Source organism: Vanessa tameamea, chromosome 19 (genome assembly GCF_037043105.1).
Source record: "Vanessa tameamea isolate UH-Manoa-2023 chromosome 19, ilVanTame1 primary haplotype, whole genome shotgun sequence".
Lineage (NCBI taxonomy): Eukaryota > Metazoa > Arthropoda > Insecta > Lepidoptera > Nymphalidae > Vanessa > Vanessa tameamea.
Window position 1 is genome coordinate 10,573,015 of NC_087327.1, and position 109,410 is coordinate 10,682,424.

At 34.1% G+C, this 109,410-nt stretch overlaps 10 protein-coding genes across 11 annotated transcripts; 5 read left to right on the forward strand and 5 right to left on the reverse strand.

The window, feature by feature from the left end:
• Positions 1 to 3,296: 3,296 nt before the first annotated feature.
• LOC113402793 (exosome complex component RRP46) lies at positions 3,297 to 5,991 on the reverse strand. Its single transcript, XM_026643111.2, has 5 exons — positions 5,875 to 5,991; positions 5,662 to 5,788; positions 4,919 to 5,027; positions 3,978 to 4,176; positions 3,297 to 3,605 (listed from the first exon to the last, which is right to left on the reverse strand). The coding sequence occupies exons 1-5, from the start codon at positions 5,969 to 5,971 to the stop codon at positions 3,481 to 3,483; spliced, it is 657 nt and encodes a 218-aa protein (XP_026498896.1). The 5' UTR covers positions 5,972 to 5,991; the 3' UTR covers positions 3,297 to 3,480.
• Positions 5,992 to 6,406: 415 nt separating this feature from the next.
• Clbn (Caliban) lies at positions 6,407 to 15,290 on the forward strand. The gene is made up of 18 exons (XM_026643112.2): positions 6,407 to 6,667; positions 6,944 to 7,115; positions 7,204 to 7,406; positions 8,167 to 8,303; positions 8,462 to 8,637; positions 9,075 to 9,269; positions 9,500 to 9,682; positions 10,219 to 10,442; positions 10,525 to 10,720; positions 10,895 to 11,073; positions 11,549 to 11,720; positions 11,860 to 11,986; positions 12,217 to 12,482; positions 13,097 to 13,166; positions 13,335 to 13,537; positions 13,751 to 13,900; positions 14,299 to 14,426; positions 15,059 to 15,290. Exons 1-18 carry the CDS (start codon positions 6,612 to 6,614, stop codon positions 15,255 to 15,257), a joined length of 3,036 nt encoding a protein of 1,011 aa, XP_026498897.2. The 5' UTR covers positions 6,407 to 6,611; the 3' UTR covers positions 15,258 to 15,290.
• A 2,134-nt stretch (positions 15,291 to 17,424) lies between these two features.
• Positions 17,425 to 24,405, reverse strand: LOC113402816 (radial spoke head protein 6 homolog A). Its single transcript, XM_026643144.2, has 13 exons — positions 24,234 to 24,405; positions 23,959 to 24,148; positions 23,613 to 23,738; positions 23,023 to 23,111; positions 22,662 to 22,749; positions 22,211 to 22,295; positions 21,686 to 21,819; positions 21,375 to 21,494; positions 20,605 to 20,758; positions 19,217 to 19,362; positions 18,840 to 19,054; positions 18,433 to 18,577; positions 17,425 to 17,689 (listed from the first exon to the last, which is right to left on the reverse strand). The coding sequence occupies exons 1-13, from the start codon at positions 24,362 to 24,364 to the stop codon at positions 17,594 to 17,596; spliced, it is 1,719 nt and encodes a 572-aa protein (XP_026498929.2). The 5' UTR covers positions 24,365 to 24,405; the 3' UTR covers positions 17,425 to 17,593.
• Positions 24,406 to 24,624: 219 nt separating this feature from the next.
• LOC113402823 (mitochondrial GTPase 1) lies at positions 24,625 to 27,432 on the forward strand. The gene is made up of 4 exons (XM_026643150.2): positions 24,625 to 25,192; positions 25,485 to 25,693; positions 26,097 to 26,284; positions 27,155 to 27,432. Exons 1-4 carry the CDS (start codon positions 24,792 to 24,794, stop codon positions 27,350 to 27,352), a joined length of 996 nt encoding a protein of 331 aa, XP_026498935.2. The 5' UTR covers positions 24,625 to 24,791; the 3' UTR covers positions 27,353 to 27,432.
• An 8,143-nt stretch (positions 27,433 to 35,575) lies between these two features.
• On the reverse strand, positions 35,576 to 50,482 carry LOC113402800 (flavin reductase (NADPH)). Its single transcript, XM_026643124.2, has 4 exons — positions 50,329 to 50,482; positions 50,119 to 50,193; positions 47,841 to 48,227; positions 35,576 to 36,287 (listed from the first exon to the last, which is right to left on the reverse strand). Exons 2-4 carry the CDS (start codon positions 50,189 to 50,191, stop codon positions 36,130 to 36,132), a joined length of 618 nt encoding a protein of 205 aa, XP_026498909.2. The 5' UTR covers positions 50,192 to 50,193; positions 50,329 to 50,482; the 3' UTR covers positions 35,576 to 36,129.
• A 538-nt stretch (positions 50,483 to 51,020) lies between these two features.
• LOC113402818 (protein RRP5 homolog) lies at positions 51,021 to 61,803 on the forward strand. The gene is made up of 20 exons (XM_064217838.1): positions 51,021 to 51,192; positions 51,258 to 51,401; positions 51,682 to 51,837; positions 51,967 to 52,114; positions 52,875 to 52,994; positions 53,763 to 53,926; positions 54,395 to 54,502; positions 55,137 to 55,274; positions 55,387 to 55,519; positions 55,761 to 55,949; positions 56,312 to 56,403; positions 56,956 to 57,111; positions 57,364 to 57,483; positions 57,845 to 57,925; positions 58,012 to 58,989; positions 59,298 to 59,510; positions 60,228 to 60,356; positions 60,560 to 60,815; positions 61,248 to 61,413; positions 61,626 to 61,803. The coding sequence occupies exons 1-20, from the start codon at positions 51,118 to 51,120 to the stop codon at positions 61,783 to 61,785; spliced, it is 3,726 nt and encodes a 1,241-aa protein (XP_064073908.1). The 5' UTR covers positions 51,021 to 51,117; the 3' UTR covers positions 61,786 to 61,803.
• Positions 61,804 to 62,067: 264 nt separating this feature from the next.
• On the reverse strand, positions 62,068 to 63,140 carry LOC113402799 (N-alpha-acetyltransferase 80). 2 transcript variants are annotated; one of them, XM_026643121.2, is made up of 2 exons: positions 62,977 to 63,140; positions 62,068 to 62,782 (listed from the first exon to the last, which is right to left on the reverse strand). In XM_026643121.2, the coding sequence occupies exons 1-2, from the start codon at positions 63,009 to 63,011 to the stop codon at positions 62,179 to 62,181; spliced, it is 639 nt and encodes a 212-aa protein (XP_026498906.2). In that variant the 5' UTR covers positions 63,012 to 63,140; the 3' UTR covers positions 62,068 to 62,178. The 2 variants fall into 2 exon arrangements, with proteins under 2 accessions (XP_026498906.2, XP_026498907.2); XM_026643122.2 differs by having other exon boundaries at positions 62,991 to 63,137.
• Positions 62,872 to 64,496, forward strand: LOC113402798 (EEF1A lysine methyltransferase 1). Its single transcript, XM_064217895.1, has 4 exons — positions 62,872 to 63,013; positions 63,345 to 63,501; positions 63,591 to 63,741; positions 64,073 to 64,496. The coding sequence occupies exons 2-4, from the start codon at positions 63,352 to 63,354 to the stop codon at positions 64,414 to 64,416; spliced, it is 645 nt and encodes a 214-aa protein (XP_064073965.1). The 5' UTR covers positions 62,872 to 63,013; positions 63,345 to 63,351; the 3' UTR covers positions 64,417 to 64,496.
• Positions 64,497 to 70,938: 6,442 nt separating this feature from the next.
• On the reverse strand, positions 70,939 to 105,955 carry LOC113402797 (kinesin-like protein Klp98A). The gene is made up of 27 exons (XM_064217930.1): positions 105,900 to 105,955; positions 104,002 to 104,071; positions 99,142 to 99,252; positions 85,019 to 85,141; positions 82,460 to 82,699; positions 82,105 to 82,280; positions 81,858 to 81,985; positions 81,443 to 81,552; positions 81,187 to 81,357; positions 80,698 to 80,937; positions 80,361 to 80,550; positions 80,051 to 80,222; positions 79,815 to 79,971; positions 79,527 to 79,700; positions 77,061 to 77,186; positions 76,571 to 76,690; positions 75,931 to 76,212; positions 75,544 to 75,695; positions 75,111 to 75,348; positions 74,341 to 74,428; positions 73,723 to 73,886; positions 73,318 to 73,529; positions 72,907 to 73,066; positions 72,754 to 72,793; positions 72,506 to 72,672; positions 71,940 to 72,128; positions 70,939 to 71,490 (listed from the first exon to the last, which is right to left on the reverse strand). The coding sequence occupies exons 1-27, from the start codon at positions 105,944 to 105,946 to the stop codon at positions 71,455 to 71,457; spliced, it is 4,083 nt and encodes a 1,360-aa protein (XP_064074000.1). The 5' UTR covers positions 105,947 to 105,955; the 3' UTR covers positions 70,939 to 71,454.
• Positions 105,956 to 106,452: 497 nt separating this feature from the next.
• Roh (reduction of Rh1) lies at positions 106,453 to 107,534 on the forward strand. Its single transcript, XM_026643126.2, has 3 exons — positions 106,453 to 106,581; positions 106,761 to 106,933; positions 107,397 to 107,534. The coding sequence occupies exons 2-3, from the start codon at positions 106,771 to 106,773 to the stop codon at positions 107,462 to 107,464; spliced, it is 231 nt and encodes a 76-aa protein (XP_026498911.1). The 5' UTR covers positions 106,453 to 106,581; positions 106,761 to 106,770; the 3' UTR covers positions 107,465 to 107,534.
• Positions 107,535 to 109,410: the final 1,876 nt, after the last annotated feature.

Below are 109,410 nucleotides of genomic sequence, written 5' to 3' on the forward strand. Positions count from 1 at the left end.
ACTTAGTTTTTTAGGACATAAAGCTAAAATCATAAATAGTACTGATGACGTCATATCATACGAAAAACAATTCGAAGTCAAGTTTAAGTGCGATCAACAGAAGCCTAGATGTACCGAGTGTGCCATTATCCTTACACGAAAACAATTTATAATACTTTCTGCCGCATCTTTTATATTCGGGAGCGGCTTCACAAAGGACGTCGTTCAATTATTCAGCGTACTATTCCTGTTTTGAACTAACTCCTTTCACAATAAGACATCTAATTAAACCTTTTATTTAAGTGTGTGTATCGAACATATTCCAATGATCGATTCTAAAAGTGCATTCGAACTATTTTTTTTTTGTTTTGGAATTGATAAAAAAGAATTGGAGTAGGTAGATTTACATACGACACGCGCAGGTTTCCTCGCGACGTTTTCCTTCACCGGCGATCATGAACTGAATAACAAACAAAAATTAAATACATGAAAATTTTGTGGTAATTTGCTGAGTTGGAACCCGCAATCGTCGGTTAAGATTCACGTGTTCTAACAACTACGTATTTCGTCTCAAATAAAGATATATTAATCAAGAACTGTTTGTGATGCACAACATAGCCGAGCTGTTATCAAATCGCATTGAATATGTATATCTAAGGTTGGTTTATCTTTCTCTTTCCGACATTTTATTAATCTATATAGACCTCTGGCGTTATAACAAATATATTATTGATATTATCATTAACAATATATAAACATTACTTATACGTACATAAAGTACCGTGAAGTTAAATCGTTGTAGAAACTAGAAGAAGAAATTATTTGAGACAAATTTTAAATGTTACTTTCTAAGATCGTATTCAAACCTACAGACATTCTTGGTTTATAATATAAATGTAAATAAATTAAATATTCACATCAAAATCAGTGTAGTCATAATAATGTCGCACACTGAACGTCTTAAATATAGAATATCCAATAACGGCACCCGGAAAGGCATGCGAGACAAACTTTACAGCCTGTATAATTTTATGAGCGAAGATCGAATTTACGCTCGTAACTATTCTAGAATCACTGCACTAAGGTACCTAATTATCTTCTTTAATTTACACCGTACGTCAAGTATATAATGTATATTACATTGAAATACAATTTTACATGACGATTCAATAAGAACTTTAAAAAGAAAGATTGAAATTATTAAAATATAAAATAGTAAGTTAAAAAGATGGGTATTACATTATTATTTGGTATAAAAGCTACGTAACTCCTTAATTTATTCCGGCTTTCGGTATCATCCACATTTCGAAACGACTATTGAGAACAATCCAGAACTATGCATGTTATTAGGCGCAATTTATACCAACGTAGCCAGCATATCTTCCTCGGACAACCCCTTTAAAGATATCATTACCAAATATCCTTTCTTCAATAATTTCAGCTTCCTAATCTTATTGAAACAACTTGTTAACAAAATTTGAAATGTATTTGGAATATTACAATTCAATGAATACACCATGATAAAAAACGATGAAGTGTTTATTGATTGTATATTTTAAACACACGCAAAACTTCCAGCGCAATATTAACCTGTGACGTGAATCCCACAGATTTGTTCATTGTAAACATAAATGAATTATTCGAAATTAGATAAAAATGTCTCTATATTTAGAATAGCTACACATCTAACTTCGCAGGGGTTACTTTAAGACATCTCAAGGTACAGTAAAGGTTGTTATTATGTGACTCCTCTTCTCGGGCCAATACCAGCCTAAGCGGTCCATCTCAAAGACTATTCAAGTATAAAGGACATATAATATACGTGCTTACAATGCGATGAGAAGGCAAAACAACACGACAGGTAACATTTCAGGCGTAGACCAACTTTTGGCTTTACGTACTTTCCGTTAAAAAAAAAGAACACCTACATTTTTATTTACAAGTAATAACGAAACTGCATAACAATGATATAAATAAACAATAAAAAAAAACGTAAATTTAATATTTAGTACCATATTGTAGTAGTACATACAGGGTAATGATATATGTTTTTTTTCTGGTGTTTACCTTCGCACAAAATATTCTGCCAATGTCAAGTATAACTTAACCATAGACAATCGAAGGGATAACCCTTATATTTACATATGTATTCCATGCGATTTGCTATATTGAGCACATGGATTCTTGAATAATATATATTTTATTTTTTTATAATACAATACTATTCCGACTATTACTTAATATTGTCCTTAATTAAAATTCCAAAGTTTCGATATCAATTTCGCACACTCTAAGCGCAACTTTTTTAGAAATTACAAAGAATATTTTTATTAAAGCTTATTCGAAATTGCAACCAATGACATCGTGTAATTTCAAAGTTTTTTATGATTCACTATTTCAACTGTGATTGCGATATAATTATGATTGCATAAATAAAAAAAATTAAAAAAATCAAACAAAAAACAAAAGCTTAAAAATTGGAAGAATCCGCTACTTGGATGAAGGGCTTCGTACAAGGCCATAGATAGGTACCACCAACGTCGGGGCCACATAGGCGTGCAGGCGCTAAACGGCAGAGTACTAGGCAGCGAGAAGTGCTGGATAGAGGTGGACTATTTTTGTAAGTGTCGTGTGGCAGAAGGAATCCGCGGAGCGGAAGAGTGAGGAGTATCTCCAATGACCCGATCCGTATAAGACCTCGAGGTTATGCGCACCTTATACAACCTGTAAGCATCGCTAGGAGCTCTGTACCCCATGAACCAGCTAGGAGGCTCGCATAGATCACGGTAGCATGCACAAGCGACCCCGTGAGGAAAAATGTATTGTTACTTTATACACATCACTCGTCATGACCAACTGACAGACGTTAGAAACGCATTCTCTCATATCGAACTTTAGCATATAGATCTGTTCAGTCATGGGAGGCGCCTCTCATATTAAAATAATTAATTTTGAATTGCAACAAAACAAATTTTTGCCGTCTTTACTTTTTGTCGTCTCACGCACACCAACACATCTAGGCAATAATTGAACGAGGAGCCCGCGGTCATGACTGAATAGATCCATAGCAAGTTATGTAATTTCTACAAAATGTCAAATAAAAGATTGTTTTTAGTAAAATAATTATATTAACTTATTATAATTATTACAGTGCGGAACACAACAGTGCAACCTGTTTATTAAACTTTTCATTAATTATTTACATATCAACACTTTAATTTTCTTTATTTAACTTACAATAATTTTTCATTTTAATTTTATGTAAAAAAAATTTCAAAAATGTTTTGAATTTTTAGAATTATAAAGTTACAACAGATAATATATCTGTCATAAGCTAACTCAGCGACTTGCCGCTGACAACCAAATAAATCGTCATTCAAAATGTCTATATACCAAAAGGATTCACATATTTAGAAATATTGACACTGAACATTTTATTCTATTGAACGCACGCTTTTAGTTCATCCGTGTCCACTCACGTGACTTGTCAAAAATTGTCTGTCAAATAACATCAGAATATTGTTTAACGATGTCTCTGTAGAAGTCGAAAACGACATCGCTCGCGAGGCGACATCTAGCGAGCGCTTCTTCATACGTATTCTCGCTGAAACTGCCCTCCGTGAAACCTGTCAACAATATTGTTTAACGTTACATAAAAAAACAAAACTACATATTATGATGACGACTTGAAAGTGCTTGGAAGAGCTTATTCGAAATTATATTTCGAATTTGGAATAATTAAATTTTATAATGATATGTTAATTTAAAATGTATTGGAACAATTATAACTTCGTACCTTAGATTATTTATATATATATACACTGTTAAAGCTGAAAACACGACGAAAAAAAATAGTGGCCAACGCTTGGGCAATAAGTTCAAGCACACTTACAGAAAAAAGTTGACCCATTTGTTTTAGTTCTTTTGTGTTGTCACGATTTAAACATACATTAGTAGATTATTTAATCCAAGCATCGAACAAATCTATACTAACTTACCGGTAACGAGATTTCTCTCTCGGCTATCGAACACGAAGTACAACAGCGCTGACGCACTCTGCACTTGTGTGTAACTGGGCTCCAGCACTAAATTCCCTTCCTCGCTGACGGCGCAGCACACAGCCGCCACCATGTGCCGCATAGCGATACCAGAGTTGAGCAAGGCCAGGCAAGCACAATTTACTGTGCATGTGAGCAGCTGCGACAAAAGATAAATTCTAATCTATTAAAGATTAATACAAAAATTATGGTGACTGTTAATGGGATACTTTAATGCTAACCCTGCAGTGTTAAATTATTTTTGCAAAAGTTTTAACTGGCGATAATAATAATACACCAAAAAAAAAGTAAAATGAGCAGCTAAAATATAAATTTGTATTTTCAAATTGTAACATATTACATAGTCACTCAGTCATTTGCCCACCCACAGTATGCATTATTGAATATTTTAGACATCTTACTTTGAATTTATATTTATCGGTAGGTCTAGTTTCTAGTTTATAAGGGTGCGGACCTAGAGGTATTTTGTTTCAAACCTTGGGACAGGCCAGTTAACAATTATTACCTTCTGTTCAAAACTTCTTACCATCTACCATCTTAGCATCTATTTTCGAAACTGCTAGTGTTTCCAGCATTTCAAACTTTACTTTTATTACAATTCTATATGAAAATTCAAACATACCTGTAAAAGCCTTCTTAAATAAAGTACACTTTAAATTGATAAAACATGTTTATGAGAATTAGAGAATGCACCTTTGATTGTACAACTTATGCACTAATATATCAGACAGTTCAACAGTTGTATCTCTTTAAAATGGGCACTGACCCAAATGACCAAAAGGTAAGCAGTATGTTTTATAGTTTTATAAATTTAAACTCAAACCGAACTTGACAGTCTTCGATAATGACTTTCATAAGTTGCTGTTAATTACTCTACTTACTCCTCCGAAATCTTCAAGTTCTTGTATTGTAAGAGATATCCCAGTGCGAGGATACAGGCATCCCAATATGGCTGTTTCACATGTCTGTCTTATGATGTTTTCTTTAAATCTGTAATATTAAAACATTTCCAATTAATTTTAATTTACACAATACAATCATTTCTTTTTTTGGGTTTATATGATAAAGTCAAATCAATTCATAATATGTTATATTATTGACTTCATGACTGGGTTAGGGCACAGATTATTTATTCCCATAATGTCATGTAGTATGGAGACAAGGTAAGAGATTGATCGGTGCCTATGAAATACTAATATAATTTTCAATATTATTAATATTAACTCTTCTGCTTTGTTATAGACCAAAGCAGATTAATTATAACTTATATTATGACACACTCACATGAAATGAGGCTGTATAACTAATTACACAATTAATTCATGTTTTGTTTAATACTCGAAAATTATATATAAAAATAGTATTTGAGTATGAGTAAATGATTATAATATATTGAAGCAACTAAGTTATTATATACAGAAATTTAATTAATGCAGATACAAGGGTGAAATCATGCATTTTTCCTTCAAAAAGTTTAAGAAATCAGTATTATTAAAAAATATTGTTTCGTTTCTGTATGAAATTATTTAATTTAAAAAACCTAAACATGTTGATAGTTATATCAATAATATAATATAATATATAATAGTAGTTACTAATTAGTTTGAATACCACATCAACATACCTGTCAGCTACCGATGGCTTCCCGCCTTTAGTACAGAACAACACTTCGAGTGTAGCTTTTTCTATGCTTTGACTTGTCGACTTGATATCTAGAGGACCATTAACACTTACCAAAACGACCGTCTCGCCTGTAATTTGTATAATATTATAATTGGTTAATAAAACGGTAAAGTTTAACGATTGTAAAATTGATAAAAATATAAAGGATGTGTACCTTGTGCTAAGATAGCTGACCCATCTGATCTACTGAGATAATTAAGTTCACATTTCATGGGTCTCAGTTTAAAATTATTTTCGTCTTCAATTTCCATTTTTAAATGAATGATATGTGTTTATTTATAGCAAATATACTTTACACGGTTAACCACTATTTGTAACCTAAAAATTTTGTAAACAAACATCGAGAGAGTCAAGACTCGAGTTTGATTCAATGTTGCTATTATCATTTATCATAATATTAAAATCAATTATTATGAAAACGGCAATCAAGTTTTTAGCATTTTGAAGCTGAACTGCCTGACTTATTAAACTATTACTTATTAATTTTCCAATATTTTTTTCTATACGGAATGAGTCATAATAACAACTGATTCGTCAGAATTACAATTAATTAGGTAAATTTAATTTTAAGCAAGTTTCCTTTTTATCGGATTCTGATTATCTTATTTGATAATGCTAACTAGTGGGCAACAAAAAAACTGTATTGTCATGTTTTTGACATATGTCAAAACTCTGAATACGTCTCTCAAAATTTGCTATCAAAGATTCAAAGAAAATACAAACTTGCTACGGAAGACAACTATTAACGCAAGACAATTAGTTCCAGATTCAGCAACTATTAGCTGACGAAAGAACTGTATTTATCTTTAATAAATATTTAATAGTTACAAGTTACCAAATTAGTTTTACATTTAATTAAACTTGTAGGTGCTATAAACGAAATCTATCAAAATGAAAACACGATTTAATACATACGACATCGTGTGCATGGTGGCCGAATTACAAAGGTATATTAGTATAATATATTTTCTATTTTTATTCAAACCAATTTTATTTATAAAAATCATATTACAACATTAAAAAATAAAAAAAATATACATAATTGTTCTTATTATTACGAAATAGTTGTAACCCTTTTATCTAAATTCATGATTAATGATATCCAAAAATTGTAAAAAAAAATAATTCTTTAATTAATAACCCTTGAGTGTGTTATATTTAAATGAATATTATTAACCTAATAAGAAGTATCTTAAGAGTACAGTGAACATTAAAATTTTCAGGCTGATCGGAATGAGAGTAAATCAAGTGTATGATATAGACAACAAAACATATGTAATTCGGCTGCAGAGATCAGAAGAGAAATCGGTTTTGCTATTTGAGTCGGCCAACAGATTCCATACTACACAATTTGAGTGGCCTAAAAATGTAGCTCCATCAGGATTTACTATGAAGGTTTGTTATAAATTACATCTTCAATAATATTAAAGAGATCACACATACTTTTAACAGTATATAAATAACAACGAATTTCTAATTTTAGCTCCGTAAACATTTAAAGAACAAGCGTCTCGAAAAACTATCACAGCTTGGTATAGACAGAATAGTAGACCTGCAGTTTGGTAGTGGTGAGGCAGCGTACCACGTTATATTGGAGCTGTATGACCGAGGAAACATTGTACTGACAGACTTTGAGTGGACCATCTTAAATGTTCTAAGACCACATGTTGAGGGAGATAAAGTAAGGTGAGCCAAACATTTTCAGTAAGCTTATTTCTTAATATAGAGAATTTGATAAAAGTTTCTTAGATAGGCCTTTGGCAAGCTGGTTAGGCATATTTATAATTATAACATGGCTGTGTATATCTTTTCTAAGAATTTTTGTGGATTCAGTACATTATTAGATTATAATTAATTATAATGTCTTTGTTTTCAATATATTTTAAAACAATAATATGGATATTATTATTTGTGAATAATAGTCTGAGTAGGCATCACACACTGATCACAAAAGAACTATAAATGTAGTATGCATCATATTTTAAATAATTAGAATATCCAAATAATATAAATTAACAATAAATTACTAGAAGTATTTAAAACGGGATATTTACCATGTTTTTTATTTACTCGAGACTGGTGAACAAGACATTCGTAAATAATGTCGAAATATCGAGCTCCACCAAATAAAAATTAAAAACATGGTAAATGTTCCGTTTTAAATACTTGAAGTAATAAAAATAACCATGTTAATTAAAAATCTAAAAATAAATTACTTCACTAAAATCAGCATAAGTATGAAAATTTCGAGATTATAAATAACATTCTTAATATAATTATTCCATACGGGGGCAGAGAAGGGTTAAAACTTTCGGGATACAAGTGACCTATGTGCTGTTCCAGACTATAATCTATGTCTGCGCCAAATTTCATTTAGATCTGTTCAGCTGTTCTGTACATCCATGCACCCAATCTTTGGTATTTATAATAGTGAGATTATTTGTAGGTTTGCAGTAAAAGAAAAATACCCACTAGACAGAGCAAAAACAAGCTATGAAGCTCCAAATGCTGATGCTCTAAAAGAAATATTTGGGAAGAGTAAACCGGGAGATAACATTAAAAAGATTTTAAATCCAAATCTGGGTAAGTAAATTAAAAAAAAAAAACAAATTTGTAGTAAGTTTTTTTTTTTTTTTTAAATATTCAATAAAAATTTGGACAAAAGTAAAGATTTTGACAATAGTGAAGAGTGAACACAATTTTTCATACTAATTGACTAACATTATTATATAAATCAACAGAATATGGTGCAGCTGTAATAGACCATGTTTTGCTGGAGAATGGCTTGGCAGGTAACATGAAGGTGTCTCAGGACCCTACCAAAGGATTCTACATGGAGCGAGATTTGGACAAGCTTGTAACAGCTCTGAAACAAGCTGAAATGATGATTGAAAATGGCAAAAACCAAATAGCGAAGGTAAACAGTATTGGTATAATATTGGTGCTCGTATTTAGTAGCAGCATTTTCTAAAGATGTCACACCATTAAGAGGAGACAAACTGGTTAAAACCAGAATCGATAATCCCATATCAAAGTTTCCTATTAAGTGTTTTATATTATATATTATTAAAAACATATCTTACTATGTACAAAGCTTTCAGTCTCATGTAATTTAAATCACTCTGTTAAGACCTAATTTCTAAGTCTTAAAGTGTCACTAAAAATGTTTACCAAATTAGCAATCATAAGAGATCTTAATTTGCAGTGTCATTAATAAACATGAAAAATAATATTTGTCCTAAAAATGATCCCTTAGGAACACCAACAGTATAAATAACAATGGATAATAATTAATAGGTATAATTTGTTAACTTACTCCATATTAATATTTTTATCTCTCATTCTATACACCAGGGCTACATAATCCAGAAGAGAGAGGAGCGTCCAAACCCTGAAGGAGGAGGTCCGAACTATCTACTCACTAACCAAGATTTCCATCCTATGTTGTTTGCACAAACTAAGAATCAGCCTCACACGGAATACGAAACATTTGACAGAGCTGTTGATGAGTTTTATTCAGCACTGGAAGGGCAGAAGATAGATCTTAAGGTAAGATATCCTGGCTACATCTAAGGAATGGCAAAGATACAGTATGTACAGATGTTCAATCAAATTGTTATTCATATCAATCCTAGCAATACTTTTACACAAATTGTAGCCTTTACTGCTCTCACATTATTGAATTGATTACAAAAAGTTACATTGCTTATTTCAAAGCCGATATGTATTTGACAAAACTAATGATTTTGATGTTAAATAATAATGCATATTGCATGCAGACTGTTCATGTAGAACGAGAGGCGATAAAGAAACTCCAGAACGTCCGTAAAGATCACGACAAACGTATAACTGAACTAGAACGCCTCCAGCTAGAAGATAGGAAAGCCGCTGAAATGATATCCAGAAATGAGCCTCTCATAGAACAAGCGAGATTAGCCATCCAAGCGGCTATTGCTAATCAGGTAAGCTATATATGCACCCTGTATGCATTAAAATTAAAGAAGAACTCAATACTGTTTAGACAAATTCACATAAAGTTCTTGTTTAGATTTATGTTTGGCCACTGAATCGTAGATTACATATATGTTCCGTAAATTAACCACAATGATAATAATGTCCCCCTTTGATCCGATTTCGGTAACGCACAGAATATATCATATTGCACAAGTGTTTGCCTAAACACAGGTGCATTTTTTTATTCCTTCACTCTCATAATTCGATGAGATGGCAATCTTACTCGAGTGAAGAGACTTCAGACGCAGGAGCAAAAACTGTACCTGCTTTTTGAGGTATGACTGTTAACATTACCGACTTTCATACTTCGCGATGCTACTGTGAATTTATCGACAAAAGTCTCAAAAACTTTTTACTGGTCCATAATAGATCTTGAGGAGGCTAATAACTGAGCTACTGTGTCAAAGATATTAATGCAAGTCTCCTTACCATAGAAGAAATTTATAATTTTGGGGGATTTACTTAAATCGATTTCAATTTCCAGATGTCCTGGGATGACATAAAGCTTCTAGTTAAAACGGCTCAAGACAACAACGATCCAGTAGCCTCGTCCATCAAGCAACTCAAATTAAACACCAACCACATCACACTCCTGCTCCAGGATCCCTATGACGATGGGAACAGCGAGGACGATGAATGTGATGAACGACTGAAGCCTATGCTTGTAGACATCGATCTGTCCTTGACGGCATTTGCTAATGCTAGAAGGTGATTTTTAGAATATTACCAATATTTGATCGAATTCCCGTAGTATTCTTTCACCGTTCACATGATTATTTTCATTTATCAGGTATTACGACCAAAAACGAACAGCCGCGAAGAAACAACAGAAGACGCTCGAATCAGCAGATAAAGCGCTTAAAAGTGCCGAAAGGAAAACGAAACAAACTTTGAAAGAGGCGCACACAATCAGCAACATCAGCAAAGCTAGGAAAACTTATTGGTTCGAAAAGTTCTACTGGTTCATCTCGTCTGATAATTATCTCGTAAGATCTGATTCTGTAACATTTAGACTTCTCGTTCTAGTGTACTTGGTGGTGGGACTTTGTGTAAGCCCATCTGGGTAGGTACTACCCATTCTACTGCCAAGCAGCAATACTTTGTATGGCTATTTTCCGAAATACTACACAAAGTATTTACAACTCCGAATGCGTGTGCAGGTGATCGCGGGCCGCGACCAGCAGCAGAACGAGCTGCTGGTGAAGCGCTACATGCGCGCGTCGGACGCGTACGTGCACGCAGACGTGTCGGGCGCCGCCTCCGTGCTTGTCAAGTGCCGCGGGGCGCCGCCCTCGCCCAAGGCGCTGTGCGAGGCGGGGCAGGCCGCCGTCGCCTACAGGTGCCACCCACTTGCTCAATATGCAAAAATTAATTTGTTCAAGTCATTTCATCACATTTGAAGTAGCGAGCCAGATACCATTTTTTTTTTTTTATTTGAAATATAAAGTATAATAACAATTTGAAACAAATTATTTATTATTAATCAATAAAGAGAACTGTAGACAAGCAATATCACAAAATCCTTAATGTAGAAAGTAAAGTCATATATAAGTACCAAAAATAGAAAATGACCTAAAATGTATCCCTATGAAACACCCAATTTCAGTAAAGACATTTTTCCATTATTAGAAACTTTGATTTTGTGTCCAAAGTATGAAACAATGAGTTTTATTTAAGCTCATATAAATTGTAATATTAAACTTATATTTATATTAGGCTTGTATTAAGAGGTTTCGTGTTGTACACTATCAAAAGCCTTAGATAAATGTCAGAATTTTGTTCAGCGGATACAATGATTACTTTCTGCTCTGTAGCGTGGCTTGGGAGGCGAAGGTGCTGACTCGCGCGTGGTGGGTTTTCGGACACCAAGTATCCAAGTCCGCGCCAACGGGCGAGTACCTCACCACTGGCTCCTTCATGATCCGCGGCAAGAAGAACTACCTGCTACCTGAATTGTTACAGTTCGGTTTCAGCTTCATGTTTCGAGTGAGTGCAATATTTAGAATAACAGCGATATTTATGGAACGAAATAAAGCCAGTTCATATTAGTGTCGAAGTTTCTTTAGGGTGAAATCCATTTTACATAAATTAATTAAAATATTTATATAACTTATTTAACTAACAGTTGGAAGACAGTTGCATAGAACGTCATCGAGATGACAGGAAGTCGTTGGCTCCAGATGACTCCGCTTCTGATGTCACTTCCACGCAGGACACCGAGGATGAACAAGAGATCGTAGTGTCTGATGATGGTATGTGTTTGATTAAATTGTTATTCTTAAATAATTTTGTGAGACGCAATAAAATGCGCGTGCGTTTCTTAAATTATACATATTTTTCTAAATATTATATCTTATATCTCACGTGAACAAAATATTACCCCTTAATTCTCATCTTATGTAACTTAAACAGCCGCCAATAAAGATTCACTTTGAAAACATGTAACAATAAAAATTTTGCAATTGAAATAATTCCCTTATAGATGAAACATCAGACAAAGAAGAATCGAAGAAAGAATCTTTAGATACAATAAAAGAAGAAGTAACGAACGTTAAAACCGAGAAACCTTCCGACGAAAACGATAGAAAAGAAAAGAAAACCCCGGAAACTTCACCGGCGAAAGTTAACAAAGAGACTGTTTCAGAAGAATCTGAGATACAGGACAACAATGAAGAGGATAAAAATGATCAAGAGAGTGATTCGGATAGCGAGAGTTCAGAAGCTGGAGTATTTAATACTCATATTAAGGTTTGGAAACATATTAAATATTTTAGTGTTATAGTATTATTTACTACCATTATACATGAGCTTTATAATCATTTATGTTTATGTGACTGTTTCATCGATTTTGTGACTATAGTCCATTCCAACCTCAAGAAAAAATAAACGTATTGGTCGAGATCGCAAGTAATCTATGATAATCATTATGCATTCGCAAAAAGATGGCGTTTTAAATGTCGCCGTAGTCGTTATCAAAACTTTGTATTGAAATGGAATAGTGTATTATATCTGAATTTATATTAAACAAGAACTGTCTGTTGTATATAGGAATATGTAAATCTGAAGTTCTTTAATTGGAATAGGGTAAAGCTTAAAAACCTGCAGATCCTAGTTTCAAATCCCGGGTCGGATCCATAAAAAGTATATCTTTTTATTATTCGTTCGATAAGTTTTCAGTAGCAACCCAGAGTTTGGAAGTACTCTGGCACGGCAGTGTTTATACTCGAGTTTTGTGCCTGAAGTCTTTCCAGTCGTACAAGATTAGTGAAAATATCTTATTACAGTATAGTTAAGTAGTTATAGGGTAGTTTTAGACGTATTGCTAAAATTATTCAGTGCTTTAAATGCGAAACAAATTTCAGGTCGACCACGGCACTGGTGAAGTTTTCATCGCGTCTAAATCTCGGACAATGTCTGAAATGTCAGATAAAAGTAAGTGACACGTTTTTGATTAACACATCTAAATACAAATAGAAAAGTATTCAAGAAATAACGTACATAAACATTGACATTGTATCACAAAGAAAACGTATTATAGGCTACACGAGGAGAACAGCTACACAGCAGCCGTAATATTAATTAAATGGCAACACTTTATAGGTGACGATTCCAAACTTCTATCGTTCCCATCTTTACCGAAGAAAGGTGGGAAAAAAACGCAGAAGGAGCAAAAACAGCAGGAAATTAAGAAAGAAGAGAAACAAGGTCCCAAACGCGGACAGAAGAGCAAATTGAAGAAGATAAAAGAGAAGTACAAGAATCAGGACGAAGAAGATCGAGCGCTTATGATGGAACTTTTGAAGGTGCGATTGATTTTATACTAAAATAAAATGTTACTGACATTGGCGGTTGAAGTAAATAATCGTGTAAACGAAGTATGAATACAGAATTCTATTTTTTCTTTATTTTCCTGAAGAGTGACAATTGTACGTTCTGAATAGTATAGAAAATATGTCATTTAGATTTTGGCTTTAAAACAACTTCGTATGATAATAATTTATTTGTCAAATTTTCAGCCGGATAAAAGCGCGAAAGATTCGAAGAAAGCTCAGAAACAAATAACCAAGGGTGGAAAGAGCAAGGCTGCATCGAGGTTGCCGAAGATCCCGCAACCCGTGCCCGTCCTGCTGGAGGCGGAGTCCGACGGGGAGGAACCAGAGCCCGAGGTTCATAATTATCAACATCTTGCTATTATTTTCCATTATGACTATGATTTCAAAATTTCTCTGTACTAACGTTTTAAGCAATCTAAATATATAATAATTAATTAAATAAAAAATCAATCAAAGCAATAGAAAGAAGACACAGATAATATGTCTATGGAGCTCAGATAACTTAAGATATTCGTTAAACAAATATTTTCTATGAATACTGAAACTGTTTTGAATTTAGATTTTAAATACTTATTAATTAGAGCGCAATGCTTTTTTAATTCCTTATAATAGATTATTCACTAGGGTAACTCCTAAAAACCCTCGAGTAAATAAATATAATCTTCACGATCCTCGTCATATGTTCTGACCGGAATTGTCAAGAGTTGTCCTTAAAGTGCATGTCCCCACAGCTGGAGCAGTCCGCTCCCGATGCGGACATCGAGATGTTATGCCAGCTGACCGGCTGTCCGCTGCCGGAGGACGAGTTGCTGTTCGCCGTGCCGGTCGTGGCGCCCTACTCCTCCTTGCATAACTACAAGTGAGTCTTGAATCTACAAATTTTCGAAAATAATAATTTGTCTCGTTCCGGTTGCTGATCAAAATCAACTCATGAAATATCATATTTTGGAGATTTATTAAATGATCCATGATATGACTTTCATATGTATTGTATTATAATGGAATTATTTTAATTTATAATATACTAATTCTCTTCAAGTCTCACATAATCTGAAGGAATATGGTGGTTTGAGTATTCCACCGCCCTGCTGTTTGCGCTGTGGGTTGAGCGATATAGAAAGTCTAAATCTTCATTCAATATAGAAGCATAACACTTACTTATTCGACTGTCACCAATAAATCAACCACCGGTTCGGAAAGAAACACCTGACCCTAAAAGAACCGACCAAAGAAACTCAGCGGAAATTTTCTTTTAATCTTATTTTCCAACAATAGTTTTTATATATATTGTATTTGAAATGGCCTGTAATATCCTCTAACACAAATTGTTTCAGAATGTTTTTTTTATTTATTTTTATAAATATATAATATCTATCTGACATAATATTCCACTTTCTTATAGACCGTTGTCTAAAAAAAAGTGCTCCTTTGGATTATCCAACATTTTCGGGTAAGATATACATCAGGTATATAAAAGAGATTTTTTTTTAGGTTCAAAGTGAAACTGACGCCGGGTAGCAATAAGCGCGGCAAAGCGGCTAAAACGGCTGTACAAGTTTTCCTCCGCGAGAAGAACAGTTCACCGCGCGAGCGAGACCTCCTGAAAGCGGTCAAGGAGGAGAACGTCGCCAGGAACTTCCCGGGGAAAGTTAAACTCTCGGCGCCACAGTTGCACAAACATAAGAAATAATATTTTTTAGATACGGCAACAAAATAAAAATAATGTTCCTTTTAATTTCAAATTATCATTTTTTTTTTATTTGTATCCTTTATACTTTTCTATTTACTTAGATTTCATATATAATCATAAAACATACCGGTTTTAATTTTACGAAATAAATCATATGTTTAACGGATAAATGCATTAGTTTATGATGAGCAAAGTTTTTATTATTTATGTATCAAAACTCAATAACGGGCATGTTCACAATTCTTATATTCGAGTAGATTTTCTTTTTTTTTTTTTAAATAATTAAACTTGTGATTTTAGTATTCGCCTTTCAAATTCTAATATCAAAGCTTTGTCATACATATAATTGTCTGTATGTTATCCGCTGTTCACTCACGCAGGCGCACATCCACGTTAAATTATTTTAGCGTTATTTGTGTATTAGTGTCAATGCCTTGTAGCAAGAGAAGCACGACTTCTCTTGCTACAAGATCTCTTAGTGTGTGTGAGACGACTAAAAGTAGAGACAGCAAAAAATACAAATTAGGTATTATTTGTAAAGTTTATTAAAAAATAATTGTTATAACAGAGAGTAGCGCGCCTTGTTGAGTCAATACATCTGTATTCTTATGTCGATGTAAGAGACTGCATTTTTGACATCTGACAGTTGGTTGTCACGAGTGATGGGCGTAAATAAAAATAACAAATAACAGTACACTGTATTGTTGTGTTCCGGTTAGAAGGGTGAGTGAGCCAGTGTAATCACAGGCACAAGGGACATAACATCTTAGTTCCCAAGGTTGGTGGCGCATAGGTGATGTAAGGAATGGTTAATATTTCTTACAGCGCCTTTGTCTATGGGCGGGGGTGACCACTTACCATCAGGTGGCCCATATGCTCGTCCGCCAACCAATGTCATAAAATTTATCTTTTCTTACATCTCTATTATTTTCATTGTTTGTTATATAAATATGTAATTCATACCAAAATTTATTATTTTATATAAATAGTGGATACTGTTTTGAAGATATAATCATAGACAGACAAGACCAGCGATGGTTTTTACTCATAATAAGTCAATTTTTCTAATGACCATTTGCTTCCAAGCATCATCATACAAATTAATATTATAAATATGAACTTGTTACATTGTTTGCTTGTTTGTTTGTTACGCTTTCTTGTCTTAACTACTCGTACCATAATCCACCAGCCTATCACACTAAGAGTTGAATATACGTTTATACTTTTTAAACATTTTTATTTATTAAAATGACATCTGGCACAGACCCTACTGATATTCAGCCTTGTAGTGGCAAATATATATAGATACTATCTACTCATATAAATATTTCCATAGACAATTACTATGTTTATTTATCAATTCGGTATACTAACTACTATGACTTAAATTTTGTATTCAGTGTTAGTACGGTACATGTTGAGTTGGGACAAATGTTTTCTGCCTTTTAGTGATATTGCAATTATCGACATCATGATATTAATATTTTACATACATATATATATTTTTATAATGTTTATAAAGCTATATCTAAGTGCTAAATCTAAGATAAGTAATAGCCAATACTATTGATTAAATTTAAGATCTCATATCATACCGACATGACAAATCACGCATTGCATTAAATAATAGAGATTATAATCAGTTAGATTATTTTATCTGATAAACAAAACAGATTGCAACATATTTAGCAAGGTAACATTAAACAAGATCAAAATAATATTTAAAAAAAAAACCTACAAAAGAGGATATTAATTTTGTCGTACGTAATGAATTAATTTTAAAGATATTAAATAATTTTAAAGATATACAATATTAATATATTTTGTAAAATAATTTTTAAAGATTTTTTAAAAGATTTTTTTAAAGTTTCGTTCCCACAGTGTTGCACATACAATATAAATAAATTGAGTAAATGTATTTATTAAATTTTTTAGTTTATATATTTTGTTCATTTTCAAAGCATATGCTCATATTACCCAAAAATTTGTAACACCAACTCCACGCAAATCGCGATATTATTATGACTAGGTATACAATTTACATTAAAACTTGTTATTTAACATTTATCCTAAAACAATTTTAGTAATCATTTGTTACAATAAAATAAATAAAAATTTATTTATCAATCTTTTATTTAAATAAACAATACAGTTGATAAAACAAAATTACAACACGCCGTCGTTATTTCTGCGAAGTTTCCCTGACTCGGAATATTGTCCTCAAAAGGTATTGGTACTCATGGAAAATATTGTTTCGACACACTACCAAATATTTACAAAACTAAAACTACGTAAATAATGTGTGTTTAAAGCAAATGAAGAAAGCATTACGTGTTTTAATCTTCTTCCTCCTCTTCTTCGGGTAGACCCTCTCCCTCCCCTTCCCCTTGCAGCACTGGTGGCGGTGGAGGTAGGTGAGCGATTCGGTAAGCCTGGCAGAAATGTGTTATTAATATATAATATACTCTGGGTTTGCCACCAGATAATATTTTTCGTGGTAAATTCTTATTGATATTATTAAGGGAAGTAAGCAAATCTAAGGTGCGCGGTATTTCTTTAAACAAGCGACATTCGGAGACGGTTATCTCATAAAATATTTGAAATAATGAAAAAAATATAAAAGGCAATTTAAAGAAAATTTTATAAGTTTTAATTTTGCTATTATCAGGAGTCCCCCTAACAAGCCTAAGCAAAGTACTGAATTCAAAAATGATTTTCCTTACAAAAGCATTCTATAACCCTTTTTCAGAGTTCGTTGACTTAGTATTGTTTAATTATTCATTCGCATTATTCCAGATGAATTGTGTACGTCACTTGTCATTGACGTCACAAACTCTGGTAACTAATATAGCTCAAAATAATTATTATTTACATTCATTAGATAAGTAGAACAAATCATGACCCCGCAGTACGGTAGCAAAAATACTACCAGCATTTCGCGTAAATCGTTGATTATATAGGGGACAAATCGGTCCGTCTTCTATCCCTCTTTTTCACTATGGGAGGAAATAAGACGTAGGGTAGGTAAGGGTTTTGTTTTAATTTTTTGTCTGTCAGGCTTTCACGATCATCATGAAATTAACACCTGCGCACTCTCTCACGCAAATGAGAGATCAAACTAGACGAATACCTACAATTTTGATTAAGACGAATATATTTTATCAAACTAGCTAACCTCTTCATCCGCGAACGTTGGATCAGCCATCTCCATAACCTCGGGTCCAATAGCGTATTCTTCCTGCGGCCGCGGTAGTTGTAGAGGACTGAAGTTCGGAGGCTGGTATTTCAGGCCCAATCCAACGTACATGCATTCAGATTTCCTGATCATTTTATACAATATCATTTTTAATATTTTTTTCAACTTGTTTTAGTTTACCTTAAATACATTTTTTGTACACTTTTTGTAGAAAGCCAGTTCTGAAAAGATTTTCATATTTCGGAGATATCTGTGACGTAAGTAAAGAGGAAATAATCGCAAATCATTCTGATGAATCTGATAGTATACATTTACGTACGAGTTAAAAAAAAATTGAAGGTTTTATTTATTTTTCTTCCAATTTACTTGACGTTGATATAACTCACTTCCCAGTTGTAGAATAAGCGACAGCACCAGGCCATATGTTACTTCTCAGATATGCTACAGCCTTGTCTGGCACCAGGGTAGAGCTGACGCGGGCGCTCCAAGCGTTCTGACCCTCGAGTCGGCCATCTTCAGAGAGAGGTGTGAATAGTGAAGGACCGGATTCAGGCTCCATGGGTTGAAGGCCTTCGTCTTCTTCTTCTTCAACCGCTTCATCCTAAAGAAATATGTCAGTCAAAACTTAAGGACATTGGGAATAATTGCCAATACGCAAAGACCAGTTAATTTCAAGTACCAACATTTTTAAAATGGTATGGATGGGATGGTAATATACAGTATTTAATAAGTTATGAAATTATTTAAAACCAAAATTCCTAACCAATCCTGCATTAGGATTCCACCATATAGTTCTACCCTGCTTGAGGATATGTCTGCCGTGGTGAACCCAGTAAGTCAGATTTGAATCAACCAAGTCTTTAAGGGTGTGACCTTGGTAGAAGGGATTTGGATTGAAGGCCATGTCTCCTAATAAGAAAACAGAATAGTATATATATTATGATTTGTGATTCACGCCTACTTTTGTTAGGGGCGTTTTGTTAAAAGCCCACAATGTATTTCTAAATGTCTAAGCATCTTAACCCCGTGTATTTCAATACATTAATGAAATATACAATGAATCTTAAGAAAAGAGAAAGATAGAAGCTATAAACTTGGAGCAGCACATCTGTTTGTCGTTACGACGCTAGCCACTATCTAGTGGCATCTAGCCAATCAGTCAATCAGTGGCTATCTAGCCACTCCAAGCGTATACAACATCTGCACGCCATCATTACGTCGTAAATAACTCCACAGGCTACTCCAAGCGCATACCACATTTATGCACAAAAAAAACTGAGTATTTGAAACATTAGACTCTGGAAGGCGTCGTTTTTGCTACCGAAACTTTTATAGATATACTCGAAACATTTATCTAAATAAATACTCATTTTCATTCATTCATCCATTGCATTCCACAATACTGCTCTCTACAAATCAGTCGTTTTATTATAATGCCATACTTCCTTGAAACTGGTGACCCCGTGCAAACACGCCGAAGTAAACCCGAGCAAGCACGCCGAAGGAAACCCCGTGCAAACACGCCGAGCAACAACGAAGACTTTCAAGCAAGAAAACCAGAAGTCGTGAAAGCTCTGCTAAATCTCTGCTAGTCTACATAGTGTAATCACTGAACATTTAAACAATGGAATACCAACTACGTAGGACATACTATATATTTGTGCTAATGTTACCGATACGACGAATCAAACACGACCGCTAAGTATTCAAGATCAACGGACGTACCTACAGCCTTCACGTGTTTTTTAAAATTTTAAACTCCGGAATGCTAATAAAAAAATCTCAACAGAAAAACTTTCTATCATCCCAAATTTGGAAAAAAAGTAATCCGGATAATAAATCAGACATCAATCAAAGGATGATAAGTTAATTAAAATAATAAATATCGTAGTGTAACTAATAGTAGGTAGTGTAGTTTTTCTATGCTATAACTTTTGTGTAGTATTGTTTTGTTATTTTGTCGTATTAATCGTAGCTTACATTAAAATTAAATTGATTATCATGTAAATAATTTCATCGAACAAAAACGACAGGCAATTTTTATATATTAATAAAAAGTATCGTACAAGCGCGAGGATACGAGTATATGTGGGTCAGTGCGTAAAGAAATTCCGCCATGTTAATATTTGAAACGACAAATTTTAATGATACCCGCTCCCTCTTCCAAGTCGATATCTTCTTCCTCTTCACCCGAGCCAAATGTGTAAAATCCCTGCGGTGAGACGGAGGTCGCTGCTTGAATACGAGCCAATTGAGCCCGAAGGTAATTACGTTCCGTGCCCTCGAATGGTGGGTAAGTGATTACCTAATAATGATGAAATTAATTACTTCACATGAAAATGCTTTTGGATTTTCTCAAGACTTAGAAAACTAAGTAACGAAATAAATCAGCTTTCTGATATTAAATAATATTTTTTTATAGGTAGGTACGGTTAGAAATATATCCGTACGTTTTCAGCCCAGTGGTGAGAACCTAGATGGCCCAATAATTAGAATTCGTGCAGTTTAACCGATGTTTGATAAGTGTTCAAGCCCAGTCAAGCAACACTGAATTATCTCCTGTGCTAATTAAAGTTTACAATTCATCTCATGTTCGGTGGTGAAGGAAAATCCCAAGGAAACCAACGTGTTTAATGTCAATCCTCGTATTGTTGATGTTTAACTTCAATCAATAAATTCTGCCTCATGTGTAACCAACTCAAGGACTATATCAATTAGAAAAAAATATGTATCTAAATCTCAATGTCTTTGATTAGTTGCAAGAGATTGATTAAAAGTATTTCTTTTGATAAAATATAATTGCTCCATTTTACACTATGTTTATCACTGTAAGATTAGAGAACATGCTGTTTTAAAATCCTGAATACTAGATAAATTAAGTTTCACATTCATAAATAGTTACCTCCATCCTCTTCTCTTACCTCTGCATCAAGATCACCCGTCATACAACGGACCGAAAGTCTCGCCACTCGGATCTGATGCGGAATTACATCTGGAAGACATACCCAGGGCTCGCCCGGCTGATTGCAGACGTAGTACGTCTATGAAACATATTACAACACTAAACTTGCGAAGCTAATAAAACTAGAGAAAGACAATACTAAACAGAATCCGTTTAAAACATATCTTTGAATAAATATAACACAACAATAGAAACGCTCCTATGAAAAATAATAAATGGGAAAAAAGTACAAAAACGCCAAATTAAGATAAAATGTATATACTATTTAACCTTTTTATTAACACCTTGGCCTGGCCTCTCGACAGGTATAATGGGGGGCGGCTGCCACGTGGACTCGGGAATTGGAGGCAGTTTGGGAGGCACTGGTTCTTTAGGTTTCTCTTCCTTAGCCTCACCTTCGCCCACTACGATTTAATTCAATTCTTTTTACTCACATCAATCATCATATTAATCTTCATTGGCATATTTTTCGAGATTACACTTTATAATTATCATTTATCTGTATTACCGTTAATTTTGGATAAGGCAATTGGTCACCCATTGCCCATACACTGCCACCGTAAGAATTTTCTCATTTCTTAGATCGCAAACACGCCGTCAACCACAGATTACTTGCGTCGCTTTAAACCGGAACAAAATAACATACAACAAACATATTACCGTTTGGCGGTACAATTAAAAGTGGATATCGATACAGACGAGCTAGCACTAAGAGCCACTACTGCATACCATGTGTTTGTCCTTTATAGTAAAACCTTTTTTTAATATAATATTACAACAATTCAATAATCTCACTCATTTCCTTTTGTTCTTCTATTTCTTGAGCACGATCTTCTTCTCCGCCTTCTCCCTCGCCGGGCATGTCTTTCATTTCGAATTCCTAAGCAACGCCAGAACCTTTTTTTACGTATACTATTCATCGCATCTCGGTAATGCATATTTATTTTAATTTTAGAATTAATAAAAAAATAGCATGGACTTTGTGGGCCTTTAAAAACTTTTCAAAAATATCTTTTAAATTTTATGTAGCATTTATGGTTGTCTTTTAAGATCTGCCATATGTATATTCTCGAACCCACACAGAGAGTGTGTTACTGATTAAGACCTTTAAGAGGGAGACTTTTCGCAGCATTGGGTAATTTATTAAAATTAAAGTATAATCTGCTATAGTTTTAACAGCTCGCAAGAGTTCGTATACTTTATTATCAATTCAATTATTGGAAAAATTAAAATAACAAATACAAACTCTGATACGCCTATCCAACTCTTCTATAGTGAGATCAGTCTCTGCGACGTAGTAATTTGCTTTGGTACCAAAAATCTTGCCAAAGAATCTGTCATCCAGATTTGGGTTTGTCATCATCATTATCAAAATAATCAATTTTTTAAATATTTTTTATAGGCATTTATAGTAATCATTCCATTAAAATTTATCTTATAACTGTCTACTCTTAATTAAAATTAGAGATATTTAATTAAATCTTGCTTTAGGAAAGAGTTACAAAAAATAAAAAACTTAATATAGTCGAGAATAACAAATTATATTTTTTGTCCAGTCTAAAATAATATCTACACAAAAACACAAGTATATTCTTTATTCTACTCACCTAATAGTGGCTACCGGTTCCTTGATGGCCAGCATATTGAGAGCTATGTAAACCGCATAACATTCTTGTTCAGACAAACCGTAACCACACTGTGCATAATATAAAATAATGTCATCAATGAAAATGAAGAAAAGCGATTTTGTCGCTTACGTTTAAGGTTGATTATGAGGTTTAAACTTTAAAGTTATAATATACCTAAGTATATTATAGTATACCTCATTTCACAAAAGTTACCACATTGACCTAGTGGCTAGAATGTGTTAAACCTACGATTATGGGTTTTAACGTAAAGATTTTTAGGCGTTGGAAGAAAAATCGTACGGAAACCTGCATGGGTCTCAAATAACTGCCACGAGTGTATCCACTATTAAACTCCGAACATTTTCATCAAAGTCATAACTGTGTATTTACTTTTATAAGACTTACCTACTACTTTTTATTTTATTTTAGACTTACATAGAATTAAGTGCGTAGTTTCCATAAATTAGGTTAACGTATTTGCAGGGAAGAGGAAGGAATCTCCACTGTAGTCAACCTCTCGTGCCTTTACTTCGGTGGGTACCAGACTATGTTGTATGGTAACTACTTACCTCACGAAAGTAGTAATTGTGCTCAATGATGTCCGCGATCCTCGGCCTTAAGGAATCTTCTTCTAAATCTAACTCCTGCTCCTCTTCACCGACATCTTCCATTCTCTGACTCTTACTCGCAACTAACTAAAGTTAAAAATAATATTTATCGTTTGTTAACTGTTACTTACAATGAAAACATTAAGGGTTAAACCATATGTGGTATTTATAAAATGTTTAGACATTGTTTTATTTTAGTCAGAGGTTTGAAATTTTACGAAATGCATAATTTTCAATATATTAATAAATTTTTAATATATTAATAAATTTTTAATATATTAATAAAAATATAACAGTGGCACAACACCCGAAACATTTCATCCATTCGTCTAATTAGAGCAAGCTGCGATGGCGCGAGGTAGATATCGTTCAATAAATCGAAATTTGGTCGAAATTTCTCTTGTTTCACTTGCCATGAATATTGTTCAAAATTGTCAACAACATCTGGAGGCTTTTGCGATAAAATTTTGTGTACAACGTCCACCATGTGATCATATCTGGTTACAAAAAAAATATTGTTACACTTCGAAATCGATAGGATTTATGAAACCAAAGAAACAAAACAAAAAATATAAAATTTACAGTGTATCACCAGTAGCGCCAGACTGTTGTTTTAAGAAATTTTTAGCAAGCACCAAATCGTTGTTGAGATCAGGCAGAACATTTGCTGCAGCCGCTATTATTTCTGGTTCTAGCATAAATGTTTGTGACATCCTTCTGAACTTTTTAACAAACTTTAGAATAATTATTTAAGTATTAAATAAATATAACTCGTCCTAAGCTAAACTTGACATTATATATTTTTCATTATTTCAAGCAGATACTTTTGACGACCAGTACTGTGATGGGAAATAAGATTAAGTTTTATTTATTATATTAATATATCATCTAGTGTTCCTAAACTGATGTAATATCTGATGACAATGACAATTGACATTTATATAATAATATTTTGCAACTGTCATTGTAGAATATCAAATTAATTATTTCAGTATCTTGATTTTGATATAATTTTATAGATATTCATTTTTAGTTGGTAGTGCCTTGCTTATTATATGTAATGAATCTCGTAACTTAACTTACGAAGATACAAGTACATAAAATTATAACCTCGAAATCAAACCAAAACAAACAACAGAAATGGCAACAAAATTCGACGTTGCTGCTTATAGTTTCCGTAAGAAATGCCCTTATGTGAGCAAAGATCTCCTACACTGGTTCCCAGGCCATATGAATAAAGGGTTAAAACAAATGCAGCGAAAACTTAAGTCAGTAGATTGTGTGATCGAAGTTCACGACGCTAGAATTCCATTTACAGGCCGTAATCCCATCTTTACAAATACTTTGACTGGTGCAAAACCTCATATTCTAGTTTTAAATAAAAAAGACTTAACGATACGATCGTTATTGCCAAAGATAAAAGATCAACTCACATCTGAAGGTGTACAGAATGTAATATTTACTAACTCGAAAGATCAGCATTGTCGTGGACTTAAGTCATTGCGACCTCGTTTAGTGGATATTATTAAGAACTCCAACAGGTATTTATTTGCATAACAATATTCTATGTAATTCAACAGAAAAGTGTGTCTTAACTTTTCTAAACGAAGTATAACATTAAAAAAAACACTTTGAAATATTATCCCTTAATGTCTATCATTTAATTATATTTTACTTTAGACTATGATACAAGAACAGGCTTACAAATAAGAATTTTCTTATTACAGTTATTGGATTGGACACTATTTTTTTAGTAAATTATATTATATTGTTATGATAATGATAAAAGTTCCATAATATTCTTCCAATTTTAATTAAAAATATTTTTAACAGGTACAATCGAAGTGAAGAATTAGACTACAGTGTAATGATCATCGGTGTTCCAAATGTTGGCAAGTCATCGCTTATCAATATGCTAAGAAGTCGTAATATGAATATCAAGCATGCTCTCCCGGTCGGTGCAGTGGCTGGTATCACTCGAAGTGTGATGACTAAGATTAGAATAAATAATGACCCTAAAATATTCATGCTAGACACTCCAGGTGAATTACATTTTCTTCGTATTGTTTAATTGACGTCCAATGACGAATATGATAACTTTATTGGTTTTATATATTACGGTTAATAAAGAATTTATTTGGTGGTTCCACTCATTACATATTTTACTAGTTTATAGGATGTATGACTCAGTGTAACTACAGGTACGAAGGATGTAACAGCTTAATTGCTAAGGTGGTATATTGGGGAACCAAGGTATGGGAAATATTTCTTACAGCACCAGAGTATATGGGCAGCGGTTGCTACTTACTATTCAGTGTCCCATTTGACTGTCTACCTGTAACATCACCACCTCAAAAGTAAAGGAGGTATTAGCCCAGCTGTGGGTAAATTAAAATGTTTACTTTACAGTAATTCCGCAACTTAAAAGCAATATCTTTATCCTAGGAATCCTAGAGCCATCAGTATCAGACATAGAGATGGGATTGAAGCTCGCTCTTTGCGCGTCTTTACAAGATCACCTCGTCGGCGAAGAAATCATAGCAGACTATCTCCTGTACTGGCTGAACAAGCACGGCAGCTTCAAGTACGTGGACTTCATGGGTCTGGAGGAACCGTGTGATGATATTAACAAGGTTAGTACAAGATAAAGTGGTTGGATGGCAATTTGAAAAACTAGTGAAGAGATCAGACGCTTGTTCTTCTCTGCTCCTGAAGCTCGCTGACTCTCCGTTTGTATGGTATTGTCACCCCAATCAATTAGAGAGTTGAAAAATGAAGTCAAGCCAAACAAACATCATTTTAAAGCAAATTGACGCGATATCATTGGTCGAGAGCTTGACTAATCTATGATATTCACTATGGATTTGCGAAAAAATTGCGTTTTGAACATTGACGAAACTGTTATCGGTATTTTGGAAGTAAAATTAAAGTGGAAATAAGTCGTTAAGTGTAACAGTGTTGTATTATAAATAAAGATATATTAATCATAAACTCTTAGTAGTGCACAATATACCTAATTGAGTTATTAGCAAGTCACATGAAATAGGTAGATCTATGGTTTGTTTATCTTTTTTCCTACTTCCATTAGAATGGGCTATACATCTATATTTCGAAATGCGACTATCGAGATTGACCACAGCGGTTGAAATGGATCACGTGGTCATTGTCCTATAAAGAGAACAATCTTTGTCATTTCTTATGCCGGGTTTTGTTTAGTATTGTCGAGTAAGATATTGCTTCACTATTTATTCCCAGTAAACGTAATTATTATAACAGATTTATTTGGCATCAGAATACTATTATATCGCTTTATGGCTTACTCTCGAAATTGAAATATAAAAATATTGAAAGATAATTAGATTTAGACATAGACAATTTTACTTCTTTTTGATATCCTAACACTTGAGCATCATCTTACAAACTCAAATGTACTAGAAAATAGTGCCTCTATTTTCGGATTTTTTTAAAGTAAATATAATATTTTGTTTTGTTCTTTCTAACAGGTCCTCGTTACAGGCTCAATAAAGTTAAACCGCGTGAGAAGGACCCGTGACTTTGATGGACGGATTCGCGAAGTCCCCGACGTCGTGGAAGTTGCTAGGACGATGATCCGAGCGTTCAGGACCGGGGAATTGGGGAAAATATTACTAGACATTGATCTATTGAAGAGAGATGACAGACAAGAAAATGTTCTTGCGTAGTTGTAGTGATAAATTTTTGTATTCATATTAAATGACAAAAGAAAATGTACATAAAATTAACAACAAAACTTAATAATAACCTAATGTAGAATAAGAATAAAAACAAATAATTGTCGGTACAGAAAACATGATTCCAAATTCAAATATCAAATTCTTGTCTTATTTTTTTTTTAAATATTGTTTATAGTAAAAAAGTTTACTATACCAACTAATACAAAACTTCTAGTGACCAAAAAATGTATGTATAGTAAATAAGTCAAATTAAAAAAATTAAATAAAGCAAACGTATCGGGTGAATACAAAACAATACAAAACTTACAAAAGTCAATGACCTCAAGGATGGCGGATCTTATAAAATGAAACATGAGCCAGAGCCAAACATAAATACTTATGCTCTTATGGTTGCGAGCTCCCTGCGTCTTAAATAGGTGTATATCATAAGAGGCAGGGCGCTTATAATGCATTATTAATGAGTATCTAATGAGTCCATGTGCATATGTGTCTCCCTGCGATATAAAAAATATATGTAATGTGATATTTTATTTTAAAACCACTTAAGTAATTGAGCAAAACATGAACGTTTTCTTCGGTTCGCAACTTTTGTGCAAACATTTTAAAATGTAGGTAAATAAATAAATCCAAAGTAGGTGTTTTTATGGAAACGATAATAATTAAATTAAATATAAATTAATTATTTTTTTTACTTAAAGGCAGTTAGCGGACTAACACATGGACCAACTGATGGTACTTAGTTACCGCTCATAGACGTTGTCGCTCGCTCGTTGTAACCATTTAATTCATCGCCAATGCATTAAAAATTGCAATAAAATGTTATGACCTATGCTTAGTTACACTGGCTTACTCACCATTCAGACCGGAACACAACGTTATATATATAAATACGAAGTATTTATTGGCGGTAGAATATATGGTGAGTGGGCGTTACCTACCCAGGTGGGCTTACACAAAACTACTATCAAGATAACCATTTTTTTAAAGACGGCAAATCTTCAGAATTGTGTCAAGATCATAATGAAACCCGGTTATGTGATTATTCCCTCCAAAATCACGATGGCCGTCATCGGCTCGGGATGGTATCGGGTCAGGTGTGGTGTTTTGGTGTTTAGTAACCCTCGCCGGCAGGCACACATCGAACTCATCCTCTTCCAATGACACTTTCCTCAGTTGCTAGGATCGCTCACACTATCCTCTCAGCTGATCAGAATAGTACCAGGAGAAACCCGTATCTCACGGCCATCGCTTCACAACGACTGACCTCCAACCAGCATCACACAGAGTACCAACCGACGATGCCCAGGATACAGCATGAGGAAGGCAAAAGGGGCAAAAACACTAATAAAATAAAAAAAGTACTGAAGGATTTTAATTACGTTCAGCGAATATTCAAATAACATCAAAAGAAACGTACAGGATTCACATTGCGCACAATTATACGCGCAGATAATTTCGTTAAAACAATGTTTAAAAGAAAAATTAAATATTTTATCAGATCAACAGTCGGACGTTATGAAATTAATTAAGCAACATTTGCAATTTGCAATTGAATAAAGTATTAATATATTTTTAATTACAATTATAAATACGTTTCTGTAATTTTAAAGCGGATCCGAGATTAAATTGAAATAAAAGGTTGGTACTAAAAATGTATGTATGTACGGTTATGTCATTTAAGGTAAAGTAATTGTTATTCTTTCAATAAATAAATATTGAACAAGATCAGTTGTGCTTTAAATTGCTATTAATACATATTTAATGTAAATAATTGTGTGTGTAGGGACTGATTCCAAATTCAAATTCATGTCTTCAATTTTTTTTAAACTTTTTCTATAATGATAGTCAAAGTAAAAACTATAGATATAAATCAAGCGGAAAGTTACTAAACACAAGTACGGATATAAAAGATCTAAAAACAATTCGTTAAAAAATAAATCAAAATGTCGAGAATTTTAGCAGAATTTAAGGAAAATATTAGTATAAGCTTCAATAAATCCTTATGAACTGCAAAAGAATTGAATACACCACAATATACAGCTTTACCTCATCGTCAACGGAATGAATTGTAATAAAAAAAAAAACTGTTTTGTAAAATAAATTATTGTATTTTTTTTGTTTTCAAACCTAGTCTCGCGAATTAAAATAGAACTTTTAATATTAATTGTATTAGATGGATAGTAATACCTAAATACTAATTAATACGCACGTATTAGTTATTTAGATACGTTTATTACGCTTGTCAGCTAAAGATAAGCTAAAGATATAAATTATCCTGTTTTATTAATTACTGTAAATTTATAACATATGTATTATATATACGCGTGCGTAATAAATAAAATCACAAATATTTTATGTCTTTTTTTATTTACAAGATGCACGATATAATTATTATATTAATATGAGAAGAACACTTTAATATAATGTTATTGTAGATCATGGCCGTAGCCAGGAATTCACTTCCGGGGGGAGGGGGGTAATATAATACATAATTTTACATAAATACAATTTACATTCAAAGACAATCGATGTCGGAGATGATGAGTTCGTCACGGTGAATTATCTTTAAGGCACATCTAGTTAATCGTGTTCAGTGCTGTTTCTCAAAAATGTTTTCAGTCTCCTCAACGAGGTAAAGTATGCTCTACTGTTGCTGTTGGCGCTACATGTTCACGAGAAGCTTGTGAATCATGGGAACATTACAACGTTACAGTTGTCCAGAGCTTTAGTGGTAGTGTCTTAGTGGGCTCTTGCGCAGTAACTATTTATGACCACTTCGATTGCCACACTATAAGCCCCACTTCAAAATTTAGGGGTATAAAAGTAGACTGCGCTATGCAGATCACAAGTTCTGGCTCTAAACTTCTGTAGCATTTAAAAAAATTGATTATAATTGAAAATAAAACATCAATCAAATTGTTGAATCATGACCAGCAATTAGTTAAAGCTTTTCAAAGCATGCGTTATAAGCGAAAGAATTTCATTAAAACGCATCACACCGTTGTGTCTTTTGACCTATCGAGTTTCGCACATTGCTATTATTATCTTAAATATTATAATTTAGAACAAAGTGAAAGTAATTGTTAATTATAAAAAGACGCAATACAACCGCCACAGAGAAAATCACTGTAAGCATGAACTAAGTATCTACCTTATTACCTACCAAAAAACAAAATGTTTTGTAATCGCTTGCCAAGAATAGCGCGAATCGAGGAATAATTTGGTGCGAGCACAAATCGAATCGCGCCAAAAAAAACAGCGACGCCGTGAGCGACACGTCATACACAAACGTCGTGTCTATTCACGGGTTTAAAATGTAATAATTTGTTTACGACTGCTCCTATAACTAGTAGATTTTTTAAAGACAATTATATTTAGACATAGACAATTTTACTAATTTTTATTATTTGTTATATGCCTTGCTGGCATCATCCACTCATTGTTTATATTCTAACGCAAAGCAGCAATGTTTAGTATTATTGTATTTTGGTCTGAAGGGCGGACATAATATCTTATTTTGTTAATAACGTTTACATTAAGCGTTCAAGAGATATAAATATTGTCACATCCTATTATAGAATATTGATTGTATCTCATTGTAATGTAAACTTTATGTTTTTATGAGAAATGAATTCTTTAAACCTATTTCTCTAGTTATGGTATGGTATGGCGCATTGTCGATGTAAGGAATGCTTAATATTTCTTACAGCGCTAATATGTATGGGCGGTGGTGATCATTTAACAAAAGATGGCCAATCAGACCATCCATCAAACCGTTTTAAAAAAAATTAAAATGACAAGTAACCTTTTTTTCACAACGAAGTATCTTTCAGTAACAGTTTCAAATAAAAATATTAAATTGATATTCTAATAATTAAATATCAGATAGCGACCGATGCTCCACTAGTGTGCCAGTAACTCGAACTTTACGTTGACGCGACATATTATCTAATTCATAAAATACGGATAGTGAAAACATTTTAATATTGTCAATATGTTATGTCAAACGAGTAAATACAAACGTCAGTTTCACGTAAATTATCAAAAAAAAAATCAATCAACCAAATTTTAAATGGAGTAAATATCTCATTAAACGTTAAATCATTTGATAATCGTAATAATATGATGAAACTAATTAACTAAAGTTGAAATAGAAGTGTTCATCCAACATGAATCCTTTGGAATACCTGCAGCTACTTGCGAATTGCATCCAAGAATACAGATGGCTCATCGATGCAGCGACTGCATGCTATCCGATCGTTATGATGTCAAGGATACACACAGCTTAAAACCATGATCACTAGATCTATAAACCAATCATATAAATATCAAGATGTTAATAAAAAAACGATTTCAGAATTTTCTTCTGATAGTTCTCACGTTATTTCATCCAAAACAACAACAAATATTCAATCTTCGAAAAATGATTCATCAGTAAGTGACACTACGATCGATGATTCCATTTTCAGTTCTGATGACACGCTAGATATGATCGTTACGCCTTGGAGTACAGAGTCGTGGTCTTCTCAAACTTCAGTTAAAACTAACCCACGATACGATATTCCACCAGAAAAAAATGTAAAAACTTTGACATCCACTACAATAAATCCAAGGTCGTCTACATCTTACGGCGGAATTAGCCCAAGCTTGAGTAACAGCAGATTCACTAAAAGTTTACTAATGATTAGTTCCATTTCGTACCTATCGCCAAATATACACCCGTTGGCAAGCCAATCTGAGGTAGACACTCTATCGTCTTGGACGTTGGAACCATACACCAGTTCACTAAAGCAATCGGATATTATAATAAAAAAAGTTATTTCCTCGAGTCTTCGTAGTTTTTCAGACACCGACGATTATCCGAGTACGATGGAGACATTTAACAGCAGTGAATATAATTTGATAACATCGACTCTCGACCGTGTTAATGACACAGTTGATATTATCTCAGATCAAATGCAAAATAGCTCTGAAGCCGATACAAAAAACGATTTAATTAAATGTTTAAGTTCTATGACATTTAAAATGAAATAAATAACAAAATCAATGGAAAACTTACGCTGTAAATATGAAAAAAAAATAACATTTACGTCTTATCAATTGTTTGTGTAGCTGTATATAAAAATAAACTAACTACATTTGAGACAAAACGGTACTGTATTAAAAAATAAGTTCATTTTAAAATATAAATATGACTGGCATGAAACACATTAATTTTAGTTATGTGTCGATAAAACATGCAATCCCTTTCGTATTAAGGGATGAAGCTGATTCGACTTCGCTTCTCCCTTGCTGCATTTAGATACATATTGTGGTAGACCGAGGTTCTATCAAAGTTCCAGAGGGACTATCCGACACTTACAGGTTCCTCACAATGTTTTACAAAGACACGATTATAATTATTGTAAACATAAATAATAAAATGAGTTTCATTTTCGTATTTATATCTAATATTATAGTTAAAAAAATCCTTAACTATGTATAGCTTAATTTTCCTTGCGAATATATTTATTAAGTTAAATGGACTATCATGGTACTGTACTAACCATAGACATTGTGCCGTAATAAATTTTAACCTATCCTCAGACCAACCTTCGGAATTGAGATGTTATGTCCCGTGTGTCTGTCGTTACACTCAGGAGTCAGGGCCGGATTCAGCGGAGGGCAACCGGGGCAACTGCCCTTGTGCCTCCACATGACAGGGGCCCCACTACAGATTCCGACGAGTTAACAAATGTCTAGATAGTCAAATTATAATAATGTTACTAATAACTGTTTTAAAAGTTACCGATACAAGTAAACAAATTATATCTTACTAATTGAAATAAAAACAATTCTAATTTATTCATAACATAACAGAGTATTGTCTGTAGTGTAAAATAAATTATGAAATTTGATAAAAATTAAAATGTATGTATACTTAAATACTTTGATTTCGAGTCATAAAAGCGCATTATTAATTTATTATATTGAAATTAAAAATCGTAATTTTTAGTCTTTATATCACGTGCCCTAAAACACGAGTCGCCATGGTTTGGCGTCAGAGAGGCGAAAACTGTCATTTCAATAATTTTATGGCAATAAAATGTGTTTATTTTGCCGAAATATATTTATATGTGGCTTTTTATTAAGAAAATCAAAGTTTTGAAGTACTTTTTCAAACACAGTAGAATACCCTATTATTGGGGTATTCACGCTTCTGTTCGTCTAGGGTCTCCACTCCTTTGTGGCCCCAAGACTTCTAGACCTTTAAATCCAACTCTGGTTACACTACCTACATATGTACCTTCAGTCTACTATATTCTATCGACTTTATGCTGTCTTCTTTTTTCGAATGTGTTATCAGTTATGTCAGAAAGAGAGAAATAGTTTAACTCAACACCCGCGAAATAACGTTTTTACGTAAGGTAAACAGCGCTGTAATCTGAGCTCGTTTGGGATGTTTTGAAATCTTCACCTACAATTTCTTATAAAGTTAAACGATACAATAAGTATTTAATAGTAATTAACTCGAGTATAAAAATGTTATATCTATTATGTACGAACGGAAAAAAATATGTCACGAGCCTGTCCCAAGCCACGGCGCCATTCCTAATTACGTGCAGTGTAATTTTTTTTCTTTTTGTATGAGCATAGTGTTTAATTTTTTTTTTCATTATTGCTTATTACGAGGAAGACTCCTCTTTTTTTTCTTCGAGGAGAAGGTTTAGAGCATATTCTACCACGCTGCTCCAATGCGGGTCGGTGGATACACATGTGTCAGAATTTCGTTGAAATCAGACACATGCACGTTTCCTAACGATGTTTTCCTTCACCGCCGAGAACGAGATGAATTATAAACACAAATTATACACATGAAAATTCAGTAGCGCTTGTCTAGGTTTGAACCCGCAATCATCGGTTAAGATGCACGCGTTCTAACCACTGGGCCTCTCGTCTCATAGACATAGTTATCATAAAATTAATTATTAAAAAAAAAACAATCAAGTCTCCACCTCAGAAAGACACAAACAGAAGCACGTGTAGATTACCAGCAGTAAAGTGTACCTCCCTGAAAGTTGCGCCGCTGACATCTGTCTGGCTGCCTTGCTACAACACTGGCCGTTAAAATATATAAAAATAAACTATCATAGAACAAGGTTTAAAAGTTACCGATATTTACTACTACACTATCATTTTGATATCGCACGTGACATTGGCGAAATAATCTGTGCCCTCTTGGCACAAATAAAAGTCAGAATAAAAAAAAAAACATTTTGATAAGTAAATTCATCGTAGACAATTCGAATTGTCTTTAATTATTTCAATGCCGCGTGAAATATTCGATCACCTTTCTAACCTTTGTACTAAAAGTCGATTAAAAGGAAAATTAAATTGAATTCATTTAAATACTATTTTAATCAAATGGTCAAAAATTTACACAACAATGTCAAGGGTTCACATTTTTATAGATTGAATTCATAGTAAAAAGTAAGTAATTATCGTCAAATAAAGTAAATCAATTTAACTAAAAGAAGACAATTAAGTGTAAAAATTTTTTTTACACTTAATTGTCTAATCAAATACAATTGTGCAAACGCTGGTGCATACTCTGCCAGAAAATTTAAAAATGTATATGAGATTGTAGGTGTACGAAATTAATGAAAAATTACTAAGATAAATAAAAATAAACATTATTACATAAATAAAGATTATTAGTTCAACTGAAACTACACTTTCGAATACATTATAAGAATACGATACTTTAATTCAACGGACGGCAAATGGGCAACGACGTACGTACCTTTCAAGGCAAAGAAGTTTATCGCTAAAATTGGACTGATTCCGAGCTCCTGAGATTTAGTTCTTGAAGAATCAAAATAACTGACTCCTACTGGATAACACAAGACTTGAGGATAAGCAGCCGTATTAGCTAGGTACATATATGACCTATGATATATTTCAATGAATAAGAAAATATTTAAATTAAATCAACTCAAAAGCAATAACTACTGTTAACGTTTACATAAGTATTACTATAAAAACGTTAAAGAACAAACTCGGCGATCGAAAACAAAAACTTATTTTTCAACACATACTAAAAAGATATGCATTTGAATATTCTAATGAAGTCGTAAAATATTTACAAAAAACTATTTCGAATGGTTCAAAATTTTAAAGTTAATTTATTTACACTTAAATATGAGGCAAAGGAATAAACACAAAAACCAGTTTTATATACAACCTTCGTTTAATTACACCTCTGTCGATTAAATACATCAAAGTAAAACTCGTTTATGACCATATTACCCCAGGGTTGCCTGCAGTGATAGACAAATAACTAGTGTAGGAGCGAGGAATTCTTTTTTTGTATAATATACATTGTAATCATATAATAAGAAATATAAATTTATGTTAATTATTACATAATTTAAATTCTACTGACAGCCCTGAACAATATTAACCCGTCTGACGAGATTTTTTCTGTAAAAAAATAACCTTTCCATTATAAATTTGAGTTCATATTTTAATAAAATTTTGAATTTAAAAAACATACAATGTGTTGAATTAAAATGCAGATAATCACAAGATTGCTCAAAAATATATATAACGTTTGCATTTAACAGAACTATAACACCAAGAATTAAATTTAAATAAACTTTTTTAAATATTTGCAACAGATAAAAAACAGCCTATTTATAATGCATGCACGCACGGACACAGATTTCAACTTCAACATAAGTATGTCCAAAAACACTAGTATAAAGTCGCGTATACACGTGAAATCATTGCGCTGGTACATTACACAGCCCGATGACGGTCTTGAAGTATTTCTCTTCTGTCAGCCCATCGACCAGAAACTTACCGAGGTCGTGCTTTGAAATACAACGTCCGGGTGATTTTTCTGGGTTGATTTCGATGATGATATCGCGGCTTGGGTCCTCTGATAACAAAAAAATAAAATTAACACTTAAACCCATCATACACAGTCACAAACACACACGTAATTAGTAAAACTAAACAATTGTACAAGTCAAATATTAATCTCCGGGTAAGAACCTATGAATTTTCATATGCTTAATCTGCGTTTATAATTCAAGTGGAAATTAAAGACCCGCATTGAAGCAGCTCAGTAGAATAAGCCCAATCCTTCTCCTTAAAAACGTGATCAAAGCCACGTACGACAAATAGTTAGTTATAGATAAACTTAAAAATTAAAACCGTGTCTTAATAAAAATCAATAGTTAATATTATAAAATGTATATTTTTATTATCTGTTAAAATATATTCAATCATTATTTTTTTATGTATAGTCGCGTACTTATTCACTTTTTAATTTAGATTTTAAATTTTAATACCTAAAATGAATCAAGGGCTTCTTGTCCACATTTGCGGCAGGCGCGCGGGGCCTTTATTCGTCTTGCCACTGAGTATGTACGTGTAACTATAAAAATGAACATTGACCTCCTACAAATGTAATCCGACTAAATAAAATACGCTAAAACTCGAATGAATTTAGATCGACGTAAGTGATATACATACGCATATTCTGTATAAATTAGAAATTAAATATTAAAAGGTTCGAGTGACACTCACGTGGAGAGGGTTCTTTACTTTAAGTGGTAATTTGTAGACTTAGGAGTTTCATTCTATTAAATAATAATTAAGATATTCGATTTTTTTTTTTTCAATTTTTCCAATTCTCAACCATAACTAAGCCCCTTAATTAGAATTCGTGATTCCCATGTCATGACTGCAACGATACGTATTTGATGCCATTTCGAATTCGCTCACTCAACTGAATCACAGAACCGGATCTCTCTCAATTACTAAATTGTTGCTGATCCTGCGGGTTAAATCAATTTAAACAGTATCTATCTGAGAATGCAATCCGGCCAGAACATTTTAATGTCTGATTTGAATGATTATTGTTAGTCACTACGCAAGATTCCTGAACGTTATGTAGTATTATCTTAAAGTAGCAAATGAAACGTTATTCCCAAATTAATAATATACTAAACCAATATACATAGATAAAAAATATAACAAAAGAATATAAATAATAAGAATATAAATTGGACTTTTTGTAAGGATGTATGTATAAGTTTGTACCTCTTTCACGTGAAAATTTAGATTAATGCCAGGACATACAATAGTTTTTATTACGGAAACCATCCCTAGGAGATTAAAAAGTTGTATATTCCACCCCTCCAGAATTTAATATATATATATATATATATATATATTATATTTAATATTCCTATAACAACTATTAAACAATTTTTTTATGAATCCCATGCACATATACCATGGTACATTAAAATTTTCAATCAATGATATCGCGTCAACTTAATATAAGAAGTATTCTGTTCAAGTGAACAACCATTATCGAATCGTCGTTTCGGAAAGTCAGCCTCCAGCAAGAAGAAACGGCAAGAAACTGACATAGTTACTCTAAGCTCAACTCAAACTCAAATTCCTTCATTCAATATAGAAGCATTACACTTACTTATTGATTGTCAAATTAAACACTACCACCGGTTCCGAAAATAAACTACCCTGAACTGACAAGATAAGAACCGACTAAAGAAACACAGCGGGTGTTTTTTTTCTCATTTTTATTATTTACATATATTCAATATGAAAAGAAATATGGCTATTTCTTTATCTTATTCATCAGAATAATATATGTAATAAAAAAATATTTGGCTTTAATCATCTTGTGGTGAGTTCCTATAGTTAAGTGTCGTGGTTTGAACAGAGGCAAATTAAACGCTCTACAAACCATTTACAAGTTTAAAAAACAAGTTTTCGATTACATTAAATCAGGTTTGTATTATATGTTAAATTTTTTATATGCGGTTTTTTTAATTATTTCCTGTATATTATTTGAATATTTCACGGTAACGTTTATATCAATATCGCTGAGTAATATGTATCACACATGTAATATAAATATATATTAACAACGATCCACTTTCGCCCGGAAGACCTTAATATATGTCAACGTAAAATTGGAAATACCATTAGATTATAATCTATCTCGCGAGATAAGCGAGATAAGCGACTGATAGATAGATATATTTTTTTAAATAAAGTAAATAAGATAAATTTATGTATCAATTTATAAAATATGTACCGACACGAATAAATATTTAGCCTGTAATTAATTTACCAATGTAGCAATTAATGCCTTATTATTTGTTTAATTTTGTTTAATTTTGATGATTGTGTAAGATTTCTGTTAGTCATTATCTCGTATCGTATCATAATCCTATCTCATTAATTTTATAATGTTACCTATTTGATTTTATGTATGTTAATCTTTTTTTAATATTAATAATCGTGTAATTAGTAATTAGCTGATGTATGTAATATTATATATTATTATGCCATAAGTGTCATGTCATAGTTTGTGTCCCTAAAATAAAATAAAATAAATAAGATTATGATCTACCGAAAACTATAACTTTGTAAAGTATTTAGTTGAATAAATAAACAAAATTGTTATGACATTGAATTATAAATTCACTTTTTTGCTCATGTAGTACCTATTCGGTTAGTAATTATATTTTTTTGTAATCGACGCAAAACATTTTAAAAAACTAGATGTTTTTATAAAAAAAATTATTATACATTTGACCGTCTCGAAGTTTCTTCATTTTGAACCAAAACTGGGTGTAGAATCAGTCATGCTTGTGATAAAAATATATGAGAACGGAACCAGTATGTACAATTTTGTTAATTGAGGATAACATTATGTGAGTAGTTTAGTTATATAATATACATAACATACATAATCAGCCTGTAAATTTCCCACTGCTGGGCTAAGGCCTCCTCTCCCGTTGAGGAGAAGGTATTATATAATATAGACGACCCTAAAGGTACGAGCGATAGCGTTTTCACAAGAAGATTTCGCATTTAGCGTAAACAAATTTAAGCTAAACCTGACTTTGGCTGGAGTATAAGGATGAAAAGTTTTATTTCGTCTGGTCTTTTTAGGTCTGAGATGTTTCTTTCCGAACCGGTGGTAGATTTCTTTTTGACTATAATAAGTAAACGTGATAGTTCTATATTGAATAAGAATTTATGACTTTGACTTTTGATATATATAACAAAAATAACATAAAGATCATAATTTGAGTGGTGTATAAGTTGATGTGGCAGCAGCACGACTTGCGACGATTTTAAAAATTGGCATTAAGAACCTTCTCCGTGAAATAATATAGGTACATCGGTTAACATCGAATCAAATGGAATCAATTCAAAAACGCGATAAAATCCGCACAGGAAAATGAGTATGTTGGTGAATTATTATTGTGTATATAATTAGTTTATTAATTTATGATATTTATTTATTACACTATACCATTACACAAATACGATATAATATTCTACTTAATATTTATTTATATAATAATATAATATACATACACAATACACACCGACATTACACTTCGTATATTTATTTTCATAGCAATATTAACACAAAATATTAATACACAAGCATACTCGGACGAAACCCGTAGTACGCGGCGGATCGGCCGAGCGACGCTTTTGTTTCGCGTCTACCCGCCACCGCGCAATATCGTAAGTCGCCAGAGTGCAGTTTCGTTTACTAGCCTTTAATATCAAATTGTTTTCGTATTTAGTTTTAGCGATTTACATGTGCTATCAATTCTATCAGAACTGTTGCTTTTTTCTTCCATACTCTGTTACCTTCTGACTTTTTCTTTCTGCGTTCATTGTGTGCGTATTATACGAGTTACTATCATGTTGTGAACATTGTTATTTCTTCCCGCTTCACACACTACGCACACATCTTTAAGTATATAACCGAATAGACACATATGTACAAGAGTTTTTAAAAAGTTAAACATTTAATTAAAAGTAAAAAAAAAAAAAACTGTCTACTTTCATCACGACAAAAATTGCTTAATGGTATGTTCTAAGATTGGTCACTGTGTGGTTTTACCGTGAGTCACGAAAAAGTCATATTCTCTAAATATAAAGGGAATTCCCGGGAGCATATAAAAACTGCATTCATTTTTAATGAAATTCATAAAAAAAAATTCAAGGATATCTAGAGAGCCGATGACTTTTAATCTTTGCAGTTAACTTTTCTACTGCAAGAAACAGAAACCATCAAGCTGATGATCAATGTTGGTGGTATCAAAATAGGTTCAACCCTAGGGTTGAACACATAACATAATCAGCCTGTAAATTTCCCACTGCTGGGCTAAGACCTCCTCTCCCGTTGAGGAGAAGGTATGGATCATATTCCACCACGCTGCTCCAATGCAGGTTGGTGGAATACACATGTGGCAGAATTTCGTTGAAATTAGACACATGCAGGTTTCCTCACGATGTTTTCCTTCACCGCCGAGCACGAGATGAATTATAAACAAATTAAGCACATGTAAATTCAGTGGTGCCTGCCTGGGTTTGAACCCGAAATCATCGGTTAAGATGCACGCGTTCTAACCACTGGGCCATCTCGGCTCCTCGGGTTGAACACGTGTCTGGTTAATCAGAGTCAAAGGTTACTTGCAATATGTGTGATAAAAAAAGTTTCTGAAGTTTTTTTTATATAATCCGGCGAGTTAGCGCATGCGCCTTATCATTGTAAGTGATCACCACTGCATACTTATAGACATTGATACTTTAACAAATATTAATAGTTCCTCACGTCACAACTGCGCCATCAACCATGAAAACTAAGATATTCCCTGTAACTGTAATTACACTACCTCACTCGCCCGTCAAACCAAACAACGAAACTGATTATTGCTGTTTGGTGGTAGAATATATTACTAGTGGGTGATAATTGGTAACCTAACCACCAAGGGTTCGTCATCACCGTATACACTTTTTACATATACAAAGGATATTTCATACAAAAGCAAATTATATTTGTACGTTTGTCCTTTAAAAGTTCCTGGCCCGAAACTATATATTTTGTTTTGCATGCGAACCTTCATTATGAACATTCCGTTTAGACTCACAATCGACCCGAAGTAGGGAAGAGTAACTAGTATATAATGAAAATATGGTGATAATACTAGACGCACCAAGTGCTATAAATAGACGACCAATAGAGGGACGGATCTAACTGCTCGAAATTGTGTTTAACACGCGTAGTCACAGTAAATTCTAAAAATTTAAATGTTGCAATGCAAATATCATTGACAATTCACCTTTCAGTTAGACGTAACTCAATTCTCACATAAAATGATAAAAAAATTGATTTCTACATCATGTATACATAAACGGCGTAAATATGATCTGATACATTGTGATAAAAATGGCTTATCTGGAATAATCTCACTGCCCCGCTTATATAACGTACCTAGAGGCAAAGCCACACTAAGACATGGACATATTTTCGCATTTCTGTAATACTCGGAAGATTTATATACTTAAACATTATTTAGAGCAAAACAAGTTTATTTACGACAGTAAACATTGAAGATCGATTAAATCGTTTAAATTTTTTACTTTATATCTCACGAGTACTATTTTGGTGGCTTAAACGTTTCTTACTTTCAGCTGATTATGGTTTGATACAAAGACGCAATTCCGATACGAATTATAACATCGTGCGATGTCATACCTCAGTTCGCCCTTAGTTTAAGGTAGAAAAAGCTGCACCAACACCGACATTGTCACGATATAAAACGGATTGAAAACAATACACTAAATATGGAATGAAACGCAGGATGTTAGTATCGAAATGGCATTCTTTTTATAAATATTTTTACATCGCCTCCATGTTTGATCGTCATTTGTCAGAAACGTTTGTAAATCGCGATTTATACGGTGTCTTTTGTGATAGGTACCCAAACTTATTAACATAAGTGTTAAATCATTAACAAAATTAATAATTTTAATTACAATCAACTGATTTAGTCAGTTAGTTCAGCGATTCAGTCGTAATGTCGTATTAAAAAAACATACTCGGTATATTTATTCTAATCCTGATGTAATATATACTAAAATTATAAATATGAAAGTAAATCATTAAATATTTATACAAATAATTTACAATGTTATCCACAGTAACACTTGAGTACGTGTTTGAAGACTTCACATGTTCATGAAAACAAATATAAAAACGTAAAAATAACTCTTCTCGTACCTAAATAATTATAAATGACCTGCTAGCAACTTCACAACAATGTACAACATTTAAATTTACGTTACTACTTAATTTTACGTTTCGTGTATGACGTTCGTTTAAATTATACAAAAAAAAAAAGAACAAATTGCTTCTATTAACATGTGCCTAAGGATAGGCATATAATGATGATGAAAGGATTCCAACGATACCCATACCATACACATAATCTGGGGACAATTCTACTATCATACAACTGTAATGGTACATTCTACTATTCCGGCTATACAACTTTGAATACTCCTCACAAAATATACCTCAGCTTAATTGTACCTGAGGACGAATTCTGTTTATTTAAATCGGTTACAATACGATCCCTATTATTTTCCGAGCAGACTATGACAAAACTGCAACTGCCGAATACTCAGCTGAACGGTCACGGTTGCGTTTCGACTCGAATACGATTATCTGACAATTAGTTAGGAAGGATTGGGACCCCGTGCTGTATATAAAAGTTATGGTGGAATAAAAAAAAATCCACATACATACATACATGAACCCTGAAAACATTACAACTCCTTTTTTGGGCAGTCGTGTACAAAGAAAAACAGAAGTGACCAAATAATTCATTTGTGGACCAATCCAATAATGTGTCCAACATTGTTCCAACATTGGCTTTCGGAAACATAGTGAATATTCTTCAGAATGAATGTTTACGATATCACCTTTAAAGTTCGTTTACATTTAAACAACTGAAAATTTGTTTTGTTTGCAATTCTTCAGATTTCAAAAACGTTTATTTCGATTTTGTTCGTGCCGAAATTAAATGAGTCAAAATAAGCAAAGGCCTCCGGAACATTTTAAAATTTGTCTCTTTCTTAATAGGAAACGCAATCCGCGCCGTCAGTTTCAAATTTTTATTACGTACGGAGACTTGTCACCAGTTTTCTTCGAGCGCAATACACCAGAATATTAATTACTATCAAATGACCGACATGAGTTCTCTTGTCTTGACTCTTACAATTTTATTATAAAAATATATATTATACGAATTGCGTGCTACTTATTTTTACCTTTTATTTCGAAACACAGCACACTATTGCCAACTACACAGAGCTATCAGCTCAAAGAATGAAGAACGCATTGATTTATAAGTTAAGACTGCCTGGGTATTTACTACCCACTGATCATAATTTGTACCACCAAACAGCAATACTTAGCATTGTTGTATTTCGGTTTAAGGGGTAAGTAACTACAGACACAATGGACAAAACATCTCAGCTCCCAAGATGGTGGCTCAATGTTTTACGAGGAATGATAAATATTTTTTACAATAGCAATGTTTATGGGCAGATGTGGTGACATCAGGTGGTCCAATTTGGCAATTGCTAATCGGCCGCCCTAAATGACATAAGTCGATAAGGGCATTTATCCTGCTCGTGCATATTGTTATACCAATTATAAATGTTGAAGGTGATGTACTCCAACAATGTCTTGTAACTACTTAGTTATTAACTTTATAGTTAGTGGCTAACCTCCATGTTACAGTTCATGGTAAATGTTGAAGATGATGTACTCCAACAATGTCTTGTAAATAGTTATTAACTTTATAGTTAGTGGCTAGCCTCCATGTTACGGTTCATGGCAAGTCATCAAACGTTTTAAAGTATATTAATCTAAACAAATATCGGTTACCAAAATATAAATTCTTGAATAATAATTTTTCAAGTCGCTGATATCGATCGATATTCAGATAAAAAACTTTTAGTAGATACTCAAATTTATTTGACAGTCATTCGATATTACATGATATCAGAAAATTATCTATCACTAGCTGCTCCGCACGGTTTCACTAGCGTTAAACGTAGCTCTGCCCATTTTAAGATATTATGTAGGTATATGTATATAATAAAAAATAAATACCTTGGTATTACGCATTGCGCTAAAATGAAAGAGCTTAAGAGCATAAGGAAAACATTGTCTCCAGCCTATTTACGTGGTACACTTGTTTTTTTTTTTTTTTTTAATATTTATGGAAAGGTTTTGAACTGCATTTGTGCCTTTCAAGGTTTCATATGGTACTCAGCTAGTTTCTGCAATTTGTTGCGCCAAAAAGTAAAGAAACTGTAGATGACCTTTAGTTTCTGTTGCGAGTTCCATTACTTTCAAATTATTAAAATTGTTTTATATTAAAACTACACATTTATTAATTTATTAATAGTCCATTGGCAGCTAGAATATATTAACCGACAGCCTCTTTGGCTGCATATAAGGCCGCAGATCCTGCGGTCCTGGGATAAAAACCATGATCGAGCCGAAAAACATTTTTTTGGATTTTCTATAGCAACATTTTTATTGACAGCCGAGTCTGGAAGTTGGAAGTGTACACTCTCGTCTCTCGGAGCACTTAAAGCCGTTGATCCAGCGCTTGAACTCTTTCAGGTCGTGTCGGATATGCTGTCCTATCTAATATGCGAGTAAGGAAACAGAGAGTGCACCTGTGTTTGCTCACACACTGTGCACTATAATGTGCTTTGGGTCTCTGTCATATTTTTTGGTAGAAAGGTAAAGGAAGGTGAAATTGAAATAAGAAGTTGATCCGTGATCGTGTTTCAGTGAGATAACACAAGTCTGACGATCTAGACGTATCAACATAAGTATGTATTTTTAAATGCATTTATACGATTTTATACTACATAACTTATATCAATACGATAATATCACGAATCGCTTAATCGGATAGTTTATTAATACTACAACTCTATTGATATTACAAGTCATTAATAATAATTAATAATTTGATATTAATATACGATTTGATATCGATAACACTAAAAAGAACACGTGCTTTATCTATTGACACAAACATATTATTGATTTTGATATATCGGTTTGAAGTTGATAGACTTCGACAGATAACCATGGAATCTAATATATAATATTTTAAGGAGAAGGTTTGTACACTATCGACTGTTTTGTAAAACACCTCTAAATGCCACAGCGGCATATTATACCGTTTAACCGTTCGTTCTGACTTCTGGCAGTAATATATATACCAATGTCAGAAATCAAGAACTCTTGGCTTTACAAAGCCAAGAATTCCGATACAGGTAGAACAACGATCGCACTTGACAAACTACAGACTAGAGATGAAACGGATATCCGGTAACTATCCGGTATCCGGCCTATCCGGCCGCCTTAATACTATCCGGCCGAATACCGGGTAGCTACTTTTCGAATACCGGATAGACATCCAGCTGAATAAAAAAAACTGGATAAAAGAAACATATTTTTGAGTAATTCTTTAGTTAGTCTTAGTATCGCTTAACTTAAATATAACTAGTTTTAGTTGTAAATTTTTAATCATACAATAGTAAGTTAATGTGATACAAAGAAATGAATGAATTAGTACTCATACCGCACTGAGGGCAAATTATGGTGAATAAATACTAATTTCTCTGCATTGAGAGGTAACAGGCGGTTGCGTTTCTCTTCATAAATAAGGCCAGCTTCAGAAAAAAGTCTCGTTATACAACCTGCTGCAAGGTGCAGAAAGGTAGATTTTGGCAAACTTTGTTAAATTTGGGTATTGTTTGGCATTAGAATAAGGGTCGCAATTGCGATCGGCTAAGTTTCGCCGGATACCCGGGGAAACTTATCCTGCCACATGGTCGGCCGAATATCCGGTATCCGGTATCCGGCCAAACTGCTATCCGTTTCATCTCTACTACAGACTAGATTTGACCACTTTGCTTCAGTCCAAATTTTATTCCTTTTTAAAATAGTACCTATTGGATAGAGATGCTCGGATTTAATCTCGAGTTTCAACACAGGACCGATCAAGAACAATAACAGGGAATACTAACTACCTCATTTTAAATCTGAGAATAATTGAGAACGACGCCAAGTTCTTGCCCGATCTTCCCGCTAGAGGTGGCTTTCCGGAACGGTGGTAGAATTAACATACCAACGAGCCAAAAACGCTTTATCTCAAAGTTTATTTGAAAAAAAAAAACCATTTGATTTTAGATTTGTCTCAAACATAAGCACACATGCACTCTCTGTTACCTAGTCGCATCTGGAAATAATTCCGGCTCAGAACGAACTTTGCGCGATTTATACGGGAGATTATTGCATATAATACCATCTTCCAGAATCAGAGCCACTACTGACAATTTATCAACAGAAACACCCGTTACGTATACTTAGCCCTGTCGAGGGGATTGATCTAGCACCTCGGTATCAGCGGACTTATGTGCCTAGTCACTCGAAAATGATGCATAAAACTAATAATTCAAATTTAAATCAAATATACTCATAATTTATTTTACATACACTTTCAATGAAGAATAAACGAGTAACCTTACTTAGTAATTACTGAATTGCAAAGTATTACATAAATTAATATACGTAGCTACATATATTTAATAAATTAAATTAATTTGTATATTCTGCATCTAAATCGACGAATACTAATTATTTATTACCTAGCCGCCCGTAAGCACGTGAAAAGTTTGTTTTTCCCGAAGCAATTTTTAAGGGATACGTCCATTAGCGCGTTTTGGAGATATAATGGACACCTATACCATAGTGGCAAACGTCATGACACTCTCTAAAGCCACCGTGTGGATGTGTGCGTGCCGTGTATACTATATTCTTTGCTTGACTGTGTTTCTTTATGTGATAGGTGGTCACCACCGCCCATAGATATTGGCGCTTTAAGAAATATTAGCCATTCCTTACAGTACCAATGTATTAACGTTTGGCGATCGATTATATGTTGAGCGGATGGTACCTAGCCCGATGGATTTAACAAAGTCCTACCACCAAGTAAAATGCAGTACCACAGTGATTGTGTACTGCACACGCAGCTAAAATATATTTATTTTATTAACGAAACCAACTTCTTTAATGCGTTCATTCAACAATTTCTCTAAATCTACTAGTTCAAAATGCAAAATAAAAACAGCTTATTTACTAAATAGTTTGATGCCGAAAAGCATATTGGACATAATAAGAATTAACTTTTTTTACTAACTATATATTTTATATGTATGTAAATGAATGACAAAAACACTATAAAAACAATTAGAATAATATTACGTCAATGGATATGAATTAGTATAGTGACCGTTTGTGACCTTATTCAATTGTGCCTTAAGTAACACGTATAAAATATATTTAAACGAAATGTACTACATTGACCTGAACGCCGAATAAAGAAAGAATTCTATATTCGAAAAACGATTCAATTTGCTAAGGGGTACAATTGTTTAATTAAAGCGTACATATCATACCTATAATAAGATAGATTACCGAATAAAATTAGCGAAAATGAAACTTGGTTCATTGAAACAGGATCAAGGAAAGCAAACTCACCGGAAATATGCGGCGCAAAGACCGCAACCCAATTGAGACCGCTCTGTTTCAGCTCGTCGTACATTCGCTTGTGGTCTTTCGTGATATCAACAAACTGACGCGGAATTTTCTCCGGCTCGAAGAACAAGAACCCCGATATACAAGCTGTCACAGTTTTGACATACTTCGCTCTCATCGCTTCGATGATGTTCTTAGTGCCCTCGGACATGTCTGATGTCGGCTCTAAGTTTTCACGAGTTCCGAGGGCGATGATGACTCCATCTGTTCCTTCGACGGCCTGATTCACCGAGTCCGGTTCCAGAACGTCACCTTTGAATACTTCTACCTTGCTTTTTAAATCTTCTGGAAGTTTCGATGGATCGCGAACGAAGGCTCGTACGCTGATACCTGGATTCAATTGTATCTGTTTTAGTCTTGTTACAAACCAATTATTACTAATACTTTATATGAATTACTAATACGTAATACTATGGCAACTTCGTCATCGCCCGTCCGCGAACAAAATTGAAAATTTGAGTTGGGTTACTGAATGATACACATAGTTAGGACACATCACGGTTGTAGATATTCTAATGATTTCACGATTATTATTTCTCTTTTCGTAACATGTTCTTTCATTTAAGAACTTTATACTTTTTATACAAAGGAGGTTAAATTCATCCACATATATAAAAATATATCATTGTACATGAGATATAATTAGCACTTCGCAAAAACTTTTAACAAAGATTCGATACCGAGATGTTTATGCGACTAGTTTTTATTAGCTGGACTTAGGCAATGGTCAAAATTGTGTTCCAAAGCATATATTTTTTAGAAAAATTTGATACAAATTATTGAAGTTATATTTCTTTTGGCGCGTAATGAAATTTGATGAGAATGGTTTTTATGATGCGCACGAACACGGTAACATGAAAACATTCTTAATTACAATTCTCGCTATATCGCCAATTAAATGTTAAGTCACTCGAAATAGACAATTTAACACACAATCTTATTTGACAATGCTTATTTTATTACAAATTTAAATTGTGAGTGAATGTTGTTGCGGTGATAAAAGAAATAAATATATTTAGAAGTAGATTATTACTACTTTATTATAATATATGCTCTGCATGCAAATAGAAACATATTTTGATTGCACCAAAGTAGTAGAACTTCTCACGACATGTATATGACATGAGTAGACTCTTCTTTTTTTAAATTTTGTTATTACATAAGACTCCACTAAATTCTCTGGAAATTATCCAAGAACAATTTTTATACAGCCCAATTATTTATTAGCCAAAAAATATCACTGTTATTATATTATTGCCCATCGATCAAACAAATGGTGTTAAGTATATTTACCATACAGCATTGTTAAGGCTTGTTAGAGATGGTACTACTCGGTTATACCACCAAGAGCTATACTTTGTAACTACAGGCAGAATGGACTACAAACTCTTGTATATAATTATTGATGATGCATCGAAGCATTTAAAATTGCCTTATAATTTTTTAAAGTGTCTTCATGTCCTAGGACCTCTTTGTGTATGTGACAATTTACCATCATTTATTTTTTGATCTACCTTTTTAAAACTTTACACATATACTACCAAAAAGTTTCATCAATATAGATCCAGTGTTTTTACAAACACACAATTTCGTTTTATAATTATATATATATATGTATGTCAGGATAAACCATCTGTTCACTATTATAGTAAGTAAAGCAGAAACTATTTGAAGTGATCAATAACTTATTTGGATATTGTAATTATTATGGAGTATCATGCCTTAGACATATTAAGAACTGTTTTTTTTAGTCTGCATTATGTTTTGTTTAACGAATAATATACAATCTTTTCTTTATTTTGTTTAAATACAACATTTATTAAACCATTTGTATAAATTGCATAATAATAATCTTTTAAAAATTACATCATATTTTTATGTGATGATGCGACAAATTTTTAATACTATTTTTTAATGATAAAGATATTATATAAAATTGCAGAATTATTTCTTACTTATAAACCCATGTCAATAGCAAATTACAAAAACACTTGTAAATAAAACTTAAGAGTATCTGATTAAAAACTACTTTTCAACGCTAATCAAATATAATTAATTATTGATAAAATATAAATCAGATAATTTTTCAAGAAAAAAATAACATTAATTTAATAAATTTACAGATATTAATATTAGTTAGTTTTGAAAATGTAAAAGATAGTTGTAAATATCAAAATTTCTTATTATGTCATAAAAAATACAAATATTATATTTCTAGTACCTTTTTTTAAAGCCGCTTGCACAGCGCAAAGTCCGGTCGTGCCGGTTGATCCAAAAATTACGACTTTCTTCATTTCTGTTGATAATTAACAAATATGTTTATATCACTGACGTTCACGAGTGAATAATATATAAAATAAAGTAAAAAAAATTAAAAATAATTTTAAGAGATTATAAAAAGCGATTAGATTACTTATCGCAAATCACGCACCTATATTTTTTACCGGCTCCGAACACAAACTAATTTCAAGCTAACTATTCAGTTGACTTATATCAGAAGAGACCTAAAGGAAACTAATATAAATCCGATTCAATTCAAGGTTCATTTGCCGCTCAACATATAAAACACTATGTATGTAATGAAATGATTGAGGTGTGAATTATTTGACACGTATTAGGAAAACAATTTAAAATATACTACCTAATTCTAATTAAATGTGATTCGGATTTTTCTTTTCTTTTCCCGGCCATAATTTTTAGTATGTTAGAGAGAGAAACAAAATAAATGACGTATCAATTTGACGGCTATAAAAAAACTTTTAAAAATAGACGTATAGCAGTATTAATAGTGTTGTCGCTTATAAATAAAAAATATTTATTCAAAAAATAAGTGGCAATTTGGTTTTAATAATACAAACTAAATTTTTGCTCTTTGTTTAAACAATATTTATATGACCGACTGATGGCCACCAACCCAATAGTTGGAACCTACCAATTACTAATTGTACCGAATTATCAATTATTATTAATATAACTACCAAGTATATAAATAAGTATTCTATATAATATAAAGTTTAATAAAAATTGTCTGGAAAGTGCCTGAATTTAATATAGCTATATTTTATAATGGCTACATAATCAGGCTTCAGATTTGACATTGACATATTTTGCACGGATACGGATAGTTTACAACGTTCTCTTAACCTCAAATATTCATGCCTGCTTTGGTATTGTTATTAAAATATATTAAATGCATTAAAATTTAAATAAATACAAGAAAATGGCAGATATTGAAGAATATTTTCCCCGAGGTGGTAAAAAACCTACAACCACGTATTTTAAACAGAGCGAAAATGTAAGTATTTGAATAATTGAGTTTTTTAATAAAAAATATAATGTTATTAAATTATTGTTATGTAGTTTCTAGGAGCAGCTGAAAAAGGGGATAAGAAAAAGAAGAAGATAAAAAAGAAGACTGACGACGATGACGGATATTTATCTGATGAAGTTCATACAGAAATTGATCAATCATACAAAAACTGTGGGATATATTTGAACTATAAGGTTAATATTTCATGTTGTAATTTTGGACGCAAATCTCTTAGTTCAAGAATAATACATTTAAAACATAGTATTGAGACTATAAAAAGATGTAAATATATAATAAATAAAATGATCATATCCTTAAATAAAATAAATAAAGAACTAATCATCCAAGTAAATTCACTTATAATAATATAATACTTTTTATATTACACATTAAAAAATAATAGTAAGGGTCTCCAATCGTTGTTCATATTAAAGAACTAGGATACAAATATTAATTCACACAATTAAATTCCAGGTGGTTAAAGAAGGCCTACTAATATTAGGGAGAGTCCGCCAAGTGTTAGAGACAAAAGTAAACATTTCACTTCCCTGTCGAATGCACGGTGTTGTTATGGCCTGCCACATCAGCGAAGCATACAACAAAATATTGGAATCATATGTCAATGATCAGGTAAATTTATTTTACATATGAATATGACTGTATGACCATCTCGTAGCACCTCATATAACAATATATTCGGTACTTAATTAAATTGTCATTAAAAATATCTAAGTTACTAACCAAATGAAATATTAACAGGTTGATAGGGTCCGAGAGCTGCCACAAATGTTCCGAGCAGGTCAATATGTAGTTACAAAGGTTTTGGAAGTGACTCCAAACCACCTCATGCTCACCATGATGCCACAGCATGTTAACAGTGGCAGGATGCTTGCTGACTTACATAAAGGTAAGCATTATGTATAAAACCTAAACTACAACTGTAATACAACCTCTTTGGGGATGCTAATTGATTTCTCTTAATTTTATTAATATCTGTGTATAGTGCCACATACATTGAGTGTGCTCACTACAGGCCTGTTTACCTTGATGTAATTGACTCCCTAAGTGTTTTTATGTGATATTATTAAATTGAATTATTAAAATTTAAGTGAAATAAAAACATTGAAGTTCTTAGTTTCCAATTAATATAATATATAAAGTAGGTACCGAAGTCACTGGCATATATACATATTGAATTTAATCAAAAACATTAAAGCATACTTTAAAGTCTCCCTTAAATAAAATGTAAGTACAGACTATTAAGACTATGTAACTATAAAAATACCTGTGGTTTGTGGAGGTTTCGTTTTCAATGAATGTAAAGAATATAAATTAAATTTTATAATTATATAATTGAATATATATATTAACGTGTGTGTGATTTTGTATTGAACAATGAATTAGCTTCACATGTGTAATATGTCTGAATGTATATAGTTTTTTTTGTAATGCGTGTTTGTTATTAGGCTATCAGTATATCTTGTGGGTCTATTTACAGTTCAGGAAAGTATTTATGTTAAAGAAACCTCTTCTTAGGTTTTTTCTGGAAGAAATAAGACTGTTTATTAGATATGTATATTGAGATAGAGTGTACGATAAAGCTTTTCCATACCACTATTTTCTATAATATAGATTATTTATATTAATATGTGTACGTCTTTCTCCAGGAGCACTTATTCAAGCAGCTGTATCGTCTGTTGAAGACCATGGCTTTTTGATGGACATTGGTATACCAAACACAAAGGCATTCTTACCTAAGGATTCAACTAACCCAGAAGTTGAGCTGGGTAAATATTACAATTGTAAATTATGAAGTTGTGTTAGACTTTGCTTCATTCTTATGTACTTAACATTGTGAGCTCTCAAATTCTGCAGCTCCAGCTGCTTCTCTTAAGGAGACTTTAGCCTTTAGCAGTGGGAAAATTACTGGCTGTTATTTTAAAATATTATATATTCTCTATATTTTTGCTGTGTTAAAATAAAATATTTTTGATGGAATACAGTGAATCTACTTTTTATTAAATTAAAACAGTTGTGTCTAATCAAATATTCATCATGATTCGTTTTTGACAATCAAAGCTAGAGTATTCTTATTTTAAAATCTCATTTCATTCTTTATTTATCAATTGTGGCCACACTTTGACTGTCATTGGTATAGTGGTTTAATATAAGGCCAGAGATCCTGAGGTTCTGGGTTTAAACACCAGGTCGGGCTGACAAGTTATTGGATTTTCATGTCGAAAAATTCTCAGCAACAGTCAGAAGTCTGGAAGTTAGAAGTGTGTACACTCCCGTACCCTGGAAAGCACGTAAGGCCGTTGGTCCTGCATCTGAACTCTTTCCGGTAGTGTCGGATTTGCCGTCCCATCCGATTATGAGTTGACCGAATAGAGAGTACCTGTGTTTGCGCACAGACTTGTGCTAATATGTCCTGCGTAGTGGGCTAACAGGACAATATTACATTATAAAGTTCTGAATTGAAATTATATGTGTAATAGTTTTGTATCTCTGTGTAGACAGCTGTGATCACTTATATTTTAAATAATCTCTTTTAGACACCGGTTCGCTCGCATGGGTCATGATCAAGTCTATATCCCCGACTGCAGAGAACAGCGTAATCACATTGAGCAATGAACTCTCAGCGTTACAAAATGCATTCCAGCGTAACAAAACAAACACTCTACTGCCTGCTACAGCCCTAGATTTCGTAGTTGACAAGGTAAAGTTAATGCTTACATTATACCCTATTTGAATTACATTAACTACTTTTAAGCCTAACTCCTCCAACTCTCGGTTGAATGGTTGTGTTTTATGACTGACTATATGACTGAATTGTATAAACACAATGACCAAAGGTAAACTTAAAACACTAAAGGATACAATTACTGTTAATTGTGTATTTAATTTGTCAAAATGAGTGACTACTGAGTTTTCAGTTTTTCTCAGTAGAATCTATTCCGAATTGGTGATACCTAACATTCAATTAAATCCTGTATCTGAAATTCAAAATATTTATAAAGGCATACTTGAATGTAGAATATTTTGATTTGATTATCATTATATCGATAACAGTACCCACATGGGTTGGATATATTTAAATATCACTCACTGTGATATAAAATGGAATTAAAATGTAAAATCCTTACATAAACTGTATTTTATACCTTATAAAATATTGTTTTCGCAGCCGTTAGACAATGGTATAGAGGGTCACGTTTTGGACAAAACAACGGCATACATACAAAGGCATCAAGTTGACATGGTCAAAGGCAAGAAACCAGCATTAGGACAAAAGGTAAGTTAGGTGTACAATTTATACTATATTCAACATAATCTTTTTTTTACATTAGCAGCCTGTAAATTTCCCACTGCTGGGCTGAGGCCTCCTCTCCCTTTGAGGAGAAGGTTTGGAACATATTCCACCACGCTACTCCAATGTGGGTTGGTGGAATACACATGTGGCAGAATTTCGTTGAAATTAGATACATGCAGGTTTCCTCACGATGTTTTCCTTCACCGCCGAGCACGAGATGAATTATAAACACAAATTAATTACATGAAAATTCAGTGGTGGCTGCCTGGGTTTGAACTCGAAATCATCGGTTAAGATGCACGCGTTCTAACCACTGGGCCATCTCAAATCAAAGAAAAAAAAATCTTAGATTTACAAATAACATATACAACTCAATCTATAGATATAGTAGTACTACTATGTTAAAAAAATCAATCGTAATCACTATCAACATTACTTGATTAATATATCTTTGTTTATAGAATACTATAATACTTAACTATATACTTAAATTCACTTTTATGTACACATTAGCATTTAATTAAATTTATATCGAGTATCCAAGGTTCTGCAAGGTTTTTTTAAATGATTTTAATAAGCCTTACATAATATTTAATAATATTTTTTATACTCATAGATTAGAGCACGACTATTATATGCAGTACCACCAAAGAAAACACCATTCCTGACGATGAAGGGCATCTTCGACACCACATATCCTGATATGGCCGAGGAGCAGAAGCTGCAGGAAGGCGATATAATCGAAGAAGCGATAGTAAGACGACCCTATTTTTCTATTCCTTAATTTACTAAGTTTCACCCGAATTATTGGTTTGTTTGATATGATAATACTATATTTAATATGTTATATACTTTTTTTCATATAGGTGCTTAAGGTCACCGGTCGATTGATCCACTTCAAGCTGGGGGAAGGCAGTCTGGGTATCCTAAGTCTCCGAAGAGTAGCTGTTGATGAGGATCTCAACGATGAGCAAGTGTTGACACGGTCATATCCCATAGGTCAGTATTTCACGATTATTAAACTATGTGATGGTCACTCTCGCTCAATGAGGGGAGAACACTGCTGAGTCACAGAAGGGCTTAGCTCGGAAGGGGCAGAATAAATACGACCTCCTGAATGCTACTCTTGATCTTTTGCAATCGGAACACATATTTGCAATGGTGTATGTAATATGTAGAGGGGTTCAAACTCGAAATTCGGCTAATATCTGTAGTACTGAAAGTGCGCTGCGTGTCGCAGGCAGCGGCCACCGCGTGCGCGTGCTGAGCTACAGCCTGGCGGACTACGTGTACTCCGTTAGTGACGCGCCCGCCGTGCTGTCCGCCACGCCCTTCCGCCTGGACGAGCTGCGCGTCGGCCAGTCGGTCACCGCCACGGTCGCCGTGCTGGCCGACGACCATCTGCGGGTCACCGTCGGCCGGGTCACCGGTGAGCTACCTGGGAAGGTGTTTTGATAGTGTAACCCGGGAGGGTTACACTATCGAAAACAAAACGTTTTAATCATCTGTTTAAAAGTTTATCTTCTAAGTAAAGCAGGAGTAAAATGCTTTGTATCGGATTCCTTTTAAAGTAAATCTTTTATTGAATTTATTATTTATATTATTATTACTAGAAGATAATACAAACAAGAAGTTATGAAATTGTACCTGAAATATTACCCGCCTTTAAAACGAACCAGATGAATGATGAAAAATCTAGCTTAAAAAAACCTTGCGATTCTTATGGCGTCTTATTTTCATGTGATTTATATAAACTTATATCGTAAATGATACTATTTACCTTATTTCTAGGATATGTGCCTCAAACTCATATGACGGATATGGGCGTTTTCGTCGACCCGAAAAAGGCGTCCAATTCTAAACTGCCCAAAAAGAAATTCAAGGTAACACATTCATCCAATTTCAATTTGTATAACACAAAATTAAATTTAATTCTAACACAATCGCTAATATACAATTAAATCTAAGTTTTCAATGAAATGAGCAATTACAGTTCATCTTGGGTAACGACCACGCTTTTATTAAAGATACGGATACAGGCGTGTATTGGGATACGCACGTGTATCCGTCGTATCCTGAACTAAGAATTGGCAATTCTAAAACTTGCTCTTTTTTTTCAACATTAAATTTTATGACACTATCTTCATTTTGATATATACAGTTAATACAAACTTTTAAAAGGACAATTCATAGTTACACTAAGAGCCTATTCAGATAAAGTTTATTTTGATATAATAATTGCTAAGAACCGGGTCGGCCCAGCAGTTCGGACATGGTTCTCAACCGAAGATCAATGATCTAAATCGTGCAAGCACTATTGATGACATTTTTGTTCATAGTTTAATATCGAGAGAAAATATACAAATATCGGATTTATCACTAGATTGTATTTTCTACTAAGATATTAATTATATATAACTAATTGCTGTATCAAGGTCGGTCAAGAAGTGAAAGCGCGCGTGCTGTCATTGGACTTGTCCAAGCAGTATCTTGTCCTGACGCTGAAGCCCACGCTGCTTGACGAAGACTTGGAGATCCTGACGAGCTACGAAGACGCGGTGGTTGGGAGCGCATACACTGGTGTTGTTTCGGTGAGATATAATACTTAAAAATAATTATATTTATAAAAATAATCGTTTGGATAGCATTCACATCTTTTTAAATATCTGTATCGGTCATAACGCATTGTTAAACTCATAGCAGATAAGCTAATGGTCCAAAAACCTATATAGAACTAGTAGCCATTGCCTATCTAGGAATCTCTGTATATCATTAATGTATTTTATGAGATTACCTTTAAAAAAAATAGTAAATATATATATATATATTATTTTTCGCTACAGCACATCAGGGATTATCTATTGGTGTCATTCTTCAACAACACGAATGCGTACGTTCCGAAACGATTCGTTTCCGCCCAACCACTCCACAACCTCACGGACGCTTTCCATCTCGGCCAGATTGTAAGTTTATGTTTATATTCACTATATATGTAAAGAGCGCTAAAGCACATACAGGCATAAACAACTGTCATTATGCTCAAATTTCCATTATATTTTTTTCTTAAATATAAGAACTATGTATTTAAATATAATACATGTTCAAGAAGAAAATAAAATAGCCTGTAGTTCGTAAGTTGCCAGTGTTTACCGGGAGTCCCTTGTAATGAAAAGCATGTTGAACTATTGTTCAGACGACATGCCTTGTCTCTGTCTGAGGCAATAGAAAGTACATCTGTTTTGTGCACAGACTTTATAATACTTTATAATAGCGTCTGGTCTCGTTTGTGATAGGACATCTACATAATGTAATGTACCATTTCAGGTAAAGTGTACGATCATGTCAGTAAACCCGACTGCGAAGAAGATGTCCGGTAGCCTCACAAAGGCGCCTTTCAGTCCCGCTGTAAGTTATTAACAGACTATAATTTTCTATCGTCAAGTTATATTTTAAACGTAAATACGTTTATAACTTCTGATTTAAATTTATAGGAAATTAAAAAGAATGCTAAAAAAAGAAAAAAAGATGCCGAAAAGAATGAAACTTTGGCTAAAAAGAAGAAATCTAATAAAAATGTTGACGAAAATGCCAGTAATGGAGCTAGAGAGATGGACATTGATGAAAGTCAAAAGACTGAAAACAATAAAAAGAAAAACAAAAAAAAAGTCGATCGTATTACAGAAGAAATGGATTCAACTGATACCAAAACAACAAATAGTGTAGAAGGCGAAACTAAAAAACGTAAAAAGAAAAATAAAGACAACATTGTCTCTAAAGAAGATGATACCAGTTTGACTAATACAAATGATCATTCCGCGACAGAGAATCTTAGCAAAAAGAAAAGCAAAAAAGAGAAGATTAAAGCTCGTAAAGAAGAAGAGCGTGAGGTAGAAGTGTCCGAAGAGAGCGACCCAATCGAAACGGACATACACGAAGATAGCGATCAAGTATTAACACCGAATGACTTAAGTCTACTGGATTTATCCGACTGTATAACAGCTAAAAACTACAAAAAGAGAGCAGTGGCTCTACTCAAATGTATAAACGCTAGAAAGAAACGCTTAGATAGAATAGATAAAAAGATAGTCAACATTGAAGCTAAAGGGCTTACTGGGAAAAATAAAAAATATCACACAGCGATGCACGCTGAGAAACTATTGACAGAAGAACGTTTAAAAGAATTCATGGACATACTAGCGACAGTACAGGAAAAGTTAAAAGAGTTCGATGTTAAAGATAATACAGAATATAAAAAGAAGAAAATAGAAAAAGTAACCCCACCTGAGGCCACACGCGAGGATAAAAAGAAAGTTGTAAAAGAAAAAAATCAACCTAAAGTTAATTGTATAAAGAATGTGTTGGATAATTTAAAGCCAGTCCTCGACGCGCCGAGCGCCAAGGACTTCTGGTCGACGAGTGATGACGTGGCTGCTGAAACAAGAGAAGAATCTAGCAGTAGTGATGAAGAGGTGTGTTATTTTTTATAATATGTTTAAAATTCCTGCTAACTGTTCGCATTGTGGTTGCGTCCTATACGGTTAGAAAAAAAATGTAGAAACGTATATAATTTCAAATTTGTATTACAAGGATAATTCTGCTTTTTGTTCTACTATTTCAAGAGCTCAATTTGCTGCTTACTTATTATTATTCTTGCTTATTTTCAGTCATTAAGTAAGTCATAAATTAGTTGGTCTCTAATGATGATTGTTTTTTATAAAAGTCTGACTGACAGTACTAGTTTTACTAACTGGAATTCACCAAATGTAAATTTTTCTAGGAGCAAGAAAAACCCAAAAAGAAACGCAAGAAGCTCACGATCGCTGAGAAGAACGCTAAAGCTAGAGAGGAAGAAGAGAGAATAAGAGAATTGGAAAAGAGAGCTATTGAGAGTGAGAATGCCCCGCGGTCTAGTGATCAGTTCGAACGAGCACTGCTAGCCGAGCCGAACTGTAGCCAGCTGTGGATAGCTTACATGGCTTTCCATTTGCAGGTAAATTTGTCTCTTAGACCTTTTTTTTTTTATACAAGAAATGTTGGAGTTTGTTCCACCGTGCTGCTCTACTGCTGGTTAGTAGGTATATATGTATAACAGAATTTTTTAAGACACTTGTAGGCTTTCTCACGATTTTGTACTCTACCATCGAGTGTTAAGTAAGAAAAGATGAATTATAGACTCAAAACTTGAGCTCCGTGTGTTCAAGCAATCTTGGTTTTTTTTATGAAAATATTTTTATAATGTAAATGAGAATTTTATTTTGTGAAGGTTGAATAAGTTTTACGTGCCGTAGAAGTAGTTATAAGCACCAAGTTTTTGATTAGTCCCTGAAAGATGTAAATATGATTGAGTTAACTTGCTGCATCTTAACTGATGGTTGCGGGCAAACCCTTCAAGCACCACTGAACTTTCATGTGCTTAATTTGTGTTTATAATTCATCTCTGCTCGGCGCTAAAAGAAAAAATCATTAGGAAATCTGCATGTGTCTAATTTCAGTTAAATTCTACCACTTGTGTATCTACTAACCTACATTAGAGCACTGTGGCTGTGTTGAATAAATCCAAATCTTCTCCTCAAAGGGGCAATATTTAATATGTAATTATAATAAAAGTATAGTTACAGGCTGTAGTCTCGAAACTAAGACGATATATTTAGTAAATAAATATATACATAAATCAAAAAAAAATTAAATTAATTTTTCATCAATCTAGGCAACAGAAATAGACAAGGCTCGAGCTGTGGGTCGTAAAGCGCTCAATACCATTAACTTCCGGGAGGAGGGCGAAAAGCTTAATGTGTGGCTCGCTTTACTCAACCTTGAACACAGATTTGGTACAAAGGTAAGATTCTGATATCTATACAAAAGACATTTGTTTATTTAACAACATTACCCACCTTGGACTCACAAGCGACCCTCGCCAATCCCCTCCAAAACAGTTCAATAGTTTAAATAAATCTGTAACTCAAGACAATACCTCTTATTTTATTTCTATTCATCGATACTTTAACACTAATGGTAAAAACTTAATCTGTGCGTCAAAAGGAAAGTCAGCAGAAAACTCTCGAAGACGCTCTCCAAATGAACGATACGTATCAAATCCATTCGAAGCTGTTAGATATACTCCTGGATACAAGCAAGCACCAAGAGCTGGTGTCGCTGACTGAGCTTATGATCAGGAAGTACAGGAAACACCCGGAGGTGTACCGAGTATGTGGCGAAGCTTGCTACAAGGCGGGCCTCGTGGATAAGGCGAGGCACGTCATGCAGAAGGGTATAGCGGCGTTGGAGAAGAAAGAGCGTAAGTAAAGTTAGAATTCTTATTAAACTAACAGTGTGATCAATAGAGTTCAAGATGTAAATGTCTGGATGGTACCACTTGGACCAGCCTACCGCCAATTATTTAACCAAATAACTTTGTATTATTTTTGCCAGTTTGAAGATAAAGCTAGATTAGCTAGTGTTAATTACAGGTACAAGTTGCCCACCAGTCCGTATAAGTGTATACTTATTAGTTCTAGTGTCTATGGGCGAAGGTTACACTGTTAGTTTAATAAGCAACCAATTGATATTAAATGCTGATTAAATGACCCATTTCTTAGTATACTTTTCCAAAAGATTTAAAAAAATATATCTTTCAATCTTTAATTTTAGTCACGATCATTCCCGCCCCTACCACAGATAAGGTAAATTTAAGTGTACGCTTAAACTAAGAGTTGTAATCCCGGCGCAGACGTGTCGCTGCTGGTGCGGTTCGCCCAGCTGGAGCGCGCGGGCGGCGACCTGGAGCGCTGCGAGGCGCTGTTCGAGCAGGTGCTGGCCGTGTACCCGCAGCGCGTCGACGTGTGCGCCGCCTACGTGGACGCGCTGCGAGCCGCGGGGGACGTGGTCAGACTCAGGTACGCTACTACCGTTGTTGAAAAAAATAATGTCTAATGCTGCAGCTTGACCGGCGCGAATTATCTTCGGTTTAATATTTCGTATAACTTCGTTTGCGATTGTATATTACCGTATGGCTCTTACTAGCTTTTTTGTGTATTTATTTAGATTTATTGCAATCATCGTATTAACAAAACTAAAAAAAAAATAATGAAGTAATTTTCTATCGCAGACAAGTAATGGAACGTATGACATCTCAAAAGTTGCCAGCACGAAAAATGAAGGTGCTCTTTAAGAAGTGGATAGAAGTCGAAGAGAAGATCGGCGACAAGGAACACATCGACAGCATACGACAGCGCGCGCTCGAATTCATTAACAAAGCCAAGTTTTAAATAAATTAATCATATTTATTTGTTGTTTTTATTCAACTTTTTTTAAAATAACCTCAAATCTGAAATGGTTTTTTTTATAAGATTCATATGATATTTATTCATTTTTAAATTTGTTTGGATTAATGTCTATATAATTTTATATGCCAAATATAAATTTATTCTATCACCAAATACGATATAAAAATATTTTTAAAACAATGAAGAGTCAAAATCCACTGGCTTTTGTATATATTAACTTATATATTTTAGAAACAAATTCAGATTGTAAATAAATAAATCATGTATATTTTTGGTGTTTATTAAACTTTCTTAGATAATTACATTTTTATTAATCGTATTTAACTTTGAAAATATTTTTACAATAAAAAAAAATATATAAATCTTAATACTCTATTAACTTAAATATTTGAACATGTATGTTTTACTCGTTTTAATAGTACTCTGTATAATTACAGGTTGGGGCATCGGTGGGGGCGGTGGGGCTGTCTTGTTAGTACCTATTTTAGTTGGCATTACATCATTTTTCGTCTCACTGTCTTTTGCGATATTATTGCTCACAACACTATTACCATATATTGAAATTGGAGCGCAAAATTCGTAACCTAATTTAGCATAAAAGTTTTCTTGACCTTTTGTAGATAAATGAACCATTTCCAATTTTAATACATTTTTACAATACTTTTCAACTTCTTTCATTAAAAACGTTCCCAACTTTTGTCCACGCATAGATTTACTTATTACTACTGTTTCAATAAAACAACTATTAGGTATACTCGGTATTGGAGTGAGCTTACAATGACCTAGAATGATTCCATCAGCATTTATTAATATTAAGCTGGTAGGTAATTGATCACAGGATGCTTCAAGAGACATCATCCTTGCTGTTTCGCTGCGTGGCCATTCTTCATTGATAAGTTTGCAACATGGTTTCAAATATTGTGGATATCGATGAAGTTGTAATACTTGTAGGCCTTTATGTTCCATTTTAAATTTAATGCTGAAAGGAATTCATTATATACTGGCAATATTCTACAAGGCTGAATAAATGCTTTCATTTCATAAAAAAAAATATATGTATATAATGCTTCTGTCAAAATATGAAATGTCAAATCTTAAATGTCATTTTTTCTATATAATATTAAATTTATTTGCATAATTTCATGAATAACATATTAAAAATAATAAAAACACGAGTTGATACTCACTTTTCTTAACCTCTGGTGCATTTGTCACAATTGAATAATCATAGTAATATTTTTGTTTTGAAATCTAAGGTAAAGTGTATCGTTTTCCATGCTTGCTAAAACAGAACTAACCTATTTTTATCTGTCACTTTTAAAACGTACAATACCCGTATACTTACGTATGTTCGATTCCTTCAAAATGTTGTATTTTGAAATTATAAAAATAACTTTCTAAAACTCAAGGACCCGAATTATTCATAGCAGAAATCGTAATAATTGAGATAATGTTATAATAAGAAATATTTAAAACAGCTCAGCGTATTGAAATTTCGAACTTCGATGTAATCTTTACCGGTATTTATTTCGTTAATCCAGTATTACGATGGAAGACGACGACGTACCGACGCTATCCTCTGAAACATTCGCTGCCTTACAAGAATTTTATGCAGAACAACGGAAAAGGCAAGAAATTCTTGAAAATTTGGAGTCGAAACAACAGCTCACCGAAAATATTATATTTGAAGAAAATTGGGTAAGTGTTGGGTGGTGTTTACACTAATCCATTTTTCTACATTATATTTATGACATTGTTTTAAATCTATAGTAATTTTCTTCTTCCAGCAACTAAGTCAATTCTGGTATAATGAGAGCACAGTACAGGCCCTAGTGAAAGTTGTAGATAAGTGCTTACAAGACAGTGAAAAGGTAGCCCTTATATCTTGCCCAACTCTATTTGTACCCGTCAAGAGACAATTAGAAAACAGAGCAAGAGGTAATTTATTACAAATTTATTACAATTATATTTAAAGCTTATAAATGATTGTATATCAAATAAAATTTAAATATGATTTATTTAAGTAGGCTTTTAATAGCAGTTTTAATCATCTCATTACAGGATTAAATTGAATGTAAAACTTACCCTGGTTTGAAATGTAGATTCTACCTCAAAAACTGCCAACAAACTCAGTAGTTCACTTTTTTTAAATTAAATTTAAATATACTATATATAATTTAATTTATTTCCTGTTTGGGAATCAATGAATATGTAAATCTTTTATTACTTACTGTAATAACATAACAGTTTATTTTACTTTTATTTGTAGTTAATTTGTTGGAATATGACCGACGATTTGAAGTACATGGAATAGATTTTATTTTCTATGACTACAATGAACCAATGAAATTACCGTCAGACTTAGGACATTCCTTTGATCTTGTGGTAGCTGATCCACCATTTCTGTCTGAAGAGTGCATCACAAAGACATCGGAGACTATCAAGCATTTAGCTAAGGATAAAGTTATTGTATGTACAGGTGCTATCATGAAAGATCATGTAGAAAAGTTATTAAATTTAAAACAATGTACATTCCAGCCTCAGCATCGGAACAACTTAGCTAATGAATTTTCTTGCTATGCTAATTTTGATTTGGACAATATTTTAAGATAAAGGTTTGGTGATATTGTAATGTTTACTGTATATATGAAATTTTTTATTTAAGATTCTGATAAGAATCAACTATATGCATCAATCATATGATATGATTTGTATTTATGATTTACAAATTAGTGTAATGATAAATAGATATTTTTTAAGCACAATTTGTTTTTAATTTGTGACAACAACATAACCGGCAAAGATTCTTTAGATTCTTCTCAGTAGAATCTACTCTCTTACTGGTGGGAATTTTACATTTACTTGACTGAAGAATATTTTTTGATTAAATTAATTTTTTTTTTCACAGACTTAAATACTTTTGAATCAACAAGTGTATGGTGTTGCCATATTATGTTAAAAATATTAATGTGATGATGATGATGAAATTCTTTTTACATATGTTAGATATTACAATAAATACCTTTCTTGCATTACCTATAAGATTTATGAAATAAATAAAATGCATTTTATTAAAAATCATCAATTTATTGTTCTTAACAAAATTATTACTTTGTCGTATTATGCTGGTTAACATTTCGAATATCAATCAAACATTAAAAATTCATTTGCAACAATTCTCTAAATCTATATAATGACTTACTCTCAATAAATGCATCTATCTTATACAAAATTATACTTCTAGCCTACTCGTAAAGGCCTCGTTGAATATAATGATACTACAAATATACTTTAATATTAAAATATATATTGAATAAATCTGTTCTAGTAACATTATTTACAATCATTTTACTTTTTCCAGTGTTTTCTGTTTAAAGGTATTATAAATATGTATTTGATTCTACTGTAAAGTTACATTGTTAACAAATATTTTTATTGGAGAGTAAGTTCATATATTTATATAGAATACCCCATTTTATACAAACAACGCACTTTAATAATAAAACAAGGCCTTTTGTTATCTATGCCAGGGTTACCAGCATTTAAACAAATTTTATTAACTATATTAATTTAATATTATTTGCTAATCAACTTATAATTAAATTACACATACTTTTTTAGAACACATTTAATAAGTAGTTAAAAATGACATTACAATATAAGAGACGATAAATACTAACCGTTACATAACTGGACATTTCAATAATAAAAAATATTTTACAAAAAAATTAACTAAAATAAATATTAAACGAATAGTTCATCCTTCGCTTAGAACTATTGATATTTTGGTGTTCAAATACATATTGTTTTGTGAAGATAAAAATACTTTGAAAATTAATAATATTTTTATGGTGAAAAAATATTACAATATGCTATTGATAAAGTAGAAAAAAAAAATACTAGATTTGTACTAAACCAAATAGACCACGGAATTAACAATAATTTTTTTTTAAATATATTATCTGTGTTAAAAATGGCGCTAATCAACAAAGCATCAACTTATACAAATTGACAAAGATTTAAACGATGATACGTAGTAAATATTGCACACCGCATCTTCACGACAAATAGTTTAAATTAAGCTATGGATCTATAGAAAGCTCTCACATAAAATATATTTCTCAACTGTAACAGTTGTTACTTATATTTATTAAATTCGATCGAATATGAAATCATTTACATATACTAGGCCACTGTAAAATTTATATCATAGACTTGTTTAATAAAGCATAATGCCGTTAGAAATAACTACGTAAGACACTCTTCAAAATAACTAAAATTATTTAAAACAAATAAATCATATAAACGTGCCTTTTTTGTTATTAAGCAATTATCAATCTTATTGTTACATAGAATGAGGTTTACATTTCTTCTTAGCGAGCTTTTTATATGAATTGCAAATATTATAGTTCATTTTATTTAAATTTTATGTAAATAGAAAATTTACAACATTAACAATTTCATTGAATCTAACCTTTGTTTATATTGTATTACATTTTTATTTAAATAAAATTAGTCTTAAAGTGAAACGCTTAGAACACAAGCAATGAAAATAAAAAAAAAATTCGAAAACAATGGATTTATTTATAAAATATAAATCTCATCTCATTTGTTATTTTTGCCACCCAATATTATAATCATAAAAAAGTTTTGTGCTGGTTATTGGAGATTTATTGAAAAAATAATAATACAGCCCCTAGCAATACGAATGCATAGATATATAAAAATAGAAATTACATTTCTAAAAAAAAGGAACAAATTTATTTATTTAAACCATTTTAAAGGTTTTTTTTTATGAATTACAAAAAGCCTAAATATCAACTTTTCATTAGAATATCAATATTTACATAATATTTTAAGTATAAAAATATATAAATAGATACTAATTGTTTAAGCAAACAGAATATATACAAAGTTCATATTATTTAAATTTTTTAACCGTTAAATAAAAAAACATACATCGCGAAATTTTACAATAATGAAGTGAGTCTAATGACAGTTATCTTAAACTAATTTATAACTATAATTATATTATCGTAATTATTATTTTTTTCTTTAGGCGCGTTATGTCAAAATAAAATTTTAATTGTGTTTTTTTATACAGTACTTTACAAATAAATTCTCACAAGATATTTTTGAAAATTGATTTATATTTTTAGTAAAGTTGTTTCAAATCCAATCAGGGAGATTCGAATAAACACATTTTATAAGTAACTTCGTTTTTAATCATTTAAACTCTAGTTACACTAGGCCTTATAAGGACATCTTTTTTCAACAACTTTAAATAGATCTATCTATTGTGTTAGATTATCTGTATTATAATTTGACGTTTCAGTTTTTTTTTTTAGTTAATAACGTGCCTTAAGATTAAATGTCATTACGATTCTTGTTTCTCTATATCAAGAGAAATATTTTTTGGAGCTAGTGACGCTAGATATACTCTGCTATAGGGCGCTTTACTTATTATTAAAATAATAAACCTAATTACAGGTATTATAATATATTTCCGATCATAGTAAATGGTTTGTCCTCAATTGAATGCAAAGTAATAAAATAATATTGTTTTAAGCAAAAAATGTACAAAATATACAAAAAACACGGAGACCTAAACAAGAGACACAATAAATGTGCGTACTAACGAAGTATAACTTATAAGTAAATGTCTTTTTAGAGGAAATGTACAAGAATAGATCGAGCTCGATACTGGATTTAAACTTTCATTTTATATATCCAAAAGAAAAAAAAAACAATTTATCAAAAACTAGTGTATATGTTGAGTGTTCCAGTGGAATGATAAAAGCGCATTGGCAATGTAAAGTGTCTATGGTATCACCAACATATGTATATGGAAAAAGTTATGATCGTTTGGACCACCTCGACCATCACAGAGACAAGCCAAAAATGAGTTTTGGCTTGTCTCTCTTGAAACATTTATTTTTTGTTGTTTTTTGTTTTTGGATTTCGTGATTATATAAAATGTTATCGAGTTCTCGATGCAATAATAAATTATAAAAAATGCAAATTATAATTATTGAGAGATTCATTTCGAGCGCACGCAATCGTTGAAGTAGTTGACCGAGTAGAAAAAACTAATAGTTTGGTACTACGAAAGCAAACTCATTTTATACTTTTACACAATAAATAACATCAAACGATTCGCATCGCAAATTAAAAATAATATAATGCAGTAATCACAATAACTGCTTTTTATTAAGAGAATTTCGTTTGAGAATCTGTGGGAGCGGAGAGTTGCGGTTAATGTTTGGCCGCTGGGCCGCCGGGACGTGTAACTTTAAACTATCGAGAATCGAAGTTAAAATATTAGTCTTGTGTATTTGTCCTTATTAACAAATAATATAAGTAAATACTATATCATTATGTCGACGGCCATAGAGGTTATAATTTTGGGATACTTTTAATTTAAACTACTTGTAAAGAATGTGTATTTCAAATCCACAATGCGCTGTGACAAAACATCTGTTTATTTTTGTAGTGTTGAAACACTACAAAATGTTATGACTACAAAATGACATTAACGGCGGCCCGTTACGAATTTTCTCACTTGTCGGATTTAAATGAAAAACTTTTCCTCTCGGTCTAACTACTCAAACTAATAAATGTTGCCGCTTCTATTGTACGCAATTTGTAAACGACACAAATATTACATTTCTAGTAATATTGTGTAGCTTTTTCTCACATCTGGCGGAACAAGAGGATATATATCCTTCAGTCAATACAGAGTACAACAAAATCGACACCAATTAAAAATATTTATAAGCTGCCAATTCCAACGGCTTTTGGTAACTCAGCTGGTAGGTCTACCAATATAATATAACATATTGAGAAAACAGTACGTTATTTTATATGATATGAGATATGGATAAATTGGTAGCTTGCTAAGAAGCTACAATATTTATATATTTATCATATATTTAATCAAAGTCGAAGTTTTTGGAGTCCCGTTATAGGACAAGTTCAGTAAGGGATTTGGAATGATCTAGAAGTAAAAGTAAGGAAATCAGTTAAGGACATCCCTTGGTCAAGTGTCCAGGTTTATCAAAAAACCACACGAACCCACACAATGTGAGCAGAAGTCAGTTTTTAAATAAATTAGAGAATAAATCTTGTATTATTATTATACGTAACTAAAATTTATGAATATTCCCAAGTCACCACCTCCTATTGACTAAAATCAATTTTAGTTTAAGGAGACTCAACGATAGACATCTTCGATGCTCTAAAACCACTGTCAGGAGGCTCAATGTGGTTTTCTTATAAACTGGACACATTTATGTTTAACAGTAAAAGGCACCCTTCGCGCTGCAACACACCTACCTAACATACTCGTACTAATAACAATGATATATTATATCCCTCTTATTAATAAACGCGACTTTTCACACATGGACAATTTCAACGCAATCGAAATAGTCGATTTGCGAACTGAAATTTGCTGGAAATTAATAAAAAGATAACGCGACAGTACAAACGAAGGCCGATTTATTTTTGCAGTAAGTGTCCTAAGACGCGGAACAGTAACCACCTGGAATCGATCTTGGAAGAACTGGACAAGAATAAAAGTAAGTAAATTTTAAAATACAAACATTTTCAAGTCAAGTTTAAGATATATTTTTATATAAACTTGCCTAGAAAAATAATAGCTTTTTACTATTAAAAAGTCACACGTCACATCTTGTGTGTGTGTGTGTTAGACCCGCTTATATTTGACGAAACATTTTTGCACGGAAGCGTTCAGTCTAGACTATTATTTCTCAATTTAGTGTAAATATGGATTGATTTTTTATACAACAATTAGTAGTCACGTGTCATCGCTGTCTATTAAAAAGTTTCGGGAACTTGGTACAAAAATATGGAGACTTCAAGCACTCACGTATCCGAAGAAAGGGTTTTTAGATTAAATGTAACATTTTAAAAGGCACAGGATTATGAGGGTCATAGAATACAATTTTATTATTAAACGTTCGAATTATCTAATTTAACCTACTATTTTTATGGTAAACTGTTTTTGTACGATCAATATTGAATATAATATGGCCTGTTTCAGAGATAAAATTAATTGGAAAGATACGTTTTTGACTTTTATGTTTATTACACGTTTGTTTGTATGCATGTATTTATTATTTTAATGATATCATCGTAGTTTTGATTTATAATTATATTCATACTTAAGCTTATTTATATAACCAGGATAATTAGTAACTGTATTTAAATACTTTTTACCCGACTATCGAGAACAAAATCTCAGGTCAGGGTTATTGTTTTGATTCAAGTGCTATGACGTCATCAGATGGCGGAAATTATTGACCATTTTTTGTTTATTATTATATATTTCTCTCCATACTCATAACTTGACCGTTATTGAAAATTTAAGTAAAACATATGGAGTTGCATGTTTACAACTTATTTTTACTCAATTTTTTTTATAACGCTTTACCTCGCCAATAGTTTCCAATAGAATATATAAATCTGTTGACAAACATAGGAAAATGGTACAGATCTATTTACTTACGGAAGTGCGCTCGGCCACGTTAAATTATCGGCGTGCATTGAGAGACGCTCGTGTTCACAAGATGTGGTCTCCAAGGTGTAGTGTACGTGTAACGACAAAGAGTACAGACAGCAAAAAAATGCCAATTGGAAAAAAAAAAAAATTAACGTGGAGTGGCGCGCCTCAGTGAATGAATAGATCCATACTGATTTTTTATATGACTCGTTTCCAATTATCTTGGTCAACATATATATATACATATATGTTTTTATCTATATACTTATAAGTAATATTGACTATTAAATATATAATCATGATATTTTGTACCTTATTATATGACTGTTTATTGAATAATAAAACTAGTTTGTGATATATGACCCCGTATGTGAGTTACGTGTATCTTACGAACATATTATATACCCTTACATTCCCCTACACTTGTTACTATTATTTGTCTTGCGGTTCGTATTAAACCGACGCCAGACATTCGGGCAGAATTGGAAGTTTTTTTTTTAATGTAAAATTAAATATTATTTTTTGTAAATATTGTAATTTTATAATATGATTATTTTCACTTAGAATGCAAAGTCGAATGAAAGGAAATTCATGAACGTACGACTGTGTGACTGTGAATAACTCTTGACTTTTATAGCAGCATAGGGACAAGACCACTATTTTCAATGGAATCACAATTTTTCCCCCGATCTCGTCTTATTTTACCTCGGTATAAAAAAATATCGATCCGATACTCAATTTGAAATCATATCCCATCGAAGCGTAAATGTGACTCCATTTTTATAACAATCAATCGAATGTCTGGCGTTGATTAAGAAATTAAGCTACAAAAACTATTTCCGTCTACGACACTTTCAAAAATAGAATACAGCAGGTAACGACATCTCGTTTAAAATTGTATAATCATTCAGGTACACATCGAACCAACCGTCGCGTCATCGGAGAAGGGCCCCGCGTCAGTACGAGTATGTGGGAGCGGCCTACCTGCGCCGCTTGGCGAGGAAGAGCAGCAGCAGCAGCACGAGCAGCGCGGCGCAGCGCAGCAGCAGCAGCAGCGCGGAGAGCAGCAGGCGCGCCAGGCGCCGCGCGTCGCGCCGCAGCGCGCGCGTCACCGGCTCCGCGCGCCATCATCCCGTGCCGCACTTGCCGCTCTCGAACACGCCCTGCCGATGGCGGAGTGTTGCGGCATTTATTGCGTCAGGCCTTTCGTCTCGGCGGTCGCTGCGACCAGCTCATATACCGACTCATAGACCACTTGTACGAAATGAAGTCATTACGTTTTCTGTAATACTATTGAACGGTGTAACTCTTCAAATCGGCTTTCACTTTCACTCGTATCGTGAAATATGCAGAGAAGTGAAAAATAGTATCAGCTCAGAGCGGTCGTTCCCGCAGCTTGACATTAAGTTCCAATAATCTCCCTTGGAGTGAAGGAAAATTTATAAAACGTCATGTTGCTGAGATTACAATTTTGTAAATAGAGGATATCACTTTAGATAGAGATTACCAGAAGAGGCGCAGACAACGCCAATAGTCAGGATAAGAGTGAGCGAAAGATACGATCTATATCTATCTCACATAAATCAAGTCCCCGCATCCACTTCTCACAAACCTTTCTGAAGAAGGGCGAGAAGGCGACAAGCGACTCCCGGGTGAGGGGCGACGCGTACAGCGGACACCGTCTGTCCGTCGAGCAGACCGTCAGCAGTCTTCTGAGGAACGTCTCCAGCTGTGGTCTTCTAGCCCGTGCCAACGCTTCTGAGGACCAGAGGGCGCGGCCGGGAAAAGGTATCGCTGCCACCTGGTAAAGCCGTCCTCGATTAATCAGCAAAAATAAAATACGTTTTCTAGGAAGATTTTATCCGATGGTGGCGGTTTTTCAATCAATCTATCATGTATTCTACGGCCAAGCAGCGGTACTTACTGTTATTGCGTTCCAGTTTGAAGGGTGAGTGAGCCAGTGTAACTACAGGCACAAGGGATATAACATCTCAAGTTCCCGAGGTTTCTTACACCACCTAAATCTATTAATCTAAAACATGGGGGCGTTAAGAGGCCCACAGGACCAGACTTTCCGCCTCGAGGAGTCCGCCACCGGTTCCGGGATCGAAACCGGGTCGGCCCAACGAGAAATGGTCAATAGGTCGATAAGCAGCTATGAGACACAAGGCCGGCTACCTTCTCCCCGTAGAGCGCGCGCGCGGCGAGGTAGAGGTCGCGGAAGCGGCGGTAGCGGCGCAGCAGCGCGGTGTGCGCGTGCGGCAGGCGCAGCCGCACCTCGTACTCGTGGTGCGTGCGCGCGCCCGCGCCGCGCGTCACCCAGCCCGGCACGCTCACCACCTCCGCTGCGCACACACACACACACACTCCGTCAGCGTCGCCGGCTCTCGGGAGCACGCACGCGGTGCCAGGGGCAGGTCACTTACCGAAGTCGATGGGGTGCATGAGGCCCTCGACGCCGTAGTCCTGAAATGTAAGATTCATTCAATTTTTAAAAGAACGCGTGACAGCGATTTCGACGTGCAAGCGACCGCCAGTAGTCGGCACTAGAGGCCGTAGACGAGGACGAGGCCACTCACGGCGACGGGGCGCGGCAGCGCGAGGTCGCGGGGCGGCGGTTCGCGCGCGGCGGGCGGCGCTCCCAGCGCGCGCAGCGGGTCGCGCCACGCCGGCTCCGACGGCAGCTCGTCGTTGGACGTCGACACGTTGTCCGATGCCTCCACTTCCGTTTCTTTTAATCTACATTTTGGTACATATGGACCATTAAAACATTTTAATTGTTCAATTCTATTAACGCAAAGACCGACCGACTGTTATGTCCGAGACATATTCGCTGTGCCTAACTCACCTTTCAGACTAAACACATACTAAATACTAAACATATTGTATTAATTTTCAATAGAATAAATGATCAGTGATTACGGGTAAATGCAATCTAAAAAATAAGTGAACGCATTCTAGGAGTTCGTTAGCGCAGGTTCAGCACTGACCTGCACCGCAGCGGGTCCTCGAAGCGCCCGTTCTGCAGCGTGTCAGACGCGGGCTCGCTGGCCACCTGCATGTCGCTCTCGCTGAGGGTGAGGGAGGGGGTCTCCTGTATGGGAGTCACCATTATGGTACGTTTGTTGGGCTGGTTATCGAAGAACGAATACTGCAGAGCCATCTCGAGTCGGACGTACTTTTTCTGAAGTTCTTGAAGAACCTGTTATAAAAATTTTATAAGAGAATATAATAGAGTTAGAGGGAGTGGAGTTACGATTTACAGAAGATTTTCTGAAAATATCTAAGTTGTCTATTTTCGGTTGCAACTGAAGAACGAAATTAAATAAATATTCTTAAACAAAATATTTAATTTCAATAAATAAGGGTCGACTTATAATTAAAGATATATTTACTGCGATCTGTCTGTTCAGCTCTTCCTTGGAACAGTCATTTTCCAGCGAGGATATGACGAGCATCTTCTGCGAGGCGATCCTCGAACAGAGCCTCTGCATCGCTCGGAGCGCCTCCGCTTCCGTCACTTGCCGACGAGACTTGCCGTCACCTACAAATATCATTCCTGCGATAATTCATCAATCATTATTTTAAGCAAGTACACGTATATTTACACGTATATTTACTGACGTCAAAGCTTTGTTAAGATTCCGAATGCCAAAATTAAAATGCCATCATCTGTACCATGACACCTTTGTGCCTGTAGTTACACTGGCTCACTCACCCTTCAAACCGGAACACGACAATACCAAGTATTGCTGCTCGGCGGCAGGATATCTGATGAGTGGGTGTTACCTACCCAGACGGGTTTGCATAAAGCCTTACCAACAAGTAACATGAGTAAGCTCACGGTTACTACGAAATGTCTTAGTGTGCGTGAGACGACTGAGAGTAGAGACAGCAAAAAAAAATCAAATTAGATTATATTTTTTGAGTTTATTTTATCACCAATCAATTATTTTAACGTTGAGGGAGGAGAGGTCATGAGTGATATAGGTCTTTAAGCATAATATACTTACTGATTCTCCTCCTGTATTTCGTCCTCTGATGTCTCTCCTCTGGCGACCTCTCTACCGAGCTAGACGACTGCCCCTCCACTATCCGCGGCTGATAACAATATTTCCATATTAAAAAATTTCAACAACATTAATATATAATCTTCATTATATACTATATATACATTTTTTTATTAACATGCCTTGTTATGTTAAAATATACTAGGAATTCGCTCGGATATGATCTGGCTTCCTGGTTTAGTTACTAGACTTACTGTCAAATGAATCTCAATGCAGCTCGGTTTTTGGAAGTAGACCCTCATTTTATTTTTCTTTTTATTAAATTAATTGGACATTGTATTGGCTTCGCTTGGACCTCCTGATGGTAAGTGCATTGGCGTATTCCTATTTCCTAGGATAAGATTATACCTTACATAGTCAATGCGCCACCAAGTTTGTGAACTTATATTTTATAGCCCTCGTGCCTGCAGGACCACTGGGTCACTCACTCTTCAAACGGAAACACGATAACAGTAAGTATTGCTGCTTGGCGGTAGAATATCTGATGAGTAGAGGGATCTATCCAGTCGAGCTATATTTAAGCAAGTGCCCTTATATATAAGTACCATTATATCCTATCTTCTGACGTGCTATCGAATTAACATAGAGTACTCTTGTTATGTGTTATCAATATTGAAATAACAAATTTTGCGTGCTGAGCGAAATGCTATATTCATTGACTACAGACAGATTCCATGTATGTATTTTAGTTATGATATTGTAACAGGATTCACCTTATGATAATCTTCAGTGCTCGACATATCGTCACTGTCATCAGGCGCCGGACCCAGTCTGAACTGAGGGAGGGGAGTGTGTTCGTCACTAGCGAATCCCGAGACCTCGGTAGTGGACGGAGTGGGGAGCGAAGACTCGGATGGGAACGGTTTCGGCGAGGACGTCGCCGTGTGAAAAGTGTCGGATGTGTTCAGCGTCGAGTTCGGGGACGGCAGCGGGTCGAGGCTGAGGCTCAAACTGGAAACGGAAATAATAAATTAATGTAAAACTACGTAATTTACAGGACGTTACCGACCCGTTTCACTGCGTAATATAATTATTATTTATTAAAAAAGTTCCGTGTTCTAGTATATGTATGTATGTATAGTATGTATACATCACTAAAGTAGCTGCTGGCGTTATTTATTTGAAATGTTGAAAGCGGTCACCGACCTGAGGCGCTTGGCGCGGAAGTGCAGGCGCTCGTCGGCCGACAGCGCGGCGTCGTCGGGCGCGGCGCGCGCGTCGGGCGGCGGCCGCGCGCGCAGCACGAGCTCCGACTTGCTGCGCTGCACGCCCGCCGGGGGGGGCGCGGCGCCGCCGGCCTCTGCCGCGCACGCAACGCCGTTATGCTCTACGCACTCTATTTACTCGTTTGGGTGTGACTATATGAAACACGCGACGACGAGCTAAAATAGCCCGGTGGTCGGAACGCCCCAATCTAAACCGAGGATCGAGGGTCCAAGCTCGAGCCCGCAGCCAGTTGCGTTTTTTTATACGTATCCTTCTTTTCGTGCTCGGCAGTAGAGGAAAACATCGTTCGGAAACCGGCACGTGTTAGGTTAAACTCATATCGCACGTTTCCACGATCCCGCACCGGGAACTCCTCGAAGAGTGAGGAGGCTTAACACGGGGACATTTGGAGGCCAAACGTGGAAAAGTATTTGACGTTCGAGGCCCACCTCCATGGTTGCCCCCGTCGGCCAGGGCGCGCGTGAGGCCCCTCTCGCGGGCGGCCAGCAGCGCGAGCTCCTGCTGCAGCCGCTCCACCTTGACGCGGTGCGCCGCCACGCTCGCCACTCGACCTTGCAACTCCTGCTCTAAGCTCTCCAACTCTTTTTTCTGTGGCAATGATAAAATATAGTCATTTTAACGACACCATAAAAATAATTCACTGATCTAGGAAGAGCGGTTCCATCTTCCAATTCAATTGATTAAAGTAGCTAAAAAAAAAATAACAAATTAATAATTGAGATCGGTAGGGAATATAAACATCGCGGGGAAACCTGCAAGTGTCGTTAGAAAAGAAAACCTGCCATATATCCATTATCCCATGGGACCCGTCATTGGAGCCCCGCGCTGGCTCCAAATATTATCCTTAAAAGGCGAGGCCAAAATACATCAGAAACAGAAGAGTGTTTAAATTAACGAAGCTGCGCCATTCAATGTACCACTTATTTTAATTGAATGTACCACTCACGTGTCTTTCTACGGTCTCTTTGATGCTCTTGGCAGTGTTGGGCTCGCACTGCTGCAGGAGATGCATCAGGCTCTCCGTGGAGGTTTCTGAAGGAGGACTTTCTGGACTCGGTGTGAGGCTCTGTAAAAAATAGAAGCATTTCAAAATCTTCAGTCGAAAACATCATCGTATATACAAAAAAAATAATTAAAAATATGGACAAATAGAATCAAAACATACTTAAAAGATGACTACGTACTAGAAGTTCTAGTTTAAATTTATCAAGTTTTGTTATTCAAACACGAATACTGGCACTAGTATTATAGGATTTATGAAAAAAGTCAGAATTTTCTTTCCAATGTCAATGTATTATATTAAAGTATTCCTTAAAACAAAATCACACGTCGTTCGGTCCTTAAAGTGACATAAATTTAACCATAATATTATGTATCGCATTACATTTACACATCTCTATTTCTTTCATTTCAAAATATCCGATTTCCAATCTCACCTCATCCAAGTAGTACCCCTGCGCGAGGAGTTCCTCGGTCTTGGTGTTGACGAACTCCTGCAGCTGGTCTTTGACCCCCCCTTGCCGGCGTCTCAGGTCCGCTATCTGCAGTTCCTCCTTCACAATCTACGGGGCACGGGAGTAGCAACGTAATGGTAACGGTGGAGTTCTTTACTTCAAGTTACGTCTCTATTCGTTTAAATAAAATCTCGAAAACGTAAAAAAGTGCTCCCTACAAAGCTTCGGATATATTATATACTATAAAATTATCGTTTAAATATTTGACGTGATTCTGATTAAACTTGAAATAAAAAAATATCCACTTAATAAAAAAAATTAATAACCAGCGGAGGAGACCTACGCGGCTAAAGCAAGCATCGACACTAACTGGGACGGTGGAGTTTCGATTATGAGAAAATAAAACACACGCGTATTGTTTGCATGAAAGTGAATGTACTGATTTAGTGCTACTAGTGGTTCTCGAATCGAAGTCGATTAGATTTTAATTATACCCGCGTCTTATCGTACAAATTTTTATTTCGAAGCTTATTGTTTTTCATTGTTCTCTCTTGTTTATCTGTCGGCTCTGATGATCTGTTATACAAGCTTAAAATAGACGCCTTATAATATATCCCCTCTCCGCGAATACCATTGACTTAAAATTGTTTTATTAATTTATATAATTTTGTAAGATGTGATCTTCTTTTTGTAAGGCTAAGAACTATTCATTATTTTAAAAAAATCAAATAAATTAAAAAATAAATTGTATTTGCTTACGTAACATTACATTAGCAGCCTGTAAATTTCCCACTGCTGGGCTAAGGCCTCCTCTCCCTTTGAGGAGAAGGTTTGGAGCATATTCCACCACGCTGCTCCAATGCGGGTTGGTGGAATACACATGTGGTAGTATTTGCTTACCATGGAATATTTGATATATTTGTTTTTCGAAGGAAACATATGTTAAATAACACAATGAAGTATAACAGTTAAATATACAACCCAAACCAATCAGTTTCCACAGTTTATATTTATCAATCACCCTATACCGTATTTAAATAATACAAAATTGTATTTTCAAAGAAAAAATAAATAAATTTAGGTGAGAAACACTAGTAGCCCTGCAGGTGTGTGGGACAATGACATAAATGATTACAGACTACAGACTACAGACGCCGTGACGCAATATTTGTTTATAGCGCATTCAGCTTTATCTAAGAACATAGATAAAAATACAAGGAATAATGATGAAAATTATGATGAGAAAAATATTGCAATAAGTGATATTTAATGACGAATTACTTCATATTTTATTCAGTGACCTGTGAGAGTCGCAAGGTGCAATGCGTTGTAGGAGATAATTGTACTGTATTACTTCACAAGATACTTACTATCGTTGGTGTGCTAGCACGTAGTCTGTTGACTCCTGTTTGATTATGAAGTTATGTCGCTGAGATTTTTTAAGGTAGATGTTACATTAACAAGCCTCTGTGCATCGATTAAATAATTATGTAATAAATGATTTTCGATACCTTTTTCGTAATAACGTCGCCTCATAAATATCTTCTCCGAGCAATGTGATCTTTGATATGATAGACAATACTCACTTTCTTAATAAATATTCTCACAGCGGCACGTCGACGTGAGAAACGATAAAGACTACTGAGCGGTGGGTGTGACAGCGGAGACTTTACTTTTATAGTTTGATAACGTACCAGTAAAAATGTAGAGATAGTCGCCCTTAAAAATTACAAAACTTGGAAACAAAAGTGTCCATATTCAAAGATGAATCAACAAAATTTGACTACTTAAAGTATTGATATCACTTAGTTACGTTCGATTCGTTTTAAATAACTCAATTTGGTTTAGAGAAGTGTCGGCAAAAGATAGCACGAATTTAAATCGAAATCAAAAAAACTATATTTGGAAAAAAATCTGCGTAATCTTGTAATATTTCAAGGTTATCTGGATCAATTTTAGTTCGAATTTTTATTTGAACTAGAAAAACCTGATATTGATTCTGAAACAAAGAAAGCCATGCCAAAGTTATCGCCTCAGTTTTTCGCTTAGTGACGGTTAGTGACGTCAAAAAGTTCAGACGATTACTGGACGCTACTATACAAATTCAATAACACATCAATTATTTTTATGAGTGCTCGCTTCGATATCTTTGACCAACCACCATATTTTCCAGAATGAGCCCAAGCGATTTTCAGTTATGTGTTTTTCCAAATGTTTTGAATTAGAAGGAAAATAATCTCAAAATATTTTATCTTTCTAGGCAAAGAGAAAATTAACAAATATTTTTACTGATTCCATTACTTTTTAATTTATCGACGCACGTGCCACCGCTAGTCCTCCGGATATTGTAGTCGCAGTTGCAGATAACTTTATTTGTATCATATGCATCCTTACCGAGAGCACTCGTGACCTGAATTCGCCAGAAATCGCGCGTGCGCGTGTACGGACCTGGTCGGTGACGGCCCGCGCGGCGCGCGCGTGCGAGTGCGCGCGCGCGCTGAGCTCCCGCTGGCGGCAGCGCAGGGCGCGCCTCCTCAGGGTCCAGCCGCGCTCGAGCGCCCGCCAGTCGCCCGACAGCCGCCGGCACGCGGCGGCGTACTCCTTCTCCATCGCCGACCGCTCCTGGTGCACCGTGACGTTGTGTTTACATTTGTCGTTCAAGTTCATCCAGTCGTTCGATTGCAAGTCGGTTAGTGATATGAGTAATAGTAGTTGTTCCCATAGTTGGTCTCTCACCTCATCGAGTTGCCGCTGCGCCTGCAACAGTTGCTCCCGCTCAGCGTGCCAGCGACGTTGCCGCTCCTCCTGCTGCAGCTCGAACTGTTGGCGCTCTCGCTCCAGCTCAGCGCGCTGCGCTTCGATACGCTCGCACCGGATCTCACTTTCTAAGTCACTACGACGACGCATTTTATTATAACATTTACAGACTTCCAGCCTAAATTAAAATCCATAAAAGTTATAAAATGACGTACGAGAGCGCGGTATTAAGGTTCTCGTTGCTCGCCGCGAGGTCGGTGGTGGACCAGGAGAGCAGAGATAGACGGGAGAGGTTCATGACCGAGGCGCCCTCCTGCCGTAACTTGGCGGCCTCTGCGGGGTCGTTGTAGCGGAACATGTTCGTGCGGCCGAGGAGAAGGATGCAACCTGAAGGCCAATTTTTGTTATATTTTAAACTAAGCCAATAGTATGTTATAATAAGCGGTAATTATTTTTGCATGTTTATTCATAGGTAGAGGAGAGTTCCCTAATCCGATGACCATAAAATTCTGCTTGCACACTAACCCTGGCTGAGCTTGGCGGGTTTGTCGAGTAGCACGGTGTTGAGCCAGCACTGCGCGGAGGGGGCGGGGCTGATGGTGGCCACGCCCTCCTGCAGCGTGACGCGGCAGTGCAGCGGCAGCACGCCGGCGCCCGACAGCACGATGTCCGGCGTGGGCGAGTACTCCTCGCTGCCGATCACTGTCTCACCTTCCTAGAATTCACGTTAATATTCAAATCATGTGAAAGCCACGAGGCGTTAAGAACATATACTTTACGCATCGAGGATAAGAATAAACGAACTGTTATATTTAAACTAAGCTACTACACGTTAACAAAAAAATACATTTAATTATTTCACCTTGAGATGGTAGAGCGTGACTCCTGTTGAAAGCAAGTTATCATCTATGCCCACAAGATGCGGCATATCTGAATCAAGAACAACTCCAAGTCCGCTCTTCCTGAGACCCAACGCCTTCTGTTCCTGTAGGATCTGTTGCGTTTCCCGCCATTTCTCAGTCCACTTTTCTGTTAAGACTTTCTCTTGGGCCTCTTTGCGTTGCAGAGTCGCGAGTACAGCTGGTTCCATTTCGATTGGATCCTAAAATTACAAATAAAATATTATATTTAAAAATAACTTGAAACGTAACATTTTAACAACTAGATAAATAAAATATACGAAAATATTCAAATCAATTATAAACAAAACCTCCACCGTTAGACTTCTCCAAATTGTTAAATAATTGGATTTAAAAAAATTTAGACGGGAACCTGGATTTTGGTATCCAACGTTAATATTGTTTATTATTACTGTAGAATTTCTAGTAAATAAACATTATTTTTCTCTTACTGTGTTGTGAGATATCTGCTTGCGCAGTTTCTCGATCTCCTCCCGCAACTCTCTGATGAGTTTGACATTTGGATCCTCGTTGATAGTGGGCTTGTTGATGATGTTCTTTGCCCTGTTAGCGTACCTGAGAGTGGATAACGTTTCACCGTAATTGCAATCCGCTGGCGATATCTAGAAATATAACCAATAAAGTTATTAGAATATTCATAAGTCAATAAAATAATGGAAAAGTACAAAATGAGTTAAGCTTACTTACCGCGGCAATCATAATAGTCTTAGAGTTTCCTCCGAGTGAATCTTTTAGTAACCATGTTAGTACCGAATCTCGATATGGAATAAACACTTTTTTGCTTTTTGGCGTACGACCTTTAAAATCACACAAAACACTTAAAATAAAACCACTACGTTTAAAAAAATAGTTACATGAAACATAGTCATAAATTAAAGTGGATCTAAGTTATTACCTTGCGGTACTCCTTTACTTTAATTGCAGCAAAATTATAAACGCAATGATAGTACCGATCTTAAATTTTGCTAAGATTTAAGGAATAAGAGGTATTCCTATTATCAAAAAACAAAAAAATCCTAGATTCAACCATGAAGTTATATAATTATTAAATAATCAAATTGATAAAGGTACAATTAATCAAAAGCTTAACAAAATTACTTACTATCAACAGGTTGGTTAGTGGCCTCAGCAAGTGCGGATATGACAGAGCCTAACGTCACGAGTGACTTGTTGATATGCGCCCCTTCGACTAATCGCTGACCAGTGGCTCCAGTGGCATCAGCTCGCTCACTAAAACATTTCAAACGATTAAGATACAGATAGACGACAGTACTATCACACAAGGTACAAATTTCATATAAATGAAAAAGTTAAGTTTAAAATTTGATAAAAAATATATCTCAGTTTACCTGCCAGCGAGATCGACGAGGTGAACCTTGGACACAGTTTCGCTAGGCATGTTATTGTGACGCAAGTAGCTCGCCTGCACGAAGGTGATGGTAAAAATGGCGTGCGACCGGGACGATACATCGTTCATTTGAGTAGATGCGGTGGTTCGGTGGAGATTGCCGCGGTGCATGCATTCCTGAGAACAGATTTAAACATCTCTATAGAATAAAATTCATCAATTTGTCACAACTTTTCTAATAATATAAAGTATTATTTTAATGATTAAAATAACAATTACTATTTTGGGCTATTCTTTTGCTAAATATTAATTCATCGTGTGATAAGACACATCACAATAAAAAAAAATTAACCTACTTGTATGTCATCGTAATCCGAGACTAGATGCTTGGACAGGTCTTGGACATAAGGCCCCAGTTTAGGATGCTCTCGGACTCTCAGCGAGTGACCCGCGTCGGTGGCCAGCAAGTCCTTCACCCTCTCGTTGTATATCTCGAGGTAGCTGACCTCCGTGCGATACGAAGCGCCGGACTCCTTTCCCGCCGCCACTCGCGAGAAAAGTTGGCGACATATCCGCGGAATAAGTCCTTGTGATTCCTGTCAAAGAATTACGAGTTCATTTATAATTATACATATATTTATGTATATATATATACATTAACACGTATACTTTTGAAGTATAACTTAGTCATTTTTACAGTAAAGTTGTTATCTATGTATTTTTTTAAATTGCTATTATTGAGGTACAGTAGAACGCCGATTATCCGAATTAATTAGGACCAGGGTCGATTCGGATAATCGGACATAGACTGGTAATAAAGAAAAACGAACTGTCACACATAGAATAAACTTTATTAAGTTTAACAAACACAGTTCTACAATAACTCTAACTTGAATATCTCGATCAGAGTGAGTTGCAACCCCAACAGGCCTTAACAAAAATAGAAAGTATAAAAATTACTTGGTTTTAATTTTTTATATTACGCTTAGGACCGATTCGGATAATTTCAATTTGGATAATTGGCGTTCGGATAATCGGCGTTCTACTGTAATGCCAAAACTGGGCTTCCTAACGAAGCGAAAGCGAGTATTACTAACCAAGTATACTAGTATTCCTCAGGTAAGAGAGAATTGCACTGACTGTGTAGTGTTTAGGTCAGTAGTGGTTGCTGTACGCATAATTTGCAGTTCTTTCGTTTAGCGTAGCAACGTAGGTGAGTAGGAGTAACATATGAAGCCGAATACATAACCACTTAATAATGTAACTTTCAATCGGATTATCATATGCTATAAATTCTTAAAAAACTATTAATAATACTAAAATAGGACCGTAACAAAAAAAATATGACTAATCGACCTTGACAATACTCAATAAACACATTACGATTATAACACGAGCGATGAGCGCGACCTCCCACGTTTGGAAATTGAAACTGCCTCGTTGGTTGATTAGTTAGTCTATGATAATATTCTGTGTTCCAACCTCAGGTCGGGCCATTTAGAAATTAGTGGATATTTCTTTTAAAGCGAAATGGTGTTAGAAAATCTTAAATTAAAAGATTGTTTATTCTTTATTGCTTTATAATAAGAACAGTTTTTCGGAAAATACTGCATCGTGCTCAATATTTTTATTAAACCAAGTTATTTTATGAATCAATTTTACTTGCTTACTTAAATAACAAAGAGGTCGGAAGGGCCTTTGCCCAATGATAATAAAAATATCATGGAAAATAAGTACTTTTTTGTACCATGAGAACTTCTCCTCAGCTTGTATTTACTTCGAGACCATACAAATTTTAGTACGCTCATGTTGAATTTCAAAAAGCAAACTATCAAGCTGAATGTGTTAAGGAAATTAATGAACTTGGATGGCAAGACGTGAAACCCATTGACGCATAGTTAATTAACTGTTTCAGCCCCCGTATTCCTCGATGACGCATACTTCATTGTTCGTATTTCAAAACTCGCACTATATCCTGTACAAGTTAGCTTGAACTTTTTGACAGATGTAAATTTTTCTGATCGACATAACTTTGCAATGACGAACATATTATTTTCTTAATTTAATGATTTTAAAAATTGTAAAAATATTAAAAAAATACATATAATACAAAAAATCCTAAAGATTCAAGCGTTATCCGAAAATTCTATGCTAATGTTATAAAGAGGTATAATTTATTTGTTTGTATGAAGGGGGGAGGGTGTCTTTAGGTAATCTCTAGAATTATCATTAATCAATTGAATTATAAAAAAATACACGGCTACATTATTCCAAAGTGCTATAGGAAGACAATTATGTTTATATCATATCGTTTTCTTTATTTATAAACTGCCTCCGTGCGAAGCCGGGGCCGGACGCTAGTTATGTATATAAGTCTTCTGGACACCTGGGTCACTGAATTTCTCTTAAACGGCTTGACCCATTTCGATAATAATTTTTGTGTGTTAAGATTGGACCTACTGTGTGGACTGGTGGGTACTTTTTTCTAAATTAATAAAAATCTTATTTCACTCGTACGAAGTCAGTACGGACCGCTTGTTTTCTACAAACATGGATGTTTGTATTTAAGATTGATAGACTTCGACACCGTTTGATCGATCACCATTAAAGTTGTACACATGTGTATTTTTCCATGGCGAAAGAGAGAGTGGGGACCTTTCTGACTGGTCTAAAGTCCAGTCCGGGCGCGGGCCTCGAGGATTTCCGTTTTAGTCGGACTTACGCACCTGAAAGACCAGTATCATACATGACCAAGTGGATGTCCGATGGCGAAAGTTTTAACATTTTCCACCATAAAGTAGCTCGTCGCTAGTGGGGCTGCAGTACATGAACTTCTACCGATCCATTGTTAGCCAAAACTATTGGCATATATGTATAGAGACAAAAGTTTTATTATTATAGTAATTTTGGCTCACCGCTGACCCGCTACCCATCATGGTGAACGTCTTCCCGCTTCCCGTCTGCCCGTAAGCAAATACACACGCATTGTAGCCTTCGAAAGCGCTGTCGATCACATCGAGTCCAAGGTCGGCGAACACCTGAAAAAAAAATGAATTACGTTTTACTAAATATAAAAACACAATCACTTTACAATTTATGATTAAAATTTTCTTTCAGGTATTGCTTTGTGCAAGGGTGTATTGTTGTGTTCCGGTATTGAAGGGTGAGTGAGACACTGTACCTACAGGCACAAGGGATATATAATACATCAATAAATTAATTCCCAAGGTTGGTGGCGCAATGGAGATGTAAGGAATGTTTTAAATTTCTTACGGCACCAATGAGTGTGGGCGGTGGTGACCACTTATTTTTTTAGGTGGGTCTTTTGCTCGTCCTCCTACCTATATAATAAAAAAAAAAATAATTATTGGACAACATCACATACATTACTCTGATCCCAATGTAAGTAGCTAAAGCACTTGTGTTATGGAAAATCAGAAGTAACGACGGTACCACAAACGCCCAGACCCAAGACAACATAGAAAACTATCATTAGTTTTCTATGTTGCTTACTTTTTCTACATCGACTAGATATGTAAACACCCTAAGAATAATTGAGGTTGTTATGTGCAACGGATCCACCCCTAGTACCTGCGTACCAAAAATACTCTTTATATTGTTTTGTCCAAATGGTTGCCACTTCAGCTTTATGTTGCAGTATATGTGTGTAATATTGCAACGCTGATTTTCAGGCGTCACATTATTTAATATTAGTATTATTCAGTTATTGTTGAACACTCCTCCATACGAAAGTGGATTTAAACACATCTGTAAAGCTATGTACGAGCACACCTCCACGAGAACCAATAAAACTCACGTGCAAAAATTGCAACAATACACTTTTTTTGTTGTGTTTTTTTGCGCTCTACAAATATTATTTTTTACCTTTTTTATTTTTTTTTATTCGCTGGCAATACTCATGCAGGCATTTCCCCCGAATGAAGCCACATATTCGGGAATACCCACTAAAAACCAGTGGTACCCCTCGCACAGCCGTGTCGCCGCGTTGAATTTTTCACCTACCGTGTATTTCAAATCGCGCAAAATTTCGCGCTCTTGATTTGATTTAATCTATCATTATAATAACTTCGTAGTCGTTTTGAGTATTGGTAAAACCACAGACAGATACAATTGATTCGATAAATTAAATTAATTTGCAACAAGTTCAAGTCTTTACGGTCCACTGATTTAAATACTAGTTTATACAAAGACTTGTTAATGTTATATTCATATAAAAAATATCTTTATGTCTGTTTGAGTAATCATCGGGTAAGTAGGTAAATATATAATGTTTTTTTTTTTAACTCTGACGGTAAATAACAGACAGGAAAACCAATAGCCATAGAAGATACAGATAATCTGTCTTAGGTAATCGTTAATCTTTTTTTCTTGGAGACAAATTTGGCCACATACATTTTTGGTCAAATCAAGAGTCAAGGTAGAGAGTGGTCAAGAATAAATTTAGCTATTTTTTTATACTTATCAATAATTTTATACTAGTCAATACATTTTCACGTAAATTTTTTATTTACAATAAAAATCCAGAACAGTAGAAGTTGATATATATTTTTTTCCATCTGTAGAATTGTTTTTTTTTTTTCATATAGCTTTTATTACAGAATATGGACGTAGGATTTTTTTAAATACGATAATCTCATTTTTCTATGTATATCATGTACTAGCTCGTACCAACTTAGTACGGGTAAAATTCGTACAAAGTTGGGTTAACTTTGTATGAACTCCAAAATCCAAAAAGAATCAAAAATTTCATAGTGAACGTCTACGTCGCGAAAGGAATAACTATGTTGGTTTCAAGTCAAATTCAAATCTTTATTGAATATTACCTTTACTTATTGACTGTCAAAAGTCTACCAGTTCGGAAATAAACACCTCAAACGCGATAAGAACCGGCGAATAATCTCAGCGAGTTTTTTTTAATATTATATCTATCATGTGAATCGTGCCCAACGTTACGGTGATCTTTTGATAAGTTAATGACATTTCGCTTATATCTGTAACAGCTATTACAAGTACATTATTTAATTATTTATATGTTTACAACATTATATACCCGAACACCATTAAATTGGAATGACGTTTGTCGTGTCTTGTCGTTTGTCAAGAGTAGCTGTCACGCACACAAAGAAAATAAACGCGGGTCGTCTGTTTTCGTTCTTTTGTAGTGCGATACTATCTAGAATTATCTAAGTATACCTACATTTTATCTTTCTATACTGCTGCTCCTATACACATCAACAATGGCAAATCCCACACTCCTCCGTGGGAGTGGTATGCTTTAAGAGTTTTCTCTTCACATATTAATATAACTACTTAAAAGAGATTTGTTAAAGTATGTAAGACCTCTATCCAACAAAGTTATTTTATAGCACTTTACTGTTTCATAACTTATATTAAATGTTTAAAAAACAACTGGCTTTATGTAAGTAAACGAAAACCATTATACATTTTAAAAAAAAAACAAGAATTAAAAAATGCGTATCCTTGATAAATAATATTCTAATCGACTTTCAGGCGATTTGTTTGTTGTATTATTTTTAAGAGACACAAATTTTACAATAGTTAATAATTATAATTAATTAATTAGAAATCAAAACAAGAGCAAAGTGAAAGAGTCACAAATACAATACACTAGTTGTCCGCGGTTTCGCTCGCGTTTCAGGGATTACCCGTGGCCCGTCAGGTATTAGGAATAAAAAGACTATGTTCTTCCTTGGAGTTCATCAAATTCGGTTCAATAGTTTTAGCCTTGAAAGCGTAACAGACGGACAGTTACATAACATAACATTCGATCGAGAATTTTTTTTTAAATAGAATTACAAAAACAAACCTAAATAAGGCAAAAAAAAGTGCTCGGGTTTTTTGTCTATGCATATCATTCGCAGGCGAGAATTTAGATGATGGCATCTTTTTTTTGTTTCACGCTTCTGAACTCTCTGAACTCGGGTAAGGTCAGGTTACCATTCCGTCTATTAAAAGTGAGCGAATAGCGTGTGCACCGGTTGTAGTGTAGTATAGTAATACTTCTAGCGTAGTTGTCACTTGTCAGTCTCCGTTGAGAATGGTTGACGTGACGCCGTGAAAGATATCGGTCAGGATAGAAATTGTCTGTAACCTTGAACGATCGTAACAGCTGTATATATTTATACAATTCGATCACAGAGTCTGTGACTCAGTGTGTTACGTCAGATGGACTCCAGCATATCTGGTGATCTTTAATGGCTTGTTTACTGCAATATATACTTTGAAATAATGAACTTGTCGTACATTAAGCTAATTTAAAAATTATTCTAGAACTTTTCTAATTTTATAAGTATTAGTTATCGCACGCGGCATCGCCTGCGTGTGGTAAGTTTTATGTATTCAAGGTTGGTTCATGCCAAGTATCATATTCGGTTGTGTAGTTTGGCCGTGAAAGAGCAACTGACAGATATACATAGTTACTTCCACGTTTATATAATAATATAGATTCGTATACATAGGATTGTTTACAATTAGGTATAATCAAGTGTTGAATTAATGGATCATAATGTATTATCCATGTTATGTATGTACCACCTTTAAATGTATTTTGTTTTTAAGGTAATCCATGCTGGCACAAAAAAAAACTATTGAATTGTATAGAAAGCATTATATAATAATAGAATAATATATAATTTCATAATATTAACAATTGACATTTAAACTTCGGGATGCTACTCAGAATGTATCGACAGAAACACTAAATAACTTCTATTTACACCGTTGAATCTCAGGTACAGGGCGACATAAACTCGGTGCCGCGGCCTATCAAGCCACTAGACCAAGCCACGAGGCAAGCAAATATACAGGTACTAGTAGAACGGCAACCCCAACCATGAATCCATCAGTTAATTTATTACATAATAACATAACATAATCAGCCTGTAAATTTCCCACTGCTGGGTTAAGGCCTCCTCTCCCGTTGAGGAGAAGGTATGGAGCATATTCCACCACGCTGCTCCAATGCGGGTTGGTGGAATACACATGTGGCAGAATTTCGTTGAAATTAGACACATGCAGGTTTCCTCACGATGTTTTCCTTCACCGCCGAGCACGAGATGAATTATAAACACAAATTAAGCACATGAAAATTCAGTGGTGCCTGCTTAGGTTTGAACCCGAAATCATCGGTTAAGATGCACGCGTTCTAACCACTGGGCCATCTCGGCTCAATCAGTTAATTTATTACTAAACACCAATACTTTATATTGCTCTACCAACTTTATATTTCAGGTAAAAGAAAAAAAAAACGTAAACAGTCTGTAAACGTCTCACACTCCTAGGCCTCCTATTCACGGATAGGTATGGCATTTTGTCCACCACGCTGCTCTAATGCAGTTTGGTGGACGCATGAGGACGATTTTCATTCGACGCATGCAATGGTATCACACGATGTCTTCCACCACAACCGAGCATAAATTCCAAAGAAAAATTAGGCACATGCTAACTTAGTGATTCCTATCTGGGTTCGAACTAGTCGGGCTATTACGGTTAGAGCATAGCAAATGTTGCTATGCTATAACCGGAATAGCCCCACTATTCTCTCCAGTTAAGATTCTCATGTTCTAACCACTGAGACATCTCGACTCGAAGAGAAATTGACCCAGAATAATTAGAGTCAAAAAAACAGATATTAAATCATAATGGTTGGCGGCGAATTAGTGGTTTTTATATTTTTCAAAGTCAGTGAGTTCACGAATACTTACCACTGCGCTGAAATGTGCATTGGGTTTCTATTTTAAATTTCGACGGATACAATAATTTGTGCTAATGCAAATAAACCTTGACATTTTAGTTCAATCTATTTATATATTACCTATCTCATAAGTGCAAATACATAAACGATAATCTAAGCATAATTAACTAATTTCAATACGAACGGTCATTGGTCAATGACAGCCGATGACGTAAGAGCGACCAATGAGCGTTCAGAATTCAAATTAGTTAATCTTACTTTGACCAACGTTTTGCAAACTAGAAGGTAATCAATTATGAACCCAATGGATTTACGTTAAGTTAAGGTAAAGAATCGAGGCAATATTTAAATATATATTTATTTACATAAAAATTATTAACAGTAAGTTAATACGTGCTAGCAACATTTCCCCGTTAAATCGCAATGCTGATCCTCTGTGTTAGTAGTAAGTAGTTAAGTGTAAATTTGTTGTATTGTAAATAAATATATATTAAACATAAACCCTAAGTTATACACAATATAGCTGAGTTATTAGCAAATCGCACGGAATACGTTTAGGGTTTGTTTATCTTTATTCCTACTTCGATTGTAATAGGCTATACATACATACACACAAACATACATACATACATTAATTATGAAAACATTACACTCTTTTTTTTGGGGCAATGTCTCATAGTTATTATTATAACATATTCATAATATATTTATCAGGTTATTCATAATTTGTACAATATTGTAACCGCATTTTCCACGAATATGCTGCATCACGACGTGAGTAGACTAACGGAAGTATATCATTAAAATACAATACAGAGAACTTTACCATTTTCCCACGCTTTAATACAATACGCAAAGAAATAAAACGAAAAGGTTCTACGCAACAAAAATTACCTTAAGAAACATTACAAAATATACGAATCGAGATTTTAACTCGGCGGTAAGGTTATTTGTAAGCCCGTCATAGTAACAGAAGAGTCGAGATGGCCCAGTGGTTAGAAGGCGTACATCTAAGCTGATGATTTCGGATTCAAACCCAGCCAAGCACCACTGAATTTTCATGTGCTTAATTTGTGTTTATAATTCATCTCGTGCTCGGCGGTGAAGGAAAACATCGTGAGGAAACCTGCATGTATCTAATTTTAACGAAATTCTGCCACATTTGTATTCCACCAACCAGCTTTGGAGCAGCGTGGTGGAATGTGCTCCAAACCTCCTCAAAGGGAGAGGAGGCCTCAGCCCAGCAGTGGGAAATTTATAGGCTGTTAATGTCAGAGTAACAACCAGCTCTTATTCATTTATTTCATACTATCAACCTGGGTAGGTATCAGCTCTCATAACATACCGCCGCTTATGTATCTACCGCCGAATAGCAGTACCATATTGTGTTTCAGTTTGAAAGGTAAGTGTGCCAGTGTAATTTCAGGTACAAGGGACAAAATATATGATGATGATATTCCTATAGCGACAATTTGTATGGGCGGTGGTGACCTTGGCATCAGGTGGTCTATTTGCCAGTTTGCCAACATATTTTTCACTAAATGTATCTTATGTTAATTAACTTATGACGTTGTTAGATTAATAAACCCTGTCGTGTATTTCAGTCACGTATGAGCGCATGCAATTTGCCTATTAAAATAATTAAATAGTTAAGTATTTAATATTAGAGTTGAATAACTTTGACATAATTCGCTCGGCCGTTGTAAACCTGGTTATTTACAGTTTTAAGAACTCACCTCGTGTCTCACTCGTGAACTCTGTGTTGATACGTTATTATGATGCGTGTTTCTCTTCAACATTATAATTATTATAGTTCATAATCGCTAATCACCTTCTAGTATTACACAATCGTTTTCTGAGGTGAGTTTCGTATTTGTTATTATAGAATAATCATACTGATGTTTGTCTTTATAGTTTATTTCAAGCGAAGAACGAATAAAGATAAACAAAGCTTAGATATATATACTCTATGTTGTACAATATTGATTGTCAAAATTCTGTACATCATCATTCGATTCCAAGAAGAACCGGCGAAACAAACTCAGTGGGTTTATTTTATAGTAGTAATTTGTGTTTACAATGATATTGTTTTCATTTTTAAAACGGCCTGGAGGCGATCATTACAACCCCAAAGCGTGCTATCATATGAACTCTAAGACAAAACAGTTCAGTCTCTCGACATTTTTCTCCAAGTTAGAATTTTCCAAGTTAGAAATCTCTTAGCGACCTCCGAGAAATATTAGTAGAAAAAAATACGTTTACCCAAATTTTCAGTTATTACTATGGTCGAATTTCAACCGCTGTGGAAACATTAGTATTTAAAAATAAGCTACTTACTTACAAAGAGATTAAGTCGAAAGTCTTAGTCTAAGGTCTAATTTCACCAAACTATGTTTGTTAAATTTTAATTAGTAATTTACTAATGAGTTGTTAATATTTAACGGGCTGTTATATCATTAAATGTCCCAGGAACAAAATTTAACAAGTCGTTATTAAACAGAACATTTAACTGAATGACTTGTAAGTTACTCACTCTTATTTTAAGCAACCAAATTGAAATGCTTATTTTTGACATTTCATTTAGACGAAGTTCGGTAATATTTTATCTAGTCGTATAATACGTCATTTGTTGTGCTACGCGACCAATTTCAAAAATCGTACGTAAAATTGTACGCAGCGTCCATCTTGAATTTAATTGTCTGTTACGGTCTAACGGACCTCTAGAGCGGTGATTAAATTTAACGGCTTGTTATAACAAATAAACACGCGTTAACTCGTGGTGGGACACTCGATAACTTTAACAGTCCGTTAACTGTCTTAACAATACGCTAAATATTTAACAGGGTATGGTGAAACTGGACCTAAGTCTTTAATCGCAATCCAATTTTTTTCAATCTACGGCATTAAAAATAAAGAAGTAATTTTAACGGATCCGTTTTTCGATTCTGTAAACAACTGGAACAGAAGCAGTTCATACCGGTTACATTTTATTAAAACCGTAACAAATGACGGTAAAAAGACGCCCGTTCGTGACAACGGCAAAAAATGTCAACTGTACGAACGTGTGGTGCGTTTTCCAATTCATCTCGTGCTCCCGACATCATCTGATATTACATCGTTTATAATTTAAGCTAGATATTATCTCGGCAATATAAATCATGTCATTATTAATTATTGGTCGAAATGTGCCCATTTTTTTGGAAGAAATTCGACCAAATTTTTGCTCTGCTATTTCCCTGCACGTTTCCCTTCGAATTAAATAATTTACGTTTCGCTCTTATATAATAAGTACTTAACAAAGTGTACTCCAATATTAGACGTTCTCATATTATCGTACAGATAAAATACAGGAAGGTACATCGTAGTAATCACAGGCACAAGGGACATAACATCTTAGTTCCCAATGTTGGTGGCGCATAGGTGATGTAAGGAATGGTTAATATTTCTTACAGCGCCTTTGTCTATGGGCGGTGGTGACCATTTACCATCAGGTGGCCCATATGCACGACCGCCAATCAATGCCATAAAAAAAAAAAAAAGTAAACAACAAGAGCACTAATAGCAAAAGCGAAAGAGCAGTAGAAACAATTGTTACAACTGCGTATATGAAGAACAAAATCGATAAAAACGGTAAAGAATAAAGAGTTTCCAATGTTGTTTGAAGAATAAACGGTGACAAAAGAATTTGCCCAGCAATTTTGATCGTTCACAGGACGATCATGTGACTTGGTTTCAAAATCAAAATGTACTTTATTCAAGTAGGCTTTTACAAGCACTTTTGAATCGTCATTTAACAAACTATTTAAAGTAAAGCTACCACCGGTTCGGAATGTAGATTCTACCGAGAAGAACCGGCAAGAATCTCAGTAGTTACTCTTTTTCAATATCTAAAAATACAGTCATGTTAGTTTAGTTAAATACAATTATATATGTATGTCATGTCTCCTGCCTGGAAGTCAACAAGCATTAACTCCACGCTTTTTTTATCATCAATATACTCTTGTATCGAATAATATGCCTTCTTTACCAATGTATTTTTTTACAATTGACTTGAATCTATGGAATGGCAAAGTTAAAAATGTCTGCGAAATTTTATTATAGAAGGTATCCACCTTGCCCCAAGAATGATTTATGATTTGACAAGATACTTCAAAAAGTTCGAACTCCTGAGCCTTGTGCAAATTATAACTTAAACATACAAAATTGTAATTCCCGTCAAAATCAATAGGCCATAGAGGCTCCGGAAATCACGTTGCATAATACCGTTATTCGTACATTGTACCATCAAAATGGCGATTAAGCACGTCAGTTTTGCGCAAGGTCATTTGAAGACACAGTTAACTCCAATCAATGAAAATAATGTTTTCACGACTTGCATGTTTTAAGTGTTATTTTTATTAACTTTTTTATGGTCGGAATTATCTACCGACAATTGCTGAATCGTGTAACTTTTTTTTAAACACTTGTAAGTGTGCCTTTGCCTAAAAACTTTTTAATTAAAATCTGCTTCAAGGAATTACTAATATTCCTTTTGCCAAATTCAGTTAACCGTCAAGTTTGTACGAGACGACATTAACCCAAGGTCAAGATATAAATTTTATACCGTTCGGCTACTGACGTGAAACATGGCAGCTAATGTATACATTATAACGTTACTTTTAAAGCATTACGTTCATAAATAAACACTAGCACGCATATTAGGAGTTTGAATTTAGACATATTTACATATGACCTATTACTCTTACAGTATCGATATATTTGACATAAAACCTGTTTTTAAATTAAACTTCTTGGCAATGGCATTAAATTAAAAAAAAGAGGAATCTATACATATAATAAAATTGGAGTGTCTGTTTGTAATATTAAAATAACCCCTTTTTACTAAATGCATATGTATGTATGTGTACCATATGTATATACTTATTATTTTAGAATTATATATAAAGTCACGCAGCAATGTCCAAATACTGTCCAGTACCGCGCGCAGGCCTCGCGCACGCCACCACTCCGTCGTCACGTCGGGTGCCTTAATATCTCAAAATCCTAACACAGAATTAATAAGTACTAGTAAAAACTGCGAACTGAACAGTAACTTTTTTTTTTTAAATTAAAACGCGCACAAAGTCGCGGACACAGCTAGTTCATCTATATAACCATTTTTTTTTTTCGTCGTACCGCATAATATGTATATAATCACCTACAAAAGTCGATTTAATAAAAAAATATATAAAAGCTTGATAACATAACTCCTATTTTGTCTTGGCACTTTTTTTATTGTAAGCGATAAACACAAAATAAGACAAAAACGTCAATTCTCAAAACAATCGCTACTTAATTCAGCAATGTAATCTAGGAATTATAATTGTAATGTTTGGGTAAATTATTACTGACGCCGAAAAAAATCACGAATACAGCAGAGATAATCTGTAAGAAAATCGAAACACAAGCTGCGTAATTTTTTTAAATGTAATTGGAAGATGGACCACCTTATGGTAGTAGTCACCACCTCCCATTGTCATTGGCGCTGATCACGACCGTAAAATGTCAGAAAATGATAAGACCGATATTGATTACAACAATTATAACATTTGAAGGCAAAAAATTTTAACACCGGAAGTTAGTTTTCGACACTTCTCCGGTGAGATTTATGAGTTCTTACAGGTCTCCGACCACTTTCTAATTTAGGAAATCTTTTTAAAACCACAAAATGTACTTGAAATGGACACGAACTTGCCCTTTAATTTAGATACGACACGCATCCGGCGGCATACGATTGCAACCGATTGCGCTCCTATGTACAAATATGTACTTTAAACATTGTGTAGACAGTTTAATTTCCTTTACAATTTAGTAAAATGCACCGCGGCGCGACTCGATGCGGCGCGTTTATCGGAATCGTACCTGAAGCACTTTTTCCCTAATAATAGCAATGCTCATAAAATAGACCACCTGATGTCACGTGGGCAGCTCTATTCTGAGGCAATGATATCGCTAGCAACCGTGAGATCCAAGTCGTTACGTCCCTTGCGACTCTAATTGCACCGTATATTTTTTATGATTAATAAATTAAAAGTGTTCTACTTTTGCGGATTGGTGTAGAATGAATGTATTTCGTGCAAATCAAATTGATTCTATGCAGTAAATAAAACAAACTACAATTAATTTTACATTGTGAAAAACAAATAAGTTTCTTTAGTGTTCATTTGAATATTGCGATGTTTTAATCCCTCACAAGGTATATACTATGAGTTTGTTTTTTTTTTCTCTCGCAAAAGGATAAACGTTGAGAAACAGGTGCCGAGAACGTCTGAAACGCCCAAACTGACCGGATTACCCATTTAACCAATCCGTCTCTTCAGAGAGACATCACAGGATCGCTGACGTGACGTGATGTTCCGACGTTTGGCCTACCTTTGCAGGTTTCAAGCTACGGGAGTTTCCGGGATACAGAGTACCCCCCTACTCAGACGCCTCTTGCAGCGAAGGGAGAATTAAGATTGTTACATCATATATTTAATTAAATAATGAAAAAAGATTAATCTTTTAACATCAACGATACAACTCGTGATCTGAGTCGGCCGGTCTGAAGTTAATCAACAATGGCTGCGCAATAAGTTTCTAAAAGCAAAATCGGAGGCAGACGGTGAAAGGGGGCACGTTTTATGGGGGCAATTCTACTAATTTAAAACGTAAACGACACGATCCCGATTATATTCTGATCCAACTTTTAATGCACCGCAACAGGATCGTTGTGTTTGTGAAATATATACTCAGCTGAACAGCAACGATTACTTTTCAATTAGTTGCTGAATTGGGGCCCAGGCTAGAGATGAGGCAGATAATGCGTATTTACAATTACGTAAATAGTTGCTCGTCGTTATTAGAATTACAGAAAATTATAAACAAGACACAGCAATAGATAAAAAACAGTCGTCGAGTCTATATTATCGTTTCTCACACGGATGTGACAGTTTTTCTCACCAACGTTTTATCGATTAGACTCAACTTATCAATATGATCATGTCTGTCAGATATCTTGTATAATGCAGAGCGTTTCTCGTTTAACTTCCGTAATTTATCTACCAACTAAAACTAGATTTATTATTATTACTAGCCATACCTACTGGCAATCGGGCTATCTGATAGTAAGTGGTCACAATAGACAAGACTATGGCATAGTAAGAAATATTTGGAAGCTTTCGGAACTCAGATGTAATATATCTTTTGCCTGTATTTACACCAGCTCATTCAGCCTTAAAACCGGAACACAACAATATAGAGTATTGGTTTATGACGGTAGACTATGATGAGTGGCTGGTACCCGAACATTTGACCAAAACATTACTACCAACATAACAAAACGTAAATTACACAACGCAAAATTTTAGTTACAAAAAAATCGTACCAGATATTATAAGCCAGGTAAATACCATGCATGAGGCATTGAAAAGATAGAATGCTTAGGTCTTAAAAGAAAATCGTGAGTTTAAACCCAGAAAAACCCATTGAGTTTTCGTGTGTTAAATTTGCTTTTATCAATTATCTGGTGCTCAGCATTAACGAAACATCGTGACATAAATAGTCAACAAGAATAACTTGACGTTTTGACACGTGCAATTAAGCAGCTGATCTGTGCAGATATTTACCATTTGTATCAATCGGATTTGTACAATCTATATGGTCTTAAGAGCCCTTGAGATCTCCAGGGTTACTTATTTTCAAAGATGGCTTGATGCAAGATAGCTTAAAACAATGGCATTACTTAATATTTATAGGATACAAACATACAGGATACTGGGATATATGAAGGTAATCAGGAATCAACGTCGCAAATACAAACGACAAATTCTTTTTAGGTTAGGTCATTAGCACATCGCATGTACTTGTGTTTTTAGCAAATCACTCCTTTGTGTAAACGCACTGACCTAAAACGCGTCTTGCCAATGTTCTCGAATACAATGCTTCCGGATTTAAGATGTCATTGATTATTTTTAACCAGTTTGTGACAAAATATCGTTTTCTTCTATTTCGACACGAGCTATTTCAAACGCGGCTGCATTCGATCGGCTTAGAACTCAGGTTAATCTTGGATGTTTTTTTATTAATGTCTGAATGTATTTTTATTACATTTTAAGTGATAATCGTGTTACGTATATGCAGACGATCTTTTTTTATTTACTCTTTTAAATTCTCCGAACATAATTTGCTATATATAATAGCTCAGTTATCTTGTCTATCTGTGATATTGTGAAGAGTATTCATAACTCCATAACACCGAACCGATTTAGATGAAATTTGGTATGGATATAGTTTGAGTTCCGGGAAGGATATTTTTTTAATCCACCTTTCGAGGGGTACAATATGAGTGACGCTTTGTGAGCTGTAGGTATAGGTAAAGTTTTACAAATTGTATGCGGATAAAGCCACAGGTTCGGCTGGTGTGTATTAAAATGCGTTGCATCTTGGAGTATGAGTTTTATTAGATTCTTCAGTTAGGGAACGCAAAAAACAATGCTCCTCATGTATTAATATAGATTTTTCTCGACTAGACTCAACAAACTAGCCTCGACCTGAACGAAATCGTCTGAACCCATCCACACATGAGACACGTTTATTGGATTCGCATCCAATGCATTAGAGTTTTTAGCGAAAAAACTTGAGAGCAAGATATCGTCTAAAACCTATGTATTTACATAACACGTTATAAGTTGAATGATGTCAAAATATGGTAATACAAGTTATAAGCATATTATATGAACCACATCAATATTGATTATATGCAAAACTTTTAAATATTTGCGTTTTGATCAAATCATTCGACTACACTAAAATTTTTAGACTTTTTGTCTTCTTCTTTAAGGGTTCTTTTTTTTATTACCTAGGTTGGCGGACTAGCATATGGGCCACCTGATGATAAGTTGCCACCACCACCCATAGACTGCAAGAAATATTAACCATTCCTTCCATCGCCAATGCGCCACTAACATTGGGAACTAAGATTTTATGTCCCTTGTGCCTGTAGTTACACTGGTTCATTCATCCTTCAAACCGAAACACAACATTACTGAGTACTGTTGCTTGGCGGTAGAATATCTGATGAGTAGGTGGTACCTACCTAGATTTTCTTGCACAAAGCCCTACCACCAAGTAAAAGATTATTAAAAGATGTAGCGAGATTGATATGTTGGCAAGGATTCAAATTATCCGGGATCTCTGCATATGCAGCCATACGAGCTAGACACTATACCAATGAGGCAGTTAGTTAAAGTACACCCAACACCAACTATCAGGAAATAAACTCACCTGGTCCTGTGTCGCGAAGTGCTTGTCACCGCTGTCGAACGACCAGTACGAGTGGTCGAAGGTGAAATCCTTAGACTTCTCCCGGGTTCCATCGTTTTGTTCTTTGCTATTCTGTAGACAATTAGAAGAAGTTCAAAATTACGTCCATTTTCGTGCCAGTATTTATCAGAAGAATCTATATTCCAAACCAGTGGATGCGACAGTTAGCGACGATTCAAACAAAACAACAAACGAAAACATGTTTTGATATTTTTTAACTTGCTCCTCGAATATGGACTATATAGTTTCGGATGTTATATTTAAAATTTATTTAATGTAAGGAATTGTTTAAAAGACGTCTATTAAATCTATATTTTTATACTTCGTGGTAAGTATTAATTTCGTAGTAAGGTTGTTCGTACCCACCCATTCATCACGTATTATACTACCAAATAATAACTATCGTTGTGTTCCGGTTTGAACAATGAGTAAGCCAGTGTAATTAAAGGCAAAGAACATAATGACTCAGTTCCCAACGCCGGTGAGGCAGTGGCGATGTTACAGGTAGTTAATATTTATATAACTGCTTTATTTAAATTACATTATATATTTAATAACTTAAGAGTTACATTTTCTATGTAAAATAATTCTTATATGTATCTATTGTAAATATTAGAACTAAGCTAAGTTGTTAATGGGTTAAATAAATATCAGTGGCAATGTGTCGGGGGGGGGGGGGGGCTTTAGCTAAAATGTACTCTTATCAATCCGAATTGATCCGATTCCAACCATAAGAGGAGTCAATATAAATAGCAACATTGGACATCGAATTGTCGCGATATAATTATCTATGAGAGTATATCATATATATGAATTGAAATGATTGAAACGCTTTGAACGTCGACGAAGCTGTTATCGACAATTTGGAAGTAACATTAAGTGAACATGACATGTAAAAGATATATCGTCAAATGCATAAAATAGCAAGTTAGAACTATTAGCAAATCGCATGGAATATTCAATCTATGGTTGGTTCATCCCTACTCCTTCGATTGGAAAATGCTATAGTCCAAAATATACGCGTACTTAAGGTATTTATTATCAGTGAATTTCTTACTAAGATTAAAAACTACATACATTCGATATTTTTTTTTTATTAAAGTAAAACATTTTAAGAACAAAATTACAAACGACGACATTGACCTTATATTTGAAACTTGTTACTCATGCAAAAATTACATTAATTTTTTTATTTACTTTCCGCGGGCTATTATTAAAACGGTCTTATTACGGTATATAATGACTTTGTTCTATTAAATATTATATTTATATTATGTAATTAAACATCATACTTTTTGTTACGTATTTAAGTTGAGGCTTTGGGAGGGCATCAGGGGGCAACAGCCCCGGATGATAGAGATTTTTAAAACAAAAAAATCAATACCGACTTCCCGCACTCATGTATTTCGTATTTATATATTTAGTACTACATATGTAGTTATCTTAAAATACAAGTGAGTTTAATTAGTGTATGTTTACTATATTTAAATATTATATTTCTTAAAAGTATTTAACTTGTAATATATTTTTGAAACATCCGACTGAAAAAATTATGTAATTAGGGGCCTGCGTTCTTTTAATGCATCAGAGCATTCAAATTAATCAAAATATAATAACTCCTATAAGTTTTTACATAACACACGACTCAACGAAACTTACGAAACATTTTTATAGCAACGCTTTTAAATTACGACTCGTATACAAATTTAACATTCGTAAGCGAAACGAATCGTTTATTGAATACAGTAAGCGGACAGGAGTTCGATCAATGCGGGCTCATAACACATTATGTTTAATCTGATTTCATTTGTTGCTTGGAAACGAATCGGATTAAATTATATAATAATACTAGTTTCCGCTTACGGATGCGTCTGCGTGTGAAAGGGAAGGGGGTGTTAGTTAGCCTAATAAGTCCTTTACTGTAATCCTGAAGTATGAAAAATTTCATGGTGATCGGTTGTGTGACACAGATATGAAAGCGTAACAAAACAAACTCAATTTCCCATTTATATATTAGGACGGCAAACTAACTGAGTATGGCAAACTCAAATAAAGAATGGCTTTAACTTTTTGAACATATAGTTCAAAAAGCTATTGGAATTAAATTAAGTGTGGTATTTTGATTTATATGCTGATTTATACCATTGAATATTTAGAACGTTGAGCATATTTCAGTAAGCGATTGAATAAGGTAGGCAGACAGACAGACTTACAGGCGGCTATTTACCTTTTGAAAAGTAATTACGTGATCGATGGTTAAGAAAATAAAACTTTTTTTGTATATGCGGGCAGACAAATGGGAACTGAAGTGTGTTTCTGTAAGAATTCACTTCGTATCTCACTTGAGAAATATTGACAACCGACTTACGGTGATATGCCATTTCGATACTAATATCGAATGTATCCTGTAAATTTTTTAATGATTACAGTCAAAATCAAATATCATATTTATATATTTCACGCACGTGTTTTGGGGTGAGTTTCGAATTTCTTCTTACAGAATACCTCTAGATATTAGCGCTATACACCAAACTTGGGAACTAATAAAATATCCCTTATGCCTGTAGTATGCTGGCTCACTCACTATTCAAACTAATACACAACAATACTTAGAATTTCTGTTGGGCAGTGGAATATCTGATGAGTGGGTGGTACCCAAGCAGAGGGGTAAAACGTCATACCACCAAGTAAATCATGGTGTGAAAGCCTGCATGTGTTTCGATTAAATAGAAGATATATGAATCATCATACTACGGCAACGAATAGCCTATTCCAATGGAAATAGGAAAAAAGATAAACAAACCTTAGATTTACGTATTTCATGCGATTTGCTAATAACTCAGTTATATTATGCACTACTGAGAGTTTATGATTAATATATGTTTATTTATAATAAAACATTACTGTACTTAAGCACTTATTTCTACTTTAATTTTACTTACAAAATTTCGATAACGTTTTCGCAAGTGTGAATATCATAAATTAATCAAGCTCTCGACCAATGATATCGCGTCAATTTGCTGTCATAAGTTGTTTATTTGGCTTTTTTCCTGTTATGGTTGGAATATGTAGTAGATTGAGCCCCTAATTATTATTTGTCTTTCATAATAATTTTGTACGTAAACGCCGAATTCGTTAAAATGAATTCAATGTATTTCATATTTACATGATATTTCGTTTATTGTAGTTACATTTAAGTTAATTTCAGTGTTTTCGATTTTATTTCAATGTAAATAAACATGAGGTGTTTAAAAATTGTATAAAAATGGTTGTACTTATTAGAGAATCGATATTAAATACGTGTGTAAAATTTTAAATTGTTTAAAAGTTTTTCAGATAACTAGAGCAGTGAAACTAAACGTAGGGGTAAAGTCACCGAACATAGTGTTGGAGGCCTATTACATCTTCAAACTTATATTAGAAAAAGAAAAACTGGATTTAAGCTGTCTCTTATTTAAATATATAGACTCATTCGATAAGACATGAATACGAAGTATTACTATTTAACGGTAAAATATTTGTAAATTCGCACAGAACGAAACTACCCTAAAATGCTTAATAAATGGGTCAAGTTTAAAAGACGAAGTAAAAAAAAAACAAGTGAATAAATCGCACGGTCTCATCGCTATAGTTATTCAATAGACGTGACGTTAAACCGAATCACGTGTACGTAAACACAGGCTACTGGAACGCACTGCACAAGGCATCTGCGTAAACATCATTTTCGGCATTCGCAAGTTTGTATAGTTTGAACTTGATTAATATCAGACAATAGGAAACGATACTGTAATATCGGTTACATCATCACACGTAACACCAGACTGGGTGACTTTACATCGGAGAACTTGAATCGCAGGATTATGCTTCTGTCAAGTCGTTTTTACAGTTTGAAACGTAAATACGTATAGCCTACTCCAATGGAAGTAGGAAAAAAGATAAACAAACCTTAGATTTACGTATTTCATGCGATTTGCTAATAACTTTAATGAACATATATTTATTTATAATACAACACTATTACACTTAACTACTTATTTCAACTTTAATTTTACTTCCACAGTTTTATGATAAGAGTTTCGTCGACGTGCAAAACGCCATTTTTTCACAAATGCATAGTGAATATCATCGATTAATCAAGCTCTCCATGAATGACAATATCGCGTCAATTTACTTTATTCCTTTTATGGTTGGAATAGAGTATGATGAAATTATAACGATTATGATTTCCTCCTGACCGATTTCAGTCACATAGGGCATACTTATAAGACTAACCCACTTCGCAGATCTTATACACACAGACATAATCCCGTAGGTCGGTACATCCCAAATCCAACATAACCGGCAAGAGGGTCGTTTGAAAACTAACTGTCCCAAATCTGGATTCGAAAGAAGGATCTCGGGATCCGCGATCTTATAATCTAAACGACCAACGAGGTAAACAATTTTATAATACTAGCGTAAACAGCTGTTAACTAACCAAGTTTTAATCATCAATACTTTTAAGTAAATATTGATCCAAGGATGCCAAGGGAACAAGTAATTCTAACTTTAATAACACCATGATTAGAGTGAACACACACATTCAAACTCGTTTACTAATAATTGTAAGGCTTATATATAAACACATAGCACCTTATGTACTTGGAAAAACTCTTATAATTATAAAGATACCAATTACCACCTACAGTTTGGCTGCTGGCTTTTTCGGTACCTCTGACAATGCATATGCATTTCATGATTATCAATTCAGTAGTCAATTGATAGTGAATAAAACCAATTCACTTTCTAAATTTTATTATATTAGTCGGGATATAAACTTACTTTTGCAGTGAGCAGTCTTGTTTTCTTTCCATCCATTTGGACAATCAACTTGGCGTTCATGTCCTTCTCTCTGTAACAAAAATCTGTCATTATATATCTGTGTATCAAGGTAATAATAATAACTTACAATTACTTCATTTCTAAATTATATGTGATAGTGGAGTCGAGATGGCCCAGTGGTTAGAACGAGTATCTTAACCGATAATCGCGAGTTCAAACACAGGTAAGCACCTACAATGTTACATGTACTTAGTGAGTATAATTCATCTCACTCAGTGGTGAAGGAAGAGGAAGTGAGGAGAGCATGAGGCTATTTTCAATGAAATTCTACCACATGTGTATCCAACTGCTGAAATAACCACCTCAGCAGAGGAGGCCAAAGCCCAGCAATGGGTCATTTACGTTACTTTTGTATGTGATTATAGCATTACATTAACAAATATAATATGACAACAATATAAGAGTATTTTTATAATTACATTTTAAATTATTTACAGAACATCATAAATCTCAGTTAATTATAATAAGATTTTTTTTTATCTGAGATTTGATCCATTCATCTTAATTATGGCCAGTTACAATGCTGCCTTTGAATGCTTTATATTTTACCTGTTCTATATTTTTGAAAGAACAGGAAATTTAATTTTTAAATTGTATAATATAGTATATTAGTCTGTGTGTGGCTATTTTTTTGTTTTTTACATAAGCAAGCGAATGGCTCATCTGATGGTAAGTGGTTGAATCTACCCATAAATAGTGGCTCTTTATCAAATATTAAGTATTCCTCAAATTTTTGGTCATACCTACCCAGTTGAGCTGGCATAAAGCCCTACCAACAAATAAGTTAGTTGAATTATACTGTCCCATAATATTAAGCTCCTTATTAAATTGTCATTATGTAGCAACATCTAAGGTAACTTTTATTTATTGTAAAAAAGACAAGGAAAATATCTTGATGTCTTACTTTGAATGCTAATCAATATTGACATAAAGGCAGACAATAGTGTTTAATTAAAGACTTACTAAACAATGATTAAAAGTAAGGTTGACTACCAGGTGTCTACCAGGTGCAAAATTTTGTATATTCGTTAGATAGCAGATTTCCATAGTTGCTTCAAATTTTTATGTGGTACTGTTTGTTTTATTGTTAAAATAATCTAAATTTTTGAGTAATGTACTCACTAATATTTTTATTGAATATCTTTACAGTAAGTGTCAATTTAAAGTATTTTTTTTGCAACATATTTTTAAATAACTTATATATCGATATAATCAATTAAATTACAAAGATGAAAGAGAGAAATAAAATATATCACAGTTTTTTTTTGTAAATGTTAAATATGTTATTATATGGCCTCAAGTGCTTTTATAATGAGTGATATTAAAATTTTAATGATTAACTGAATCTGACTATTAAATAATATTATAGATGTTTGTTTTTTTTTTTCAATAGTAACAGAATTTTAAACATGTAAGCACCGTATGTGTTTGTTTGTAAACATTAACATTACATTCATGCAATACTTTCAAAATTTCAAGTAATAATGGACGACTGCATTTGGGTCGAATTTTTTTTCAACAATTTTTTCGTCTACTTTCATTTAAATGGAGTTCCGAGGTACAGTTTGTGTTCTAAATGCAGCCGAACCGTGAAAGTCATTGCCGTTTCATGACATCATTGTTTTATTGTACTTTCAAAAACCTAGGTCGTTTTATTAAACCCTTATGTCAAAAAACGATGTACTTGAATATGTGTGCCAAATATACGTGCTAATCGTGATAATAAAGTAGGTTTGATTGGATATAACGTTAAAGATTTTGTCTGATAGCAGAATATATGTCTCATTAGATTTTCGTTTACGTTTGGTAACGTTATGATGACTAATGCACCAGCTTACCTTTGATTGAATGGGCGCACCCTTACAGCCACTTTTACAGAGGCCATTGTCACACATTATATTATACAATAACTTTAATTCTTAATGATATTACATTTAACGCGAATGCGACACTACAAAGCAAATTGACATTTTATTTGATTCAGTTGACAGTCGACGGGACGTAGGAGCAACAATTCATAACAATGGACGTTAAAGTTGCCATCATAACGATATTTAAATGTTTGACATATATTAGTGTTTACATACCATTGCAACAATATCAAACAATGAACTATTATATGGTTGCCATTTAGCACCTGACTTTAATTGTCCTGATATTAAATCTTTAAAAGCTCATGTAACCTGTTATAAGAGTAAGAGTTTATATGATCAAAACACTCAACATTTGTAAATATTATGAATTATTACGTCAAAATAAATATTGTTGCAGCCGCCATTTTTATTGTTTGATAACTTAAACTGTTACTTTCTAACGTTAAGTAAATGTGATTCAATCTTCTTAATCTAAAAACTGAATTATTAATACAAGTGGTATCTTTCTGGTCACTGACTTTTAGAAGTAAGAAAATATAAGTTATATTTGAAAGTCTGTGCACTCACGAATTGTCAAATGTCATCAGAATTTGATAAGTGATTATTTTCTGTGGCGGTCGATACCGATAGTTCCGAAAAGAAAAAGGTTAGAATATTAAAACACAATATTTTATTTAAAAACTAATAATTCGATAATTGGCTGTTTTTTTAAATAATAATGTGCTATGTCTATTTCTAAAAAGAATGATACATGCATTAATATAACGAATCTAAAGTGAAGTCACGTCACATTACATAATAATGTTTGCTATTTCTTTTTAACAGACCTTCAAAAATGGCAGACGCTCCCGCTCGCCCTATGAAATATCCCTACACATTTAGCGCCAAGATTGCGCAGTTCCCTTTCAAATTCTACGTTCAGAACCAATGGATCTGGCGTTACTGGATGATCGGAATCGCCGTCGCTTCTCCAGTGTTCTACAAGATCCATAAAATGGGTAATATATATAAATCCGTTTATATGATAACGCTGGCAAACATTTATATGATAACACTGGCAAATACCACCTGATTGTGTGGTTGGACACTATGTGGATTCCGTTGCTCATAGCATACCATTGCATTGTAAGAAGTGCATGTCATTCCTCACACTATCCACAGAGGAAGAGGAGAGGTTTAAAATGTTGTTTTATGACATGTTGTACTTATAATTTGCTCACACAACAGGACCGCAGTAATTGAATATACATACATTGATGTAGTCCATAAAATATAAAACATTGTAACCATAGGCTCCATATTTATCTAAAATTAATCTGTTTTATAATGTCACTCATAGAATAATTTCCATAAAATAAAACTTTTCAAAGCTATAATTAAACCTTATCAAACTTTGTCACTTGTTAAATATATTACATTTGTTATAATTAAACATTAATATGTTTATGTAATATGTTACAGCTAACTCTCCCGAGAATGTCAGCATCTGGGCAGAAAAGAGAAAGAAGGAAGCTGCAGCACACCATTAACATTCTAGATAACCTGTGTTCTTTAATCAAATATATTTATATAAGTATAAATAAAATCATGTACTAGTTATGACTACTTTATTTTATGAAATAACTAAAAAAATCCCATAGAAAGTAAACACCTACCTTGAACAACATTAATGAAATTGCAAATTTAGCAGTAAGTTGTGGTCATGACAAATGTCAACAGTTATTTTAATTGTGATATCATTGATATAATTCAAGTTGTATTAATAATAAGCTTTTAGTATTTTACGATATATACTAATTGATTAAAATAAAGTGCTTTAGATGATTGTCAGATTTGTGCTTCTTTTTTTGGAGTATAAAAATTATGTTAGTGCAGGGATATGTGCACTGACATATGAAGACAATTACCATACAATGTGCTTAAAATCAATAGAATTTTCTGTCATGAATGTCCAATATTCCTGACCATAATTTCGCCTAATTGGCTTATTTCAATGACTAGCCAACGATGCGGGAAGTACACCTAGTGCCTCACACTACACTTGTACTTTCAAGGGTAACAACGTGGCAAAAGTGACTACCGATGTACCCATGGGGATTCTTAATAGGGGAAGCCTTTGCCAAGTAATGGGATACTTGCTCAACATATTAAATAAATGCGCAATGTTATTCAAGTTTAGAATATACATTATCCACTTTAATATATAAAAAAAATCCAATGTTTATATAGAAAGAACCGAGATGGCCCAGTGGTTACAATGCGTGCATTTTAACCGATGATTTCGGGTTTAAGCCCTGGCAAGAATCATTGAATTTTCATGTGCTTGATTTGTGTTTATAATGCATCTCATGCTTGGCAGTGAAGGAAAACATCGTGAGGAAACCTGTATATGTCTAATTTCAACGAAATTCTGCCACATGTGTATTCAACCAAACCGAATTGGAACAGCGTGGTGGATTATGCTCCAAACCTACTCTTCAAAGGGAGATGGGCCTTAGCCCAGCAGTGGGAAATTTACAGGCAGGAAATAAATAATCTAAATTCAATGCCTTGTTTTAAATAAGGAATATATAATAAAATTAATAAAATGGCTCTGTTTCTGGTGCTTTATTCACTACAATATAAATTATTATAAAACTTATAAATTACATCAATAAATAATTGCAGAGAAAAAAATGATAATTAATACCTGAAAAACAGTGTACATACTGAAAATCAACATACTAAGTTAAGAGTGTAATGTTCCTTAAGGAATGCTTTTTGATCGTTTAATAAATTCACTGGGTTAACATTGGCCAGAATTAATACCAACATTTAATAAATATATCAGACAAAAAAAAAAAAAAACAATATCCACTCACGTTGCTGATACGTTTGCTAAATATAGCTCGTTAATTAAAAATTAAGTAAACAAAACATCCTCGCGCGTGGAAAAATTAAATAAAAACAACAATAGACAAAAAAAAATCACATTTCAAAGGAATTAATTTAAATATAAACTAGGTCTATGACGCCGATTCTCTAACACACTCTCTGAACAGAAGTAAAAGTATTGTACCATCTCTCTCATGTATAAAATGTAAAAAGATCTTCTATTTACAATAAGCGAAGTTAGTCCAATAAGTTCTGTTTAGAGATTGTGTACATGCTTATATGCTCATAGGTCTAATAATTAACATTTATATCGAGTACATAAGGTGGAGGAATTAGTGCAGCCAATAATTATGTACCAAATAACATATTACCTTAATAATACACATTATATAACAGCTGACTTAAACACCAATGTCTCTTTCTTCCATCAGTAATTTAACATATGAAAGAAGATGACCAAGCATTGTGTAACTAAACAAGTTTATGACTGTAAGGAGGATAGACAATTGGTACATTTTGTTTCTATTTCAATCACACGCTTTAATCAAAACTTCGCTTACTTAAGAATAACATCAGGTTTTTTTTTTTTCAATAATTAATT

What these genes read in the sequence shown, in the direction of transcription:
- LOC113402793 (XM_026643111.2), bottom strand. Translation starts at nt 5,971, where the DNA reads ATGGAAATTGAAGACGAAAATAATTTTAAACTGAGACCCATGAAATGT. An exon ending in GTCAGCTATCTTAGCACAAG is followed by an intron (nt 5,789 to 5,874) that starts GTACACATCCTT and finishes TACAAATTACAG; the next exon opens with GCGAGACGGTCGTTTTGGTA. An exon ending in AGAGAGAAATCTCGTTACCG is followed by an intron (nt 3,606 to 3,977) that starts GTAAGTTAGTAT and finishes TATTGTTGACAG; the next exon opens with GTTTCACGGAGGGCAGTTTC.
- Clbn (XM_026643112.2), top strand. Translation starts at nt 6,612, where the DNA reads ATGAAAACACGATTTAATACATACGACATCGTGTGCATGGTGGCCGAA. An exon ending in GTTTCAGCTTCATGTTTCGA is followed by an intron (nt 11,721 to 11,859) that starts GTGAGTGCAATA and finishes TTTAACTAACAG; the next exon opens with TTGGAAGACAGTTGCATAGA. An exon ending in TTATGATGGAACTTTTGAAG is followed by an intron (nt 13,538 to 13,750) that starts GTGCGATTGATT and finishes TCAAATTTTCAG; the next exon opens with CCGGATAAAAGCGCGAAAGA.
- LOC113402816 (XM_026643144.2), bottom strand. Translation starts at nt 24,364, where the DNA reads ATGTCACAAACATTTATGCTAGAACCAGAAATAATAGCGGCTGCAGCA. An exon ending in AGAAGAACAAAAGGAAATGA is followed by an intron (nt 21,820 to 22,210) that starts GTGAGATTATTG and finishes ATTAAATCGTAG; the next exon opens with TGGGCGAAGGTGAGGCTAAG. An exon ending in GCTTATTCTACAACTGGGAA is followed by an intron (nt 18,578 to 18,839) that starts GTGAGTTATATC and finishes TAAAATGATCAG; the next exon opens with GAAATCTGAATGCATGTACG.
- LOC113402823 (XM_026643150.2), top strand. Translation starts at nt 24,792, where the DNA reads ATGGCAACAAAATTCGACGTTGCTGCTTATAGTTTCCGTAAGAAATGC. An exon ending in ATTCATGCTAGACACTCCAG is followed by an intron (nt 25,694 to 26,096) that starts GTGAATTACATT and finishes TCTTTATCCTAG; the next exon opens with GAATCCTAGAGCCATCAGTA. An exon ending in CGTGTGATGATATTAACAAG is followed by an intron (nt 26,285 to 27,154) that starts GTTAGTACAAGA and finishes TCTTTCTAACAG; the next exon opens with GTCCTCGTTACAGGCTCAAT.
- LOC113402800 (XM_026643124.2), bottom strand. Translation starts at nt 50,191, where the DNA reads ATGAAGAAAGTCGTAATTTTTGGATCAACCGGCACGACCGGACTTTGC. An exon ending in GCAAGCGGCTTTAAAAAAAG is followed by an intron (nt 48,228 to 50,118) that starts GTACTAGAAATA and finishes AATTGAATCCAG; the next exon opens with GTATCAGCGTACGAGCCTTC. An exon ending in CTTTGCGCCGCATATTTCCG is followed by an intron (nt 36,288 to 47,840) that starts GTGAGTTTGCTT and finishes TTTTGTTATCAG; the next exon opens with AGGACCCAAGCCGCGATATC.
- LOC113402818 (XM_064217838.1), top strand. Translation starts at nt 51,118, where the DNA reads ATGGCAGATATTGAAGAATATTTTCCCCGAGGTGGTAAAAAACCTACA. An exon ending in GGATATATTTGAACTATAAG is followed by an intron (nt 51,402 to 51,681) that starts GTTAATATTTCA and finishes ATTAAATTCCAG; the next exon opens with GTGGTTAAAGAAGGCCTACT. An exon ending in ATATAATCGAAGAAGCGATA is followed by an intron (nt 55,275 to 55,386) that starts GTAAGACGACCC and finishes TTTTTCATATAG; the next exon opens with GTGCTTAAGGTCACCGGTCG.
- LOC113402799 (XM_026643121.2), bottom strand. Translation starts at nt 63,011, where the DNA reads ATGCACCAGAGGTTAAGAAAAGTGAGTATCAACTC. An exon ending in AGAAAAGTGAGTATCAACTC is followed by an intron (nt 62,783 to 62,976) that starts GTGTTTTTATTA and finishes AATTCCTTTCAG; the next exon opens with CATTAAATTTAAAATGGAAC.
- LOC113402798 (XM_064217895.1), top strand. Translation starts at nt 63,352, where the DNA reads ATGGAAGACGACGACGTACCGACGCTATCCTCTGAAACATTCGCTGCC. An exon ending in TTATATTTGAAGAAAATTGG is followed by an intron (nt 63,502 to 63,590) that starts GTAAGTGTTGGG and finishes TTCTTCTTCCAG; the next exon opens with CAACTAAGTCAATTCTGGTA. An exon ending in ATTAGAAAACAGAGCAAGAG is followed by an intron (nt 63,742 to 64,072) that starts GTAATTTATTAC and finishes TTTTATTTGTAG; the next exon opens with TTAATTTGTTGGAATATGAC.
- LOC113402797 (XM_064217930.1), bottom strand. Translation starts at nt 105,946, where the DNA reads ATGGCCTCTGTAAAAGTGGCTGTAAGGGTGCGCCCATTCAATCAAAG. An exon ending in GTGCGCCCATTCAATCAAAG is followed by an intron (nt 104,072 to 105,899) that starts GTAAGCTGGTGC and finishes TTTTTGTTACAG; the next exon opens with AGAGAAGGACATGAACGCCA. An exon ending in CGCTGCCGCGCCCCGTCGCC is followed by an intron (nt 72,794 to 72,906) that starts GTGAGTGGCCTC and finishes CTTACATTTCAG; the next exon opens with GACTACGGCGTCGAGGGCCT.
- Roh (XM_026643126.2), top strand. Translation starts at nt 106,771, where the DNA reads ATGGCAGACGCTCCCGCTCGCCCTATGAAATATCCCTACACATTTAGC. An exon ending in CTACAAGATCCATAAAATGG is followed by an intron (nt 106,934 to 107,396) that starts GTAATATATATA and finishes AATATGTTACAG; the next exon opens with CTAACTCTCCCGAGAATGTC.